Source organism: Taudactylus pleione, unplaced genomic scaffold, assembly GCF_031769625.1.
Source record: "Taudactylus pleione unplaced genomic scaffold, aTauple2 ptg000451l, whole genome shotgun sequence".
Classification (NCBI taxonomy): Eukaryota; Metazoa; Chordata; class Amphibia; order Anura; family Myobatrachidae; genus Taudactylus; species Taudactylus pleione.
In genome coordinates this window covers 7,267,503-7,391,415 of record NW_028284853.1, presented here as the reverse complement: position 1 = coordinate 7,391,415, position 123,913 = coordinate 7,267,503, and the positions used below count along the sequence as shown (strand labels likewise).

The following is a 123,913-nucleotide window of genomic DNA, read 5'->3' as shown; positions in this document are numbered from 1 at the left end:
CCCCTTATACATACAGAAACACAATGAGTATACCCATGCACATACATTAATACACCATCCCCAGCATAGACACTCTCTCCTCACTGAATTAGTTACTTCCCATTACACATACTGTACACATTATACCATAGTCACTGTGCTGGCTGCTGCTGCTGCTGCACTGCATGCTGTCTCCCTGCTCCTTCTCATCCTCTCTGACTGGGAGGTCAGAGGGTCACGCTGGGAAGAAGCAGGGACAGTGTACAAACTACTTGTCAGTATTCAAGTGTAATCAACAGTATATGAATACACTTGTAAACTGGCAAATGTTTTGTAGACTGTCCCTGCCTGCTCCCAGCATGACGATCTGTAGGCAGGGAGGGAGCTGATTCACTGAAGAGAGGAGGAGCAGGAGCTCAGCTGCCATCCACCCCGGCGGCTTCAGTCAGGCTGATCGTCTTTACACTGTTTACAGTAGGTAATCAGCCCCGTGCCTCTAGCGCTCCTCCTCCCCCCCACATGGAGGGGACTGTATGAAGACCACAGCCGCACTTGCCACTTACTGTATAGTAGGCTGCCGCTGGCTGTCTCAGTGTGACAGGCACAGCGGCAGCCGGCAGAAGTAAAAGCTGTCTCAGCAGCTGCTGCAGGGAGAGCGCCTCTCCAGCCTGGCGTCTCCCTGCAGTGCAGGCTCTGCTGAGCGGGGGGCGGGGATGAGTCGGATTTTGGTGTCACCCCCTTAGAGGGTGACACCCTTTGCGGCCCGCACCCACCGCACCCCCCTTGTGACGCCACTGCGGACAATAACTGTTCCAAATGGGAATGCGGATGCGAACGGTATAGTGCCCACAAGGGAGGTAACAATGCATTGTCCTTGGACATGAGCTGAGTTAAATTCCATAATGAATTATTTCCCCGACCCTAAAAAGGTAAAAGCAAAATGCCAAAGATTTTTGAAAAATTTGGGTAATGCTCACGAGCCAACCAATAAAGATTGGCGAGTGGTGTTAAGGGCGTGTCTTCCACACAATACTGACGTGAAAAGGTTTATCACGGATTGCGTATTGGATGGAGAAGGTCCCTTAATAGACGAGGGTAACCAAGGTAACATTACCCGCCTAATAACTCAATTGGGTGTATATTTTCCAGTAGTAGTTAACTGGAGTAAAATTTTCACCATAAAACAAAAAGAGAGTGAATCTGGAGAGGAGTTACTGTAGACACACTCATGGAATCCGCTATTGAACATGATAAAAACATCCCCAAAAAGAGAGAGACCCAGAGCGAGAAGCTAATGGCTGTTAGTATCCAAGCTCTAGAAGGAATGACTGTAACATCACAGCCACCAGACACACCTGCACAGCTACACGCCCTCACCAATCCTGCACCACCATGACCCTACCCCATTTATCACACACAGCCACAAAACCCATACTATCCACAACCACCATATTACCCTCAAAATCCTTATCCACACCCACAATCTTTCTCTACCACTCAACCCACACAACAACCTTTCACCCACCCCACTCACGAAGGTGCTTTAATTGCAACCAAGTGGGACATGCAAAAAATATGGTAGTTGCTCAATCAGCTTAATAATATACTACAGGTGCTTGTAAAGGGCGGGGTTTACACTGAACACAGAAAAAAGAAAAATTTCCCCCAGCACACTGCAGATAAATCAAAAATAATTGAATCCTACATGATAATAGAAATTCAGAGGTATTGGTTTACATACATTTGCAAATATATGAATAAGCGCTGGGCCAACGTCAAGGCTCCTCTATACCAGCGTCCCTAACATTAAGGGGTTCACGATGCTAATGGCATCACCACTTAATTCACAGAATATTTTTTCACTTCTCTATTCGTTTGTATATTATTTATGTCATTTTAATTATTTTACATTTCATTAACACTTATTGATTTATCTTTACACATCTATCCTTTTACACTTCACTATCACCTTTTTTCCCCTTTTTGTGTGATGCCCTGGGGATGGTCCTTGGCTGGAATTTTTTGGGGTGCCTTGCTTCTCGGACGTGAACCCCTTAATGTTAGGGACGCTGGTATAGAGGAGCCTTGACGTTGGCCCAGCGCTTATTCATATATTTGCAAATGTATGTAAACCAATACCTCTGAATTTCTATTATCATGTAGGATTCAAGTATTTTTGATTTATCTGCAGTGTGCTGGGGGGCAATTTTGTTTTTTCTGTAACCAAGTGGGACATGTAAGTAGGAACTGTAAGGTGAAGAAGGTAGGACTCCCTATCCAGGGAGTATCTGGATATTCACATAAGGGATATACACAGAGTACAGGAAATTTCCAACAGTCACCAGCTCCAATTGTGGCCTTAAATGCTGTATTGGAGAGTGAAAGTCAACGCTAGGGGTCAGGTCATACTTGTAGTCTATAGATAGTCAGGTTAACGGGAAGTACTAGGGAAGAACCGGTGATGATGGTTGATGTAGTGTCACAAACCTGTCTAGTTTTCACCTTTTGCATGTTGACTTACCACTGCCAGCTGTCTCCATGGATCTGTATGTGTAATTCGCCTGGAGGACCTGTTCTGATCATGCTGCTGCAGCACTTCTCTATGCATTCCTTCCACAGTGATTATTTCACCTGGGTCCTTTCCTGTCTGTGAACACTGCTAGCCCTGATTGGAATCACAGGTGTAGTTCTGACTCAGTGCTGCAGAGATGAATACTCCCTCTGCATGTTGTGCCTTCCACCACTCAGAATGCTACTGCCAGACCACCTGTCCGTATCCTCCAATTGCTGCCAGACCCAGGGTATATATATCCTCCCCTGATAGCATTCTGGGCCTGAACATCTCATTACTTCCCTTGGTGCATGGTTCATGCTGTTTCTGTGTACAAGTGTATCCCTGGCTCCTGCTGACAGCAACCCCTGGTGCATTCAGAAAACCTGGTGGTTCCCAGACCAGTTCATCGCCACTGGCAATCCAGAAAACCTGCTACAACAATACCTGCCAATCCAGAAAACCTGCTACAGCAATACCTGGCAAACCAGAAAACCTGCTACAGCAATACCTGGCAATCCAGACATCCTGCTACAGCAATACCTGGCAATCCAGTAATCCTGCTAGTTCCCAGGCCAGTGCAACTCCTGTGCTTTCAGCTTCAGCTATAAGTGAGTTCCTGTGCTTCTGACCTTAGTCCTCGGCTCTGCTGCTAGCCCTACTCCTGGTTGGTCCCTGGCACCCTGCAAACCTGCATCATGTTACCCAGCATGGTGCTTCCTGCTGTGGATCAACTCCTGCTCCTTCTACCTACCCACTCCCTCCCTGAACCTAAAATCCCAACCCTACCCATTCCTTCCTGAACCTGTTATTTCCAATTATCCTATCCAGCCTGCACCTGAGTTCCAGCCTTTGTCACACCAATTCCGGATTACCCTGTTTAGCCCTCGTCACAGCATTACCTGATTTCCCTTCAGCCAGTGTCACGTTATTCTAGTCCAGAGTCAAGTTCCAAGTTCTTCAGTTCAATCCACGTTATTCCAGTCCAGAGTCAAGTTCCAAGTTCTTCAGCTCAATCCACGTTATTCCAGAGTCAAGAGTCAAGTTCCAAATTCTTCAGTTCAATCCACGTTATTCCAGTCCAGAGTCAAGCCCAAGTTCACCAGTTCAACTCAACAAGTCTTCCTGCCGGTCCCAGTCCGGCTCCTCCAAGTTTCTGTCATTCATCATCAAAGGCAGTTCTCACTGCTACATAAATCTTGCAATAGAGCTATCTACATCATCTGTGGTTCCAGTCATGCCGGTCTCCATTGAATCCCACTCATCACCTGAGACAGGTAACTCAGACACCATTTGTGACATGTAGCTGGTACTAAACATCCTTTTCTTGTAGACACAGGGGCGACCAGATCAGTGATAAAATCTCCCGCTAATTTACAGGTGACCAGCGAGACAGTACCAGCAATGGGTGTAACGGGTAATGTGCAACATTATCCTGTAACTAAATCCACAGAGGTTACTATCAGGCCACTGCATACCATACAGTCTCTTCTCCTGGCAGCAGCAGCTCCTACTAACCTACTGGGAAGGGATTTGTTATGTAAGATGGGATGTGTCATATATTGTACCCCTGATGGTATATTTCTAGATATCCCAGAGAGAGTTGCGCACGAGATGAAGGATATGTTGGACACTCCCCAAAGGATAATGTATCACTCTACCGGTTCAGGTAAAAATCCATCTCAGGTAGATCAAATGTTATTCCAAATTCCAGATTCACTTTGGACCAAGGATGGACAGGATACTGGATTTAATGGCAAATGTAGCTTCCGTAATGGTAAATCTAAAAAGCGGTAGGCAAGCTCCAAAAATTGCCCAGTACCCATTAAAACAGGAGGTAGAGTTAGGGGTTTATCCCATAATTGAGCGATTATTACAGCAGGGAATTTTAGTCCGTACAGCAAGTGTAGCCAACAGTCCCATCTTTAATGTGAAGAAGAGTGGTGGGAGGGGTTATAGGCTGGTGCAAGACCTTAGAGGGGTTTATAAGGTAGTAGATAGCCAATTTCCCATAGGGCCAAATCCAGCTGTCATTCTTATGCAGATCCCACCAAATGCAACCCATTTCACTGTCATTGACCTCTGTTCTGCTTTCTTCTCTGTGCCCCTTCATCCTGACTGTCAGTACCTATTCGCCTTTACATACAGGGGTGTACAATACACATGGACACGATTGCCCTAAGGGTTCATAGACAGCCCCAGTATCTTCTCCCAGGCCTTACACGACTGTTTACAATCTTTTAAACCTGCCAATGGATCTGTTCTAATACAATATGTGGACAATTTATTGTTATATTCTGATTCGTTTATGTCATGTTTAAATGATACTAAACTTTTATTGCTTCATCTCTCGCAAACAGGACACAAGGTTGCTAAGGACAAACTACAGCCATACCAGTCCAGGGTTAAATACTTGGGACAGGGGTTCCGACATCTGACAAATGACAGAATCCAAGCCATACAGACCATGACACTGCCACAGAACCAACAGCAAATTCGCACCTTCTTGGGAATGTGTGGATACTGCAGAATGTGGATCCCAGGTTTTTCTATTTTGGCCTTGCCATTACAGGATTTAGGGCCTGATTCAGACCTGGTCGCAAGTGCTGAGCACTCGCAACCGGGTCGATGTTTGCCCACTGGGTATGCGCACGACTGAGCCGGCTCCATTGTGCGCATGCGCGAGACCCGGCTAGCGACGGGCGCTCCGTCGCTCCGGGTCTCGCACCAAAGGGGACGAGCTGTCGATGGTGATTGACAGCTCGCCCTATTTGGTAGGCGTGGCCGGGGGGTGGCTTCACAAATGGAGGCATTCCCAAGCAAACCCCTACAGTTTGTGGGCGGGCCCCACTGACATCACCAGTGATGTCAGTGGGAGAGCTTCCGGCTCTATTAGAGCCAGAAGCTCTCTGGGGCTTGCGGCCATGAGACCCTACCACAAGGGTCTCATCGCAAGCCCGATGGTCGCGATGGTCTTGACCATCGTGACCATCATCCTGGCCGCTCGCTATAGCTGTGGGTGGTCACCCACAGCTATGCGAGCAGCCAGGAGGCCGCACAAAAAAAAAAATAAATAACGCCCAGATTCAGAGCGAGCGCTCAAACAGAGCGTCCGGCTCTGAATCAGGGCCTTAGGACCTCATTCAGAGTCGGTCGTTGCGGCCGCATGGTCGTACGCCACCGATGTTCGCTAAACTGCGCATGCGTAAAGTTCGCAATGCGCGTGTGCAAACCAGCTGCTACGATCAGAAATTTCTCTCTCCTTGAACACAGCCAGGTCGGTAGTTTGAGTGACAGAATGAGGTGTTTGTGGGTGGTAACAGGGGAAGGTGCTTGAAAACGGGGGAGTGGAGATCCGAACGCAGGCGTGCCTAATTATGCGAACGGCGTTTTATGGGAGTGCATAATTAACAAAGTAGTGTCATGGCACACGTGACATGGGTGGTTTGTACACTGACCTGATCGTAGTGCTTAAGAGAGGGTATGGTCAACCTTAAGCTCTACGACCAGTTGCGATGGTTACCGATGGTCTCGATTAATCCTTATATGGCCGGAGATGACGTGTAATGCGTACGAGAAGGGGGCGTATTTTTTGTCTTACGGCCGCATCCTCCCCTTGGTCGGCCAGCTAACGATTCGATCTTAAGGACGTAACTTGCGAGTGCATCATTTGCATATCCAGCCCCTTTTCCCTTACGACCGTGCGGCCGCAAGGACCGACTCTGAATGAGGTCCTTAGTCTCTTCCTCAAAGCCCGATCGTGTCACACACACAGAGGAATCAGAGCAGGCTTTCCTTAATCTTAAGGATAGTCTGACAAGAGCACCTGCATTGGGAATACCTGATTATGAAAAACCTTTTGATTTGTATTGTACGGAAGCTAATGGTTGTGCAGCAGGTGTCCTCACACAAAAACATGGTGATGCCAGCACGCCCATAGCATACTACAGTGCACAATTGGACACTGTGGCAAGATCACTCCCAACGTGTTTAAGAAGTATAGCAGCAACTGCTCTGTTGGTCAGTAAGAGTGAGGATGTGGTATTAGGCCATGATATGATTGTCTATACTCGCCATGCTGTATATGCTTTGCTAAACTCTGCCCAAACCAGACATGTCTCTTCAGCTAGGTTCACAAAATGGGAACTTGCCCGAATAGCACCTGCAAACATCACCATCAAAAGGTGCAGTAGTTAAATCCAGCTACGTATTTACCATATGTGCAACATGATGCACAAAGGGTGGAGAGAGGTGAGTCGCTGGCAAAAGGTGAGTTCTGCAGGTATATTGATGCACATGATTGTATGGAATATCTGAATCAAACCTTTACTGCAAGACCTGACATACGGGATACACCTTTAGAAAATGTAGATGTGACATTTTAAACGGATGGGAGTTGTCATAGACAAACTGACACTGGAGAGTTATGTACAGGTTATGCTGTGGTAAATGATGAGGACGTTATAAAAGCCAAACCTTTAGGCCCACCACACTCGGCCCAAGTGGCGGAACTGGTGGCATTAAGGAGAGCGTGTGAGTTAGCAGAAGGTAAATCTGCTAATATCTACACTGACTCTAGCTACGCCTTCGGAGTGGTACATGATTTCAGCGCTCTATGGCTTCTGAGAAATTTTATGACAGCAGCAGGCACACCAATTGCACATTCCAGACATATAAAAGGACTACTGGCAGCAATCCAATTGCCTAAGGCATTGGCGGTAATTAAGTGTAAAGCCCATACATGTGAGGATGATCCGGTGTCACTGGGCAACAAACAGGGCAGATGAAGCTGCAAAATGGGCAGCAGGGTTAAAAATAAATGTACCAACTGAACAAATGATGACTTTTTCAAACGACTGACATGCTGAAATTAATTGAGATGCAAAATTTGTGTTCCATACAGGAAAAGGCAGTCTGGAAGACCAAGAGATGTGGGCAAGTGTCCTCTGGAGAGATGGACAAGGTAAGCCAGTGGCTCCCAAGGCGTACTACCCAAGCTTGGTTGAGGCAGCGCACGGTCTGACTCACTTGGGAAAACAAGGTATGTTCAAATTGGTGAGAGCATACTGGTGTGCACCGGGTTTTTCTTCTCAAGCAGAAAAGAGAGCAATGTCCTGTCTGACCTGCTTGAGGAAAAACATTGGGAAAACTATCCCTACCGAACCACCCCACATTCCTCTGACCGACGGACCTTTTCAGGTAATACAAATTGATTTAATCCAATTACAACCCTGCAGGAATCTCAAGTATATATTGGTGTGCACTGATGTGTTTACTAATTGGGTTGTGGCATACCCAGCTGCCACTAATACTGCTGCGTTTACTGCCAAGAAACTTGTTTAGGAGTTTGTATGCAGATACAGTATCCCTAGATTTATTGAAAGTGATAGGGGTACTCATTTCACAGGTGATGTTTTCCAAAATATGTGTAAGCTGATGGGTATAAATAGTAGACTTCATACCCCCTACCGACCGCAAGCCAGTGCCAAGGTGGAGAGGATGAATGGGACTATTAAAAACAAATTAAGTAAAATCATGTCGGAAACTGTACTGGGTTGGCCAGAAGCACTACCACTTGTCCTTCATAGTATCAAGACAACTCCTAGACCCCCTCTCAATCTGTCCTCCTTTGAAATACTGTTTGGTAGACAACCTCACTTGATTATAAGCCCACAGGAGGACTTGAAAAGTAACAACGAGGTAACTGTAAGGTATCTTATAACAATGAGTAAACAGTTAAAACAGCAACAGCAGAAAATAAAATTGTTGTCTCATGATATGCCTGAAACAAACTGTCATGATGTTGAACCTGGAGATTTTTTATGAACAGAAATTTCTTGCGTTCAGGTTGTTTGACCGATCAGTGGGAAGGTCTGTATCAGGTGTTACTGATGAGTACAACTTCATTGAAGGTGGCAGAGAGAGATACCTGGGTCCATTCCACTCACTGTAAGAAGGTCAACCAACCGGTGGAGAAACAAGGCGGAATCGAGACAGATAACGTAGACCTGTCAATTGCGAGTCTGTTCTGGGAAGGTTAAAGGTTACAGTGAGATACCTGAGCTAAAGAAATTTGTAGATCAGTGTTTTCAGCAATGGATTGGTCTGCTGTGGTTATCTTTGTGTTTTCTCCCAGAGTCCTCAGTATCTTGGATTGTTTCGGGATCTCTGGTTTCTGTGATGGAGGATAGAGGACGGAGAGGGGAGCTGATGGTGATATCAATGGAGTAGAGTCGGGAGAAGGAACAATACAGTCACAAGGGTGGTATCTGACCAAACCCAGTACAGTAATTGTTAAGAGATCTGCTATTCTGGATACTCGGAGACAGTGTGAAGGTCTATCGTCTGATGATTATTGTATGTGTGAGTTCTGTGGGTCCGTAGTCAGTGAGAGATGCATCCAACAGTGCCAACCTTAGTATAACCAGTATTGGGGTGGGTACCCTTTAGAGGATTATCATACCATGGTGGGCAAAGTTTTAAACCAAACCGACTGTTGGGTGTGCTCTCACGTGCCCCAAGGACAGCATAATGTAGGATTAGTGCCATTTCTATTAAATGTCTCTGAGATTTTAGAATTACAAAAAGGGAAGACACTGGATGGAAAATTTCTTAACACCAAACCACCCCATTTTAAACTCCACCAGTACCAGGTAGATAAAACACTTTTATATTTGAACATCACCAACTCCAATGAACCAGGAAGTTGGGAGGTGACTGGGAATAACCAGACGATGACCTTCTCACTAAGAGCTGATCATGAGCCTATGAAATTATGAACTGTTACGCACAATTAGGTTGAGTGGAAGACACTTCCGGTATAAATATACACTAAGTAACACCAAAGAAATGGTTGGCAGAATACCAGAAGGGTACTGTGCTAGGGTTATACAACCAGAAACGTGTATTAGCCAGATGGGAGAACCTGAGATAGGATCATGTTAGGGAAATGTGCTGGATGATTATGTTGCATTCTATTCCTTATGTTCTCCCCGATTATGTATATTTTATAAGTGGAAAGAAAGCGTATAAGTGGCTCTCTCCGAGTTCCGAAGGTTTGTGTTATTTGGGAAGAGTACTTCCAGAGGTTATGACCCTTACACATGGTGAAATGCTTGGTATTCATAAAAACACACCATCACAATATCTTCACACATAGTATGAACACAGAGACAAAAGAAATATGATACCTGGTGATGTGCATAAAGCCACACAGTTAATTAGTCAGACAACTGGCTTTCAAGTTTTGGTAGCATTGGATCCCACCAGGATCGCTCGGAGTACACTAAATTTTAGATATATCCAAGATCATGCTAAATGAATAGATATCACCAAGATGTATGATGACACATTCAGGTACACAGGTAAGGAGTTGCAAGCTTACAAGGAAGAACTCGTGCAACATAGACTAGTGTTAAATTACTTAACAGCTGTCACTGGAGGGTATTGCGTAACTTTGGCCACCCAATTTGGTGTAAAATGTTGCACTTGCATTACAAACGATACCAGCAATCCCAAGGAGGTGATAGACCGGAAGATGGATGAAATTCTGCAGTTAAAATGGGAATTTCAAAGGAACCATAATGCTTCAGTGGCTGAAGTAGAGGAATGGGTTTCTTGGTTGAACCCAGTAAAATGGTTCACAGGTCTAGGAGAGTGGTCCAGGAAATGATTGCGAGCATAGGTAAACTCCTGATCCTTATATTGGTTGTCATCTTAGTAATTGGCATATGTGTCAGGTGTGTTCCTACTGTGTTGAAATGTGGAAAGTGTAAGGATAAGGTGAATCAAAGGAATGAAATTATGATGGTGGCCAGTAGTAACAATATGAATACTGAGTAAATGTAGGACTGCATTACAACCCCGAACTAGAAGGTACCATCATATGATGTATAAAATTTAGATATGCATGAAATGGATTATGAAATGTTAATTTTAGACATCTTAAATAATGTAAGTCCCTATTCCCCCTCAAGACTTCCTTTATAGGATTGGTGCATCCCCACATCTTTCCCATGATCTCCCAAGAGCCGCGGTGTGCGAATAAGGGTAGTTTTATGTCCCCTCCTAGAGACACATTATTGATGGTTTAAGAACCACCTTGTGCCATCCCATAATATAACATTAAATAATATGTCATAATGTAAGCCTAAATTAATTTTAAAATCAGAGTATGATAGCATGTTGTTTGCTATCAAAGGGTGGACTGTCGAAGCCGGATAATTCGCTGAGACGGTTTAAAATTAAATCTGCATGACTCCATTTTGCGAATGGCATTGAGACGCCATTTTGCGACTGGCCACCCAGCACCATTTTAGCTAATCTCGCACATTATAAGTACATACGGCGATGCTATTATTTAGCGTCGTGCGATTCCCACGCAATAGAAAGATGTTAAAAGTCCTCATTAAACAAATAGACCGTCACTAAAACATATAAAATGATCAACCCTGCAAAACACATACCATGGTGTACTCCACAAACACATAGTCGAACAACGCTAACTAGCGTCTTTTCTCAATACCCCAGTACTTACACACTGCACACTTACATAAAAGGGTTCCCTAGCATTGAAGTGTAATATTCAAGGTTTATTCAGTATTAGTAATGTTGTGAAATAAATGTAATTTGATATTTAAGGTTTAGAACATGGTAAGCAGACCGTGTTTGGTGTCAATCTAAACCACTGTGTCTTCGCAGATTTCCGGTATCATCGGTGAGATCATCGCAACATGTGTCTGCAAACTATGGAACACAGAGAGTTAAACATTAAAATGTACTCTGTAATGTAGCCAACTTAGATTTATTATGCAGCGGGAAAATGGACACAAAGAGCTGTTGGAGGCTGGATTGTGACCATACGAACTGACCTATGAACTATACTGTAACAGAAGAACCAGGAAGACGAACCAATGGAATCATGCCAACTTGTTCTATTGTATTGCCTATCTCTGTAAGGGTATATATGTGGGCTCTCTGAAACTGGATGTCAGTCTTCTTGTTTTGCTGTTGACAGAGGTTTTATCTTTGATGCCGGGATCTGGATCCAGAGCGCCTACATATGTAACGACTGTTCCTTGGGTCTGTATAATTTATTTGCGCTAATTGTATTTAGATCACAGCGTGTAACTATCTGTTTTTGTGTTTGAATAATAACTTTTTGTGCTTTAGAACCACAATCAAAGTCTGAAAGCAATTATTTCTTGTGTGACTCATAACGCTAAACAGCGACAATTATTTTAGAGTGTATAGGTAGTTAGGAATCGATAGGTAGGAATCAATAACCTCCTCTGTCCAGGAGAAATCCTTGTCTCAAGGAGATGTAGCGGCCTTGATTAAGGCGGTTAAACTGGTCCTGCAAATTGAGGCTGACGAACCAGCCCCTAGATCCAAGGCTCCGTTTTTCAAGTAGCAAAAGTGGGTTTCGGTGGAATTCCTTAAGTCAGAACAGTTTAAGGACCTCTTAGCGGAGGCTTGGACAATTCCTAATAGACCAGGGCTCGACAAATCCAGGTTGCCATGACGACCAAGATTTTAGTCCTGGATACTAAGTTGTACAACAGCCATCCAGGTAATTTACTAATAAAGCTATTTCAAAAAAAGAAGAAGAAAACTCTCCTCCGGCGGTGGTTACAGCTTGAAGGGGGTGGGATGGTGCATGCCTGTCACTTGAGGACGGAGGACTGAGTGCCAATCAATCAATGTGGCTCCACCTCCTCTGTTCTGTCTGTGAAAGATGCCACCAAGTGGGTGCCCTAGCTGGAGCCCTGTCCTTCACTCCCTGCCACTGCAACACTGTTGGCAAAATGGAGGAGGAGTGTAATGCCCAGGGGAGCTGGACACTGCCGGTCCTGGAGCAGAAGCAGCTTGTTGATTGGATCCCGCAAAGGAGGTACATCATTACAGAACATGATGCACGGTAATAACGTTTGTCTGCTGAAACAGATGTTGCAAGCTTTACACAGTGCATGCTGGATCCACAGCCTGGTCATCTAATAAGCTGAGATTCTGGCTACCTGTACCCAGCTGCTTCATTTTCTACACTGGTTGGGTTACTGCTCTCGTCTCCAGTTTCTTTTTGGGGTGGGAAGCTGCATTTTGTGGCATCATATGAAATTAGTTCCTGCTGTGTAGCAGAATATGAATTTGGTGTATAATGTGTGACTTAATATGAATTTGGGCCCTACTATGTGGTATACTATGAATTTTGGGCATACTGTGTGGCATAATATGAACTAGGGCCTCACATTGTGGCATAATATGGATTTGGGGCCCTACGTTGTGGCATAATATGAATGTGGGCCCTATGGTGTGGTGTAATATGAATTGGGGACACTACGGTGTGACATTTTGAACTGGTGGCAGGTTTGGACTTGTGACTGAATCTGACGACCATTAAAGAGGCATTTGTGGTGGTCTGATGTCATGTTGGGAGGTTTAGGAGCATTAGGGCAGGTGTGGTGGGTCCATGCCAGTGTTCATATATTTCGGTCACGGACGATGGTCTGGTTCCTAAACTTTTAAGCTGGCTCCTAGAATTTACAAAAACTTGTCCAGCCCTGTAATAGACGCTTTCAGGTCCCCAAGTGCATTACAGCCTTTTATCTGCTCCTTGCCAAGCAGCGTCACAAATGTGAGTCTCCTCTCCCGGTTGACATGCATATTGCTCACCTAGTTAAGAACTCTGGGCCTGATTCAGTCCCGCTCGCAAGCGGGTCGATGGTGGCCCAGTGCGCATGCGCGAACCACAGAGCGAGTGCAAAAAGAGCTCGCTCCGGGACTCACTACAAAAGGGGCGGCTGTCAATGTTGATCGACAGCTCGCCCCATTTTGTAGGCGTGGCGAGGGGGTGGCTTCACAAACAAAGGCGTTCCCATGCTAACGCCTGCCGTTTGTGGGCAGCTATGCGAACGGCCAAGAGGCCGCAACTAAAAAAACCTGCGCCCGCCCTGATTCAGAGCGAGCGTTCGCTTTTTGCGAGCGCCTCTGAATCAGGCCCTCTATCCTTCCTATCCTTAAGGGAAGCAGTATTAAGGATAGGAAGGATAAAGTTAGAAACCTTCCATAAGGTTAATCATTCCCATGCAGGTGCTATTGCATGTCCGGCAAAGTTCAACGGCAGTTCGACGTACACCCGGATGAGTGCCTTTCCTCTGCTACTCCCTGGAACCAGTTATTGTCCCTAATGATGCATTTTAAGGAGGCTGCCTCCTATCTGTACGAGGGGGCCTTTGACACTATCCTAACCTCCAAAGTGTCAGCTTCCTCTGTCATGGCTAGGAGAGCCCTTTGGCTTCATTCCTGGGGCGTTAACTCAGATTCTAAGAAGGCTCTGGAGGCTCTTCCTTATTCTGGGGACATTCTTTTTGGTCAATTGGACAAGATTATTGCCACGGTGGCAGCATCCAAGACAGCGTTTCTATCTTCTGCGGCGGCACCTAAGTCACCAGCATCTAATTTTCGCTCCTTTCGTCTGCAAGAAAAGGCCATGGGCCAGTCTTAGAGCGGGTGGGGGGCAGTAACCTGCCAACAGTCCTTTCAGTGTCAGTGGACGGTTCAGAAGGCCACCGTGTCTAGCGCAACCGCTCTTCCAGCATCGTCCGGTCCATGTTCAGACCAACAACGCAATCGCCATTGCCTACATCAACCATCAGGGAGGCACTCACAGTTGCGGTGCTATGAAGGTGGTGATTCGCATTTTCAGCTGGGCAGAGCGTCATCTTCCAGCTCTGTCGGCAGTCTTCATTCCAGGGGTCTAGGATTGGGAAGCGCAAGATGTTCACGGTCGAGTGGGCTCTTAATCCGGATGTCTTTTCAGCTTTTGGCTTATCTCTGAGGTCTACCGGACGTCGACTTGATGATGTTTTGACACAACCATAAGCTGTTCTGGTGGATGCTTTAGCGGTTCAGTGGGTCTTTAGTCTCTTTTTCCCTCCGATCTCGCTTATTCCGTGGGTTCTCCACAAAGTGAAAGTAGATGGCGTCACCGTGATCCTAGTGTCTCCTTATTGGCTGCGGCAAGCTTGGTACGTGGATCTTCAAGGCTTCCCAATCGATGCTCTTCTGCATATTCCGCTGCGGCCGGATCTACCGTGTCAGAATAGTGGTCATAATGTGACTATGTCAACGGCAGATGAGTTTTCAGGTGGTGTCACCTGGAACTAGCACTTGGAGGTTTCAGGACCAATCTGGCCCAGCAAATAGCTTGAACACTAGGATATCAACTTCTCCTTTGTGACCAAAGTGTCTCCAGTATTCCAGACTACTGTGCATATGCTGCAACCTGGGACGGGGCTCATGACAATTTGGCAGCTCCTCTGGAATATGACAGTTCTCTTGTTGTGGGGGAGATGTATCAAACCTTAGAGAGAGATAAAGTGGAGATGTTGCCCATATGCTGTGCCAGATAAATGACAGTTTGTAGCTATGATATGATTGGTTGATATAGGAAGCTCCTCCACTTTATCGCTCTCTGATGGGAAGATTTACTAAAGCTTCTTAAACAGACAAGTGGTGGTGTTGCCCATAACAACCAATCAGATTATGGGCCGAATTAAATAAGCGAAAAGTCTGTTTCCGCGATATTTTTTTGCCAATGACGCCATTTTCTCAGATTTCAACTTATCCCCGTTTTCAATTTGTCCGACTTATCGCCGATGCGAAAAGTTTGCGCCTTGTAACCAGCAGAAAAGCATCGCCTATGAATACACGGCGGAAAAAAGAGCAGAATTGGGGTTTGGGGGTGCAAAATTGCGGCAACCACCCTGCACCCCCCCCCCTTGACGCTAACACAAAAGACACTCCAAAAAAGTACTTTGAAAAAATGGGCAAAAAAAAATCAAAGTGGGGTTACAAAATATTAAAATAGCAAAATAGCATTTGGGGGGGGGTCTGGAAGTATGGGGGAGGTGTTTTTTGGATTGCAGATGCTTGCTGAAGGTGCATTTTTGGTGCTTTTTAATGCTTTACTTTAGCAACTTTAAAATATGCTTGCACCCATTTTCATGTACCCCAAATTTGATGGGAATACTTATTTTTCCCACCAAAAATTGCTAAATGCTTTTCTTCACCCCTGTCCCAATGATGCTAAATAGCGTCTATTGAGACCATTCAAAGACCCCAAATAGCTTTTGCAGGGATAATCAGGGGGTACCCACAGTGAACCCCCTTGTCAGAGCATCTTTTGGGGAGTGTCGGGCTGATTTCCCCAAAAACGACAGGACTTTTTGCCTATTTGCATTTCGTCAGGTCCCATTTTCGCCGATTTGGAATTGAATACGGGGATATGTGGGGACACGCATGGTAAGTTTTTGCCGGCAAAACCTCTGATGACAGAGACGTCCGGCCTATGACTTTTCGCTTGGAATTGAATACGGGCCTATGTCTATAATTTTCTAGGATACACTACATATATGATAGCTAAAATCTGATTGGTTGCTATGGGCAACGCCTCTACTTTTCATTTTTAGAAGCTTTTATAAATCTACCCTAAGGTTTGATACATTTCCTCCTGTGACTAATTCTTGTGACTTTTCCATTCGGGGGTGCTATCAGTCCTGAACATTCAGGGCTTTCAGTGCTATGGACATTCCCCACATGTTTTTCCCCCCCAAAACAATCCTGGTGCTCAGTTGCTCCAAAATCAGATTTACATGACGGTGTCAGGGATCCAGAGAAACATTTTCTAGGGTTTTGGTGTCTTTTACCCAGTTACCAGGGGATCTGTAGTTGTGAGAATCCTCCTTAGCTGTGGACCCTCCAGCTGTGTTTCTATGTGAGAGGACCACAATTACTCTTCTGGATTCTCTGTTCTTCAAGGGGACCAACTGGTCTTCTAAAGGGCCTATTTTCCAGCGAAGGCTTTGCGCCTAATCTAGCTTTTTGCAACCATTTTGGTGTAACAACTCCTGGAAGGTTTACAAAACAGCACACTGGGAGCTGCAGAGATGCCGTTTGCCTTTAATAACTTTGATAACCTGGCACGATCAAAAGCCACGTTCTCCACAAGAATGCATCAAACAGATCTTCAGCTCAGTGGTCGTGCTCAAACTTCTCAAGCTTAAACCCTGGTTTCAAAAGGTTCCCGCCTATGTTTTTCAGGGAAGCTACTCATAGGACCGGACCCAGATAAAATATTCTAGGATTGGCATGAAGGAGTTCCTTATTCCTCAGAATAAGCCCAAAAGGCCTCATGCTGGCCCCCTGGCATTAAACAGTTACAGGAGCATTTGTGAGCAATCAGGCTGCTTATTTAAGGGAAGCACAATCCAAAAAGAACAAAGCTTTCTGGAATTTCAAAATAGGGCAGACACAAAGGTTCAAGCAGTGGTAGTTTCCCCTGACTACTGGATGGGACCCAAAGAAGGAAATGATAGAGACTCCTGGTCAGGCTCTGAGTCCAACCCCTGGGTACTCAGCATCATGATTCAAAGCTACCCTAAACTGTTGTATTCTGTCACAGATTCCCAGAGTATATTTACTAAAGTGAGAATTCTCCCTTGAATATAATGGTTTGTTAACCTACACAGCCTTGTTTTATTCCTGAAAGAAACAAGGTGGATGAACCACTTAGCATGATACTAGTGTATGGTATGGTGACCCAAACTGTGCTAAGTTTTGAACTTGGGTTAACTTTCTGAAAAGTAGTTACCTCAAGAGTCCCACAGTACTATCCTACAGGCTAGATTTCATCCTGAGGTGATGGATGAATCAGCCCTAGTCAGAATCTTCTCAGGCTGGTGTGGTCACTATGAAATGCAAAGTCTCCTGTAAGGGCAGCTGGTTTTCCTTCATCCATGTGCACATCTCCTCAGGAGTCCAGCCTACAAATTAGAGGCCTTCTATTTAGTCATGAGGACCTGGACTTCACTCCTCAAGGGCCAGTCAGTCAGGGTCCAGACAGATAATGCTAGAGAAGTAATTTTTCAGATCCATAAGATGGGATTCTCAGCTACCAGGACGTGAAGGAAGCTTCTGAAATTCTGTATTGGGTAGAGTGCTTTGTTCCTTCCATCTCAGCGACCTACATTTCTGGGGGGGAGATATAGAACTATTGGCATCACAACAAAACCACAAGCTTCACTTCTGAGCCTCCAAGACTCGGGTGTGCCATTAATGCACTGCTGGGTCTGTGGCCATCTGTTTGATCATCATCCACACTCTGTCCAGATGGCTCTGGTATGCAGATTTAGTGCATTTTTTTTCTCAGGTGTCCTTTCTTTCAACAAGGCCTGACATAACTGGCTTTAATGACAAGTCTGAACATAGCGGCTTGATCCAAGGAGTTCAACCGCGAGAAGTTAAAGACGTGCTGCCAGGAACCTTTCACTTGGGCTTCTATGATCCATGTATGCCAAGGTGGCTTTGGCGTTTTTCAACCAGTATATTCATTTCTTTTGTAATATCTTTAGTCCTCCGGGTTCTCAGATGTGTGCCAATAAATGGAAAGAAAAGAATATCACTCGTTATAGGTTGAGAGCGAGCATTGGGCAATCTCTTCCCATTGGCGGATGGTGGTTGTGCTGCAGCAAAGATGTGAGGTTGTTCTTGCGTCTACATCTGCAGGTGACTCAGGAACAAGACACTTGATAGCTTCATCAGTGCACTATATAGCACACTATGGTCCTGATTCACACTGTGGTTTGTGTACTCCGATTGTGGGAGATCTGCGCTTTGCATGTGCAGGTGTCTTTCTGATTGACATGCTGCGGCGGTTTGGGGGTGGGGAATGATCAGCGTTGGCCAGCGTTCTCGAAAATGGGGGTGTCGTCCCAGTTTTCTGGGAGTGGCTAGGCCAGTGTCTGCGTCATCCGCCGCAGATTTACTGGCCTCGGCTGCGGAGCTGCAACAGCCATTCTGAGTAGCCTTCCGACTCACCCAGATGGCCGATGCCGGGACTGATAGTCACGATGGTATGCCGATGCAGCACTCGGCTCTGCGATGCCATCAGAGGTGTCTTATCCTCAGACGCCTCCTGCACCATTAGCATATTTTAGCAAAGATGCAGCAGCCATGCTAATAGCGTACAAATCTGAATAAGGCCCCATATATTTAAAAAATATTTAGCAGCACAAGCTTTACAGTACAGCTCACTGTTATAGTTTTTAGCGGTGTAAGGAACATCACAAACATGGACAAGGAAGGAAATTACACAATCTGCTCCAATAATTGCATACATGAGCACTATACAATACTACATGGCACAAGAAGATAGATTATTTAGAGTGTGCCGTGCAGTGCCCAGATTAACCTTTCACATGTCTTTTGTTACCATTTACCAAAGTTGGACGTAAATACAAGTCTCGTCTTTTTTTACCCCGTAACTTTCTCTTTTTATACATTGAGCACGCCCGTCTTTTGTCCTGGCGGTTGGGAGGTATTTCATACTCATAGCTCTCTCCACCAATGTGACTGCGATGGGATTTGGGAGGCGTGCTAACACAGCCGAGTACAGTAAGGGTGTATTGCCGCCAAAGACTTCCTTGACAACCACCTAAAAAAACAACACACACATCCATCTGTTTGGCAGAATGTGACTTGCATGTACTCCACCTCTGCTGCAAGTTGTCAGCTGATGATGGCGCCTGTGGGCTACATCTGATTTGCCAACCATGTCTAGAACACACCCAGTTATATTATGCTGCGACTGTTACAGTAAAGCAGGATTACAGTGCACTCCATACTCGTTTTTTTTTTTAGAAAATAAAGCTCGATTCCTGCTCTGGTTGGAGAGGGGAAGGCTGCTGATAGGTAGTGTGGACTTTAGAAGTTAAAATTTTATAGTTCAATTTGCATTTAACAGGCTTCAAGTGACTTTGGTATTTATCTCCACACGTTGAGAGGAGTGTGGCAGACACCATGTACCAGGGCCTGGGCCTTTCTTAGAAGCTGAGCCTGCAAAGACTTGCAGTTATTCACCCAACATAGTGTGTCCACACCCCTTTCAGTGTTTCAGTGACTCCTGCAAAGCAGCATCTGTGGATGGTGTCCAAAGAGGGTGGCCTCACCCCCAGTTTATACTGGGGCAGGACATTTCTATTTGCGGATCTGGCAATACAGACTGAGTTACCCCTCTTCAGCAGGAAAGGGTCTCTGAAAACATTGAAATGGTGGCACCTGTAGGTAAAATGTCAGTCTAACCCCGTGGTTCTAAACTCCAGTCCTCAAGTACCTCTAACACAGTGGTCAGGGAACAGGGGTAAAAATTAAATTCCTGGGGGTAATGGACGGACAGCCGGGCATGCATATGAATCATTATATAATTTAGAATGATTCATATGCATGTGCCACAGGAAGGCTCTAAGCCGGACGCCCGCTGAGATGTTATTACCAGCGGACGCCCGGCTTCTTCCCTGCATCGCCGCGTTAGCCGGAGGCTGGAGTTCTCTTCTGAACTCCAGCTTCCGCCTCTCTCCATGCGCACTATGGGAGAGACATCTTGGCGTCTCTCCCATAGTTCCGAGGAGCAGCCGGGCGGACAGGAACGGCGGTGGATGCAGGAGCGGGAATTGAGATGTTTTTTTTGTACAAGCGGCACTACAGGGGCATTTTATGGGGCACTACTACAGGGGCATTATATGGGGGCACTACTATATGATTGCCTTCCTTTCAAATCAAGGAGGTAACGTCGGCATATCTAAATATATTTTGGGGTGAAAGGTAAAAAAAGTTCCCTGACCCCTGCTCTAACAGGTCATGTTTTGTGGATTTCTTATATCATGCACAGATGAGTTAATCCAGAGGTTCCCGGACGCGGTCCTCAAGGCTCCCCAACAGTTCAGGTGTTAGTGATATCCATGGTTGAGCACAGGTGGGTAAATCAAATTAAATGAAGAACTAATTAAGTCACCTGTGCTCAACCATGAATATATCTAAAACCTGAAATGTTGGGGAGCCTTGAGGACCGCGTTTGGGAACTACCGAGTTAATCTATTTGCTGGGTCAGTAATTATCCCACCTGGTTTCATAGAAAGACATCCACAAACATGACCTATTAGAGAGACCTGAGGGTTGGAGTTGAGAACAACTGATCTAACCCATACATTCAGACGTTGTGTTTACAGAGGTAAAAAGCTACACTGGCAAAGCCGAGCATGCTTTTTTTTTTCTTTAATAAATCTGCTATGACTTCACTAGTTATGGCTGTATGTATGAATACAGCAATCTATATAAAGCATCCTGTTACATACAATATGACAGGTGTAGGCCACCAGTGTCTCCCCAGCCTCTGTGGAACTACACATGCCAGCAGTTTTTTACTGTTAAGGCATAATGGGATGTGTAGTTCGAAAAGATGGGGGTACATTGTATGATGGGTGGGAATCTACTTTATGTATGCTCCATATTTGTACCTTATTGTACATCAGCTTTATCTATTCTGTTTTATATTTAGTTTGTCCTTATGTTATTTTATATAATAAGAATGCAAAAAAAAACAACAAAAAAATCAGACTACACAGGAATGAAAAAGTGATTTATCTACTTGACATCAGGTTAAAAACAGAAATTAACTTTTGTAATTGCAGTTTCTGTTCTCTCCACAAAGGTTCCGCTGCAGGCTATGCGTCTTTCTGTTGACACTACTAGAATGTCAGCTGAATGTCACCGGATTTACAGAGGAGCCAGCAGCAGGAGACAATACATTAATAAGGACGCAGAAAAGCTATGTACATAGGGGTATCTTTAAATCCGTTTCTTTTATGTTCCGTTTTTGACAGGTGAACGGGGGACAATACTGATATAGAAGTTACTGAGGGACATATATTGATGCAGTGCAAACCGGATGATGAATGGGGACAGGTGACAGGGAATATCTTATATTCAATGGCAATGCATGCTGGGTCTTGTAGTTCTACATCAGTTGGAAAGCCATAAGCTGCTTACCTCTGCCATATAGCACAACTCACAAAGATGTTGTTATGACAATGCGGTCCAATTAGAAGACCTTATGTAAAATTAATGAGAATGTTAACTATTAACATTACTAATGCTGGGTCACCCCCGTGTTCCGTTACCAGCAGGAATAATGTGCAAGACGACAGTATATATACACTAACATACAGGCATTATACAATCACCTTTAAGTCTGTGCTCCAATATTCACCATTTTGAGTTACTCCAATAGCCAAGTCCTCCACACTGGATAGCGGTTTATTCTGATTTTGATGAATAAAAAGGGAAACGGTGAGCTGGGCACTACCCCTGGGTGATGGATGCCGTACGCTGGGTTTTCAGGGTTAGGAAACATCTGTTGTACATTCCTCTCTAACACAAGGGAGCTGTACAGAAGCCCTGGGGTCCCCCTGTACATCCTCTCTGACACAAGGGAGCTGTACAGAAGCCCTGGGGTCCCCCTGTACAATCTCTCTGACACAAGGGAGCTGTACAGAAGCCCTGGGGTCCCCCTGTACAATCTCTCTGACACAAGGGAACTGTAGAGAAGCCCTGGGGTCCCCCTGTACATTCCTCTCTAACACAAGGGAGCTGTACAAAAGCCCTGGGGTCCCCCTGTACATCCTCTCTGACACAAGGGAGCTGTACAGACGCCCTGGGGTCCCTTTGTACAATCTCTCTGACACAAGGGAACTGTACAGAAGCCCTGGGGTCCCCCTGTACATCCTCTCTGACACAAGGGAGCTGTACAGAAGCCCTGGGGTCCCCCTGTACATTCCTGTCTAACACAAGGGAGCTGTACAGACGCCCTGGGGTCCCTTTGTACAATCTCTCTGACACAAGGGAACTGTACAGAAGCCCTGGGGTCCCCCTGTACAATCTCTCTGACACAAGGGAGCTGTACAGAAGCCCTGGGGTCCCCCTGTACATTCCTGTCTGACACAAGGGAACTGTACAGAAGCCCTGGGATCCCTCTGTATATCCTCTCTGACATAGGGAGCTGTACAGAAGCCCTGGGGTCCCCCTGTACATTCCTCTCTGACACAAGGGAGCTGTACAGAAGCCCTGGGGTCCCCCTGTACATTCCTGTCTGACACAAGGGAACTGTACAGAAGCCCTGGGATCCCTCTGTACATCCTCTCTGACATAGGGAGCTGTACAGAAGCCCTGGGGTCCCCCTGTACATTCCTCTCTGACACAAGGGAGCTGTACAGAAGCCCTGGGGTCCCCCTGTACATTCCTGTCTGACACAAGGGAACTGTACAGAAGCCCTGGGATCCCTCTGTACATCCTCTCTGACATAGGGAGCTGTACAGAAGCCCTGGGGTCCCCCTGTACATTCCTCTCTGACACAAGGGAACTGTACACAGAAGCCCTGGGATCCCGCTGTACATCCTCTCTGACACAAGGGACCTGTACAGAAGCCCTGGGGTCCCCCTGTACATTCCTCTCTGACACAAGGGAGCTGTACAGACGCCCTGGGGTCCCTTTGTACAATCTCTCTGACACAAGGGAACTGTACAGAAGCCCTGGGGTCCCCCTGTACATTCCTATCTGACACAAGGGAGCTGTACAGAAGCCCTGGGGTCCCCCTGTACAATCTCTCTGACACAAGGGAGCTGTACAGAAGCCCTGGGGTCCCCCTGTACATTCCTCTCTAACACAAGGGAGCTGTACAGAAGCCCTGGGGTCCCCCTGTACATTCCTGTCTGACACAAGGGAACTGTACAGAAGCCCTGGGATCCCGCTGTACATCCTCTCTGACACAAGGGGCTGTACAGAAGCCCTGGGGTCCCTCTGTACAATCTCTCTGACACAAGGGAGCTGTACAGAAGCCCTGGGGTCCCCCTGTACATTCCTGTCTGACACAAGGGAACTGTACAGAAGCCCTGGGATCCCGCTGTACATCCTGACACAAGGGAGCTGTACAGAAGCCCTGGGGTCCCCCTGTACATCCTCTCTGACACAAGGGAGCTGTACAGAAGCCCTGGGGTCCCTCTGTACAATCTCTCTGACACAAGGGAGCTGTACAGAAGCCCTGGGGTCCCCCTGTACATTCCTCTCTAACACAAGGGAGCTGTACAGAAGCCCTGGGGTCCCCCTGTACATTCCTGTTTGACACAAGGGAGCTGTACAGAAGCTCTGGGATCCCTCTGTACATCCTCTCTGACACAAGGGAGCTGTACAGAAGCCCTGGGATCCCTCTGTACATCCTCTCTGACACAAGAAAAAAACAACAGACCACGTCCTGACGCACAACAGCAATCGGATTAGCGTAGGCAGAATGGGGAATCAGGCCGAAGATGTATGGCCCATATAAGTTCTATACAGCCTCTAGTAAAGTGTAAATAGCAGTGACCAGTCTTACATTTGCTGCCATCTTTGTGGAATCAGCACTTTTTGGTTTACAGCCTATCTCCCCAAAGATGGCAAAAAAAACATGCGGAAAAGTTATTTCAATCAAACAAGAGTTTATTCCTCAACAGAAATTGCTGAAAATACACAAAGATAAAAGAAAATCATCTCCGCAGAGAGTTAAATTAGACAAATTACCCTTTATACAGAAAATGTTCATTCATGATCCATAGTGTCATCTGCTTGGTCAGCCACGCAACGTAATTTAAGACTTTTAATCCCCCCCTGTCTTTTTGAAGTCAGAGCTGTTATTTAGCTCCAGAACCTTGCTAGGTTGTACAATGCACTGCCAGATAGAGTCTAGAATTATGATCATTTAAACCAAGTCAAAACAATATAGCGTATACTATTTCCTCTGTGTTTTTTAAAGGAAGCTAACACTGATATCTGTATTGAAAGCAGTAGTGCAAGTTTTAGTTCATTTATACTCCAACTGCCTAATCTAGCGGCCGTTCATTGTAAGAGAAGATTAATCTGTCCTAGAGATTTTATTGTTGCATTTATCATCGGATCAGGCCTCCAGTACGGCACAAAATGAAAACTAATCTTTCGTCAGCTCAGATGCCAATAATATAGTGGCAGGTTTCAATTTAACCAATAAATCCACAATTGATCTCGCTTTCCACAGGCTTTAGTAGCTTGCCGCTCTCTTTTGGTTGTCAATCTGTAAGTCTCAGCATGCCCGGCCAGACAACGGTATCTCATTGAGCAACTGAAATGTTTTAACATAAAGAAGCAAAATAATATTAAAATAATAATAATTTAGAGGTCGTGTAACATGACCTAACGAAAGGGGACAGGTCCACTGAATTGGAGGCATCACGTTGTTCAATAAATGTACTTGCCAAAATTGTTTTTCTTCCTTCAGTAAAATTTGTTTAAAATTCAGAGAGTTGTCAACACTAGAGAAATAATACCCAATAACCTTTTTTTTTTTTAATAGATTGCATGTTCCAATGAAACAGTCTTCAAGCAAATGGCCGCCATCCTACAACTGTGCACAAAGTTGGAGACACGTCTTTGGGACATCATTTTTCACCTCTACTGGCTGTTTAACCATGTCGGCCCCATAGATGGGAATACAACACCCTAATATGCCCTGGATCGTATTGCGGTCCCCTTGGCCATGACAGGGTGAAAATCCAGTGACTCAACAGGAATGTGTCACCCCAGAGGGATGCCGTCCACTCATAACCTGTATATTTACAGATCAATATATATATATATATATATATATATATATTTATTTTTATCTACTTATGTACATACACATATAGAAACTTTCTTCAAAAGTGTCTAAAAATGCAATTTGTCTGCATATAAAAAGAGAGGAGGAGGAAGCAAAGGGACAATTTCTCCCTAGCTTACCCAGTCATTTTCACCCTCTTAGTGCAGGTATAGGCTGGTCTGAATGCAGCACCAACGAGTCAGACGTTTCGGATGGGTGGTCTCAGGGGCAGCCTGGAAAGCTATTGTGTTGCGTATATATAGCAGCGTACATACTTTATGAGATACAATACATGCATTGATGCATGTACCCTCTTACATCCCAGCATGTGCGTGATGCACTGACATTGTGCAAATAAAAGGCTGACATAGGTTCACTGGGATTCTGTAAGTGACAGTTCGCATCCTATATCTTTATATAGTATTGCAACTTTATAGAAAATATTTTAATATAGCAGGCTTGCGCTAAGTGTAGCTGTCCAGCTGTTGGTGATGCATGCTGGGTCTTGTAGTTCTGCAACAGTTGGAAAGCCACAATAGCTGCTTAACTCTGCCATACAGCACAACTCACAAGGATGTTGTTATGACAGTGCAGTCTCGTTACAAGATCTTACGGAAAACGAATGAGAATGTTAACTATTAACATTATTAATCCTGGGTCACCCCCGTGCTGCCGTTACAAGCAGGGATAAATGTGCAAGGAGACAGTATATACACATTTGTGCGTTGACACAAGTATATATACACTAACATACAGGCATTAGACAATCGCCTTTAAGTCTGTTATCCAATATTCGCCATTCTGAGTTATCCCAATAGCCAAGTCCTCAACACTGGATAGCAGTTTATTCTGATTTTGATAAATAAAAGGGAAACGGTGGACTGGGAACTCCCCAGGGAAGGTGAGGAGCAGTACGCTGGGTCTTCAGGGTTAGAGAACATCTGCAGTACATTCCTCAGAGATTTAGGGTGACTGTGGTAAGTTCCTCTCAGCCACAAGGGAGCTGTACAGAAGCCCTGGGGTCCCTCTGTTTTTTCTTGTGTCAGGGAGAAATGCACAGACGACGTCCTGACGCACAACAGCAATCCCCCCCCGGAGAAGGTCAAGATCTTCGCAAACCAGAGCTGTTCTGGAGTTCTGGATAAGCCTGAGTGCATCTGTGGGTGCCCACTGTCCGAGATCACGTCTGCCTCCTCTGCTCTCCGGATCATGGGCAGAGCTGAGTCTCCTTCTGGGACATCTTGTGGTGTTAATGTATTCTGCAATAAAGAGAAACGTTCAACTGCAAATTGTCTAAATCGTTAATGACCTTGCTCTATTGCTTCCTGTATAAAGCCATTGCTCTCTAAAACTAAACGCGGATTACTTTTTAATGGTTAACCCCACCTTTCGGTGCGTTCGTCGCCATATGTTTGCTAGTTCTCACATTGTAGAGTTTTTCTCCCCCTTGAAGTAAAAATCCTGCTTACGTTGTGTAGCTTTCAAGTCAGGGATACTGGGAGGTAGCTGTAACTGCTCCTGGGGTATAAATAGCTACACTCAACTGCTACGGAGAATCCTATTCTGCATGTGGGCAGCGCCCGTTTTAATCCATTGGAGCACTAGGCATATAACCTTTGGTGTCCTATAGCCAACTGAGCACAGCAGTCACACCATTTTTATACAGAGAATTCTGCCAAAACAGAATACACCAATACTGTACTTGCTTCTAGATTCTGCTCTCAGATAAAGCTCTTAATAGCCTGTAAATAAAACACTTCCCAACTTCAGTTCACTTTCTAGAATCTTAAATTGAACTTAATTGAATAATAAGTAAATATTGACACATGCACTGCACAGACTATAATCAGCACATTGGATGTTGAAAAAGCCACAAAGGCTGCATTGTTAAAAATGTATCAAAAGATGCACTTAATTCCCCACCACACATACCCTATACAGTATTCATTATATGCTTTATCTAAACTTACTTCACTTCCAAAATGGCTGGGTTGGTCTCCATAATTGCCACAATGATGCGGTCAATATAATCCTGTAACCGAAGGTTGATTTCTTCTTGTTTCTGAATAGCCTCCATAAGCTGCAATGTAAGAAATGTGATACAGTAAGAAAGTGGTGGTCACGGCTACCCTGCCTAAATCAGGGGGTAATAGATCCACCACATGCCTTCCAGAGGGATATGGCGGTAAAACCTTACACAGTCTGCATCATTATTGTTTAATCATCATTAATCCCAGTCTGTCTCTTACCACATCACTAGAAAGCGCTGACCAACAGCTTCTTGTATATCTCATCTCTAGAAACCATCACCAATGTCATCAACCTTTATCTTCCATAACTCACCTCTAAAGAGTTAACCATTACTACTAACACCAGCCTGTCTCCAGTATTACATCTCTAGAGTCATCTAGTTACACCAATCTTCTCAATCTCTACTCTGGAGAGCTGCAACCATTAGTATCTTCCATTCCTCATCTCTAGAAATCACTAACCATTAGTATCTTCTATACCTCATCTCTAGAAATCACTAACCATTAGTATCTTCCACACCTCATCTCTATAAAGCTGTAACCATTAGCATCTTCCATACCTCATCTCTATAAAGCTGTAACCATTAGTATCTTCCATACCTCATCGCTATAAATCACTAACCATTAGTATCTTCCATACCTCATCTCTATAAAGGTGTAACCATTTGTATCTTCCATACCTCATCTCTATAAAGCTCTAACCATTACTATCTTCCATACCTCATCTCTAGAAATCACTAACCATTAGCATCTTCCATACCTCATTGCTATAAATCACTAACCATTAGTATCTTCCATACCTCATCTCTATAAAGCTGTAACCATTTGTATCTTCCATACCTCATCTCTATTAAGCTGTAACCATTAGTATCTTCCATACCTCATCTTTATAAAGCTGTAACCATTAGTATCTTCCATACCTCATCTCTATAAAGCTGTAACCATTAGTATCTTCCATACCTCATCTCTAGAAATCACTAACCATTAGCATCTTCCATACCTCATCTCTATAAAGCTGTAACCATTAGTATCTTCCATACCTCATCTCTATAAAGCTGTAACCATTAGTATCTTCCATACCTCATCTCTATAAAGCTCTAACCATTACTATCTTCCATACCTCATCTCTAGAAATCACAAACCATTAGTATCTTCCATACCTCATTGCTATAAATCACTAACCATTAGTATCTTCCATACCTCATCTCTATAAAGCTGTAACCATTTGTATCTTCCATACCTCATCTCTATAAAGCTGTAACCATTATTATCTTCCATACCTCATCTCTAGAAATCACTAACCATTAGTATCTTCCATACCTCATCTCTAGAAATCACTAACCATTAGCATCTTCCATACCTCATTGCTATAAATCACTAACCATTAGTATCTTCCATACCTCATCTCTATAAAGCTGTAACCATTTGTATCTTCCATACCTCATCTCTATTAAGCTGTAACCATTAGTATCTTCCATACCTCATCTTTATAAAGCTGTAACCATTAGTATCTTCCATACCTCATCTCTATAAAGCTGTAACCATTAGTATCTTCCATACCTCATCTCTAGAAATCACTAACCATTAGCATCTTCCATACCTCATCTCTAGAAATCACTAACCATTAGTATCTTCCATACCTCATCTCTAGAAATCACTAACCATTAGCATCTTCCATACCTCATTGCTATAAATCACTAACCATTAGTATCTTCCATACCTCATCTCTATAAAGCTGTAACCATTTGTATCTTCCATACCTCATCTCTATTAAGCTGTAACCATTAGTATCTTCCATACCTCATCTCTATAAAGCTGTAACCATTTGTATCTTCCATACCTCATCTCTATAAATCACTAACCATTAGTATCTTCCATACCTCATCTCTATAAAGCTGTAACCATTTGTATCTTCCATACCTCATCTCTATAAAGCTCTAACCATTAGTATCTTCCATACCTCATCTCTAGAAATCACTAACCATTACTATCTTCCATACCTCATCTCTAGAAATCACTAACCATTAGTATCTTCCATACCTCATCTCTATAAAGCTGTAACCATTTGTATCTTCCATACCTCATCTCTATAAAGCTCTAACCATTACTATCTTCCATACCTCATCTCTAGAAATCACTAACCATTAGTATCTTCCATACCTCATTGCTATAAATCACTAACCATTAGTATCTTCCATACCTCATCTCTATAAAGCTGTAACCATTTGTATCTTCCATACCTCATCTCTATAAAGCTGTAACCATTAATATATCCCATACCTCATCTCTATAAAGCTCTAACCATTAGTATCTTCCATACCTCATCTCTAGAAATCACTAACCATTAGTATCTTCCATACCTCATCTCTATAAAGCTCTAACCATTAGTATCTTCCATACCTCATTGCTATAAATCACGAACCATTAGCATATTCCATACCTCATCTCTATAAAGCTCTAACCATTAGTATCTTCCATACCTCATCTCTATAAAGCTCTAACCATTACTATCTTCCATACCTCATCTCTAGAAATCACTAACCATTAGTATCTTCCATACCTCATCTCTAGAAATCACTAACCATTAGTATCTTCTATACCTCATCTCTATAAAGCTGTAACCATTAGTATCTTCCATACCTCATCTCTATAAAGCTGTAACCATTAGCATCTTCTATACCTCATCTCTATAAAGCTGTAACATTAGTCTCTTCCATACCTCATCTCTATAAATCTTCAACCATTAGTGTCTTCCATACCTCATCTCTATAAATCTTCAACCATTAGTATCTTCCATAGCTCATCTCTAGAAATCTGTAACCATTAGTATCTTCCATACCTCATCTCTATAAAGCTGTAATCATTAGTATCTTTCATACCTCATCTCTAGAAATCACTAACCATTAGTATCTTCCATACCTCATCTCTAGAAATCACTAACCATTAGTATCTTCCATACCTCATCTCTATAAAGCTGTAACCGTTAGTATCTTCCATACATCATCTCTATAAAGCTGTAACCATTAGTATCTTCCATACATCATCTCTATAAAGCTGTAACCATTAGTATCTTCTATACCTAATCTCTACAAAGCTGTAACCATTAGTATCTTCCATACCTCATCTCTACAAAGCTGTAACCATTAGTATATTCCATACCTCATCTCTAGAAATCACTAACCGTTCGTATCTTCCATACCTCATCTCTATAAAGCTCTAACCATTAGTATCTTCCATACCTCATCTCTAGAAATCACTAACCATTACTATCTTCCATACCTCATCTCTAGAAATCACTAACCATTAGTATCTTCCATACCTCATCTCTATAAAGCTGTAACCATTTGTATCTTCCATACCTCATCTCTATAAAGCTCTAACCATTACTATCTTCCATACCTCATCTCTAGAAATCACTAACCATTAGTATCTTCCATACCTCATTGCTATAAATCACTAACCATTAGTATCTTCCATACCTCATCTCTATAAAGCTGTAACCATTTGTATCTTCCATACCTCATCTCTATAAAGCTGTAACCATTAATATATCCCATACCTCATCTCTATAAAGCTCTAACCATTAGTATCTTCCATACCTCATCTCTAGAAATCACTAACCATTAGTATCTTCCATACCTCATCTCTATAAAGCTCTAACCATTAGTATCTTCCATACCTCATTGCTATAAATCACGAACCATTAGCATATTCCATACCTCATCTCTATAAAGCTCTAACCATTAGTATCTTCCATACCTCATCTCTATAAAGCTCTAACCATTACTATCTTCCATACCTCATCTCTAGAAATCACTAACCATTAGTATCTTCCATACCTCATCTCTAGAAATCACTAACCATTAGTATCTTCTATACCTCATCTCTATAAAGCTGTAACCATTAGTATCTTCCATACCTCATCTCTATAAAGCTGTAACCATTAGCATCTTCTATACCTCATCTCTATAAAGCTGTAACATTAGTCTCTTCCATACCTCATCTCTATAAATCTTCAACCATTAGTGTCTTCCATACCTCATCTCTATAAATCTTCAACCATTAGTATCTTCCATAGCTCATCTCTAGAAATCTGTAACCATTAGTATCTTCCATACCTCATCTCTATAAAGCTGTAATCATTAGTATCTTTCATACCTCATCTCTAGAAATCACTAACCATTAGTATCTTCCATACCTCATCTCTAGAAATCACTAACCATTAGTATCTTCCATACCTCATCTCTATAAAGCTGTAACCGTTAGTATCTTCCATACATCATCTCTATAAAGCTGTAACCATTAGTATCTTCCATACCTCATCTCTATAAAGCTGTAACCATTAGTATCTTCTATACCTAATCTCTATAAAGCTGTAACCATTAGTATCTTCCATACCTCATCTCTACAAAGCTGTAACCATTAGTATATTCCATACCTCATCTCTAGAAATCACTAACCGTTCGTATCTTCCATACATCATCTCTATAAAGCTGTAACCATAAGATCTTCCATATCTCATCTCTAGAAATCACTAACCATTAGTATCTTCCATACCTCATCTCTATAAAGCTCTAACCATTAGTATCTTCCATACCTCATCTCTAGAAATCACTAACCATTAGTATCTTCCATACCTCATCTCTAGAAATCACTAACCATTACTATCTTCCATACCTCATCTCTATAAAGCTGTAACCATTAGTATCTTCCATACCTCATCTCTAGAAATCAGTAACCATTAGTATCTTCCATACCTCATCTCTATAAAGCTGTAACCATTAGTATCTTCCACATCTCCTCTCTAGAAATCGCTAACCATTAGTATCTTCCATACCTCATCTCTATAAAGCTGTAACCATTAGTATCTTCCACATCTCCTCTCTAGAAATCACTAACCATTAGTATCTTCCATACCTCATCTCTATAAAGCTGTAACCATTAGTATCTTCCATATCTCATCTCTAGAAATCACTAACCATTAGTATCTTCCATACCTCATCTCTATAAAGCTCTAACCATTAGTATCTTCCATAGCTCATCTCTAGAAATCACTAACCATTAGTATCTTCCATACCTCATCTCTATAAAGCTGTAACCATTAGTATCTTCCATACCTCATCTCTATAAAGCTGTAACCATTAGTATCTTCCATACCTCATCTCTATAAAGCTGTAACCGTTAATATCTTCCATACCTCATCTCTAGAAATCACTAACCATTAGTATCTTCCATAGCTCATCTCTATAAAGCTGTAACCATTAGTATCTTCCAAACCTCATCTCTATAAAGCTGTAACCATTAGTATCTTCCATACATCATCTCTATAAAGCTGTAACCATTAGTATCTTCCATACCTCCTCTCTAGAAATCACTAACCATTAGTATCTTCCACATTTAAACCCTATAAATCTGTAACCATTAGTATCTTCCATACCTCCTCTCTAGAAAACTCTAACCAATTGAATATTCTATACCTCATCTCTAGAAATAACTAACCACTATTCTCTTCCATACCTCATCTCTAGAAATCACTATTAGTATCTTCCATACATCATCTCTAGAAATCACTAATCATTAGGGTCTTCCATATCTGATCTTGAACAATCACTAACCAATAGTATCTTCTATACCTCATCTCTAGAAAGCTCTAACCATTAGTGTCTTCCATATCTGATCTCTAGAAAGCTCTAACCACTAGTCCAGGGATAGCCAACCTCGGTCCTCGAGAGCCACTAACAGTTCACGTTTTCTAGACCACCTAGCTAGTGCACAGGTGTATTCATTATTCACTAACACATTTGAAAAGATCCACAGGTGGAGCTAATTATTTCACTTGTAAAAACATGCACTGTTGGTAGCTCTTGAGGACCAGGGTTGGCTACCCTTGCACTAATCTCTTCCATACCTCATTGCTAGAAACAAACAATCACCACTATCATCAATCTATGTCTTCCATACCTCACCGTACAGACCCCAATACCAACACCAGCAAGCTGTCTCTTCTGTATTTCACCCCAAGACCTGTAACCATCAACAGGTACACTAATCTATCTCTATCCGAAACATTGCAACTTTAATCCATCATCACGAACGTCTTCCATACCTCATCTCTAGAGACGCTGCTAATCTCAGCAGCCAGCGAGTCAGAGAATGTTGTGGAGAACAGGTTTTTGGCTCCCTGGATGCTAAGGTTTATGATTTGCCCGTTCAGTTCTTCATTCTGATCCTTTAGAGTCCGTTGTTCCTACAGAGGAAAAAAAATAAATAAGTACATGTTATATCTATAAATGACAAAAGGACATACAATGAGTGCTATAAAATACATATTTTCCAACATCCCTAGTTCAGGGAATTAACTAGTTCAAATGTGTTATACATTGACAGAACCTTTAAGGATATGCTATTTAAAAAGTACTACTATGAATGCAGACAGGGGATTGAACATGCTCAAAGTTACTAGGAGTATTGAGAACTTCTGAAAAGGTGGTCACAATATAAAAATAAAAAAGACCATTCATTCTGATACAAAAAAAAAATCAAAACATAAAAAAAAAAAAAATGAAGAAACCTTTAGAAATATTCCCAATCCTCTCCTAAATACAGAATTATGAATGTTCTGTTTAATGGGTCTCGTACAAACGTGCAATGAAGTTTTTTTCTAAAACGTTCATAAAACCGCTATATAATAGCCAGACCTGTTTCAGTCGTCGGACTTCTTGCTCTAGCTCAGCCTCCCTGGTGCGGCAGTTGTACTCCTGCAGGGCGGCGCTATTTCCCAGTCCCATCCTGTGCTCCATTTCAAGGCGCATCAGCTGCATCTGTTCCAGCTCCCGCCGGAGCTCCTCTATCACCTGGAGTGAAGGGACATTACAAGAAGATGGGTAGGAAGTCGGGTTATAAAAGGTAACGTAAGAGCAATGGTGACAGGGCTCTCACTTCTTGTTCTGCTCCATCTCCAGTCTTTGCTACTGACTTCTGTCGCTGAAGCTACACAGGATCCAGCAGCCAGCGCTGCCACCCACTCTCCTGATAACCTTGTGCTGAGAGACTCATCCATCCTTGTCCTGGATGAGCTAGAGGTGTAATTCTCAGGCAGACAGCAGCTTCTTACATGCTTATCTGTCCCTCTCAGCATCTGCCCAACACTAGTTCTGCACAATCTTAGTGACTGATGCTTCCTCATCCAGGTCCTTTTGCATACAGTATGACTTTATGTAGACACACAACTGTGATTGAACCTCGGGGTTAGCTGCCTTCTACAGCACAAACATGGAGGAACTGGCCCCAGATCTCACTTTGGTGGTAGCAACCAATCAGATACTAGCTCACATTTATCTAGTACATTCTTTAAAATGATAGCTAAACTCTGATTGGCTAATATGGGCACACCTCCATTTTGTCTTCTTTAGGTTTGAGATATATATATATATATATATATATATATATTCCTACACAGACGTCCACAATGCTTGCGCTTATTCTAAAGAAACTGCTACTTACCGGGTAACAGTACTATATACCTGTAAAGCTGTGACGGCCTACGGCTCTACAGCTGTTGTGGGACTGGCAGTCCCAGCATACCAGGGGCTGGCAGTATTGCCTAAAACTTGTAATTCCATTGGCCGGCTATCAGGCCATTCTGTGAACTGCACATCGACCAAAGCTGGTTGCCAACTTCTTTAACAGAGCTGTCAGGTTGCTGAGACAAATGTTCCCTGATCGCTTATAAGCCCCTAAAACAGGAGTAATGTTTAATTTACAAATCACCGTAGACAACAATTACAATACTACACATTGCCGCCAGACACAGGCCAGCATACACATCTTAGAGTGTGGTGGTAAATTGGGCCATAGAGAAGTAGGAACTTCCCGCAACCAGTGCCCCCAGGATCTCACACTGAACACAGATACCACCACGCATCAACTTCTTGTATTATTTACAGTTTTTTGTTCTTTTTTAGAATCTAACCTACTTTGGTTTACCACAGTACTACCCATTTTCTCATCAGACAGTGGCATCCCGACAGCCAGAATCCCGACACACATAGAAACTAATGGTGTTTTCCTAACCCCTACTTAAGGTACTAACCTCCCCCCTAGTGCCTAAGCCTAACCTTCCCCACACCCTAAACCTAACACCCCCTTCCCGGGGCTTAAACCTAACCCCCCCACCCCCCTAGTGCCTAAACCTAACCTCTCCCCTAGTGCCTAAGCCTAACCTTCGCCTCCCCACACCCTAGGCCTAACCTTCCCCTCCCCGCACCCTAAGCCTAACACCCCATCCCCGGTGCCTAAACCTAACCTCCCCCCTAGTGCCTAAACCGAACCTCCCCCTCCCCGCACCCTAATCCTAACACTCCCTCCCCAGTGCCTAACCGTCCCCCTAGTGCCTAACCCTAACCCTGCACCTTAACCTCCCCCTAAAACCCCGATACTTACCTTCGTGATGCAGACGGTCGGGATACTGGTGCCAGGATCCCGACCTGTCGGGATTTCGGCGCCGTTTTTTATCTATCTACATTCCAATTTAAGATATGCTAATGAACCTATCAAGTGGGGCAGCGCCAACATCTAAACGCTGATCCTACATATATTCATAAGAACAGATATCTGGTTACAATACAATATTTTCTAATGATCTAAGACTCCAGTAGGAATACATTACTAAAAGGATATTTATCCTTTATCTTATATACTGAACCGGAAGTGATGTCACAGGAAATGACATCGCGATCCTGAAAAATGCAGGAACTTCAGCCCTGTAACAAGGTATAAATAGCTGATCATACCTAAGGCATAACATCCCCTTGAAGAAGTCCATTAGGAGACGAAACGTGTTGGGTGCCTGCACTTTACCGATCTAACCCTCCAAAAATAAGATAAGATACTTATCTATTTTCCAGCCATCGATCTATTTATCTATGTATATGTTTTTATCTATGTTTTTATTTTCTTTAAATTTTGTCTGATTTTGTTACTAGCTTTAACATTGTACGTATGTCATACATGTATTGGTGACTCTCTATTAAATTAATATGTTTTATGTTTTAATATACCTGTCTGTGTGACAGTTTCTTACAAGGTCATGACCATATATGCTAAGTTATTATCTGTATAATACAGTTACTTGTGATAGGTCATCTGCAATTTCATTGTCTGCACACTTGTTTTTAAGGGGCTTACCACCCCCTTTTTATTATTGGATTGAGCCGACACCCCGTTTTCTTCGGAGGGGGGGTGCCCTGCCGTCACTGACAAAAATTTTTTGGGTCTTTATACACTTGTACTTGTATGTAATCTATTGATTCCTGACACTGACACGGATTATATATTGATTGTTTTTGCCTTACACATCGGTAAATCACAACTTCCTGGCGCTCTAAGAATTCACTAGCTACACAAACCTATCAATCCATCTGTGTGCATAATTGTTTGATCTCATTCATCCCGGTCACACCGCCCACTGCTTTTTTGTTTTTATTTTGCGTCCTTGCTTCAGCCGTCATCATTAGTATCTAGGCTCCCAGCAGCCCCATGTAGGTCTCCGGAAAAGTCAGTATAATTATGGGTGCAGGTGTTGTGGGCTCATGTGCACCGCACACCCTGCACCCATTATACATACGCCAATAGGTAGCATTGTGTCAACCTATAACTTCTTTCCCTGTGGTAGTGACATCATTACTTACGGGTTATAACGCACAAACATTAGTAGAACAGACTGGAAAACCAGGATATACATAATGAAAAGAAAAACCACAGTTCATGTAACCAGTTATAGCTAGGAAAGGAATTCCCTGGTTGTAAAGTGAGATAATCTGCAAGATATATGGAGATACTGTAAGCCAGTGGCCTGCAGAACATTGCACTTTTCTAAGGACTAGTAAATACAAAACGGTCTGTAATATTATTAGTACAAATAGTAAGCTCGCTTTAAGAGAGAACTAATTGGTTCTGCCAGACAGGACTGGAATTTAATTCTCAAAAGGGTAAATAAAATTAAATCTTATTTAGTGGCAAATCCGGTGTATCCAGCAGCGACCTTACAATGCACTCTGATTAGCTCACACGTTATGTGTTCAATTATTCTAAATAAGGACATTTCTTCCTGTTGGCTGTAACTCGTTGCTCTTCAGCTAATGTGGACTTTATCCTGCTCAGCTTTTGCCCACAGGGCATGCTGGGACTTGTAGTTCATGATAAGATTTCCCAAACAACTAAAATACAGCTACATTACTTCTGCCTACCACTATGGCTGTGTGAGGGAACCTATAGGAAATGCAATCAGAGCTAATATGAAATAAAAAATATCTCCAGGATTAGACCCTTCCTCACCCAGGATGCTACTAAAACCCTCATCCACTTGCTGGTCATCTCCAGATTAGACTACTGTAACCTTCTCCTAACTGGCCTCCCAGTCTCCCACCTCTCTCCACTACAATCGGTCCTCAATGCTGCTGCTCGGCTCATCTTCCTCTCCAGACTTTCTACATCTGCTTCCCCTCTCCTTTAAGCCCTACACTGGCTCCCCTTCCCCTTCAGATGCCAATTCAAGGTTCTTACACTCGCCTACAAAGCCCTCACCCAATCCTCTCCCACTTACATTTCTGATCTCATCTCCCTTCACACTCCCGCCCCCATCCACTTTGCTCAACAAATGCATGCCGCCTCTCTTGCCAACTGATTACTTCCTCCCACTCCCGCATCCGAGATTTTGCCCGTGCTGCTCCCTACCTTTGGAACTCTCTCCCTCTCCGACTCTCCACCTCTCTACAAATCTTCAAATGGGCTCTCAAGACTCACTACTTCATCAAGGCCTTCCAGCTCTCATCCTAACCCACCTCATGCGCTTTCCTCCCTATCTTCCCCTTCTGTGTCACGCCTGTCTGTCTGCCCCTCCCCTTAGAATGTAAGCTCTCAGGAGCAGGGACCTCTTCCCTCATGTGCTTCTCTTTACATTTCCTTCTGATCCTTACTCCCCATACGGGCACCTAACACGTGACTGCCAACTCCCTGCTGCTTATTGTGAGTGTTTAATCGCTATTGCAGCAATGTATATAAATTGTGTACTTGTCCTTCACTGTAATGTACTGTAAGTTACTTGTTTCTTGTTCACTTATTAGTTCTATGTACTATGTAAGGCGCTGCGGAACACTTGCGGCGCCATATAAATAAAGGATAATAATAATAATGTGTGTGGTTCAGTCTACGTTAGTCACATTTCCCTATAGACAAATGGTGAATAACTATAATAGGAAAACATGTATATTTATGTACTAAGGGATAAATAGGAGGTTTACATAAGGGGAAAGTGAGTCATTTACACTAAAAGGAGCCATACCTGCCTGGCTTACATATTATCATTTCATATCCTAGCATGAAAGCCAAAAGGGGCATCCAAGCTCATAAGCAAAGAAAAGCCATGTACACACTACACGATAAAAGTGAACGATAACGTTCCATGATATATCGTCCATATTGTCTAACGTGTATGGTCCGAACAACCAACGATGCGCGCTCCCGCAGGTCGTTAACGATATCCCCAGTAGGCTGTACATGCAGTCCAATCTGGGGATATCGTGAGCGATGTGCTCCCCCCCATCGTTCATCAGCAAGTGTGTATGCGGCTTTAGCAACATTCTGATAAGGCACCATGGCCAAAATACATATTATTATTTATTACCAGTTATTTATATAGCACACACAATTCCGCAGGGTTTTACAGACAGTATTTGGCCATTCACATCAGTCCCTGCCCCAGTGAGCTTACAATCTATATTCCCTACCACATGCACATACACACTAGGGTCAATTATTGTCAGGAATTAATTCATCTACCAGTATATTATTGGATAGTGGGGGGAAACCAGAGCATTCGGAAGAAACCCACACAAGCACGGGGAGAACATACAAACTCCACACAGCTAGGGCAGTGGTGGGAATCCAACCCAATACCTCAGTGCTGTGAGGCAGTAATGCTAAACCATTATACCAACCTTGCTGCCCAATTGATATAAAAGCCCACGTTCTTTTTGTATTTGAAACCTTGTGCAGTGTATGGGAGCTGCTATTAGTTTACTATCAACTTCTAACAGAGCACCAGCAGCTTTTTTCAGACAATTATTTTATTTATAATGTAAAAAGAAGGAAAGGTGGTCCCGGCACTAGATTTACTTATTGGTAACAGTCGGGTTCGTAACCCCAATAAACAGAATGGTGTAGATTGTACACAAAACAAAAAAGTGCTCCCAGAAGCAAAATGTTATTAGAAAGAGAGGACACAAAGTACTTCTGTATGGGGCACACTTTGTATGAAATTATCTTGGAGGTTTTGGCCAAAGGGGCAATTATCATGAAGGTGAGTGAGAGAATTCCAAGAGTGTGCAAAGCGGTCATCCAAGCAAAAGGGGGCTTGTACTGTAACCACAGCATTTCTAATATTGTTTCATATACTGTAGTCTTGAGTCAGTGATTTATGTGACCCATTTATTAAAGATCAGATTTTGCAATGCGATCAGGGCATGCAGTACCGGCCCTGATCGCATTGCAAAATGCGATCCTATCTGTCGGATGTATTATCCGGGACATGCAGGGAGACGGGCTCCGAAAAGAGCTCGTCCCTGCGATGTCTCCGGAGGGCAGTCGGGGCTTCTGCACATGCGCAGTCCCGCGGACTGCACATGAGCGGCGCCCATTGCCGGCGGAGGGATCTGGCAGATCCCTCCGCCGGCTGATATGCGGTAAGTGCCCATAGGACACAGCAGCTAACGCTATCTTTAGATGGCGATAGCTGCTGTGGCCAATATCGGGAATGCTTTGCATTCCTGATATTGATACATTTGGCAGCATCGCATCCCCCATAACCTATGGGGGAGGCGGCTGCCGGCGGCAATGGAGGGATCGCAGCAGGTATCGGAGATACCTGCTGCGGTCCCTCCTTCATACATTCGGGGGATACTAAGTATTTGAGGTAAACCCCCGAAAACAGGTGTTTTCGGGGAATTTACCTCAAATGCACTTTGATAAATGGGCCCCATTGTTTTACACTCTACTAGTTAAGTCTACTCTGCTCTGTGCAGATCTGCATTAGTTTGCCTATGTCTGGCTACCTTTTACCATGTGACAGATCAAAGGGTTGAATCCTCTATTTTAGCTCTGCAGTATCTGCGTTTAACATGCTGACAGGCAGTGTAAGTCTTCTGAACCCCACAAGGCTAATATCTTCTTACCGCCTACGCACACACTCAGGTGCAGTTTATTCTCTTATTTTGTTATCACAAGTACAGTGACCTACTCTGCAGAACTACAGTTGTATTATATGGACAATCATTCCTGTCTATGTTAATGTACAAAAACTCATTGTCTGTGAATTAAGAGATGAACTTGGTTTAGCTATCTCAATAGTTACACACTGGTTTACGTGTAATGAGGGTCAGAATGGAGCTACTTTGAGGAATCTAAAATATAAAACATATTTTGATTTGTTTAACACTTTTTTTGTTTATAAAATAATTCCATATGTGTTCTTTCATAGCTTTGATGTCTTCAGTATTAATCTACAATGTTGAAAATAATTTAAATAAACAAAAACCATTGAATGAGAAGGTGTGTACAAGCTTTTGACTGGTACTGTATATGGGGGACTGCAGCAGATATCAGAGATAAGTGATGATAAGAAACAATTATCGGGACCAAGGCCCTCATTCAGAGCCGTACGCTCTGAGCAGAGTGCACGCTCTGAATGAGGGCCGCTCTCCATAATTATGGAGCGTCCTCCTGGACGCTCGTATAGCTGTGGGTCACCACCCACAGCCTATACGAGCGTGCAGTTTGATGGCCGCGATGGTCTTGACCATCGCGACCATCGCCACTGCGAGCCGGAGCCTGCGGTTGAGGTTTTCAACCGCAAGGCCCGGAGTGATTTTGGCTCTATCAGAGCCAAAATCACTCCCACTGACATCACTAGTGATGTCAGTGGGCCGGCTTCTGACGGTAGGCGTTCCCTTGGGAACGCCCCCGTCAGGGAGGCACGCCCACCAAAGGGGGCGTGCTGTCACTCAACATCGACAGCACGCCCCCTTTGATCAGACACAACGAGCGAAGGACAGTCCTTCGCTCGTCGCGTCGTGCGCATGCGCACGACGGAGCTCCCGCCGTCGTGCGAATGCGCAGTGCACAACATCGACCCACTTGCGAGCGGACAGCCGCTTGCGAGTGGGTCTGAATCAGGCCCCAAGTCCCGATAATGAATAACTATACCACATAAGGCATTACTTGTATATATTATAAAAGTCACCAAAGAAAACACAAGTATAAATATCGCCACCTACTGGCTATTGGAAAAAAGTGCACACTATCCATAAGGTGTATTTGAGAGTCAGAGTGAAATTAATTTACAGAAGAAACGTCCTTCAGTATCTTAGCATTCATTCTACAGTTTTACCATAAACATTACTAAGGACCCAGCATTCCAATGGCCAAAGTCAGCAACTCGTACACCTTCCATCCATCGGGTGAAATAATCCCCCTCACGTTCCTAAAAGATCCCTTTTGTAACAGATTCTGAGCAAGAATACAGAAGTTATTTTCTTTTTAATTAAACTGAATTTCGTATCCCTACTTCCTTTACTATAAATAACAGGTTAAGTACTTGATGCGTGCAGACCCCGGTCACACTTCCCCTATTAGTGCCTGTCCGACAGGCTGACAAACACACAAGGACACTTTCTTCTTATTGCTTCATTTAATCCCTGATGCTATTAGAGGGCAACGAAATACTGGAAATCATTTGTGCAGCCGGAGATTAGCGGCACAGATCTCTAGTGGGCTGGCAGCCGACCGGCAGATCAACCTCTCTGTGAAGTTTAGAACTTTCTTGCGTCTAGAACTAGAGAGAATGAAGTCAGACAATGGGAAATTGCTGGATGCGATAAAAGGCTACGCCATAGACCAAAGGGGACGCAGGTGGGGTTGTCATGTATTTGGGGGATGGCATGGCGTAAGGTCATGGCAGTATGGGTAGAGAAAAGTCATAGAGGTGGTATAACAAAGGCAGGATGGTGACAGAGAGGTGGGATTAGTCCGGGCACACTCACCTCCTGGCATTTCTCCTTCTCAGACATTTGTTTGAACTTCTCCTTGTTCAGTATCCCTCCTAATTTCTTATTCTGCTCCCGATTTTCATGCAGTTGGTGCTGTAATTCTTGCAACTGATCCTGCAATCTGTCCCTCTCCTGCAGAAAGTTCCAGGCATTAAAATCTATGTCTATTCGCTCTTCTAACCCTACAATTTACAAAACCTAACAACAATATTCTATTTGGCCAAAATGGTTTTCAAAGCTTTGTAATATTACAGAAGAGTCGTCTATTCCTAACACTTGTGTAACAATTTGAAAGTTCTGGTCTTTGTATTCACCAACTTATTCATCCATGTAACAAGCTACTATAACACGTCAAGTATACTAGGTCATCTTCTTGTAACCTTTTCAACGTGGGTCTTCACGCTCTGTTCTCTTCTCTACTGTCCAACCTCCTATGTTTTGCCCAACCACCTAAAGTACATTACCTAGAGTTATTCAGCCACCTACAGAGCTCTTGCCACTCGGCCACCTATAAAGCGCTCTCCATTCATCCTGCCCCATGCAGAGCTCTCCATCCCTCCAACCCCATGCACAGTACCCGCCATCCGTCCCGCCCCATGCACAGCACTCGCCATCCGTCCCGCCCCATGCACAGCACTAGTCATCCGTCCCGCCCCATGCACAGCACTCGCCATCCGCCCCATGCACAGCACTCGCCATCCGCCCCATGCACAGCACTCGCCATCCGCCCCATGCACAGCACTCGCCATCCGCCCCATGCACAGCACTCGCCATCCGCCCCATGCACAGCACTCGCCATCCGCCCCATGCACAGCACTCGCCATCCGCCCCATGCACAGCACTCGCCAGCACTCGCCATCCGCCCCATGCACAGCACTCGCCATCCCCCCATGCACAGCACTCGCCATCCCCCCATGCACAGCACTCGCCATCCGCCCCATGCACAGCATTCGCCATCCTTCCTGCCCCATGCACAGCGCTCGCCATCCATCCCGCCCCATGCACAGCGCTCGCCATCCATCCCGCCCCATGCACAGCTCTCAGTATCCACTCCTCCCCATGCACAGCGCTTACCATCTGTCCCGTCCCATGCACATCCCTCTCTCTGTGACCCGCCCCATGCACATCACTCTCCTTGTCAATATAAATGCTGCTGCTGACCCCAGACAGTAAAGTAGCTGGATAAAGACTATTAGACGTTACTGCTCACCTCTTCTAGTCTCTGCATTGTCGCCTTTCCAAGTGGCAGCTGGGTGCGGAGCTCCAGGTTCTCATTCTCCAGCTCCTGAACTCTACAGAATAAGAGCGAATATTATAACATTACAGTCCTAAAAGCTCAAGCAGAGGGGAAAAGTCCCATATAGATATATTCTTAATGCAGATTTAGTGTCAGTTTGAGGGCAATGCTGTGGCCCAAATAACCCAGGTACTCCGTGCGTAAGCTTACCTGGCTTTCAGAATGCTCAACTTGTAGCTACGGTCATTTTCCATCTTGCGCAGCTCGTCTCTGTGTTTGCGCGTCTCCTCACTATATACCTCATCCGACCGTAGCTCCTGATCTTTAAGCTGCTCTTCTAGAGCGTGGGCCCTGACCAGCAGAAGAAAAGAGTCAGATGATAAAAATGGGTCGGCGTGTTCACCCTCCCAAACGACCCTAACTTATAGCAAGAACATGATATTCTCACTGAATTCTAACTAGACACCTGGGCTCAGAGACGGCACCATCACAGCCTGCACAAGGTCATCTGTGCTCACCAAAGTCAAATACATAATTCTGCTGCAAGCACAGAAATCCATGTTACCCGATGTACATGTCTCAAGCTAGGTACACACTATCCAATTATTGGGCCACTCAGCCGATAGTTGGCTGATCGGCCCGATAATCGGATAGTGTGTATGCAAGAGCGTTAGCCATGGCTTCAAACGCTCCTGCAACTCCATCCCGACCTCAGATCCTGTTACGGAGATCAAAAGAGAGTACTTACACCGATCCGATAAACACTCCGATCTACCAGAGAGATTATCAGATAGGCACACACTACTGGCTTTTGCTATATTTTACCATGTATTCAAAACCCCTACCAACTGGTCTCAGGCACATGCCAACTGCACCAATAAGGGAATATTTATTTTTGCGCGATGGACTGTTCCGGAACAGCACATTGCATCGAACAAAATTTCCACCATAGATACAGCACTCTCAGCTGAGTACTAATAGTGAGCTTGCGTACACCATATACTCATAATATTGTTTTTAAAGAACTGATCCTTATTTTTTTTAAACAGATTATATTTAGAGATGATGCTTAGAACATTTGACGGTGAATGTCCGCATGTGCTGTCAGTAGAGGTGAATGCCTGCATGTGCTGTCAGTAGAGGTGAATGCCTGCATGTGCTGTCGGTAGCAGTGAATGCCAGCATGTGCTGTCGGTAGCAGTGAATGCCAGCATGTGCTGTCGGTAGCAGTGAATGCCAGCATGTGCCGTCGGTAGCAGTGAATGCCAGCATGTGCCGTCGGTAGCAGTGAATGCCAGCATGTGCCGTCGATAGCAGTGAATGCCAGCATGTGCCGTCGGTAGCAGTGAATGCCAGCATGTGCCGTCGGTAGCAGTGAATGCCAGCATGTGCCGTCGGTAGCAGTGAATGCCAGCATGTGCAGTCTGTAGCAGTGAAAGCCCACATGTGCCATCAGTAGCGGTGAAAGCTCGCATGCTTCTTTGGTAGCGGTGAATACCTAGGTGTGCCGTTGGTAACAATGAATGCCTGGATGTGGCGTTGGTAACCCTGAATGCCTGGATATACTGGTGGCAGCTTAAGACCACACTTTGTGTAAGCCAACTTTATGTGGCCTACAACAATATTCATGATAATACAGACTACCAATCAGGCACCATCAGAACTCTGAGGCATTTTGTAAGTCATGGCTCGGTGAAATCATTGGCTACACCAGCATTTCCCAAACCAGTCCTCATGGTCCACGTGCACTCCAGACATTAGGGATATCCTCGGTAAATCAAACTGACTGAGGTAATAATGTGCTCATACAAGGATATCCTTAGTACCTGGAATGTTAGCCGGCCATGAGGACTTGGTTTTGTGCAACACTGGTATAGACTGAAGCTTCATCAACATTACTGGATCAATTCACAGAAAAATTTCCGAAATAATGGCTATAATACGGATTTCCTAAATATTGAGCCCCCGTAGCCCTACTCCGTTCCATAACTCTCACTTAGGAGTAGATTTATCAAAGCTTGGAGAGAGGTAACATACCAACCAATCAGCTCCTGTCATTTTTTAAACAGACTGTAAAATGACAGGAACTGATTGGTGGGTACTTTATCTCCGTCAAAGCTTTGATATATCACCCCCTTAGCCTTAGACAGGTGTTCACGCACTCACCTGTGTAATAACTGCAGGTTCTCCTGCCGTAGGCGATTCTGTTGTTCCCCTGTGGTGGTTGCTTCTCGCTCCATCTCACTCACCCTCTGCTCCAGGTACAGAACCTGCAGGATATAAGTGATGTTGAGTACCTAAAGGGAAAAGCAGGTGATGGAACTGCTGCGAGTACACAGCTCAGGTCACTGCTGCATACAGCTTCCTCCAATGTGTACTGATGCTGTGCTGCCCAACCACAAGGTGGCGACATCACTAAACCTTACTACTGTGACACAACTGAATAGCCTGCACTCAGGGTACGCCAAGCCAAGCTGCCCTAGCCTTCTACTCTGGACTATGGCAAACAGTGGATGTGTATGCAGTAGAATATAAATGATGGTTGGGATAAAGGTCTTTCGCTACTCTTCCCTCTTCTCCCTATTGCGTCCACCCATATTCACTCTAGATTGTAAGCTCTTGTGGGTACAGCCCTCTCCTCCTCTGTCTTATCTACATAACTCTGTCCCTGAACACAGTAGTTATGCATTTAAGTACTGTTGTAAAATTGTTCTAGCTTGGGCATATGTAACTTGTGGTTTGCCATATTCCCATTGTAAGGCTCTAAGGAACACTTGTGGCACCTTATATGTAAAAGATATTAATAATAAATATTATAATAAAATGTGTAATCACAAAATCTATGGACAGATACTTTACACTGAGGTGTAAATCACAGTTCCTAGAACTCCACAGTTCTGTATAAAATGACATTTCTATTGGTTTTCCACCGTCACACGACTTCTATTTATTGGCGTCTTCCTGCGATTTATACAAAGTACACGGCTTTATCTTACTTACGCGCTAGTTGTCGGTTGTTGCTGCTCTCTGATAAAACAGTTCTACGGATGCAACTGTACACAATGCACAGAGAAGAACAGACGGGGGAGATGTACTAAGCTCTGGAAAGTGATCAATTGGAAAGTGATTAACTACCAAACAATCAGCTCCTAACTGTCATGTCACAGGCTGTGTTTGGAAAATGACAGGAGCTGATTGGTTGGTAGTTTATCACTCTCCAATTTAGCACTTTCCAGAGCTTAGTACATCTGCCCCAGAGTGTTGTCATATTCGAGAAATTAAAATAAAGGATCTGCTCAAATCATATTAGAGACATTGGTGAAGAGCACAGGAAGGGGTATAAAGCATTGTATTATGTGAAAGTAGCAGGAAGGCATGCACAAAGACACACAGTGCAGTTGTCTAAATCAGAAAAGCACAGATCCAAACCAGCAGGACATCTGACCCCTCAGCTGGATTATCCCATATGCAGAGCTATATACACCCAGATGTGCCCACGCACCTGGTTTATTACTACGCATCACCATCAGGGCGATCTTGCACATACCCTACACTAGGAGCAAAAGATACCCCACCAAACAGGAGTACCCCCCCCTCATCACTGAACTTTGCCCATGTGAGAACACCCTATTACGACCAACTTGCACCTATTTGGTCACAAGTGTAAACGCGTGCAACTGTCCATCACTGTACCCACGTGCGCCCATTTCCAGACTATGCCCAGTGTGAAAACAGGCAAGATCCACTCCGCAAACCTGTGTACATATCACTCTGCATCAGAGCCTCTGCCGGCAATTGACTAACACAGTGGTAAATTCTGCAATTTATGTAGCTCCTTAAAGTGTAGCCATCGTCCACTCGCAGCGGAGGCAGACATTGTGTAGGCTAATCCAATATTCACGAGAAAGCTGCCTACCAATTCACTAAGGACAAGTGACATCACCGAGGCATGAGGCACTACATGATGTCACTAGTGACTTTATAGGATGCACGGTTACATTGATAGGTTCAGCCCAGGACACTACTTCCCCTAGTTGTTGTGGAGACTGGATATACTTTACCGCCACCGTAATCGGAGTACTGATTTGTAACAATCCATGATCTACCTCTCAATTATTATTTCCAGAAACATTCACTCCTTTACCTTGTCTGTGAGGTCGGTCTCATCGCAGGCCATGTCCGTGAGCTGCTGTTCTGCTGAATCGTCTCCCGGGAAGCCGCTGTGGTGGAGCCTCCTGGAGAAAGCAAACATGCGGAAAGTACTTTTAGGAATCTGCGGTGATATGACGAGTATACGTCCTCTCCTGCATTTGTTGTTTCCCGATTGCCCGTGATCAGCTTTTTGTGTAGTAAGGGATTCTTCTTATTTGGAAACAGCTGTCTTATCTGTTTTGATTCCAATGCGAAGCCTGCAGCGTAACATCCTCCTCCTACCTGAAGCCTGCAGGACATCTACTCATTAACTCCTTCGCAGCTAGAGGCTCCTCAACATACCTTGATTATTAACCCTTCTGAGGTCTAGCGCTTTACTTTATGACAGGCCAGGCCAACCTGTGGCTCTCCAGCTGTTGAAAAACTACAAGTCCCAACATGCCTTGCCACAGTTTTGCTGTTAGGGAATGCTAAAACTGTGGTAGGGACTGATGGGACTTGTAGTTTCACAACAGCTGGAGAGCCACAGGTTGGCCAGGCCTGCTCTAGGATGTTGGCGTGTGGCTACATTCGCGTAGCAGCGCTCATCTCACTCACCGTGCCTCTTTTTTGCTGGAAGTCCTCTTGTCTGGGCTGCGAGGTAGAAAGAGGGAGAATATGAGTGAGAGACAGGGTGCAATAAATCAAGAAGGGAAGAGGAGAAAGAAGGTACAACTGCTGCAAATCCACCAGACACCATACATGGAAGCAGCAAGAAACACGCAGAGCTTGGAGAATCTAACGCTCCGCACGAATGACCGGCGTCTCACCTGGCTAATGGATAGAGCAAGGAGAGTGGGAGGCTCAATGAGGGTACAATAAGTGTAACAGGTGGGAGGACCAGCAATGGCTATTAGCGACAGTCAGGAGAAAGTTAATGCTCACGTGGCTTTCCCTATCAGTGCCGGGGTGATTAGGGTTTCCTGCCCCAGGAAATAACAGGAGGGAAGTCTGTCCAACCACAGCACTTCCCCTCCTCTCCTGTCCGTCATATCTATTAGAAGCCTGGTGGAAACATCAGGTCATAGGCCCAGGAGGAGATGAGAGATGTTTCTGCAGCATCGTTGCCTGACGTGGTCACTTTTCACACCGTAAAAAACACCAGAGCGCACAAAAAAGATTTGGAAACCACGAGCGTTTAGGTATAGCCAAACATTCTGCTTCAGAGCAACCTGCACACACATGCCACAGAGCCACGTAGCAAAGCCCCAAACCCCTTTAACATGCAGGGTCGGTCACATACATGCACACCAGCTCCACATATAAAAACAGGACAGAGAGAGGCACGACGGAGCTCCTTTACCATGGGGAACATTTCTAACGAAACAGAGTTATTTTTTTTCTTTAGGGATTATTGGTTCAAATGTAACCATCCGACTTATACAATTCAGTGTGTTTTAGAAACATAATAGGGCTGCAATGTGCAATGAGGCAGCCATACCATGCCCACGTATAAGTCTCAATCACCGGTGGCGCCTCTCTCTGCCCGCAAAGGGGAACAGGCATGCAGTTTCACCTGTCCATTTCGAGGTATCGCAGACGGGTGGACAAATCTTCCAGGCGGTTGACATGTTTGTGGCACTGGCTGCAGTACAGCCCTCCCAGGGCTGGGCAAGGAGGGGGTGCCAGAAGCTGGCGGTCTGATATAGGTGCACCACTAGGGGGGGGGGGTGCAAACATTGTTCATGAGGAGTGTGCAAATCGAGGAGCCATCAATTATTTCAATGCATAGGACACACAGAGCATCACACGTACAGTCTCCTTACTGCTATAACCTTGTAGATATGGTTTTCCCATTGATCAACCACTTCAGCAGAGACGGAACATGGTGTCTGAAATGCAGCATCCCACTACCCCCAATAAGTTCTTCTTCATCCTGTCCTCCTGCCAATTGTTTGCTGCCTTAGTGGTCAAAAAAGGCAGCAACCCTCCCCGTTACGTCTGTTTTTGGCATTGGGTTATGTAATGATGTGCACTGCTGATATTCGCCTAGCAGCTTCATTGTATAGCTCTAGCATTTCGTTTCTTCCTTTGCCTAAGGAGGTACTAGTCCGTTCCTCCTAGTTTTTTCAAACTAAGGCCCGTATTCAATTTGAGGTGAAAAGCCCGTATCCGCGAAAAAGTATCGCCGATGACGTCATTTCGCCAGGCGGAAAAGTATCGCCGTGTTCAATTTCAAAGACTTTTCGCTTAGGCGGAAAGTCAATATAATGTAATAGGCGAAAAAGTTTAGACTATGAATTGCAGGCGGAAAAATGTGCAGAATTGGGGTTTTGGGGTGCAACGTTCAGACAGTACCCCAAAGGTAATCTGTGTCAGAAAATTATTAAAAAAAACACTTTAGAACAGCACAAAAAAGTACTTTCATTTTGGGGGCGAAAAAGTAAAAAATTGGGGGACAAACTTAAAAACTAGAAAATAGACTCAGGGGGGTCCTCTAAGTATGCCCCAGGGGTTTTTTACTTTGCTAGTGCTTGCGACAGGTGGATTTTTCACGATTTTTTAAACTTTACTTTAGCAACTATAAAATATGCTACCCCCCATTTTCAGGTACCCAAAATTTGCTGGGACTACTTATTTTCACCCAAAAAAACCCCAAAAACTTCAAAATGCTATTCTTCACCCCTTATGCAAATACGCAAAACAGCACCTATTGAGACCATTTAAATACCCCAAATACCTTCAGCAGGCCAATTCGGGGGCATCTATAGTGATCCCCCATGTCAGTGCATCTTTTGGGGGGGGTGTCAGGCTGATTACCCCATTTGAGAGGACTTTCCGCCTGTTCAAGTTTCGCCGGGTGCCGTTTTTGTGTACTTTCAAAATTGAATATGGGTAAGCGCAGGGACGCGCACGAAAAGTTTCCGCACCCAAAACATGAGATATAGGCGAACACTCCAGCATGGAAAAAAGTATTGCGGGTGCGAATCTAATTGAATACGGGCCTAGGTTGTCAATCATTTTCCTAAAGTCAAATGTTTCACCTTCTTATCAAAGCATATATACACAAATTTAGCATTTAGTAACATAGTGGGACACATCACTAAGACAATCAAAAGGGACCTTTCCAGGATCATTGACTGTGGATCAAATCTGTGGCTGTTCAGTTATGGCAAAACTACAAGACCCAGGAAAGCTCTGCTAGCTGACAGGTTATGCTGGGACTTGTAGTTTCACAACTGAAATGCCACAGGTTGCCCAGACAGGCCACAGAAGCTGGTTAGGTATAGCATTAGACGTTTAACCTGGAATGCTTGGTCCAAACTGGTTGGTCGTTTAACACAATGTTAAGTGTGACATAGAGCATACCAATGTCTAACTCTGCTTACATTCTCTAACCATTACCATAAGACAACAGGTAGAATCCAATTCTTTGCACAGGGTTACGCCTCATTTTGTCGGTGCATAATGAATACAAAAAAAAAAAAAATCCCAAATCCTTACTCAGCACAAAGTGGTAAAATCTCACCTGGGGGTGAGGCGCCGGGAGCTCTCGGTCGTCTGGTTGAAGCCGTCGTCCTCTTCATCGCAGTGGCTGTTAAACAGGTCTGGCTCAGCTCCTTCACCGAAATCCTCAAACTGCTCCTCCTGCCCGGTGACCGTGATCACAGAAATGTCACACAGGGAAAGCTCCAACCCCTCCGGCCTGAGAGTGAGGGGAAGAGGGGGGGGGATGAAAGGCGGTCATCAGAGAGAGTGGGTAAAATACAGGAACAGTACACTGTACATTGTGTATTGCTACAAGTGAATATATCTATTTTTTTTTTTTTCTTTAATTCTATGATTGTAAATACCGCCTACTGCCGAAACCCAGAGCAGCCAATCACACTTGCAACTGCTCATCCAAGCTAAGATACATGAAAGCCAATTCCTGATTGGTTACTATAAGTCATGCTTAGGCAATACTTAGCTCTCCAGCATGGGTTGGACTACAAGTACCAGTACATCTCGTCAGCCTTCTTCAGCAGTATGACTAGAAGTATTTGGAATTCCACTAAAGCAGACGAGCCACAGTTACCTTACCGCCACTTGAGGTGAAAATCTGCCATTTACTTGAGGCTGATAATTTAACCATCTCGTGTTACGGTTTTTGGATCAGTAATATGCAACAATAACTCTCCTGGAACACGGCACACATACATACATACACACACACACACACACACACACACACACACACATACATAGTAACAGCTGGAACGGAATATTACCTCTGCATGAAATAATATGAGATATGGTAAGAACTTACCCTTGATATCTCTATTTCTACGAAGTCCATAGGGTTCCACAGGATACCTTGGGGTATAGGTGTGACGTCAGTCGCAGGGCACCAAAGAGTTAAGCTTTCAGCCTCCCAGGATGCACTAGGTCCCCCTCCTATACCCCGCCCCCGGGCCAAGGCACCTCAGTTAGTTACCAAGCCATAGGCCGGAGGAGGAGAAGGAAGAGAGAGAACAAAGATCTGGACACATACAAGAATCACATTCTCACCAGAGGGAGACGGAAAACCGGTGACCAGAGCAAAGCCCATCTGCAGCACAGGTGCGACAGGGCGGGAGTCCTGTGGAACCCTATGGACTTCGTAGAAATAGAGATAACAAGGGTAAGTTCTTACCATATCTCATATTTTCTACTTCAGGGTCCATAGGGTATCCACAGGATACCTTGGGGATGTCCCAAAGCAGTATCCTTTAAGGGTGGGGACGCTCCTGTGCAGAAAGGAGAATCCGCCGCCCGAAGGAAGCATCCTGAGAGGCGAAGGTGTCAAACCTGTAATACCTCACGAAGGTATGGACAGAAGACCACGTAGCAGCCTTGCAGATCTGAACTGCCGAGGCACCACGTCGAGCTGCCCACGAAGGACCCACAGACCTAGTGGAATGAGCCTTCAGAGAAGGAGGGACCGGTAGGCCTTCATGAAGATAAGCTTCAGAAATAGCCATACGGATCCAGGCTGCCAAAGTTTGCTTTGAAGCAGGCCAACCCTTTTTACAGAAGCCATAGAGGACAACAAAGCGTCCGACTTCCTGAACAAAGAAGTGCGGTCAACATAAGTCCTTAAGGCCCGCACAACATCCAAAGAGGCCTCACCCACGGAAAGACCCGGTGAGTTAAAGGCCGGAACAACTATTTCCTCGTTAACATGAAACTGGGAAACAACTTTGGGAAGAAACTCGGGCCGAGTGCGGAGCACTGCCCTGTTCCCATGAAAAACCAAGAAAGGGGGTCTACAAGAAAGAGCCCCTAACTCAGAAACACGTCTGGCTGAAGCAACGGCCAGAAGGAAAACAGTCTTAGCTGTTAGCCATTTAATATCCACTGAGCCCAGTGGTTCAAACGGCGGTCCTTGGAGAGCCCTCAGGACCACAGCCAAATCCCAAGGCGCCACAGGTGGAACAAAGGGCGGCTGAATACGGAGAACACCTTGCATAAAGGTGCGCACATCCGGGATTGTAGCAATCCTACGGTGAAACCAGACAGATAGGGCCGAAACCTGTACCTTCAAAGAAGCAAGGCGAAGCCCATGATCTAGTCCCGCTTGCAGGAAGGCGAGAATCCGAGACAGACGAAACTCCCGCGGTGCATAACCTCTCGGTCGACACCACTGGAAGAACGTATGCCACACGCGATGGTATATCCTCGCGGAAGACGGTTTCCGAGCTCGTAACATGGTACGCACCTCAGAGCTGGAAAACCCCCAGGACCTCAGCATGGCCGTCTCAACAGCCACGCCGCCAAAGACAGCCGAGTCAGGTCCGGGTGAAGACAAGGACCCTGAGACAGAAGGTCCAGTCGTAGCGGCAACCGCAGAGGACTGTCCACGGACAGACCCTGAAGGTCTGAGAACCAGTGCCGTCTGGGCCACGCGGGAGCTATCAACAGGAGCGTCCCTCCTTCCTGTTTGAATTTCCGGATTACCCGTGGAAGAAGGGAGACCGGAGGGAACAGGTATGCGAACCTGAACGTCCACCGGACGGACAGAGCATCCACCAGAGACGCCCCTTCGTCTCTTGTGCGAGACCCGTACACCGGCAACTTGTTGTTGTGCCGGGACGCCATGAGGTCGATTTCTGGAAGACCCCACCTGTCCACCAGTAGTTGAAAAACGTCCGGGTGCAGGGACCATTCCCCTGGATGAACGTCCTGGCGACTTAGAAAGTCCGCCTCCCAATTTAGCACTCCCGGGATGAAGACCGCTGATATGGCCGGAAGATTGCGCTCCGCCCAAACCAGGATCCGAGAGACCTCTACGAGAGCCGCCCGACTGCGAGTTCCTCCTTGCCTGTTTATGTAGGCCACGGTGGTAGCATTGTCCGACTGGACCTGCACCGGGTGACCCTGGAGAAACCGCTGTGCCTGCAGGAGAGCATTGAAGACCGCACGGAGTTCCAAGATATTTATTGGAAGCTCCGCTTCTGTCGGCGTCCACCTGCCCTGGAACAAGTGTGGACCCGAAACTGCTCCCCAGCCCCGAAGACTGGCGTCCATTGTCAACAGGACCCAATTTGGAACCCAGAACGGACGTCCCTTGTTGAGGTGGGTCGTCTTTAACCACCACGCAAGGGACAGGCGAACCTCCGGGGTGAGCACAATCGTCTGGAACTTCAGAGACTGAGGCAGCCCGTTCCACTTGGACAGGATCAGGTGCTGCAGAGGTCTGGAGTGAAACTGGGCGTATTCCACCATGTCGAACACCGACACCATGGAGCCCAGTAACCTCATCGCCGAGTGTAAGGACACCCGGCGGCTGTGCAGACAACTGCGCACCCTTGACTGTAAAGCAGAGATCTTGTCCTCCGTCACGAAGATCCTTTGCTGTCCCGAGTCCAATAAGGCTCCAAGATGCAGAATCCTCCGAGACGGGATTAGAGTGGACTTCTGCCAGTTGATTAGCCAGCCGTGCCGTTGCAGCAGTGCAATGGTCAGGTCCAAGTGCTGTAACAGGAGCTCTGGAGATCCTGCCACCAATAACAGGTCGTCCAAGTACGGCAACATGCGGACTCCTTGCAGCCGCAGAGAAGCCGCCATGACCGCCATAGCGTCCTGTATGTCCAATGACACCATGTAGTCCCCAGGTTCCAGCGCCAGAATGATGGACCGTAGGGTCTCCATCCGAAACTTCGGGACCCGCAAAGACTTGTTGAGTGCTTTGAGGTTGAGAATCGGACGATATGACCCATTGGGTTTCTGTACCAAAAATAGATTTGAATAGAAACCCTGGCCCCTCTGGGAGAATGGAACAGGCACTATAACTCCAGCCTGGAGCATAGTGTGCAATACCTTCCGCAGCTCCGTAGCCTTGTTCCGGTCTGATGGTAGACCCGTGGTGAAGAATCGAGCCGGGGGTCTGTGCCGGAAGGAGAGGGCATACCCGTGAGAGACCACCTCCAGAACCCAAGTGTCTGTCGTAGTGAACGACCAACACCGGGAGAACTGCAGCAGGCGGCCTCCCACCCTGGGATCCCCCAAGGGGAGACCCGGACCGTCAGGCCGCAGGCTTGTCATCTGGCTTGGGGGCCGGACGTCTGGTACTCCATGCCTGTTTCCGGGGCTTGACCGATTTCTTAGGGCCAGCCTGTCGAGGAAACGACTGTGGTTTGGGCCTGCCCTGGGCCCTAGATGACCGAAAGGACGATGGTCCAGAACCAGAAGGAGCAGCGGCCGACGGGAGACAAGCAGATTTGGCTGCCGCCAGCGTGGCCACAATCTTATCCAGATCCGGACCGAAGAGAACTTCTCCGGTAAACGGCAACGCTTCCAGACCTTTCTTGGATCTGCGTCCGCCTTCCAGGATCGCAGCCACAAGGTGCGACGAGCAGCTACCGCTGCTGAAGAAATTCTAGACACCAGAGTACTAATGTCTAGAGCCGCCTCGTTGATGTAGGTGGCCGAATCACGGAGATTGCCAATCAACTCCGCCTGTTCGGCCGGACAGTCGGATTCAAAAGAAGCCTCTAATGAATCCGCCCAGCGCTCCATCGCTCTGGCAACCCAGCAAATGGCCATAGCCGGCCGTGCTGCCCCCCCTGCAAGGGAATAAGCGGACTTCAGGCAGATTTCTACCTTGCGGTCCGTAGCATCCTTAAGGGAGGACATGGATGGCATCGGCAATGTGGCACTACGGACAAGACGGGTCACGTGAGAATCCACCTGTGGAGGGGATTCCCACTTAGCAAAATAATTATCCGCGAACGGATAAGCCACCGCCAGGCGTCTCTGCGGCTGGTATCTTTTGCCAGGTTGTTTCCACGCCTCCTCTAAATGGTCCACCAACTGACCCGAAAGAGGAAAGACTGTGGCATCGCCCTTCACATCTTTGAAAAAGGCATACTTAGATTTAGCCGCTGGGGGAACTTCGTCCTCAATCACCAAGGCTGTGCGGACCGCCCGAATAAGTCCAGGAATATATACTTTGGACTTAGCATCAGCGTCCTTAGTATGGAGAGGTTCCTGATCGTAAGGATCCAGAATCTCCCCATCATCAGACGTCCCTTCGTCATCCTCATAAGGAGCGGACAGAGACGCCACCGGCCTTTTATGAGGCCGCATGACAGACTCCCCTTGCAACACATCCGACAAGTGCTGTACAGAACTCGTCAGGGAGTTAACCCACGCTGGCTCCTGAGAACCCGGGAGCGGGGAAATAGGGAGACTGTGGGGTACCACCAATTGTCGTGGGAACCCCTGCATGGGTGACGACACCACAGACTGCTGGGACAAACCCATCGGAGTAAACGCGGGCTGTGGAGCTAACTGGCCCACTAAAGCTGTTAACGCCTGAGCGAAACAAGCCCAGGGCGGCTCCTGTACCGGTGCTGTAACCGTAATAGGCCGCGCCATGGACAAACACTGCCGGCAAAGGCCCTCCGCGCTACCCTCCCCCTCCGCTAACGGTACTTTGCACGTGGTACACTGTAGCCGGAGGGGAAAATCACTTTCAGACATGATGGCACCATGTATGTGACCTCTCTCACCAATTAAGTATTAAATAGGCGAGAGACCACCCTGCAGCACCGCACCGCAAGGGCTTTAGCAGAAAGAACAGGGACAGTAATAAAGCTGACAGTTTAGAGAAGAAAAGTTACAGGCAGCGCTAGCACAGTCACATACAATGCAGAGAAATAACAATTCCTGCACTAACAGCGCTGATCACTCAACTACACAGACACAGGGCCTGGTAGGACACAGCGCTGCTTACACAGACCTGAGCCACAGCGGAGGAGAGGTATGCGGGGGGACCCAGACCACGATGCTTCCTTCCAGACTTCCAGCAGCGTTCACCATGCGTTGCAGAGAAGATGGCCGCCGAGGAGCAGAGAGAAGCTGGCCTGGGGGAGGAGCGCTGACACAGGACCAGTCAGCACAGTGCAGAGAGGGCTGTGTGCAGCGGGGGAGGCGCCGGCTGTGAGACAGGGAAGGCGCGCTCCCCTGGCATGCATTTAACCCCTGGGACGCCACAGCGCTACCGCTCTGCTGCGGTCCGCTGTCCCAGGGGGTAGTGGAAGCGCAGGTTGGTCGCCTGGCTCCACGCTGCAGCCAGTCCCCAGGGAGCCCCCTGCCTGGGGACTTAGGACCATGTGATCAGCGGGGACCCACCTCGGGACCCCGCTGCTTACCTCTGTCCCCCTTGAATCCGGCCATGGTCCGGAGCATCTGGGGTCACCGCTAGCTGTGACCCCAGACGCCCACCAGCATCCCCGGATCAGTACCGGCGTTCTGGTACCGGCGGGGTGTAGGGAAGACAGCATGGACGTCAGGACTGACTGTCCATGCTGTTCATCCAGATGTGCAGCCACCGCTGCATGAAGAAACAGCTTCAGGGGCTCTTCTAGCCCCCACTCCAACAGGTGCACCCGACTCCGGCCGGGCACCAAACTAAACTGAGGTGCCTTGGCCCGGGGGCGGGGTATAGGAGGGGGACCTAGTGCATCCTGGGAGGCTGAAAGCTTAACTCTTTGGTGCCCTGCGACTGACGTCACACCTATACCCCAAGGTATCCTGTGGATACCCTATGGACCCTGAAGTAGAAATAGATGTGTCCCCAAATCAGCGTGAGTGAGAGGGCGACTGCTTATGGCGAGCATCTTTTATACCCCAAACTGCTTCAGGAGACTGCGCTGATTAATTTGATATGCAAACACTACAATACAGCCGCCGCGGCTTTTTCTACGTCAAATTCCGTAGTGCTTCAAACAGACTCAGTCACGCAGAGATATACAAGTGTCGCAGTCTCCTGAAGTCGTTCGTCACATCAGATTGCATTTTTGGATGAATAAGACACTCTGAGTCGCACGGGACCTAACGGTTCACTCGTGCCACATGGATGTGTAATTCCACGCCGTAACGCGTTTAGCGCCCCACAGGCACCAACTATCGTCAACACGCCATTGCAGCATGCTCATCGGGTCGTGACCATCTAAAAACAAGTCTGGTAAATACTAACAAGCTGTATAATATCCCGGATTATTATACTGAGGCCAGTGACTGTATTACTATATGTGGTATGCCACCTGAATTGAGACTTTTAAACAGACACTGATTATATATTTTCATCAATTCAACATTTATTCACATTTTATTGTCTGGGCGTATATTGTGCAAGTATCCAACTGATTCATATGTTTTTAACCCTTTCCTATGAATTTGCAGCAATAAATAGCTACTACTTTTTTCAACCAAGTCGTATAGTCATGTATTACATTCATATGTTTATTGTTTGCTAGGAGGCCATATCTATTTTCACATGCATTATATTATGGTCTAATCAGTTTATATTTATTTATGGTTTATAGCAACCATGTTTATCAGCGCTGTTCATTCTTCTATATCAATGGAGCATTGAGGCTGGGTGTATGAGAACACCTCTGTATGGGTGCTATATACCGCTGCCTTGCTTTAGGTGTCACATCTCCCATGCCCGAGTACTTACGATGCCGATGCACGTCCACGAGGACCATCACTCTCGGTTTCAGGGTCTTCATGGGCAGCGAGCCCTCCGGTATCCTCATCGGTAAAGGTCTCGCACTCACTGTAGGCACTCTCAGAGCCCACGTAGGCACTGTCCGTCACTTCTGTTACCTGTAGGGGGAAGGGGGACATAATCTGTAAAGGAACCGGATTGTAACAAATCAATGCATCAATCCTCCTCTCCCTCCTTGGATTATCCCTTATTTACCAGATCCTTAAAACATCTAATTTCCTTCTTGGAAGTGTGACAGTGAAGGAGTTAATTCCCAGTCAGCAATAATATTGTGTAGGGTTCTGTGTAACAGGTCACTGCTCAGCCTTATAACCCCTGTGGAGTCTTAATATATAACAAGAATAACAGAGTTGGGTTTATTATTAAAGCATTTTCTGCCGGAGGGCTGCTAATAGGTCACTGAGCGGCCAGAGGTCTCTGTCCTCACTCAGCAAAGTGATGGAAGACCAAGGAAGGATAAGATTTCTCGGTCCTTCCTGCCACTATAAGTTCCCGATAGTCAGTGTAAGCCTTATCGGAGCAAGGTTCAGTGTAGGAGACTGTATGGCAGTGTCGGCTCATGGTCTTACATGCGGTGTATGCAATGCAATATAAGCTAACAGATGATTGCAGTACACGGAACAGACGTCTGGCCTGGAGACTTGAACAAAGTTCAGTCCTCTGCAGGCAAGGCTGTCCCCGTGCCGGCTAATGATCCTATGCAATGTATACAATGCCATACACACTTACAGACAAATTAATGCAGCACAGGAGGACACTCAGACAACTGTTCTGAATGCAATGCACCACCTGGGAGTTTAAGGTCCGTTACAGATACGTGAACCAATTAACACACAATAAATAAATGTGTGTGAATATATATATATCCCATATGGGACAGTAGGCTGGTACAGATGAACTCTGCAATAAAAGTTCTATCTGTGTGATATTATACATACACAGGGCCACAGACGCCCAGCTATAATCTATATTTTGGAGACTAATCCAAAAACTACAAAGAGTCAGAGTTTAATAACGGTCCCCGTGTACAACGTGGTATGCAGATGTCTATACAGCAAGGTAACTTATATAAGAGGTTCTAGGCAAACATCTGGTTACTGTGATCACTTCCAGGAGGCGACATGGACATGTAATTAAGAAACTCACCAATACAGGCTTTTAACAAAGCAATTGATACAACAATATTGACACTATAACACACGACTGCTCTATATTAGTGTATTTACAGCACATCCCTTTGTGCAAATACACACAGAACACAATTAGTTGCACAGTAATAAAATCTGAAGGGAATGATCAGACCGGCAAATGCAAATCTTCAGAGTTTCACCTATACGTACCTCCAGCACTGTATACACCTGAATTACTATAGATCACAAATTAAGCCAGTGGGGTATTCTACACTCGTAGCTGTACTGGGAAATATACGTCAGCAGCACTATTTGCATATAAAAATATGTATAATAAAGAATACAATTACAACAACAAAATAAGCACCATGTAATATATGACACTAGCATGAGATACACAACAATATAAATAATTGAGCATACAGTACATGCCTTCTATGTACACATCAGTACTGTGCACACTGCAGCAGCTGTGTATACCAAACACAGGACAGGTGTCCTCCCCCCCCCCTGGCTGACTCACCTGTAATGCCATTCTTACAGGGCCGGCTCCATGCCCTCCTTCCACCAGCATTGCATCCCCGGGCAGAGCTCTGAGTTGCCCACTTATGTCACTTGTGGCAACGAAGTAGCACAAGACTAAGTGGGAGGAGGACGGGGAGGGGGAGAATCCAGGAAGCAGAAGTACAGAATAGAACGGCTATTGTTTCTGACCTTGCAAACCTGAAACAGCGTCTCTGAACAGGGAGGGAACAAACCTGTCCTGTGTCACGTGCAACCAGGTACACTCCTCCTGCCTCTACCTCCTCATACACTGAGCCCTTCTCCTCTGTATACTGCATACACTACAGCCTGTGTGTGATATCCGCAGGTGCCCTATGTAACCTACTCCTACCAGCCAGGTACAGTCCTCCTGCCTCTACCTCCTCATACACTGAGCCCTGCTCCTCTGTATACTGCATACACTACAGCCTGTGTGTGACATCCGCAGGTGCCCTATGTAACCTACTCCTACCAGCCAGGTACACTCCTCCTGTATCTACCTCCTCATACACTGAGCCCTGCTCCTCTGTATACTGCATACACTACAGCCTGTGTGTGACATCCGCAGGTGCCCTATGTAACCTACTCCTACCAGCCAGGTACACTCCTCCTGCCTCTACCTCCTCATACACTGAGCCCTGCTCCTCTATATTCTGCATACACTACAGCCTGTGTGTGACATCCGCAGGTGCCCTATGTAACCTACTCCTACAAGCCAGGTACACTCCTCCTGCCTCTACCTCCTCATACACTGAGCCCTGCTCCTCTGTATACTGCATACACTACAGCCTGTGTGTGACATCCGCAGGTGCCCTATGTAACCTACTCCTACCAGCCAGGTACACTCCTCCTGTATCTACCTCCTCATACACTGAGCCCTGCTCCTCTGTATACTGCATACACTACAGCCTGTGTGTGACATCCGCAGGTGCCCTATGTAACCTACTCCTACCAGCCAGGTACACTCCTCCTGCCTCTACCTCCTCATACACTGAGCCCTGCTCCTCTGTATACTGCATACACTACAGCCTGTGTGTGACATCCGCAGGTGCCCTATGTAACCTACTCCTACCAGCCAGGTACACTCCTCCTGTATCTACCTCCTCATACACTGAGCCCTGCTCCTCTGTATACTGCATACACTACAGCCTGTGTGTGACATCCGCAGGTGCCCTATGTAACCTACTCCTACCAGCCAGGTACACTCCTCCTGCCTCTACCTCCTCATACACTGAGCCCTGCTCCTCTATATTCTGCATACACTACAGCCTGTGTGTGACATCCGCAGGTGCCCTATGTAACCTACTCCTACAAGCCAGGTACACTCCTCCTGCCTCTACCTCCTCATACACTGAGCCCTGCTCCTCTGTATACTGTATACACTACAGCCTGTGTGTGACATCCGCAGGTGCCCTATGTAACCTACTCCTACCAGCCAGGTACACTCCTCCTGTATCTACCTCCTCATACACTGAGCCCTGCTCCTCTGTATACTGCATACACTACAGCCTGTGTGTGACATCCGCAGGTGCCCTATGTAACCTACTCCTACCAGCCAGGTACACTCCTCCTGTATCTACCTCCTCATACACTGAGCCCTGCTCCTCTGTATACTGCATACACTACAGCCTGTGTGTGACATCCGCAGGTGCCCTATGTAACCTACTCCTACCAGCCAGGTACACTCCTCCTGCCTCTACCTCCTCATACACTGAGCCCTGCTCCTCTGTATACTGCATACACTACAGCCTGTGTGTGACATCCGCAGGTGCCCTATGTAACCTACTCCTACCAGCCAGGTACACTCCTCCTGCCTCTACCTCCTCATACACTGAGCCCTGCTCCTCTATATTCTGCATACACTACAGCCTGTGTGTGACATCCGCAGGTGCCCTATGTAACCTACTCCTACAAGCCAGGTACACTCCTCCTGCCTCTACCTCCTCATACACTGAGCCCTGCTCCTCTGTATACTGCATACACTACAGCCTGTGTGTGACATCCGCAGGTGCCCTATGTAACCTACTCCTACCAGCCAGGTACACTCCTCCTGTATCTACCTCCTCATACACTGAGCCCTGCTCCTCTGTAAACTGCATACACTACAGCCTGTGTGTGACATCCGCAGGTGCCCTATGTAACCTACTCCTACCAGCCAGGTACACTCCTCCTGCCTCTACCTTCTCATACACTGAGCCCTGCTCCTCTGTATACTGCATACACTACAGCCTGTGTGTGACATCCGCAGGTGCCCTATGTAACCTACTCCTACCAGCCAGGTACACTCCTCCTGTATCTACCTCCTCATACACTGAGCCCTGCTCCTCTGTATACTGCATACACTACAGCCTGTGTGTGACATCCGCAGGTGCCCTATGTAACCTACTCCTACCAGCCAGGTACACTCCTCCTGCCTCTACCTCCTCATACACTGAGCCCTGCTCCTCTATATTCTGCATACACTACAGCCTGTGTGTGACATCCGCAGGTGCCCTATGTAACCTACTCCTACAAGCCAGGTACACTCCTCCTGCCTCTACCTCCTCATACACTGAGCCCTGCTCCTCTGTATACTGTATACACTACAGCCTGTGTGTGACATCCGCAGGTGCCCTATGTAACCTACTCCTACCAGCCAGGTACACTCCTCCTGTATCTACCTCCTCATACACTGAGCCCTGCTCCTCTGTATACTGCATACACTACAGCCTGTGTGTGACATCCGCAGGTGCCCTATGTAACCTACTCCTACCAGCCAGGTACACTCCTCCTGTATCTACCTCCTCATACACTGAGCCCTGCTCCTCTGTATACTGCATACATTACAGCCTGTGTGTGACATCCGCAGGTGCCCTATGTAACCTACTCCTACCAGCCAGGTACACTCCTCCTGTATCTACCTCCTCATACACTGAGCCCTGCTCCTCTGTATACTGCATACACTACAGCCTGTGTGTGACATCTGCAGGTGCTCTATGTAACCTACTCCTACCAGCCAGGTAAACCAAGCGTGAAGTACCTGGAAGAATACAAGTAATTCTAACTGCCTCCCCCCAAAACCTTTGTAAATTGCAAGAATCAGATCTGGACATTTTCAGGAATTTCAATTAATTTCAGGATATCCAGGAGGCAGAATTTAATGTACATTTACCGTCCTTTACATCTAGACAATGATGTTGAATGAAGACTATAGATTCTTGGTGCAAGTACAGAAACAGCAAAATGCTGCATGGAGCCACAACAGGCCAAATTCCTCCTAGGTCTCCGCACACCTAAAAGGGTTTGCATTACAGCAGTGTTGGTTTGCAGGAAAACGTTGGATGGAATACAAGTTGCTCCCGTACAAGCAGAACTGTGCAGACATCGCTTTGCTCATATTCAAATGGAACATTTTTATATGTCAAAAAAAAGTAATAGCTGTCACTTTAGTCTAGGGGGAGATGTACTAAGCTCTGAAATGTGAAACTGGAGAGTGATAAAGTACCAGCCAATCAGCTCCCAACCGTCATGTTACAGACTGTGTTTGAAAAATGACAGTTGGGAGCTGACTGGCTAACCCTGGAGAGCTTGAAGAACAACCGCCAAATCCCAAAGGCGCCACAGGGGGAACAAAGGGAGGCTGAATCCGGAGGACACCCTGGAAAAAGTTGTGGATATCCAGAAGCGGAGCTATCCTTCGCTGGAACCAGATAGTGCAAAAACATGTACTTTTAACGAGGCCAGACGTAGGCCTAGGTTCAAACCAGCCTGAAGGAATGCCAAAATCCTACAAATACTAAACACCCGAGGACTGTAATTTCTGGCTCTACACCACTGGAAAAAAGTGTGCCTCACCTTGTGGTAGATCCTGGCTGAGGCAGGCTTACGTGCCTGAAGTATCGTGCTGATGACCGAGCTAGAGAAGCCCTTGGATCTTAAGATGGATGTCTCAAGAGGCATGCCGTCAAAGACAGACGACCCAGGACCGGGTACAGGCAAGGACCCTGAGACAACAGGTCCAGGCGCTGAGGCAGCAGGAACGTAGTGTCGATGGAGAGACTCCGAAGATCTGAGTACCAAGGACGCCTTGGCCAAGCTGGAGCCACCAGCAGGACCATGCCACCGTCTTGCTTAAACTTCCGAAGGCCCACGCGCTGAGAAAGAGGGACTGGAACAATGACCCCTGCTTTCAGCAAGGACTCTAGGGCTTCCCAAATCTGCAAGGCCTTGGTCTCTTCCAGAGGAGGGCTCGTGCAGAGAAACTGGTGGGGAGGTCTGTGACAAAAGAAGAGGGCGTACCCCTGAGAGACCACTTCTTTTACCCAAGCATCCTTGGTGGTGTGGCACCAGTACTGTATGTACACACACACTAAGTGTATAATATATACAGTCAGGTCCATAAATATTGGGACATTGACAGAATTTTCATATTTTGGCCTCTATTCACCACCACAATGGCTTTGAAATGAAACAAACAAGATGTGCTTTAACTGCAGACTTTCAGATTTAATTTGAGGGTAATTACATCCAAATCAGCTGAACGGTGTAGGAATTACAACGGTTTCTATATGTGCCTCCCACTTTTTAAGGGGCCAAAAGTAATGGGACAAACTAAACAATCCTAAATCTAACTTTCACTTTTTAATACTTTGTTGCAAAACCTTTGCAGGCAATTACAGCCTGAAGTCTGGAACGCATAGACATCACCAGACGCTGGGTTTCATCCCTGGTGATGCTCTGCCAGGCAACTACTGCAAATGTCTTCAGTTCCTGCTTGTTCTTGGGGCATTTTCCCTTCAGTTTTGTCTTCATCAAGTGAAATGCATGCTCAATCGGATTCAGGTCAGGGGATTGACTTTGCCATTGCATAACATTCCACTTTTTAGCCTTAAAAAACTCTTTGGTTGCTTTTGCAGTATACTTCGGGTCATTGTCCATCTGCACTGTGAAGCACCGTCCAATGAGTTCTGAAGCATTTGACTGAATATGAGCATATAATATTGCCTGAAACACTTCAGAATTCATTCTGCTGCTTTTGTCTGTAGTCACATCATCAATAAATACAAGGGAACCAGTTCCTTTGGCAGCCATACATGCCCACACCATGACACTACCACCACCATGCTTCACTGATTAGGTGGTATGTTTTGGATCATGAGCAGTTCCTTTCCTTCTACATACTCTTCTCATCACTCTGGTACAAGTTGATCTTTGTCTCATCTGTCCATAGGATGTTGTTCCAGAACTGTAATGGCTTTTTTAGATGTTGTTTGGGAAACTCTTATCTGGTCCTCTTGTTTTTGTGGCTCACCAATGGTTTACATCTTGTGGTGAACCCTCTATATTCACTCTTGTGAAGTCTTCTCTTGATTGTTGACTTTGACACATATACACCTACCTCCTGGAGAGTGTTCTTGATTTGGCCAACTGTTGTGAAGGGGTTTTTCTTCACCAGGGAAATAATTCTTCTGTCATCCACCACAGTTGTTTTCCGTGGTCTTCCGGGTCTTTTGGTGTTGCTGAGCTCTCCGGTGCGTTCTTTCTTTTTAAGAATGTTCCAAACAGTTGATTTGGCCACACCTAATGTTTTTCCTATCTCTCTGATGGGTTTGTTTTGATTTTTCAGCCTAATAATGGCTTGCTTCACTGATAATATGAGATCCAAAGAGCTGTCACTGAGAGTCAACAGCAACTGATTCCTAATGCAAATGTCACTCCTAGAATCAACTCCAGACCTTTTACCTGCTTAATTGATAATGAAATAATGAGGGAATAGCCCACACCTGTCCATGAAATAGGTTTTGAGTTGATAGTCCCATTACTTTTGACCCCTTAAAAAGTGGGAGGCACATATAGAAACCGTTGTAATTCCTACACCGTTCACCTGATCTGGATGTAATTACCCTCAAATTAAATCTGAAAGTCTGCAGTTAAAGCACATCTTGTTTGTTTCATTTCAAAGCCATTGTGGTGGTGAATAGAGGCCAAAATATGAAAATTCTGTCAATGTCCCAATATTTATGGACCTGACTGTATATATACATAAAATGAATGGAGGGGGGTGCACTCACCAGTCTTCTAAAATATATCTTTATTTCATCTCATTAAAAAAGTTTTACAGCATCTCAGCAGAGTTCCGACGTTTCAGTCCTATCCATGGACCGTTGTCTCTTTGACAAAGGTCCATGGATAGGACCGAAACGTCGGAACTCTGCTGAGATGCTGTAAAACTTTTTTAATGAGATGAAATAAAGATATATTTTAGAAGACTGGTGAGTGCACCCCACTCCGTTCATTTTTTGTATGCAGGGATACTGGTGATCCCATATGGGTAGCTACCCCAGCAATTGGAAGCCCTAGACGTGAGTGTGGACCAATATTGGATTATATATATATATATATATACATACATACATACCTACATACATACACACACACACTAGCTGGAGTACCCGGCGTTGCCCGGGATTTTAAGAATGTTTGTTTACACATCATCCTCCAACAGACATCTCCTTATGCAGGCCTCACGGAAAATGTGACAAACTTCCCCATCCACAGTCCTAAGGTCTTTGAAGGAAGTACGACCTGTAAAGGTGTAAAGCAAACTTCGGAGATAGAAGCATTAAAAATTTGTCGGATGTACAGTGTAAACACGGCCAAGAGCTTCTGTTGCTCTGATGCCAGGATGACTGTGTACTTCCTGGTTGCTGGATCGCACTATGAAATGCACAGCAACTACTTCCAGTTCCTTGTGCAGCTGTTTCCAGCATTCAGGGTCTCCACGGTGTATAAGATTCATCCAATCGGTTTTATCCTTCAGGGACTGACAAAGGAATGAACCGGAAGTAACCTCTGTGCGTTCCATAGTGCGGTCCAGCAACCAATGAGGTAGACAAAAAACTTTGGTCGCCACTGTTGACACCATCTAGTTGTGTAAGCTGATGCATGAGCAAGTATAAATAAACATTTGTGCTGCAGAGCTGCATTTTTGCATCCCAGTATAGTTGCCATCTTTATGGGCCTGACTGTAAATCAGATGGATCTCTCCTCATGGATGCAGATAGCAATTTTTTTACCATATTCAGACTCATAATAAGCCTGGCTTAATATCAATAGTGGTTCCTCAGTGCAGGTTTGCTGACTGTCAGCAGTGCAGGGGTGTTCTCAATGCAGGGTGCCGGCGATGTCGGCAGTGCGGGGGTACCAGCGGTGTCCCCAGTGCAGGTTTGTGACTGTGTTGGCAGTGCTAGGGTGTTCTCAATGCAGGGTGCCAGCGGTGTCGGCAGAGTGGGGGTGCCAGCGCTGTCCTCAGTGCATGTGTGCTGACAGTGTCGGCAGCAGGGGTGCTGGTGGTATCCTCAGTGTGGGAGGGCTGGCAGTGTCGGGGTCGCTAAGGGTGTCCTGAGTATGTGGGGCAGCATTGCAGGGGTGCCGGCAGTGTTGGCAGCAGTGGTGTTGGCAGCAGGGGATACTGCCAGTGGAGGTGCCGGCGGTGTCGGCAGCAGGGGATGCCGGCGGTGTCAGGCAGAGAGGGATGGTGGGTGCCATCTTCTTTTGCTTCCTGTGTGCATATTAAATGGGCTTAACGCTGATTGGCTGAGAGCCGTGACAGACGGCTCTCTTAGCCAATCAGCGTTAAGCCTGCTCAATACAAAACCTCGCGACCAGACAGCGGCATCGCAAGGTTTTGCCTCGAGTGAGGGATCCGGGGCAGGCAGGGAGATCAGAGCTTGGCTCGGATCGCCCCGGATCCCTAAAATTTGGGTGGGTTCGGTTCTGAGAACCGAACCTACTCATTCCTAATAAATTCATACAGCATTTAAAAAGGTACTGTAAACTCCATACGAGAGCCATAGTAAATGATGTTCAGAGACTTAAGGAGCATACACAGTACACGATATGCTCCCTGAGCGATATCGTCTAGTGTGTCCCCGGCAGGCTGTGCTCAATGTCGTTCATGACACTGAGCACACCCGTTGAACGATATCATTAACGATATCGTTCAGCGCCGGACTCTCTCCTCCATTCCCCAACATGCAGCTACCTGACAATATGCATGTTTGCCCGATGAACGATAAAGACGAACAACCTGCGGGAACGAGCATCGTTCATCACTTAGGAAAAAGATGGACGATAAAGTGAACGACTGAACGATAACTATTTCGTTATCGTTCAGTCGTCCACTTTAATCGCCCAGTGTGTACGCACCTTTAGATGATATGCTACAGAATAAAATTCCATAATTCCTTAGTATGCAGCAAAATGCATGTTATAAAATCAAATTATGAAATGAAACAAAAAAAATTTTTTAAGATTTCTATTATTATTGACCTTGCAGATGGCCCAAGAAGAATGGTGTCCAAATTTGCATCTAACAATAAACCAAACAGGACAATGCTTTTATTCTTCTTTGGTGTTTTAGGTGTAGAACCATGAGAGATCTTGGATTGTAAACTGTGGGCTAAATCCTTTTCTAATTCCGTAGCTGACCTGTAAATTTGTTTAGCTGCCTCTGCCGTGTTTTAGTACGCTCGTATGTAAAATGTCACGATCTTGGCTTGTAAACTGTGGATTTGTATAGAAAGACAGAATGCCAAATTTTCATTTTTATATAGTAGATATATTGTAGATTTTATATTATATATATATATATATATATATATATATATATATAGTGACCCTTTGTACTTATATTGTATAATGCTTCCTTCTCTTTTTTAATTTAAAGAGAGAAGTTGCTATCTGTTCTGTAAGAAGCCCCCATATGGTAGTTTTCAGCAGCTAATAATAGGGAAGAAAGATATATATATATATATATATATATATATATATATATATATATATATTATTTTTTTTTTTTTCTTTCCTCAGGAATAATTCTGCTTCAATTCCTGCTTGTTCTGCATTTGATCATAAACAGCTTAAAAGGAGTTCACCTGTTGTTTACAGATATTCTACTAATTGACAGAATACAGGTTTCTAAACTATCCGGCATAGTGGCTGTGAACCTGTCTGATCTCCCCTGGTGACTTTCACGGTTACATAAGAGATTGATAACTTATTAGTTCCACTTTAGAACAGCAGAGGGCAGCAAAGGCAATGTGTGTATAAGTGAGCTGTGTAAGTGCTGTACAACAGGAAGGTGACAGCACAACCATAATCTAATAATACTTGTAGCAAAATGTACCTCCACTACTTCCCATTCTATAAAACAATGTAGCTTTACATGGCTGATACAGCAGCACCATAGTACACCTGCATATTGCTTTGTAACAGTTGTTTATATAGCGCACACATTACGCAGTACAATATTTAGACACACACACCTGTGTTAACTTTTTGTCTGAAGCCCATTAACCTTCCAGTATGTCTTTGGCTTGTGGGAGGAAGCCTGAGCACACAGAGGAAACCCACGCCAACATGATAGGGCCATGGCTGGATTCAAATCAACTGCACCACCTGACTAGTATGCTGGGTTCTATATTCATTTATGCCATATATGTAATGGCACAGAAGGGAGAGTGCCAGTGACTGGTGATGCCTCTATGTGGGGTAGATGTACTAAGCCTTGGAGAGGGATAAATAGAGACAAACACAGCCAGTAAAATACAGCTGATTGGTTGGTTGGTACTCTCCCCACTTTATAGCTCACTCCAAGTCTTAGTACATCTTCCCCGTGAGGTAGTGACACTCATCTGTTCTCTCCAGTCACATACAGCAGCAATTCTGTACAAGGTCCTGTCACAGCAGACACCTGAGATCAAGACTAATGAAGGGAATAGAGAGTATGTGAAGGGCATGGATTAGAACAACCAGTGCAGTCAAATCACATTTATAATGGTGGAAATGAACAGTATACTAGATGGGTAAGTATCTCAACATGGGAGACTCAAGTGTAGCAACATAAGCAGGAGGTAGAAAGACCAATGGCAAGAGCAGTGGGTAGAGGGGCCAGTCATAAGAGCAGCGGGTAGAGGGGCCAGTCACGAGAGTAGCGGGTAGAGGGGCCAGTCATGAGAGCAGCGGGTAGAGGGGCCAGTCATGAGAGCAGCGGGTAGAGGGGCCAGTCATGAGAGCAGCGGGTAGAGGGGCCAGTCATGAGAGCAGCGGGTAGAGGGGCCAGTCATGAGAGCAGCGGGTAGAGGGGCCAGTCATGAGAGCAGCGGGTAGACGGGCCAGTCATGAGAGCAGCGGGTAGAGGGGCCAGTCATGAGAGCAGCGGGTAGAGGGGCCAGTCATGAGAGCAGCGGGTAGAGGGGCCAGTCATGAGAGCAGCGGGTAGAGGGGCCAGCCAACAACAGTAGCAACTAGAGGAGCCAATCATGACAGCAGCGGGTAGAGGGGACAAACCAGCCATGACAGCAGCGGGTAAAGGAGCCAGCCATGACAGCAGCGGGTAGAAGGGCCAGACCAGCCATGACAGCAGCGGGTAAAGGAGCCAGCCATGACAGCAGCGGGTAGAAGGGCCAGACCAGCCATGACAGTAGCAGGTAGAGGAGCCAGCCATAAAAGCAGTGGGTAGAGGGACCAGCCATAAAAGCAGCGGGTAGAGGGGCCAGACCAGCCATGACAGTAGCGGGTAGAGGGGCCGGAATTGGTATGAAATACCGCCCTAACCCTAAGTCCCCCCCGGGGGTGCCTAACCCTAAACCTCCCTCCCCCTAGCCTAACCCTCCCGGGGGGGTGCCTAACCCTAAGTCCCCCCCAGGAGCCCTAAACCTAACCCTCCCCCCCGCGGCTATCCGCTCGCGGCGCCCGGCATCCCTACGATCGGGATGCCGGGCGCCGGTCTCCTGGCGTCGGGGAAATGCGGGCGTCTACATCTAGACGCCCGGCATTTCACCCTTGCCGGGAAATGACAGTCGGGAAGCCGGCTGCCGGTATTTAGGCAGTCGGCTTCCCGATTGCCTCCCGAGGGGCCAGCCATAAAAGCAGCGGGTAGAGGGGACAGCCATAAAAGCAGCAGGTAGAGGGGCCAGCCATAAAAGCAGCGGGTAGAGGGGCCAGCCATAAAAGCAGCGGGTAGAGGGGACAGCCATAAAAGCAGCGTGTAGAGAGGCCAGTGATGAGATCAGTCAGGAAAAAGGCCAGTGACAGGAAAATAAACAGTGATGAGAGCAGTGGTTTGAAAATGCCAGTGATATTGAGAAGTGGGCAGAGAGGCCAGTGATTATGAGAAGAGAGAGGCCAGTGATTATGAGAGAGGCCAGTGATGAAAGCAACCAATCAGCTTCTGTCATTTATCTAGCACAAACTTTGAAATGACAGTTAGATGTTGATTGGTTACTTTGGGCAACTTCTCCACTTTCTCTCTCTCCAAGGCTTGATATATCTCCCCTTACAATGAGATGAGTAGAGGAGAGTGGGGTCTAAACAAAAAAAAAAAAAAGCCCTGAAAAGAAATAGATTAATAAATAAAGTGTGTGTAAGTGGTGGGAGGGGAGACTAAGTGGAAGAGACGTAATTTAGGAATGAGGAAGGGTTTGAGCAGAAAAAAAGAACTGCAATGACGGACAGCCAGCATACCACATTCACAAGATAGATTAGAACCACAATGTTTTCTGTACCAGAATGTCAGGAGAGTATAAACTTTATGTAAGTTACAATAATGGCTCTCTCAATAAAACCTGAAAGTAATACACAGCGCACAGGTTATGCCGGATTAGATGTGACACAGAATCTGCACGGTCCGACAGCAGCCGGGCATCGCGTTCACTGAATAATGACAGGTACGAAGGACACAGAGAAGCTGAGGAAACACCTTCTTCCATTGCTGTCCACTCAGCTCATTCTACAGCAAGACCATGTATGCAATTACCATAGACCCACCTCAAATGCCGCCAGGTCATCAAAATCCACAGAGCAGGCAGGTTCCTCCTCAGAGGGGTATCCCATATCATACAGCTGCATGTCCAGATCTACAGGGGTAAATCAGAGGCACAATGGGGTCAGCAGGCTTGCTGGATATAGGGGGTCTATTTACTAAGCAGTGTTAGGAGATAAAGTGAACGGTGATAAAGGTACCAGCCAATCAGCTCCTAACTGTCATTTTTCAAACACAGCCTGTGACATGGCAGTTAGGAGCTGATTGGCTGGTACCTTATCTCCTAACACAGCTTAGTAAATAGACCCCATAGTCTTATTGATCAAGATAAATTTCTGTTCACTGGATCTCATTTCCAATTTTACAAAAGTGTGCAAACAAGAATCACCACATTGCAAATTCCCTACATCTCATAGCTCACATTTTAATACTTCAAGGGGTTGGTACCTCATATGCTTATGTTAAACTTAGTATTGCCTACATAGCCATTTTGTGGGTTGCGCTAATGTCCAGCAGCGCACTGATGCACGAATGTTGGTTCAGCCTACAAAATGGCTGCCTCACCTGTGCTCAAGTGACGTCGCTTCTACCTAGAAAGTGTGCAGGCTGCATCAGGAAGGGGTAAAAGGTGATGGCTTTATTACCATGAAGAGACATGTTTACCTGTAGTGCACAACAAAATGGCTGCTTCTCCACTTTGTGACTGGGTTACAGGAGCCCAATCCCCTTATGTTACTAAAACATTAATATTTTATCTCAGTGTTTTGTCTTTCAAAAATCACTTATTCTGTCTTCTACAGCAGATTGTGCAATGCAGTGTTCATGCTGCAGTATTTGTGGGGAGTCATGATGATACTTCCCTGCAAATGTTTAAAGATCAAGTAGAAATGACTGTAATGACAGGGACAGGTTAGAGGAGGAGGACTCCAATTCCGATCATTCACTGACAGAACTGCAGCGCTTGTTACCCTACAATTTCCACAATAAACGCCATAAATACAGATGATCGCTAATTGTGGGTGTTGTAGTCTAACATTATCGCACAAGGAACACACATTGCATCAAGTAAGCCTTCACTTTCCTCCATGTAGAAATTGTCTTTACTGCTATAACTGACCTACAACTCCCAGCATGCACTGGCACACAGGGCTTGCTTAGTTTTACAGCAGGACACAGCAGTTGAAATCCGACAGGAGTCCTGTAAGTTTTTCACCCTGTTCTATTTAAGGGCACTTAAATTATTATTATTACATAATTAAACATTGTTTTAGTTTAAGTATGCAAGATATAATTTTGTGTTAATTATCTATGCAGGCAATGGTAGAGAATCGTGGGGAAATCTAGCAAGACTATTAAAGAGTCAACTTCACCACATGTGCACTTCACTATTTAGAAAGTTTGATGCATCCCCCCCTGTATATTCAGTAGTCGTCTGGACTGAGCCATGCTCTTGATATGTTATACAAACCAATTGCCACTAGGTCAGCGGATTAGGTTACAGAAACAAAATGCTGAGCTCTACAAGCTAACTTGACAATAGTAAATAGCATATTCTTATACATTTATATCTAATTTTTCCAATAAACAAATACAAAAATGACAATAAAAAATAAAATGACACTGCTTTTGATTTGCATAAATTATCCCTCTAGAACAGTGGTTCTCAAACTCGGTCCTCAGGACCCCACACAGTTCACGTTTTGCAGGTCACCTAGCTGGTGCACAGGTGTATTCATTACTCACCGACACATTTTAAAAGATCCACAGGTGGAGCGAATCATTTCACTCGGAATTCTGTGAGGAGACCTGGAAAACATGGACTGCTTGGGGGTCCTGAGGACAGAGTTTGAGAACCTGTGCTCTAGGATGACGAGAATTACTTGAGGTTATAGTCATGCCACATGTATAACACCAGAAGGAGTATTATTTTTTTTATTTATTTTGTTTACAGTATACTTAATATCTTAGTGGTGGTAGCCAATTTTATAGACTGAACAAATCAATTACCTAGTGATGGTGCCTTAGTGATGTAACTAGTCCCAACTCAGATAAAGTGTACTCATCATCTACACCAGTGGTTCCCAAATTGTGCGCCGTGGCACCTTGGGTTGCCTCGGGACACTTGCAGGGGTCAGGTTGGTGGTCCAGCACCAAATCAAATTATATATTGTCAATATAAATGTAAATATGTGGACAAACAGTGGTGTAAACCTGTCCACCAGCACATAACTGATCCCAAGGATGACAGGTAAGCACAATTTACTTCACTTTACTAAAAAAAAAAAATTCTGCATTTCTCAATAACAAACTTTTGGCCTAGGGGTGCCGTGAAAACCATGCTGATATTCTAGGGTGCCGTGGTTCAAAAAAGTTTGGGAATCACTGATCTACACGCTGTAAGAGCAGTGTATAGATAGAACATACACATATATAGCATTGGTCGAGGAAGGTTTAGGTGTATGAACCATACATCTGTGACAGTGAACCAAGTCGCGGAAAAAAAATCTTACACCAAGCTGCTGTATAGGAGCTGACCAGGGTGCTGAAACAGCAAAAGAAGCAAGTCACAGAAAAAAAATACTGTTGTGGTGTGTGAGTGAATGGCAGCAGCTGCAGGGCCGACGTCTGTACTCTGATTAAGACACTGAGGGGTCTATTTACTAAGGCTCCACATACCGTGGAGTTAATGCCACTCATGCTTCGCCTGCTACTGCTGTGAAGGAGCTGGCTACCGCAGGTTGTACTAATAATAGACCCGCCGAGGAGGGTGAACGTTAAGTCACCCCCTCGGCGGTGTAAGCAGCACAGTAAAGAAGCACGGGACTCACCAGGTCTCCAGACGGAGTCACGTGCTGCAGGAAGTAGAGTGTTTTGGATTTTTTTCAACAAACTTTATTAACAAACGGCCAACCTGACACAGCTCAAGTCCTGCTTCTCCAGCAGCTACAGGAGGCGGTATCAGCGCTGAAGAAGACACCAGATGGTAAGTGCCCTCTCCCCTAAGTAATACCTGGGACACTTAGCGCTGCCATAGGTGTCTATGTCAGAGCTATGTGCCCCAGGTGCAGTACGATATTGTAGCCTGCACTTAGCGCTGGCAGGCTACAGGCAGAGAAAATCCCTTTAGTACATACTGAGAAGCAATATGTACAGGGATTTTCTCTGCCTTTAGCGGTTTTCCCCCTTTTCTCCCATTAGTAAATAGAAGCCTGAGAGCCAATCAATCAGAGATAGCAATGTGCTCTGTTGCTTAGCAGCAGCCCAGAAAAGGGAGGGAGTCAGGGACTGAGCAGGGTCACATCTAAGTCAGACAGAGAGTGAGAGACTGCATCAGTGCCTCTTTATGGGTTTGTTGGAAGCTCACACAGTAGCCAGGAAGGAACCAGGGGAGGCATAGCTATCAGGAATTAAAAAACAAAACATCCATCGGAACACCATTGAATGGTTTCCATTCGATAGTGGCAAACATTGGACCGGCACCATCAAATGGTAAAAACACTAGCATCGGAACAAAAACATTGATGGTTAATAACCATCGTATTCCGATGTCCATCCCTACGCTGACCCTGCAGACTGACTCCGGCAATCATTCCTCCACTGTGAAGTGCTCCCCCTCCAGCATGATGTTCCCGCTCAGCCAGACACCCTCAATGAACAGGAGGCATCTCCCATAGAAGTCAATGCTATTCTCAGACAGGGGCACCACGGCGAGGAAGCTCAACAGGAAGCCCAGGAAACACAGGGTACATTGAGCAAAGAGGACATTGTTAATCTCAACGTTCAGCAGCTGGGGAGGGGTGTGCAAGGAGGCTGCGGAAATATGTGCAGGTGCCTCAGCCCTGGGGACATGCTGCTGATAATGATCATCCATGATCCTCCTGGCCTTTCCAGCACATTCCAGGGGCCGGGCAGCAGCAGTGGGGCGTGTAGGGACGCTGGAGAGATGCGGGGGGCAGGAGTGAGATGCATGGGGCTGTGGCGACAAGGCTTAGGTTGTTATGAGATGCAGGAGGCTTTAGCAAGATTAAATTGCTCCTGTATGAAGCCGTGGTGGGTCGCTAGCAATCAGATAAAGCAAGGTTTGAAATTTACTACAAAAGGAGTTAAATTGAATTAAATGTAACATAAAACTAGTAATTAAATTCGTTGGGGGGAAAAATAAGCAACAAAGACCAATAATTAAGTATTTCTCGTCCTACCTAAACACACGCACCTACAACTCCACATACAGAGATTTATGGCTTAGAGTCCTGTCTATAAATAACACTGGATAGGTGGGAATGGAGAAAGGATAGAGATTTTCCTGTCCGCATTATTTCTCTTTCTGACAGGCCCATTAAACCTACCAATGCCTGATTCGGTGACAATATTGTGTAAGACTGTGCTGTGCATTGCAAAATCCAAACCCGTTATTACAGTCTGTGCGAGGGATGGGCAGAGCGCAGGAGAAAGTAGGATTTGGAGGCTGAGGGACAGAACATTGAGATCTACCTAAAATTTCCAAAACTGGAGCCAGCAATAATATTTCCTGATATACAGTCTCCAGACCGTCTAATCCTGGGTATAAGGAAACTTTACGTCAAGAGAGTGTGGTAAACGTTGCCAGGTAAGAGAAGTGCACTATGGGATAGATTGCTAGGCCTCATGTAAAGGTGCGATGATCACCACACCCAAATCCTGTGCTATAATACTCTAGGTATATCACATATTATTCTTATTTGCTCTGTATGGTGCTGTAGCAATCCCTGGACTTTCGTACTTCTTTGTGAATATAGGGCCTGATTCAGACCAACTCGCGAGCGGCTGTCCGCTCGCAAGTGGGTCGATGGTGTGCACTGCGCATGCGCGAGACGCGACGAGCGAAGGACTTTCCTTAGCTCGTAGTGTCTGATCAAAGGGGACGTGCTGTCGATGTTGATTGACAGCACGCCCCCTTTGGAGGGCGTGCCTCCCAAAAGGAGGCGTTCCCAAGGGAATGCCTACCGTCAGAAGCCGGCCCCACTGACATCACTAGTGATGTCAGTGGGAGTGATTTTGGCTCTGATAGAGCCAAAATCACTCCTGGCCTTGCGGTTGAGAAAATCAACCGCAGGCTTCTGCTCGCAGTGGCGATGGTCGCGATGGTCAAGACCCACAGCTATACGAGCGTCCAGGAGGACGCTCCATATTTATGGAGGTGGGCCCTGATTCAGAGCGAGCGCTCTGGTCAGAGCGTCCGGCTCTGAATCAGGGCCATAGTGTCTTACTCGCACGGTAGCCCCAAGAAAAGTCACTTTAGTATCCTGGGAAGTTAGGATTAGTATTTCTGTCGCCATGGAAATGTTACAAAGTGGCAGATAAGGCACAATGCTGCGTGGTGCAATGCATGGTGGGGGTCACTCATCGGTCTTTAATCTTTTGCCTTTTCTTACCCAGGTTAGCGTCAGAGTCGCATACATTTGCCAACACCAGTGTCCAAGGTATTAGTGCATTGTACTTTTGTCACCGTAAAATTAAGAAAAGGACGTGTTTTGGGCACAAACTGTGTGGCAGGGAGGATGGCACTGCTTAGTTGCAAAATTCATGGCAGACATCTTTGGCACAAATTATTAAAACAAGTCAGGATATATCCATAAGATATTTTTAAAGGTACTGCCACCTAGTAACAGGTGGGGATAGGGAGCAAGACTCCATCTATTCGCCCAAGGCAGTGGGAGAATCGGGGAGGGCAGGCAGTTCAGAGGAGGAGGCTAAACTAGATAGAAAAAAAATTGTTTTATCAACTTTATTGCACCACCCTGGGGACCTGTAATATAGAATTAGCTCCGACCCTCCCCATTGGCATTACCGCGCCCCCCCCACCCAGTTTTCATATGTTACATCTGTAGCATTACCCCCAATGTGTCCATAGATATTGTAATATTACCCCCCATCTCCCAGTATCCATGTCTCCATTGAACTACTACCCCACCTTTAGTAGTAATATATTCCCTTCTACCAGGACAATATATCCCCCTTGTCATGCAGAGTGTGTCTCAGAGAGAACGGATGATCAGATATCAGAGTAATAATGTTTAGAGGGGTACCCCTCACACTTATTACCAATTCTTGCGCTGGAGAATGCCGTTTGGGCAGTAACCTGGAGCGCAAAATCGGCATATGAGGTTGGCAGTCAAAAAATGCTACATCACCGCTGGGAGGCTGGACGAGCAGGAGGAAAGACGTTCTACAAAAGGTGCAGAACTAATTTTCTCTTAAAACAACGGCAGACAGAGAAAGAGGGCACCCTTGCACACAGAAGTCCGTCTGGCAGCGATCGCATCACATCCCAGTGAAGTGGTATAGGGTATGTTTGGAGGCTGGGTGAAGGTCTGAGTGTTTGGGTGGGTATTCCAGAGGCTGGGAGTGGCCTGGGAGAAATTCTAAAGGTGAGAATGGGAAGCGGTGATCAGTGAGGCGACACTCAACGGCAGAGCGAAGTGGACGGAAGGGAGTGTGAGTGCAAATGAGGCTGGAGATGCAGAGAGAAGCAGAGTGGTTGAGAGCTCTGTAGGTGAGAGAGAGCCAGTGAAGTGACCAGCAGAGGTAGAGTGACAAGAGAGGGGAAGATGGGTAGACGCAGAGTTAAGGACAGATTGAAGAGAGGGAGACGGGCAGAAGGATGGAAGGCCAGAGAGTAGATTACAGTAATCTAGGAGATGATTAAGGCATGTTAGCAGCTTGTATGGTGAGGCAGGGCCTGATCCTGGTAATATTGTGTAGGAGGATGACACCCAGACATCGCTCTCGGGGAACAGAGGAGGGGAATGAGAGAGTAGAAGTGGACTATGACTGAGGTAAAGTTGCGGACCTCGGCTTTGAAAATATTAAGTTTCAGTAAGTGTTGGGACATTAAGGAGGAGATAGCAGCCAGCCTGGAGGGGAGAGAACGGATAGGGAGGTAAAACAGCCAAAGGAACTGATAAGCTCCCCTAGGGATGAGGTGTAGAGTTAGGAGACAAGGGGGCCACGGGCAGATCCTTCAGGGACCCTGACAGGAAGGGGAGGTGAGGTGGGTGTAGACAGAGGAGAGGCTGGACATCTAGGAGGTAAACCAGGAGAGCGTGCATTCAAGGACCCCGATGGAGTGGAGGGTTTTGCAAGAGCATGGGGTGGTCTATGCCCCCACTCTGGTTACCATCATGGAAAGAGGTCCCTGACATTGCCCAGCCTGTGTCCCTGTCACTAAATCATTACAATACAGTTATCACATGACTAGAAAGTCAGAATTTTGGCATCTGTTTTACACGTGATACATTGGATATTTTCGTTCAGTTTCTGGTTGCGCACATTCAAAATAAAATCAGATTAGGTTTTGGTCAGCGCGATTCTGAAACAATAAATAAATGGTTTGTTTATTGTTTTATCTTAGAGCAAAATGTCGTCACCAACACAGACAGCCACTATCACGGTATACTGCTGGCCTGTCCTAGTGACAGATATAGAATGCTAAATACATATCAGCAGCTGACATCTGTATATTGACGGCTCACCAGGCACCTTCAATAAATCCAGGGACAATGAAGATACTAGTCATCAACAGATAGCCAAGGCAGCCATTTCGTAGGCTGAACCAAAATTCAGCCTATCAGTTCACAGGAAAGTAATGAGCCATGTGGTGATGTCACTAGCTCCTAGTAAACCGATAGGCTGCATTCTTGTGAAAGTCTGTAAAGCCCATAAAATGGCTCAATCCAGAGACGAGAAAAAGGAATTCGTTTTAATAGGGTGCACTCATGTCCCCAATAAGGTTTATAATGCTTTTAAAAACATTTCTTTGGTCGATATACATTAAAAAAAACGGGTATTTATATCCCCATATAGTAATGTTAGTGCTAATTATTGCTTAATATTACATATATTTAAAATCAAATCTATATACCCTCAAAAAAAAAAGGAGGTCATGTATAGGGAAATATAAAAACGATGAATAGTAAAAAAATAAATAAAGAGAGTGATAAGAAAAAATAAAATTGTGTCAAATAAAGAAATATAAGTGTCTATTCATGAAGCAGAGAAGAGCCAGCTGAAATCAGGGCTCTTCTCTGCTTCTTGCCATTCATGGAGCAGGTTACCGTGGAGCAGTGTATTACTTCCCCAGCGGTATCCCCGCTCCATGCCTGTACCGTACTACTGTATGGTGAGTGCGATTCATGAAGGAACGGAAAGCTCAGCTTTCCGTCCCCTCCTGCGGTACAGATTCGCCATCCGCCCCCTTTTCCCAGCACCCATAGCAGCAGCTCTGACGTGACCTGCTGCTCTCAGACGCCGGGGAATGCGCAGTTAGGAGCTGGTCTGTCTTCTCACTGCGCTACAGGGATCGCGGAGGGGCTTGACAGCACCCAAAGACGTCGGACAGGTAAGTGTACATGAATGGCTACTAAACTCCACTATATATCGCATCGATGTGATGCGATATCTTTTAGTAGCCACTTCATGTTCTACATCACAGGTTCTCAAACTCGGCCCTCAGGATCCCAAACAGTTCATGTTTTCCAGGTCTCCTAACAGAATCACAAGTGAAACAATTATCTCCACCAGTGGAACTTTTAAAATGTGTCAGTGAGTAGTGAATACACCTGTGCAACTACTGGGTGACCTGGAAAACGTGAACTGTGTGGGGCCCTGAGGACAGAGTTTGAGAACCTCTGTTCTACATGAATAGACCCATAAAAACAAGGCTGTGTGCTGTCCGTATACCTCAGTATATAATGCAATCTATTGGTGGTATGTGTTCTCCTGTACCAGATAGATCTGCAGTCACAGTTGCTACATAAAGTAGATAACTCATGGATCCTCATGCATGTATCCAGCAATTGATACTAATAAATGTTATAATAAACTATGAGATCATTGCATCTGTTCAGACCATGCAGGTCTAAATGCCGACCGTCGGCATCCCGACTGTCTAATCCCGGCAAGGGTCTATCGACAGGCACCGAAATCCCGACGCCTGTCATTTTACCTACACCGGGAGCACGGCGGAAGGAGGGTTTTAGGTTTAGGTACTTAGAGGGGGGGTTAGGCACTTGGGAGGGGGGGGGATGTTAGGGTAAGTTAATACTTACCTTTAGCGCAGTCGGGATCTTCACTGATGCCGGTCTTCCGGCGTCGGGATTTGCATGCGGCGGTAAGTCATACCGATCCCGCTCCGTGCACACGGAGCGATCAGATATCGTTGTCTGATCGTCCTGCATGTGCTGGATGTTCGATATGCACCAACCCCCAAACAAATATAACGACCCGCAATCGACAATCGCAGGTCCCTATAGTAAGCAGGCTAACCTGGTCGATATCGACCAGATTGGCCTGCTTGCACGGGCAATGGTTGATATAGACCATCCGTGCCCGCGCATCGACCATCGCTTGGGGGCTGGAAGGGCCCAAAAATAGGACGATCAGAACGATAACAATATAAATCGATATCGTTATTGTCCTGTAATATCTGACCGTCTACACGCACCAATACACTGAGATGTAAGTGATTCCTGCCTAACTACCAGGTATGCAAAACTTTAAAGGATCAGATTGGTTGGACTTTTGTTGTCCAAAATAGTCATATAACGATCATAAAAAAAAATCCCCCAGACATAAGAATTTTACAGATAAGTTATGGAAGCAATGATTATGCTAATATAAACCACTTCCTTTTCTGTGTAACTTTTCAGATGCAAATTTAGAGAACTAATGGATTACTGGCTAACCTTGTATTTACAGGGACGTGCTTTCAGTGCCCGGAACAGGCAAATTTCTGTTCACAGAATGATATTAGTATGGAAATAACTATACAAGCCCATTATGCTAATGAACTGTATAGCAACAAGCAGTCCTGCAAAGTCTAATTAGCTCATTGTTCTGAATTTGGCCTATGTGTGACTACCAAGGCATGGTAACGTGTAACTAAAGGAAATGGCCATGACACTCAGGGCCTCATTCAGAGGCGGTCGGAGGATGCAAGCGGTCGCTCAGAAACTGGGCGGCCACTTGCATCCTGACCGCCCGCCTCTGTTGCGGTCGTTAGGCTGTGGGTTAACACCCACAGCTCTAACGACCGCTCCGGTGATGGTCGCGATGGTCAGAGACCATCGCGACCATCGGGGCTTACGACGAGACCCTAGGGTAGGGTCTCGCTTGTCATAAGCCCTGGAGAGCTTCTGGCTCTGTCTGAGCCGGAAGCTCTCCACTGACATCACTAGTGATGTCAGTGGGGCCGCCCCCAAACGGTAGGCGTTCCCATGGGAACGCCTCCGTTTGGGCTGCCACCCCTCCGGCCCGCCTTCCAAACGGGGCGAGCTGTCAATCAACATCGACAGCTTGCCCCCTTTGGATCAAGACCCGCTACGACCGGCGCTGTCGGTCGTAGCGGGTCTCACGCATTCGCACGATGGCGCCGTCGTACGCATGCTGAGTGGGGGGCCATCGACCCAGTCCGAGCGCATCGGCGCTAACGACCGGGTCTGAATGACCCCCTCAATGTGTATAACAAAATCAAAGAGTTTAAAAACAATTACGTTTAGTAAAACAACTTAAATATATATATTTTTTTCAACAAATAAAGCATTTTTAAAAAGATTTTCATCAACATGAGATAACTATAACAGGACTGGTATTGGAGCGGAACTTGTCTAACAGGCATTCAAAGGCATGGGAAAGTCTTTGCCGGCAAAATTCACTACCAATGGGGGTTATCACCATCGATAATAATAATGATAATACTAACAGCAGTAACACTTTGACGTATAGGGCAAAACGACAAAAGGCCCCATCGCATTCAAAAACACCCATTAGCATTAGGGATTTTCACCCATCGACAAATCAGCCCCTGGGACTTTTACATTTATCCTATGTACAATGGAAAGGTCTATAAAAGGCAATTGAAACGTCTGTGTATTACAGAATAAAACAAAGTTCATGACTAGGATAACGGGTGCTGGATTCAACCAATAGGAAGCTGATATTTCAGTGCTCAAGTTTACCGGAATTCGGCAAACACACAGCTTCTGTTGAAAAGTAGGCGATAGGAAACTAATAATGCAGAAGTTCGTGTCTCACCAGTAGATCATTCTATTGTGTCTGAATACACCACATCACAACTCACCTTCATTCTGGATTTCAGAGATACCCCGATAGAAGTCACGGAAATTTATAACCCCCAGGCCAGCTGGATCCAGATAACCAGTCAGGTATTTTACCTGTCAGGGAATGAAACGCACAATTAATCATGAGAACACCAAATCGTACTGGTGAAAAGCTTTAGTAAATCAATCTCAACAAGTGCATGTTGGGCCAAAACATTAGTAATGTGGCAATATTAACAGATATTACAGATATCAGGGAATGGTTTTCTTTTACCTAAGCCTGCAGTACATTATTATTTATTAACAGCTATTTATATAGCACACACATATTCCGCAGCACTTTACAGAGAATATTTGTCCATTCACATCAGTTCCTGACCCAGTGGAGCTTACAATCCACAGTATTCTCCCCAGAAAATGTTTCCAGCCAGGTGGCATCAAGAAGTAACCGGGTGGGTGCCTTTGCAATAATAAAATGTTTTAAACCCTGACCTTATAATTATTTAGAGGGTCTATTTACTAAGCAGTGTTAGGAGACAGAGTGAAAAGTGATAATGTGCCAGCCAATCAGCTCCTAACTGCCATCTCACAGGCTGTGTTTGAAATATGACTATTGGGAGCCGATTGTTTGGCACCTTATCACTTTTCACTATGTCTCCTAACACTGCTTAGTAAATAGACCCCTTAAACTTGAAATAACATTTTAGACGTTAATTCTCCTCTTCTTATTAGAGGCCCAGTCGTCTGATTATGAAAACTCTGCAAAGTCTGTAGGATCTGGTCCTTTTCATACAGCTCCCAGATACTGTCCCCACTTGCAGGCTTCCAAAGTGCCGGGTGGGAGGCTGTTTCTTGGCGGGTGGTCCAGCCGCAAAAAAAAAAACAGCCTGGGGAGAACACTGATCTATATTCCCTACCACATGCTCACACACACATACACACTAGGGTTAACTTTTGTTTGGAGCCAATTAACCTACCAGTATATTTTTGGAGTATAGGGGGAAACCAGAGCACCCGGAGGAAACCCACGCAAACACAGGGAGAATATACAAACTCCACACAGTTAGGGCCATATTGGGAACAGAACCCACAACCTCAGTGCTGTCAGGTAATAATGCTAACCATTACACAGTCTGTGCTGTCCATACATGGAGCTCACCCTTCATCCTGCCAGACTTGTAAAGAATTGTCTTTCCTGATACACACCGCCCAGCTTCTTATATATTTATTCCCCTTAAGTTAATACAATTTCTTGGTTTGTTTCTTCAGGGTGGTATTAATGATTTATTAATATAGTACACAGTATCATGAGACTGCCAGGGCAACCACAGTCACATGATGTAGTGAGCAGAGAAGCTTTGGAATGCCCCTCTCAGCTCTATCTGCATTGTACGGGGCCATATCAGGGCACTTTTGCATCCCGGCCGCCTCAAGCACATGACATCACGGAAGGTGCATTACCATTAAACTGAGCACTTTCCAGGCTGCCATCTCAGACACCCATGTCGAATTCAGGTGCCACTAGGGCAGCAATGGCGCCACCCTGTCAACCTTGCGCCCTGGCCTAGTTGCCCGCGCTTCATTATGGCCCTGGTGCAGTCTACTGTAAGACCCTCTCCCCCATGCCATTATGTGACACACTGAGACTGTGATTGGCAACCATACTGATCTCCCCACCAGATAGATTTTGAAAAGAAGATAATGATTCATAGTATGACAGCTATGAAAGAGAGACATCCATGCTTAACTATTTAAAAAATAAACAGAAAAAGGCTGTGTGAGATTGCGGCTTTAACACCATGGGCACTGCAACATGAGAAATTCCCTATAGCAGGCAAAGGCAACCTGTGCCCCTTCAGCTGATGTCGTGCTAAAACTTCCAGCCTACTAAATATAGAACCAAAATGGATTAAACCTGGTTTGAGTATAAAGGAAATCTGTAACTGTAACCCACTGAAGCAAGCAAAGCCTGCAGTATTGAATACAGAACCAACCAAGTAAATGCATTTTAAAACATTCTGTTATCAGCCTATAAAAAGTCCATTTAACTCTTAATCCCTTCAGCTGTAAACCGTGCAGACTAAACAACGTCCATTAAATGCCGACCCTGATCCACCTGCACAGCAAGACTCCTGACACTCTCTCTCTCTCCCCCCCCCCCTCCCACCCCGATTCCTTCCACCCACTGCACACATCATTAACTCTACACCTGCTGCAGAGCAGGCGATAACAATACAGGGTGCTGTGCGGCAGCAGGGCACAGATGTAATTATGATTTAACTGCTAACACTCCGTGTAATGAGCCAGCACAGACTCACACCCTCCCACACAGCCTGTGATAAATCCTGCGCTGACATCACTTAGCATATCCTAGCATGGCACTGTTGGCACCTAAGGTTCACAGTGCCAGGGCAGAGAGTTGGCACCTTACCGGAAATTCTACACTATTCCCCAGTTAGGCCTATTTGTATAAATAGTCACTGTACACTTGAGTCTTCATGAGATTTGTGGATGGTGCCTCATACGTCATCAATATCACTGGTTTTAAGTGAACTCAAAATTAGCACTCTCCCAGAAATTGGTCAGACCCTCAATGATGTAGGTGACCGGTGCAAGGGTCCTAGTGACCTGGCCGACTACACTATAATACGAGCAGTCTCCTGATGTGAACTCAAACAAGCCCAAAAGCTGATTATAGTCACTTATACCACACTCGCCTACTGTTTGAATATGAGGGGAGGTCGAAAGGGAAGTGCAGGGGGGGACATGACTATGCAATTTGCATTATAATGGTCCCACCACTCTGTTTTGTAATGCTACAAAGGGTGGTTTGCAAGATCCAGGAGGGTGGCTTACTTTCACGAGAGTCCAAGGGAACTCCCCAAATTTTAGGAGTCTCCAGGATATTCCAGAAGAATGGCTCACACACTTTCTGATTAGTTAGAGAAGCACCTCCCACCTAACAGGGAGGGACTGAGACATAGGTATGTCAGGTATATTATTCAGGTCACTACTACACAGCCTTTGTTATACATTAAGGTGCGTACACACTGGACGATTAAAGTGGACGACTGAACGATAACGATATCGTTCACTTTATCGGCAATTTTTTTACCTAAACGATGAACGATAAACGACCGACTATGGGCCTGATTCAGACCCACTCGCGAGCGGCTGTCCGCTCGCAAGTGGGTCGATGTTATGGACTGAGCATGCGCACGATGGAGGGAGCTCCGTCGTGCGCATGCGCCAGACGCGACGAGCGAAGGAAAGTCCTTCGCTCGTTGTGTCCGATCAAAGGGGGCGTGCTGTCAATGTTGATTGACAGTACGCCCCCTTTGGTGGGCGTGCCGGGGGCGTGCCTCCCTGACGGGGGCGTTCCCGCGGGAACGCCTCCCGTCAGAAGCCGGCCCACTGACATCACTAGTGATGTCAGTGGGAGTGATTTTGGCTCTGATAGAGCCAAAATCACTCCGGAGCTTGCGGTTGAAAACCTCAACCGCAGGCTCCGGCTCGCAAATTCGATCACAATGCACGCTCGTATAGCCTGTGGGTGGTGACCCACAGCTATACGAGCGTCCAGGAGGACGCTCCATGAAAATGGAGCCCGGCCCTCATTCAGAGCGTGCGCTCTGCTCAGAGCGTACGGCTCTGAATGAGGGCCTATGTGCGTTGCCGCAGGTCGTTCGTCTTTATCGTTCATTTGGCAAACATGCAGGCCAACCTGACGATATTGTTGGGGAATGGGGGAGAGAGCCTGTCGCTGAACGATATCGTTAATGATATCGTTCAGCGGGTGTGCTCAATGTCATGAAAGACATTGAGCACACCCTGCCAGGGACACACTAGACGATATCGCTCAGGGAGCATATATCGTCTAGTGTGTACACTCCATAAGTCTCAAATAATGGATTTAATAAAGCTTTACACACACCCCTGACTCCCTTAAGTTAATACGAGTTAATCATTACATAGGACAATGGCAGAATGGGAGACGTTACATTGCAGACAGGCAAAATAACAAGGCAGCCACAGCAATATAGATTTTAGGGATGTATTAATGATGAGCCAAGCTATTTGTCATTGACCTAGTCCTGTCACGGATACGTGCATTAAAAATCAGTGTCTTTATCCCACACAGCGCCGCAGCCTAGCAACACAGCCAGCGAGAGAGATACACGGCTCTGGGTACAGCTACATGACAACACCTCCCATGTCACATCAGCTGGTCCCCTCCGTACCATGTCACGGTTACCGACCATAGAACATTCAGAAGAAACTGTGGAATTTACTTACTAAGCCTTGTATGGAGATAAGTTGAACGCAGATAAAGTACCAGCCAACCAGCTTCTAAAATGTAATTTTTCAAACACAGCCTCTAAAGTGACAGTTAGGAGCTGATTGGCTGGTTCTTTATCTCCGTTCAACTTTTCTTCATTGAAGTCTTAGTATATAGAACCCTGTGTCTTAACCTATCTAACCGTATTAATGCCGGATAGACCTTTGATCAGTACACCAGACACAAATAACAAATCCTACCAACAATTATTCTCAGGAATACCAAACACAACACACCAATTTGCAGGACAAATAACTATATCCAGGTCCAATTTAGGTTAAATCAATAACACGCAATCCTAGACACCATGGTGTAAATCAGTCAGACCAGACCCGAATTCATGTTGTATTAATGTTGTAAGACTCCAGGTGACTATTTCTAAAAAGCTCTATTTCACACTTCAGGGATTAATACGACACAAATTTGTTGAGCGGTACGAACGGCTACATGAATGATACAATACAAAATAACCGATAAATCATATGAGCAGTTCTGTGTTATATACACACACTGCACATACACAACAAGTAATTCAATACGTTTTTTAGGTCTGTGTATTCCAACATCTTGTAATAAGTGGACTCATGGGGAAATGACAGTAGAATGTGATTGGTTGCCATGGGTTACAGAACATTTTCCCTGTCCGACAGTTCTAATAAATGCTCCTGCCAGGATGACAGATCTACAACTGTATATATATATTTTTTATATATTTACTACATACTGGCCTACTATGTTAGACCTCCTCTAGGGTATCTCTCAGAGAAAGTGCGAGGGGCGCGAATACATGATTATTGTGCAGTGGGAGGTAGGTCTATGATGATGCGATTGGTGCAGTGGGTCCATGATAATGCGATTCATGTCCCTAGCCTCGTCAAATAGAAAATTACTCGGGAAAGTGGCTTAGTGTCCCAGGAGAATCTGTGGCGCATGTAGGGGGGGTTTCTGAGCAACCAGAAACTTCCCCTGACCCACCTTTTTTTTTCTGAGAACGGAGAAATCTCTTACTACGTCTCTACGATGGCCACACATGGCACACCATCATTAACCCTTTGCAACCGTTTTTTCCGTAAATGTACACATATACGTCTCCCCCTCGCAAATCCTGCGTTTGACTATGAGGGCTTCCAGAAATCCAGGAGCCTCCTGGACACTCCGGGAGAGCAGGCATTTAGATGAGAGAACATTTCCTTCATGTACAGATGTTCTGTGTATCCAGCTGGAAGAGCTGCTATTACTAGAGACCAATGAAGTATATATAGCTGCATTACCAAGCTATGTAAGACGAGCATGGAAAAGGTGGAATCACACATCAGTCACTCTGTATTTATAGATATATAAATCTTATGGCATATGCTGGGAGGACATGAAAAATTAATTTTAAATATCGCCTGCGGGGACAAAATAAAAAAGTGCCTCAACTGTGTTCCTGTGCATTTCAGCACCAATGAAGTCCTGTGCATAGACCTAGAGCAGCTTTTGTACGAGGATTACTTTCTGATGCAGGACATGCCGTGCCGCGCTATACACTGCGCTCAGTCAGCGTCACCCTCTACCCACTATCGGATAGGTCAGTGCCAGCACACACATCACTAAGACCAGCAATGGCTCGTAAGTCACATGTGCTACAATACTGGCTCATAAGTCAAGTGTTCCTGCAATATCAGCAAGGGCCAAGTATGTACACATTGGACAAACACCTGTTTCAGTCACTGGACCTGCTAGTTGGCTGTGTCTGAGGGGGAAATGTATCAAGCCTTGGGGGAAGATGAAGTGGAGAAGTTGTCCAAAACAACATCAGCTTCTGTCATTTATCTAGCGCAGTGTTTGAAATGACACTAGAGAGCTGATTGGTTGATTGTTTGATACATCTCCCGCTAAGTAAGTTTGCTATGCTATTAGTTTATGTTAGAGGAGAGAGGCCTCTGTACTACGACCAATCTGATGTGGGCCATACACCTATGGATCGATTCCCTGTTCTGTCGACGCTGTTCAAAAATGCGATCAGCGGACAACGATGATCAGCGTACCGTAAAGGAAATCGGGGAAAACAAAAAAAAATCAACATGTTGAAAATTGCTTACTTTCCTATTCCGACCATTTCGGAGTCGCAATGGCGATTTTCCAACATGTTGGACTTCTCCGATTCCCCGATCCCAGCAGAAAAGGGGACTTGCCCTGATACAGCTTAGATGTATAGGCCCCTTCTGTGTACCTCAAATCAGCTTGGGGGGGGGAACAGGGGACCTTTTATTAAAAAATTCCTTACCTAATTACTAGCACAGTGCTACTGCTACACAAGTCAGTGTCCTATCTGCATTCCACTACACAGAGCCTAGGCTAGGACCTAGGACGCCTGATAGTGGCCCTACCTAAGCACACTTCTGATAATACAGTGCTGAAAGGGGTAATTGTTTGGCACCCAAGTATAATAAGGTATGATGATAATTATCCGTGTAGTCGACATCGACTTTCGGACACTTTATGGATCAGTGAACACCACGCGCTTCTCTTTCTCTGACCGCTTCCTTCAGGTCATTTATGGGCATGTTCGTGTCAGCCTTTATTGTGTCCAGCCAACGAGTTCTTTGGCGTCGTCTTCTTCTGGACCCGTTGACGAATCCAGGTATTAGCGCTGTTTCTAGGGAATTAGCCCGCATGACATATCCAAAATACGAGAGTCGTTGTTTGGTGATCTTGCCTTCTAATGATATTTTTGGTTTGACCCGCTCTAGGACTGCTTTGTTAGTATTCATTGCTGTCCATGATATGCGTAGCATTCGCCTCCAGCACAATTCAAAAGCGTAGATTCTCTTGCGATCTGCCTTCTTGAGTGTCCAGGTTTCGCATGCATACATAAAGATCGGAAAAACAATTGCATTGACCAACCGTGCTTGTGTTGCGCTTCTGATATCGTTGCTCTTCCATATCTTCGTCATTCCTAGCATAGCATTGCGGCCAAGTGCAATTCGTCGCTTTATTTCAGTAGATGATTCTCCACTGCGATCAATCTTAGAACCCAGAAAGAGGAAGTCTCGTACCGATTCGACTTCCTCATTATCGATTGCAATATGGACTGCATCGTCACTTGCCGTAGTCATTATCTTTGTTTTCTTGATGTTGAGGTACAGTCCCATGCTCTCGCTTTCTTCTTTGACTCTTCTGACCAGGTATTCTAGGTCTTTTCTACTTTCAGGAAGCAGAGTCGTGTCATCGGCATATTGTAGATTGTTGATGTTCCTCCCTCCGATTTTTACTAATGTTATAATAAGGTATGCCACACTATTAATAAAAACCCTCTGGCTTTAGACATTGTTACAGATAAGGAGCATCCTGGGCCCGCAGATTGCCCATAACAACTTACATGAAAGTGTGTCAGGTCTAGTAATGAGCTGCTCTGCTAATCCTTGTGACATCTAGCCGCACTTACTATTCATGAGCTACAAACCCACTCTGCAGTAGGTGGCTGCAAAACTTAATTACCTACTCTCTGATTATTTTTTTTATCAATTCTAATGGGGCGTTAATCTCAGCTTTCCCAAGTACTGACATTTGTCGGCCATTTGCAGAACCAGCACCGCCGACTCTCTCCTTTCTGGAACAGGATTCCCAAAAGCATTAAGTGTAATATAGGTCTATTGCCTTCCCGGAAACATTTATCGGCCATTTGCAGAACCAGCACCGCCGACTCTCTCCTTTCTGGAACAGGATTCCCAAAAGCATTAAGTGTAATATAGGTCTATTGCCTTCCCGGAAATATTTTTTGATCGCTCGCTCATCAAAAACCAGAGAAGGCCAACAATGTACAATAGGAACATAAAACACCACCATAATGAATAAATTGGATTGTGAAATGTGTCGGGTGCCCGTCCTTCGTCACCCCCCCCCCCCCACGTAAATCCCCTTAGCTCTTCAGTATTTTGTTCTCAATTGTTTCCTTGTTTGAGATTAAAAAAAAAATGTTCTTTGAAAACAGGTATATAGAGAATGTAAAGGTATGCACTGGTTCAGGTGAAATCCCCTCCAGATGTCACGTAATACGGTTAGAATTACACTGTATATGCATTTTAGAAGCCCTTTAATTTAAACCAATGCTGTTAGTCCAGGTCATCTACTAAATCCAGGACGTTCTCTATTTATGACCCGATTTCCATATTTGTATTTTGTCTTTTTCCTGTAAGAATAAAAAGATCTACTCGTGCCATTATAAACAGTATAATGACCATTTCTTCCTTAAGTAATTGCTTGATTCTTTAGGACATTTCTTGTACAATTTGCAACATATACATGTTATTTATTTACTTTTTATTGAGGTTGAATATTCATTAGGTCTTTAATATTCGGAATACAGGAATTTTTTTTCTTTGCATACTAATGAATGATGAGGGCTTTTTAGTTTATTGCACTATTTGGGCCTTGGAAAAATAGCCTTTGGGGTACATCACTAATACAATGCTAAATAATGCACACAGAGATTTCTCCTCCACGAATTGTGCTGCTGGAGGTGTTCTAAGCAGCGGAATACTCTGCCAGCGATGCACAATTAGTGACATGGATTTACCAGAACTAGGGTTTAAACGGGTGACAGAACACAGATATGCTTCCTGCATGTTACACTGGCTGATTATGCAGAGGCCAGCAGAAAGTATTACTGTTGTGGAGCCACCAATAAAGGGACAATTGCCCACAATGGTAGTGACATTCTTAAACCCACTGATTGTACACATCCCCTCCCCGCTGGCTGCATAGCGCTGGGTGCAGGACTCCTGTGTGTGCTGTCACACAATAGCGTGGTAATCAGATCGTCTCCCAATGGAGTCTAATTACCTCCCATAATCCCTCTGGGCATTAGACACGCAACCTTGATGTCCAATGGAAAAAGGTAGAGATTTAGCTTCCCACGAGAGAAGTGCACCAGCTGAGTTACAGTCCCTTCCATACTAATTAATGCCACAGAGCTCAGCCACTTCTCAGCGTCTCTCTAAATAAAAAAAAAAAATCCTATTTCTCCATCTGAAGCCACATTGAAGACTCCCATAGAATGATGCCTATTGAGGTTTCATTATTCCTGCTCACTCTCAAGCCTTACTAATGTATTGTTATTCATTCCCTATCTGAGGTAAAAATATTAATGGGGGGTTGGGGAAATGTATGAAGCATTCTATTGAGGACAAGCGGAGAAGTTGCCCATGGCAACAAGATTCTAACCATCATTTATCTAGCGCATTCTATAAAATGATAGCTAGAATCTGCTCTCTCTAGGGCAGTAGTTTTCAAACTAGGTCCTCAGGACCCCACACCGTTCACATTTTTCATGTCGTCCACAGCAGGTGCACAGGTGTATTCATTACTCACTGACACATTTTAAAAGATTCACAGATGGAACAAATTATTTCACTTGTGATTCTGTGAGGAGACCTGGAAAACAGGCACTGTTTGTGGTCCCGAGGACAGAGTTCAAGTACCTGTGCTCTAGGGGGTCAATCTAATTACTGTGAAGGGTGCGAGTTGCAGTTGCAACAGCGTTAAATTGGCAGCAAAGGCACCGAATCTCGCACCCTTCCTGGTCGCTCCGAGCACGAATTCGCTATGGGGCTGCGAACAACTCGCGTGCTATTGGATTGACACCTTTGTTTGATACATCTTGCCTAATGACAAATTGTTATTCAATTTCAGTAAGGGTAATAATGGAGTTATTGCATTATGGGCGATACTCACCACAATTTGACACTGGCTCTTTCGGGAGGAGCTGTATATCCAGCTCCCGGTGAAAATTACGTCTGACCTTAAGCAGAAAGGGTCCCACCCAAACCCTGCGGGGGAAGAGAGCCAAAAGACCCATGAAGCCCAAGGGGCTTAATGGCTGGCTATGCTGGAGCACCAATGCAAAAGCAGAGTGTTTGGTTGTATATAGCGAGGTCTATCAATCAAAGGGGGCGATTCAATGTATTTTTGCTCCTGTAGCTCACAACTAAAGTGACTTGGAGCTAATAGTGTGCGCAACCAGCCTTGCGCTGGTCGTGACGGCTGCATTCTCGAGCCCTAATGCACAGGATTTGCCACGTTAGGTAGCTTCTACCACGCTATGTCCCAGGGGTGCTGCAGTTAAGACGCGCCTGGCACTCGAACAGCCCCAAAGCCCTACTTTGCCAGGATTTCTGTTCGCAACTCAAGTGGTGAGCAGAAATCCACGATAAGTGCAGCCTCAGGCTGTTCCCCTAAGACAACTGAATAGCTCCTGATCACTTTAGACGGGAGCCATGGGAGCGATAAACAATTGAATCGCCAGGCTAGTCCATAAAATGCACAAAGCCACAATGCGCTGGTGGGAAAATGCACTCAAAGGGGGGAATTAAATTCAACGCGATGGACGCAATGTGCCATTCCGGAATGACACACCACATCCGCAACTTGCAATGTCGGCACTACCGTATATGGCTGATATGTGCGAGCCGGGCATCGCACTGAATAGGCCCCAAGTCTTAACAGATTTAAAGGGGTTTTGTTATACACTATATCAAACACCAAATTAACATATGGGCCAGCAATATTTTTGGCAGGATATGCTGCTTCGAAAAAAAAAAAAAAAAAAGGATACTTTTTTACCTCACAAAACCTGAATTTTAAATATTTAAATTGAGGGAGGTCAGCACAGGCTGCCCTGCAGCCCACGCAAATGTTCTTTACAAAGAAGAATGCAGAACTCAGCACAGCATTCCGTCATGACAGAACAAAACTGTCTGTCACACACAAAAAGTAAAACATAGATGACATTTGCATTGAAAAACCGCGTATTCAATAACACTACACTCCTGGCACAAGCCTTTGTTTGAGTACATTCAGAAAAGTGTATGCCAAGGCAAAATGTTTATTTTAGGATCATCAGACACGGTGTCTAACTCCTTCACCTGTGTAGGTAGGAACACAAATACCTGTCCCATTGTCTTCAGCCATTCAGTATAATATATAGACTGCATTGTCTGATTAGCTTCCAGGTGCATTTCACACCACACAGTCATCTGTACTTGGGTGACCTGCGTGACCCCAGCTATTGTGGAACCATAAGTCCCAGCATACCCTGTCATGCTAAGACATGGAATCCCTCAGCCACCATAGACGGCCTAAGCCACATATATAGAGGGAAACCTTGTTTTAGTGGAGGAAATACACCCTCTTGCAGGAAAAAGCAGGAGCTATAATTAGCTTTAGCTCACACTCTCCTGTAGGCCTCAATCTTGACGTGTTCTTTGAATACACAAATCTTTCAGGCGCTCATGTTAGATTCCGGAGATGTCTGATATTCGTTCCCACAGTCTACAAGGAAACTCCATTTAACCTGCATACTGGCCATCTATTACTAATAGGGTACTTAGTGGTAGATTTACTAAAGATTCTAAAGAGGACAAGTGCAGGAGTTGCCCATAGCAACCAGATTCTAGTTATAATTTTATACAATGTACTCGATAAATGATCGCTAGAATCTGGTTGCTATAGGCAACTGCTCCATTTTAGAAGCTTTAATAGATCTACCCACTAGCGTGAGATCCCATGCGGAAGATAAACATTGGGTTCCATGACTGCTTGCAACAGCCCCCTTTATGCAATGGGTGTATGAAAATGGCCTCCAGAGTTAGAGATTCCAATTAGACCTAATAGAAAAAGAGTCGTGCCTTATGCCGGCTACACTTCAGAACGATGCATAGCTGGCTGATCCGACGGGCGACGGGGTCCTGCATCGGCCAGTGCATACACACTTGCAAGATGCAGGGGGGCGACAGAGCAATGTTGGATGGGCATGACAACGTACACAATATCTTCTGATGACCATGGAGCAATGCCAACAGATATCGCATGCAATGCGGGAGCTCACAAATCGGGCACACACACTTCATTATATGCCGGATTTGTCGATCTGATTGCCCAGAAACGTCAAATCAGACAGATATTCTAGTGTGTACCCACATTTACTCTTTGCAATGCAGTGAGTGTTTGATGTGCTACAATTTAATGAGAAAAAGAGACTTTACTTCAGAGTGACATAAGCCACGTCCCCTATATAGTTATTTTTAGGGATAAGGAGCAGGGTCGACAACCTCGTCCCATGAGAACCTTCACAATCTGGATCAATTGGTCATTACTTGTGAAGCGACCTTGTAGTTCTTATAATAGAAATTCCTCCTTAAATAGAACTCTTAGGGACAGTTAATATATTGCAATATGCAGTCTAGGGTATAAAATCCTAAGCTACTTTAGAACTGATGCTTGAGGCTGCTAAATATAGCGTTCCTGCTAAGCTTTTATCGCAAGGCGCCGTGCCCTGCCCCTTTTTTAAAAGTCAAAATGCGCCCTGCCCCTTTACCTGCTGGTATCGCCATGCTTACAGGCTGCAGAACTGTCTCAGCTAATTCCGGATGCCAGCTCTTACCGGCTGTTTGGCTCCCCCGGCGAGTGAAAAGATGGCATGCGCATGCACACGGCATCTATTCACGCTGCCAGAGAGCTTGAGGGCAGCCCAGCATCTCCGTGATTGCTGGGCAAGCCCCCTACAGTGAAGAAAGGGGGCTCGCCTCAAGGACATGCCCTGTTTTCTAGTGACCATGCCCCTTTTTCCGGGGCACACAGCAAAATACCCCTATCTGAGAGCCACCCTGGCCCATGGCCTCCCTAGAAGGAACATACACAGTGCGTACAGGAACTGCATGAAATCTGCACCACAGACTCTCAAATTATGTAACAGTAATTTGATTGGCAGGAAAATGTCTGGTTCAGGGGTCTCAAACTTGGTTGCACTGGTATTTGCTGCTCACATAGAAGACGGTAAAAACAAATTCTATATAAAGTAGCCATTTAAGGTCCTAATTCAGAGATGTACATATCCGATATTTTCAGAGCTGCGCATAAGCCTCACTGCGCATGTTCAGATATGTTTCTGCGATGTCATTCGTTCCTGAAAATGAGGTGGGGGGGGTTGTGCCAAAGCCGGCGGCTGCGTCCTTGAACGTCGCTTCACTGGCCCCAGCAACATGATTTCAACAGACACCCTGAGTCACCTGCGGGTCACTCAGATGTCTGATGCGCACGCAGCTGATGGTCTTCAGATGCAGTAGCGAATCACAGAAGCCTGCAGTGTGCGTCTTTTTACTAAAGGCGCCTCCTGCGGCTTTGTATAGCTGCTGCGTACAGAGACGTCCATATCTAAATAAGGCCCTAAGCTCGGACATGTTTCACCTTTCCCAAAATTACCCGATTTTGTTAAAGTTTAAGGATTTATCGCAAATTTTCTAACTTTTGTATCCATTCAATGGAGAGGTCTGATAGCGTCTGTACTAGGCATCTGCTCACTCGTGCTCCACAGATCTAGGTTTGGTCGGACTTGGTCGGACTTCCTGGGCTGGGCACTTGTCCCTTGCTTGGGAAAGCAACAAGAAAGTCTGTTTTTCCTCTCCAAACCTCCTCGAACTAGGATTGTAGGTGACCGTAGATGCCGGAAGTTAGACGCTTCATGGCAAAAACACCCCTAAGTTTTCCATGGCTCCTGGGATTATTCACATTGTAATATGCTCAAAATAGCAGCGCTCAATGCTGCAATTTATTGCAAAACAAATTATTGTTTGGAGAGCGTTGATAATGGATTACTGTAATGTATATTAGCTACTTGGCAATCACGTCAGGCAGCATTTACACAATGATATCGCTAGGACAGGCAATCGACAATCCGGCTGATTAATCCGCATCATTATGGTCAAAATCTGTCCCAGCACACAAAACAAATAATGTAAAACACATTTTCACTTGCTGTGACACTGAGATACATATTACTCTATATAATGAAGCAGGCCGGGTATTGTTGACATATTATTATGCATAAAGATAATGTAACTTCCCTAGGACATATTATGTAGAGGTTGCGTATTACAGTACTGAATAAATCGTATGATAGCTATACACCCGTCACATTAAAACCACTGACAGGCGAGGTGAATAATACTGATTATCACGTTACATCGACACCAGTCGAGGGGTGGGATAAATTAGGCAGCAAGTGAACACCCCGTTCTTGTAGTTGAAGTGTTGGAAAAATGGCCAAGCGTAAGGATCTGAGTGACTTTGACAATGGCCAAATTGTGATGGTCAGAACGGCAGGTCTTGTGGGGTGCTCCAGGTATGCAGAGGTTAGTACCTACCCAAAGTGGTCCAAGGAAGGAGACAACGGGCTATGATAGAAATGGGTCAAAATACGTACCTCCTACCTAAGCCTTGTTGCAGACACGTACCACCTACCTAATCATTGTTGCAGACACGTACCACCTACCTAAGCCTTGTTGCAGAGACACGTACCACCTACCTAATCATTGTTGCAGAGACACGTATCACCTACCTAAGCCTTGTTGCAGAGACACGTACCACCTACCTACGCCTTGTTGCAGAGACACGTACCACCTACCTAAGCCTTGTTGCAGAGACACGTACCACCTTCCTAAGCCTTGTTGCAGAGACACGTACCACCTTCCTAAGCCTTGTTGCAGAGACATGTACCACCTACCTAAGCCTTGTTGCAGAGACCCGTACCACCTACCTAAGCCTTGTTGCAGAAACACGCACCACCTACCTAAGCATTGTTGTAGAGACACGTACACCCCTTCATGGCAACGGTATTCCCTGATGACAGTGGGCTCTTTCAGCAGGATAATGCAATCATTGATCAGGAATGGTTTGAGGAACATGAGAGTTCAAGGTGATGCCTTGACCTACAAATTCCCCAAATCTCAAACTGATCGAACATCTGTGGAATGTTTGTCCAACACATCCTACAGATAGAAATAAAATGACGGTCCTGCGCGGAGTAGGAATAAAGCTGCTCAGTCAGGATGGGGTACTTATGATCGATAGGTAAAGACTAATCGCTATGCGGTGTGCTTGGTGCATTTGAATAAACAACTATACTTTTGATCACAAACAAAAATTAAATAAATGAATCGTCATATTAGGGGGATAATTATTATGGTTGTTAATTTGTAAAGTGCTACAGTGATACTCAGCACCAAACCATATCTGCCCTACATTAATGCAGTCTGCGGGAAGGGCCACTGATGTCACCGCAGCTTAACTGACTGAAACTTCACTTTTTTTTCAACCTGTCATATCCAGTGGGAGTTCTGAGCTTTGTAGACCTCTTTTTTGCCATCTCTCCACCCTACACATTGGATTTATGATCTCCACTCTGCAATGACAGAATGCATGCCTTCCCCTCCTCCTCCTGTTATTCTACTCACAGAGTCAATCAACACATTTATTGCCGGAAGGAGACTCATATCACCGTGCTGCTTTTTACAACCAATTATTGCAGAGAGTCACTGGTTATAGGATATTGGGGGAGGACGATGGTCTCTGAAGGCCCTATGATGGTGCCATCTCAGTCCAGATTGTCACCTTCCCTTATAGGAGAAACATTTTGGGAGCTCTGGATAGGACTTAAGTCGTCTGTGGTGGATTGAGGAGGTAATACTCTTATTGTTTTTACTCAACTGCTGTGAAATGTCAGGGTAAAGTTGCAAATATATATTTATCTTAATGCCTAAATGCAAACTTTCACTGTTCATCTTTTTTTTTTCCTTAGTACTTTTTGCCCCCCTAATACCTTTGTTTAGCTGGCATTCTTGGCTTAGACCAGTGGTTCCAAAAATCATCCTCAAGGCACCCTAACAGTCCAGGTTTTAAGAATATCCATGCTGAAGCACCGGTGACTTAATTAGTATCTCAACCGGTTTGATTATACCATTTGTGCACAAGCATGGATATCCTAAAAACCTGGACTGTTAGGGTGCCTTAAGGACCTACTTTGGGAAACCCTAGCTTAGACGAAGGCGAAATTTCTAGAGGGCCTCCATCAGCCCAATCTCTTGCCATGACAGTGTGTAGATGTGGTTCTGCTGCGGCCTCCTCGGAAATAGTGCCCTCCTCCTGATTTAAGTAAGGCCATCAGGATAAGAGGATCAAATCTGAATTAAACAAAAGATGAGCCCTTAAAAAGATTAAGGGGTCTATTTACTAAGCAGTGTTAGCAGACAGAGTGAAAAGTGATAAGGTGCCAGCCAATCAGCTCCCAACTGTCATCTCACAGGCTGTGTTTGAAAAATGACAGTTGGGAGCTGATTGGCTGGCACCTTATCACTCTGTCTCCTACCACTGCTTAGTAAATAGACCCCTAAGGCTGTGGTGGAAATGGCTAAAATGAGGTGGAGTCAGGGAGGCGCCTAGACTTACCCATCCAGGGGGACATGTAGCAAGCCTTGGAGAGAGATAAAGTACCAACCAATCAGCGCCTGTCATTATTCAAACACAGCCTGTAAAGTGACAGTTAGGAGCTGATTGGTTGGCACTTTGTCTCTCTCCACATTCTCTCTCTCTCTCTCCAAGGCTTGATACATATCCGCTCCAATTATTATTAAAGCAGTGGTTCTCAAACTCTGTCCTCAGGACCCCACATAGTTCACATTTTCCAAGTCAACCATCAGGTGCACAGGTGTAGTCATCACTTACTGACACATTTTAAAAGATCCACAGGTAGAGCTAATTTTTTCACTTGTAATTCTTTGAGGAGACCTGGAAAACATGCACTGTTTGGGGTTCTGAGGACAGAGTTTGAGAACCTGTGTATTAAAGATATAAGGATTGCCCTCTTTTGCAAATCCGCTTAACTTTCAATAGTGCCAGCTATTAATGCTTCAGCTGGGTATATCCACAGAGTACCCATATAGAACCCCGTCTAAGCAAAAGAATATGAAGGCTGTCCTAAATGTAACACGTGCATCGGATACACCTCCTGTCCATCCAGGTGCCAAATTACTGATTCACCTGCAAGCGAAGTTCAGTGTTGCAATGCATATGGTACTTACCTGCACAATTCTTAACTGTGCTAAGGTATATGAAAGGTAGTTTGGTTTCAGTACCCACATCACATTCCCACTGTTACATTTCACCCACTATCTTACCTTGGAAATGTTACATATGTACACTTACATCACAAGATAAGTAGGTCTAACTTTAACACTAGTGTCTTTTTTCTTACCTGTTCTGCGCCGTAGACTGTGGCAAACTGCACAAAGTCCTCCATTTTCACAAAGCCGTCTTTATCTCTGTCCAGAGCTTCAAACACAGCTCGGAGACGGGCCAGCTCATCCCCAGAACAAGGAGAGTCGTTGTCCAAAGAAAATCCCAAAAGTGGGTCACGTTCCCTAAACGACAAGGGAGCAGAGACCTGAGAGTCGGCAGGCTGGCGAAGGCCGCAGGGCAAAAACTGTACGTCTTCCAACAGGGAACCCGCGCGAGTCAATGGTAAATCAGTAGTGGAAGTGCATGAATGCAAAGTAGGGGACCCACAAGTGGAGTTTGGCTGAGATGATAGAGCAGGTGCGGCACCATTTGGGGGCAATCCAACAGAGGAGCTGGAAAAAGAGTTTGAGTTGAGCAAAATCCATTTCTCTTTTATGTCACTTGAAGGCAACTCCACAATCTGGGTAGCGGTAATACTAGTGTAAGATGGGCCAATGGTCGGACTGGTAGGCAAGCCTTCCGTTTCCTGCTGTACCCTGTCAGGTTCAAACAATAAGTCCAAGCAATAAAAGTTTGATTGGTCATCCTCTGGACTGAGAAGGTTGTGGTCAAGCTGGGGCTTGGCATCACGAAGGGTACCGGGTGTAGGGCATTGTAACAGATTTTCAAAAGGTGGGTTTGCTTCGAAGCCAGTGCTTGAAATGTTATTAGATAATTGTTCACCTTTGCTGTGAAAGTCTGTTTGACCACTGGAATTGATAACGGGTGAATGGTCAGTTATATTGTCGTCCTTGTGCAGCTGGGAAAAGACTGTTTCTTTGTCAAGCAAAGGCAATTGATCAGTCCCAAAAATATTGTCCATTATAGATTGGGATGATTTATCTACTATGCAACAAAGCTGTTCACTGTCATTTTGTGGGTGTATGAAATCATTAGCTTGTAAATGGGAGAAAACATCGGAAAGAGACAATAGGTCATCGGAAAAAGTATGTCGGTCAGTTTCAGGGGACACGTTGGTAGAGACCGGAGGAGCATCTAAACAAAATATTGAAAAACAGTCTTCAGCTTCGTTAACTTGCAGATCCGACTCACAATCTAGATTCACGCCAGGAAGGTCTGATTGGTCCAAGTTTTGTGTCCAGTCAAAGGTAAACTGGAATTCTTCAAAAGAATTATTTGAAACTTTGGTGGTACACTGGGATAGTTGACTTCCATTAGAAAGACAGCCAAACAATGGTAAATATGAGGATTCATGCTGGTCAGCATTGACTAAGAATTTAGACTGAAGCAACTCCACAGTTCTGGGTGCCACAGAGGATGGTACAGACGAGGGTAACCAGTCTGCACTGGGTGCCACAGAGGATAATTCGGAATAGGGAAACTGGTCAGCGTTGGGTGTCACATGGGATGGTTCACAATAGGGCATTAACTGGTCAGCATTGGGTGCCATAAAAGATTCAGATAGGGGTAAGTAGTCAGTATTGGTTGCTACAGAGGACTCAGTCACGGTGAATTGTGATGTGCTGGTTGACAAAGAGGACTTAGACAAGGGTAACTGGCCACATATTGGTACCACAGAGTTTGATTTAGACAAGTGCAACCAGTCAGTGTTGGGTGCCTCAGAGAATACAGATAAGGACAATTGGGAAATGTTGGGTGCCAATGAAGATTCCACCTGGGGCAACTGATCGGTGTTGGGAGAAACAGAGGATTTAGAGAATGGCAGATGGTCAGTGCACAGTGATATATAAGATTCACACAAAGGTAATTGATCAGTTTTGTGGAGCCTACAGGATTCGGACAAGAGTAAATGGTCTTTTCCAAGATTCACAGTTCTATCTGACAGAGGTGACTGGTCAAAGTCATGAGTCAAAAAAGATTCAGAAAGGTTTACGTGATCAGGGTCTACAGAGGATTCACCCACCGTAATAGGGTCAGTGTTGTAGGCCAAATAAGATATTGAAAGGGGCAACTGGTCAGAATTGGGCTCCAAAGGGTATACAGACAGAGGCAAGTGGTTAATGTCATGAGCAAAAACAGATTTTAATGGGGTCAACTGATCCAAACAGGAGTCTGCCAGGGGCAACTGGTAACCATCAGGATCCAAAGAGGACTCAGACATGGACAATCGGCCATCATCAGGGTCCAAACTAGACTCAGACATGGGAAACTGGTCACTTTCAGAGTTCAAAGAGGATTGAGACAGGGGCAACTGGTCACTGTCAGGGTCCAAATAGGGCTCAGACATGGGAAACTGGTTACGGTCAGGGTACAAACAGGATTCAGCCATGGGCAACTGGTCACTATCAGAGTCCAAACAGGATTCAGACTTGGGCAACCGATCATTGTCAGGGTCTAAGCAGAATTCAGACTTGGGCAACCAGTCACAGTAAGAGTCCAAACAGGATTCAACCATGGGCAACTGGTCACTTTCAAGGTCCAAACAAGATTCAACTTTTGGCAACTGGTCACTGTCAGGGTTCAAACAGGTCATAGCCTTGAGCAACTGGTCACTGTCAGGGTCCAAACAGGATTTAGCCTTGGGCAACTGGTCACTTTCAGGGGCCAAACGGGAATCAGCTTTGGGCAACTGGTCACTTTCAGGGTCCAAACAAGATTCTGCCTTGGGCAACTTGTCACTTACAGGGTGCAAACAGGAATCAGCCATGGGCAACTGGTCACTGTCAGGGTCTGAACAGGACAGAGCCTTGAGCAACTGGTCACTGTCAGGGTCCAAACAGGATTCAGCCTTGGGCAACTGGTCACTGTCAGGGTCCAAACAGGATTCAGCCTCGGAAAACTGGTTGCTTTCAGGGGCCAAACGGGAATCAGCCTTGGGCAACTGGTCGCTTTCAGGGGCCAAATGGGAATCAGCCTTGGGCAACTGGTTGCTGTCAGGGGCCAAACGGGAATCAGCCTTGTCCAAGTGGTCACTGTCAGATTCCAAGCAAGACTCAGACAGGGGCAACTGGTCACTATCAGGGTTCAAACCGGATCCAGACTTGGGTAATTGGTAACTGCAATTGTCCATACAGGATTCAGTTTTGGGTAACTGGTTAGTATCAGGATCCAAACAGGAATCAGTTTTGGTCAATTGGTAAGTGTTAGAGGACACAAAGCATTCAGACACAGGCAACTGGTGGTTATCATGTGGCAAAAACAATTTAGATTGGTGCAAATGGTCAGAATCAGGAGCCATTGGGTAATCAGACACACAAATCTGGTCATTACCATGGGCCAAAAAATATTCAGTCAAAGCCAATTGGTCATTCAGTTCAACACAAGGTTTGGCCAAAAGCAAGTTCTCATTTTGGGAGGTCACAGAGGATTCATACTGCTGCAAATTATCTATGCCAGGGGCCAAAAGAGATCCACACGGGGGCAAATTGTCAGTGTCAGACCACCAGTCATTATCGGAGGCTAAACTAGACTGAGACAGAACAAAATGGTCAGTTGTTGGTGCCCAAGAAGAGTCAGGTAGAGATAACCAATCAGTGTTATAAGCCAAAGAGCATCCAGACTGGCTTAACTTCTCCGCGTTGGGAGCCACAGGAAAATCAGACCTAGGCATCTGGCCATAGTCAGAATTCAAACAAGATTCAGATAAAGGCAAATGATCAGTGTCCGTTAACACAGAGGCTTCAGGCACAGGTAACAGATCATTGTCAGTAGCCAAACTATGTTCATAAAAAGGCAATTGGTCAAAATCGGAGTAAACAGAGGATTCAAACATCAACTGGTCAGTATCATAGGCCAAAACGTATTCAGACTGGGGAAACTGTTCAACGTCAGGAACCAAATACAACTCAGACTGGGGATTCTGCATAGAGTCAGGGTTCAAACAAGATTCAAACAGGGTAATCTGGTCAGTCTTGGGGTCCAAAATGGATTCAGTCTGGGGTAACAGGACTGTGTCATAGGCCAAAGAAGGAGGCATGTTTAACTTTTCAATGTCAGATTTCAAACATAATTCTGACTGGTGCATCTCAGTATCCAAATGAGAATCTGGTAGTGTTAACTGTTCAATGTCTGGGTACAAGTAAAATTCAGCCTGGGGCAACTGCTCAGTGCTGAGGACTAAACTGGATTCAGACTGGAGCAGCTGCTTTAAGTTAGGATCTAAATGGCATTTAGACTGGGGACTGTGGTCAGTGTTGAAATCCAAAAAAGATCCAGAACGAGTCAAATCTTCAGGGTCAGGGTTCAAACAGGAGTCACACTCTTCAGTCCTTTGGTCCAAACAGGATTCAGTCTGGAAAAACTGGTCAGCCTCATGTGTCATAAAAGATTCGGCCAGATTAAAATTTTCAATGTCAGAGTCCAAACAGGATTCAGACTGAAGCAAATTTTCAGTTACTAAATGGGTTTCAGACTGTTTTAATTGTTCAATATGAGGTTTCAATTCAAAATGGGGAAACTGCTCAGAATTAGGGTCTAAACAGGATTCATGCTGGAAGAACTGCTTAGAGTTCAACTGGTCAGAATCAGGGACTAAGCAGGATTCAGTCTGCGGCAACTGGTCAGAGTCAGGGACTAAGCAGGATTCAGTCTGCTGCAACTGGTCAGAGTCAGGGACTAAGCAGGAGTCAGTCTGTGGCAATTGGTCAGTGTCAGTGACTGTGTAGGATTCAGTCTGCAGCAACTGGTCAGAGTCAAGGACTAAGCAGGATTCAGTCTGCTGCAACTGGTCAAAATCAGGGACTAAGCAGGATTCAGTCTGTGGCGACTGGTCAGAATCAGGGACTAAGCAGGATTCAGTCTGTGGCGACTGGTCAGTTGCAGTGACACTGCAGGATTCAGTCTGCTGCAACTGGTCAGAATCAGGGACTAAGCAGGATTCAGTCTGCGGCAACTGGTCAGAGTCAAGGACTAAGCAGGATAGAGTCTGCGGCAACTGGTCAGTGTCAGTGTCTGTGCAGGATTCAGTCTGTGACAACTGGTCAGAGTCAAGGACTAAGCAGGAATCAGTCTGCGACAACTGGTCAGAGTCAAGGACTAAGCAGGATTCAGTCTGTGGCGACTGGGCAGTGACTGTGCAGGATTCAGTCTGCGGCAACTGGTCAGAATCAGGGAATAAGCAGGATTCAGTCTGCGGCAACTGGTCAGAGTCAAGGACTAAACAGGATTCAGTCTGCGACAACTGGTCAGTGTCAGTGTCTGTGCAGGATTCAGTCTGCGACAACTGGTCAGAGTCAAGGACTAAGCAGGAATCAGTCTGCGACAACTGGTCAGAGTCAAGGACTAAGCAGTATTCAGTCTGTGGCGACTGGGCAGTGACTGTGCAGGATTCAGTCTGCGGCAACTGGTCAGAATCAGGGACTAAGCAGGAATCAGTCTGCGACAACTGGTTAGCGTTAGGGACTGTGCAGTAATCAGTCTGTGGCAACTGGTCAGTGTCAGTGACTGTGCAGGATTCAGTCTTGGGCAACTGGTCAGTGTTAAGGACTAAGCAAGATTCAGTCTGCGGCAAGTGGTCAGGGACTGTGCAGGATTCAGTCCACGGAAAATGTTCAATGTCAGGGGCTAAAAAGGGTTCGGAGAGAAAGGGCTGGTCAATTTTAAGTGGTAGACTTGATTCAGGGCATATTTTATCACTTGCAAGTGGCAGATAGTCAGATGATAGGGTCTTAAATTCACTCCTTTGTTGCATGTTGCAATTAAACTGCATTAACTGGTCTAAATCAGATGGTAAACTATGAATAGGCCTGGGTATCTGATGGGAAGCCAAGGCAGATCCAAGGGAGAAATCCACTAACTGGTCAGGTTTATGTGGTAGAGTGGGTTCAGAAAAGGGCACACGGTGGACATCTACAAGGTAATCTGGGGACAGGTGATCCCTGTGGGGCAAATTAAGTTCATTAACAAGGTAATGGTCTGATTCCTGGCTGAAGGCCGCCGGACACAGGGGCATGTGGGTATTATCAGCGGGCACATTAATAAGAGGAGGCATCTGATCAAACATATGGGGGAGAAAAAGAGGAGGTAAAGGATTTTGTGCCGGCTCCTGGGACAAATTCAAAGTGCACAGAGTGAGTTTAGCATTCTCTGCCCCCTCCCAGGGGTCAGTTCCAGCACACAGAGACTGGCAGTGCCCCTCTCCTGCCCCCAGAGGCCTCACCAAGGACTCATCATCACACTGGGGCAGCAGAGGGCGTGAAGCCGGCATGAAGTCACCCTGCTCAGCTTGTATCTCTAGTCTGGGCTGCCGGGAAACACGTACCTTATCCTCCATCAGAAAATAGCCCCCCACCACCTGCTGGGGGGAGATCAGGTCCATAGCTCGCCCCAGCTGCTGCCCCCTCATGGCACCCCAGGCAGTCACATGAGGGTCCCCTTCCATCCTCATCAGTCCCTGCAGGTTGCTGCAATCCGGCTGCTCTGGTGGTCTCTGCTCAGGGTCTCACATCATGTCCTCCTCCAGTGCTGTCTGCCATAGCCCATCCTTACCGGCAGCCAGACAGGCTCCTCTGCAGAAGAGTCGGGCTCACTGCAAATGGCCCTCACCTGCCTCCTCCGTTTTGGGGGATAGCATCCTCGGAGCAGGGCGGCTGCAACAGCGTCTAATGTTCCTTGCAAGGTGCAGATTCCCCCGGGGCCAGGGAGGCTGGATGTGATCTCGGCGGGGAGGAGGAGGGCGTTCTGTTGTGCAGGTGCCGGGATCACAACGGGGTCTACGCGGGCCTCGGTTGCTGGTTAAGAGGTGTGCAGCAGGCGACAGTCCTGGAGCCAGCGACTCTCCATCCGACACTAGAGACTGCAGGAGACCGGGGTAAGGGAGGCTGGGAGAGGAGGGAGGAGCGAGAGGGGGATGTCTGATGGGGAGAGGAGGGAATGAGAGCAGACGCTGCTCAGCTCCTGGATGTCATCATATATGTAAAGAGAGGGGTGCTGGAGAGAAAAGGGGGGCTGGCTGGGGGTGTCACAGTATTACGTGCTGGAGAGAGAAGGGGGGGGCTAGCTAGGGGTGTCGAAGTATTAGGTGCTGGGGAGAGAAGGGTGGATGGCTGGGGGTGTCAGAGAATAGGGTGCTGGAGATAGAAGGGAGGGATGGTATGGGGTGTCAGAGTATTAGGTGCTGGAGAGAGAAGGGGGCTGGCTGGGGGTGTCAGAATGGGGTGCTAGAGAGAGGTGGGGGCTTGCTGGATATCAGGGATGGTATGGGTGTTGGAGAATGGGGGCTGGCTGGGGGTTTCATAGAGAATGGGGTGCTGGACTTAGAAGGGGGATGGAATTAGGTGCTGGAGAGAGAAGGGGGCTGGCTGGGGGTGTCAGATAATGGGGAGCAGGAAAGAGAAGGATGGATGGTATGGGGTAATGGAGAGATAATGGGGCTGGCTGGGGGTTATCATAGAGAATGGGGTGCTGGAGAGAAAAGGGGGATGAAATTAGGTGCTGGAGAGAGAAGGGGGCTGACTGGGGGTGTCAAAGTATTAGGTGCTGAAGAAATAAGGGGGATGGCTGGGAGTGTCAGAGAATGGCATGCTGGAGAGAGAGAAGGGGATGGCTGGAGTTGTAAGAGAATGACATGCTGGAGAGAGAAGGGGATGGCTGGGGGTGTCAGAATGGGGTGCTAGAGAAAGGGGGGATGGCTTGGGGTGTTATAGTATAGGGTGCTGGAAAAAAGGGCTGATGGCTGGGGCTGTCAGAGAATGGAGTGCTGGTGAGAGGAGGAGATAGCTGGAGTTATCAGAGAATGGGGTGCTGGTGAAAGGAAGAGATAGCTGGAGATATCAGAGAATGGGTGCTGGAACAGTGGGGATGGGTTCGGTACAGGATGGTGGCAGTCAAAATCCCAACACCAGCATCCCGACAGGGTTAGGATACCGACACCTGTGGGCAGGGCCGGATTTCCCGCTAGGCATCCTAGGCGCTCGCCTAGGGCCCGGCGGGACCCAAGGGGCCCGTGGACGGGCCCCTTTGCCCTTAGAAATTACAGGCTCACAGCGCTCCCAGAGGAGCACTGCGCGAGTACCACATGACGTCACGTGGTCCCGCCTCCTCCCGTGCGGCTGTCTGAGAGGGACTGCACGCGGCGCGGCCTCCAGCCTGCAGACATGAAGAAGCCCAGAGACAAAGTGGCTGACCGGGTCTGCGCCCCGCGCCACTCCTCCCGCCCTGTCTGCAGCCAGTCTCAGCAGCCACACTGCCAGCCTTCCAGGCCCGCCGCCGCTCACCAGCGGCACCCAGCAAGGCCAGGTTGGGCCCCTAATATATATATATATATATATATATATGATATGAAAATGCATATATCAATGGGAGCAATTATATATAATCACAGATGAGAAAAAAAAATGATAATAAAAAAAAAATATATATATATATATATATATATATATATATATATACACATACACAGTTTATATATATATATATATATATATATAAATTGCTCCCATCGATATATGCATTTTCATATATATATATACTGTGCATGTATATATATAATTTTTTTTTTCTCAGCTGTGGACATTGTAAAAACTCCATATATCCAGAAGGTGTCACTAGGTCAAGACTTGACCTGTTGACACCCACTGGATTTATGAACAGTTTTTACAATGTCACTAGAATATATATATATATATTTCTACTTCAGGGTCCATAGGGTATCCACAGGATACCTTGGGGTATAGGTGTGACGTCAGTCGCAGGGCACCAAAGAGTTAAGCTTTCAGCCTCCCAGGATGCACTAGGTCCCCCTCCTATACCCCGCCCCCGGGCCAAGGCACCTCAGTTTAGTTTGGTGCCCGGCCGGAGTCGGGTGCACCTGTTGGAGTGGGGGCTAGAAGAGCCCCTGAAGCTTATTCTTCATGCAGCTGTGGCTGCACATCTGGATGAACAGCATGGACAGTCAGTCCTGACGTCCATGCTGTCTTCCCTACACCCCGCCGGTACCAGAACGCCGGTACTGATCCGGGGATGCTGGTGGGCGTCTGGGGTCACAGCTAGCGGTGACCCCAGATACTCCGGACCATGGCCGGATTCAAGGGGGACAGAGGTAAGCAGCGGGGTCCCGCGGTGGGTCCCCGCTGATCACATGGTCCTAAGTCCCCAGGCAGGGGGCTCCCTGGGGACTGGCTGCAGCGTGGAGCCAGGCGACCAACCTGCGCTTCCACTACCCCCTGGGACAGCGGACCGCAGCAGAGCGGTAGCGCTGCGGCGTCCCAGGGGTTAAATGCATGCCAGGGGAGCGCGCCTTCCCTGTCTCACAGCCGGCGCCTCCCCCGCTGCACACAGCCCTCTCTGCATGCTGCCGACTGGTCCTGTGGCAGCGCTCCTCCCCCAGGCCAGCCTCCTCTCTGCTCCTCGGCGGCCATCTTCTCCAGAACGCATGGTGAACGCTGCTGGAAGCGCTGGACGGAAGCATCGTGGTCTGGGTCCCCCCGCATACCTCTCCTCCGCTGTGGTCAGGTCTGTGTATGCAGCGCTGTGTCCTACCAGGCCCTGTGTCTGTGTAGTTGAGTGATCAGCGCTGTTAGTGCAGGAATTGTTATTTTTCTGCATTGTATGTGACTGTGCTAGCGCTGCTGCCTGTAACTTTTCTTCTCTAAACTGTCAGCTTTATTACTGTCCCTGTTCTTTCTGCTAAAGCCCTTGCGGTGCGGTGCTGCAGGGTGGTCTCTCGCCTATTTAATACTTAATTGGTGAGAGAGGTCACATACGTGGTGCCATCATGTCTGAAAGTGATTTTCCCCTCCGGCTACAGTGTACCACGTGCAAAGTACCGTTAGCGGAGGGGGAGGGTAGCGCGGAGGGCCTTTGCCGGCAGTGTTTGTCCATGGCGCGGCCTATTACGGTTACAGCACCGGTACAGGAGCCGCCCTGGGCTTGTTTCGCTCAGGCGTTAACAGCTTTAGTGGGCCAGTTAGCTCCGCAGCCCGCGTTTACTCCGATGGGTTTGTCCCAGCAGTCTGTGGTGTCGTCACCCATGCAGGGGTTCCCACGACAATTGGTGGTACCCCACAGTCTCCCTATTTCCCCGCTCCCGGGTTCTCAGGAGCCAGCGTGGGTTAACTCCCTGACGAGTTCTGTACAGCACTTGTCGGATGTGTTGCAAGGGGAGTCTGTGATGCGGCCTCATAAAAGGCCGGTGGCGTCTCTGTCCGCTCCTTATGAGGATGACGAAGGGACGTCTGATGATGGGGAGATTCTGGATCCTTACGATCAGGAACCTCTCCATACTAAGGACGCTGATGCTAAGTCCAAAGTATATATTCCTGGACTTATTCGGGCGGTCCGCACAGCCTTGGTGATTGAGGACGAAGTTCCCCCAGCGGCTAAATCTAAGTATGCCTTTTTCAAAGATGTGAAGGGCGATGCCACAGTCTTTCCTCTTTCGGGTCAGTTGGTGGACCATTTAGAGGAGGCGTGGAAACAACCTGGCAAAAGATACCAGCCGCAGAGACGCCTGGCGGTGGCTTATCCGTTCGCGGATAATTATTTTGCTAAGTGGGAATCCCCTCCACAGGTGGATTCTCACGTGACCCGTCTTGTCCGTAGTGCCACATTGCCGATGCCATCCATGTCCTCCCTTAAGGATGCTACGGACCGCAAGGTAGAAATCTGCCTGAAGTCCGCTTATTCCCTTGCAGGGGGGGCAGCACGGCCGGCTATGGCCATTTGCTGGGTTGCCAGAGCGATGGAGCGCTGGGCGGATTCATTAGAGGCTTCTTTTGAATCCGACTGTCCGGCCGATCAGGCGGAGTTGATTGGCAATCTCCGTGATTCGGCCACCTACATCAACGAGGCGGCTCTAGACATTAGTACTCTGGTGTCTAAAATTTCTTCAGCAGCGGTAGCTGCTCGTCGCACCTTGTGGCTGCGATCCTGGAAGGCGGACGCAGATTCCAAGAAAGGTCTGGAAGCGTTGCCGTTTACCGGAGAAGTTCTCTTCGGTCCGGATCTGGATAAGATTGTGGCCACGCTGGCGGCAGCCAAATCTGCCTGTCTCCCGTCGGCCGCTGCTCCTTCTGGTTCGGGACCATCGTCCTTTCGGTCATCTAGGGCCCAGGGCAGGCCCAAACCACAGTCGTTTCCTCGACAGGCTGGCCCTAAGAAATCGGTCAAGCCCCGGAAGCAGGCATGGAGTACCAGACGTCCGGCCCCCAAGCCAGATGACAAGCCTGCGGCCTGACGGTCCGGGCCTCCCTTTGGGGGATCCCAGGGTGGGAGGCCGCCTGCTACAGTTCGCCCAGTGTTGGTCGACCACTACGACAGACACTTGGGTTCTGGAGGTGGTTTCCCACGGATACGCCCTCTCCTTCCGGCACAGACCCCCGGCTCGCTTCTTCACCACGGGTCTCCCATCAGACCGGAACAAGGCTACGGAGCTGCGGAAGGTATTGCACACTATGCTCCAGGCTGGAGTTATAGTGGCGGTTCCATTCTCCCAGAGGGGCCAGGGTTTCTATTCAAATCTATTTTTGGTACAGAAACCCAATGGGTCATATCGTCCGATTCTCAACCTCAAAGCACTCAACAAGTCTTTGCGGGTCCCGAAGTTTCGGATGGAGACCCTACGGTCCATCATTCTGGCGCTGGAACCTGGGGACTACTTGGTGTCATTGGACATACAGGACGCTTACCTGCATGTCCCTATTCTTTGGCGCCATCAACAGTTCCTCAGGTTTGCAATCAGCAGCGACCACTTCCAGTTTCGGGCGTTACCTTTTGGCCTGGCAACAGCACCACGTGTTTTCACCAAGGTGATGGCGGTCATTGCGGCTTCTCTACGGCTGCAGGGAGTCCGCATGTTGCCGTATTTGGACGACCTGTTATTGGTGGCAGGATCTCCAGAGCTCCTGTTACGCCACTTGGACCTGACCATTACACTGCTGCAACGGCACGGCTGGCTAATCAACTGGCAGAAGTCCACTCTAATCCCGTCTCGGAGGATTCTGCATCTTGGAGCCTTATTGGACTCGGGACAGCAAAGGATCTTCGTGACGGAGGACAAGATCTCTGCTTTACAGTCAAGGGTGCGCAGTTGTCTGCACAGCCGCCGGGTGTCCTTACACTCGGCAATGAGGTTACTGGGCTCCATGGTGTCGGTGTTCGACATGGTGGAATACGCCCAGTTTCACTCCAGACCTCTGCAGCACCTGATCCTGTCCAAGTGGAACGGGCTGACTCAGTCTCTGAAGTCCCAGACGATTGTGCTCACCCAGGAGGTTCGCCTGTCCCTTACGTGGTGGTTACAGACGACCCACCTCAACAAGGGACGTCCGTTCTGGGTTCCAAATTGGGTCCTGTTGACAACGGACGCCAGTCTTCGGGGCTGGGGAGCAGTTTCGGGTCCACACTTGTTCCAGGGCAGGTGGACGCCGACAGAAGCGGAGCTTCCAATAAATATCTTGGAACTCCGTGCGGTCTTCAATGCTCTCCAGCAGGCACAGCGGTTTCTCCAGGGTCGCCCGGTGCAGGTCCAGTCGGACAACGCTACCACCATGGCCTACATAAACAGGCAAGGAGGAACTCGCAGTCGGGCGGCTCTCGTAGAGGTCTCTCAGATCCTGGTTTGGGCGGAGCGCAATCTTCCGGCCATATCAGCGGTCTTCATCCCGGGAGTGCTCAATTGGGAGGCGGACTTTCTAAGTCGCCAGGACGTTCATCCGGGGGAATGGTCCCTGCACCCGGACGTTTTTCAACTACTGGTGGACAGGTGGGGTCTTCCAGAAATCGACCTCATGGCGTCCCGGCACAACAACAAGTTGCCGGTGTACGGGTCTCGCACAAGAGACGAAGGGGCGTCTCTGGTGGATGCTCTGTCCGTCCGGTGGACGTTCCGGTTCGCATACCTGTTCCCTCCGGTCTCCCTTCTTCCACGGGTAATCCGGAAATTCAAACAGGAAGGAGGGACGCTCCTGTTGATAGCTCCCGCGTGGCCCAGACGGCACTGGTTCTCAGACCTTCAGGGTCTGTCTGTGGACATTCCTCTGCGGTTGCCGCTACGACCGGACCTTCTGTCTCAGGGTCCTTGCCTTCACCCGGACCTGACTCAGCTGTCTTTGACGGCGTGGCTGTTGAGACGGCCATGCTGAGGTCCCGGGGGTTTTCCAGCTCTGTGGTGCGTACCATGTTACGAGCTCGGAAACCGTCTTCCGCAAGGATATACCATCGCGTGTGGCATACGTTCTTCCAGTGGTGTCGACCGAGAGGTTATGCACCGCGGGAGTTTCGTCTGTCTCGGATTCTCGCCTTCCTGCAAGCGGGACTAGATCATGGGCTTCGCCTTGCTTCTTTGAAGGTACAGGTTTCGGCCCTATCTGTCTGGTTTCACCGTAGGATTGCTACAATCCCGGATGTGCGCACCTTTATGCAGGGTGTTCTCCGCATTCAGCCGCCCTTTGTTCCACCTGTGGCGCCTTGGGATTTGGCTGTGGTCCTGAGGGCTCTCCAAGGACCGCCGTTTGAACCACTGGGCTCAGTGGATCTTAAATGGCTAACAGCTAAGACTGTTTTCCTTCTGGCCATTGCTTCGGCCAGACGTGTTTCTGAGTTAGGGGCTCTTTCTTGTAGACCCCCTTTCTTGGTTTTTTATGGGAACAGGGCAGTGCTCCGCACTCGGCCCGAGTTTCTTCCCAAAGTTGTTTCCCAGTTTCATATTAACGAGGAAATAGTTGTTCCGGCCTTTAACTCACCGGGTCTTTCCGTGGGTGAGGCCTCTTTGGATGTTGTGCGGGCCTTAAGGACTTATGTTGACCGCACTTCTTCGTTTAGGAAGTCGGACGCTTTGTTTGTCCTCTTTGGCTTCCGTAAAAAGGGTTGGCCTGCTTCAAAGCAAACTTTGGCAGCCTGGATCCGTATGGCTATTTCTGAAGCTTATCTTCATGAAGGCCTACCGGTCCCTCCTTCTCTGAAGGCTCATTCCACTAGGTCTGTGGGTCCTTCGTGGGCAGCTCGACGTGGTGCCTCGGCAGTTCAGATCTGCAAGGCTGCTACGTGGTCTTCTGTCCATACCTTCGTGAGGTATTACAGGTTTGACACCTTCGCCTCTCAGGATGCTTCCTTCGGGCGGCGGATTCTCCTTTCTGCACAGGAGCGTCCCCACCCTTAAAGGATACTGCTTTGGGACATCCCCAAGGTATCCTGTGGATACCCTATGGACCCTGAAGTAGAAAATATGAGATATGGTAAGAACTTACCCTTGTTATCTCTATTTCTACGAAGTCCATAGGGTTCCACAGGACTCCCGCCCTGTCGCACCTGTGCTGCAGATGGGCTTTGCTCTGGTCACCGGTTTTCCGTCTCCCTCTGGTGAGAATGTGATTCTTGTATGTGTCCAGATCTTTGTTCTCTCTCTTCCTTCTCCTCCTCCGGCCTATGGCTTGGTAACTAACTGAGGTGCCTTGGCCCGGGGGCGGGGTATAGGAGCGGGACCTAGTGCATCCTGGGAGGCTGAAAGCTTAACTCTTTGGTGCCCTGCGACTGACGTCACACCTATACCCCAAGGTATCCTGTGGAACCCTATGGACTTCGTAGAAATAGAGATAACAAGGGTAAGTTCTTACCATATCTCATATTATATATATACATACAAATACCCATGCGCTGATCACTTTAAAGGCTGTCCTTATATAAATTCTCAATAGTCCTTAAGAATCCAGCACAGTTCCGTGAGTTTGTAGCACTCAGATCCTAAATTTGAGGACCGCAGCTCTCCTTCAAATTACCCTGGATTCAGTGGGCACAAAAGATCTGGTGCAAAAAGAGAAGAAAGAAGGGAGCGCTATATCGTGCATGAAAAAGTTTTATTACAAGCATAAAATATCCACTTCTCCAAACATAAGAAGATGGACTCGTACCAATTTAATATACACTGTGGGCTGGATACCACATGACAGATTCTGCACCAATAGGCAGAACTCCGTCCCGGCTGCTGATCTCCTCGGTCTCCACACCGCTCAATGAGCCCGCTCAGTATCGCGATCGGTGACCGTAGCTTCTCACCACGAGGAGGACACCAAACGGTGAATACACTGCGTCAGTCAGGGCGTGGCCTGACTGACGCACCATATATATATATATATATATATATAAATATACATATATTACATATATTTATATATATATATTATATACTGAGTTACTACTTATTGTGTAGGTGTTTTTATCTTATTTTCGTCTCCCTCTGTTCTTCCCCCTTTCCTCCTGTCTCCCTCTGTTCTTCTCCCTTTCCTCCCGTCTCCCTCTGTTCTTCTCCCTTTCCTCCCGTCTCCCTCTGTTCTTCCCCCTTTCCTCCCGTCTCCCTCTGTTCTTCCCCCTTTCCTCCCGTCTCCCTCTGTTCTTCCCCCTTTCCTACAGTCTCCCTCTGTTCTTCCCCCTTTCCTACAGTCTCCCTCTGTTCTTCCCCCTTTCCTACAGTCTCCCTCTGTACTTCCCCCTTTCCTCCAGTCTCCCTCTGTACTTCCCCCTTTCCTCCAGTCTCCCTCTGTTCTTCCCCCTTTCCTCCCGTCTCCCTCTGTTCTTCCCCCTTTCCTACAGTCTCCCTCTGTTCTTCCCCCTTTCCTACAGTCTCCCTCTGTTCTTCCCCCTTTCCTCCCGTCTCCCTCTGTTCTTCCCCCTTTCCTCCCGTCTCCCTCTGTTCTTCCCCCTTTCCTCCCGTCTCCCTCTGTTCTTCCCCCTTTCCTACAGTCTCCCTCTGTACTTCCCCCTTTCCTCCCGTCTCCCTCTGTTCTTCGCCCTTTCCTCCCATCTCCCTCTGTTCTTCCCCCTTTCCTCCCGTCTCCCTCTGTTCTTCCCCCTTTCCTCCCGTCTCCCTCTGTTCTTCCCCCTTTCCTCCCGTCTCCCTCTGTTCTTCCCCCTTTCCTCCCGTCTCCCTCTGTTCTTCCCCCTTTCCTCCCGTCTCCCTCTGTTCTTCCCCCTTTCCTCCCGTCTCCCTCTGTTCTTCTCCCTATCCTCCCGTCTCCCTCTGTTCTTCCCCCTTTCCTCCCGTCTCCCTCTGTTCTTCCCCCTTTCATACAGTCTCCCTCTGTTCTTCCTCCTTTCCTCCCGTCTCCCTCTGTTCATCCCCCTTTCCTACAGTCTCCCTCTGTTCTTCCCCCTTTCCTCCCGTCTCCCTCTGTTCTTCCCCCTTTCCTCCCGTCTCCCTCTGTTCTTCGCCCTTTCCTCCCGTCTCCCTCTGTTCTTCTCCCTTTCCTCCAGTCTCCCTCTGTTCTTCCCCCTTTCCTCCCATCTCCCTCTGTTCTTCCCCCTTTCCTCCCGTCTCCCTCTGTTCTTCCCCCTTTCCTCCCGTCTCCCTCTGTTCTTCCCCCTTTCCTCCCGTCTCCCTCTGTTCTTCTCCCTTTCCTCCCGTCTCCCTCTGTTCTTCCCCCTTTCCTCCCGTCTCCCTCTGTTCTTCCCCCTTTCATACAGTCTCCCTCTGTTCTTCCTCCTTTCCTCCCGTCTCCCTCTGTTCATCCCCCTTTCCTACAGTCTCCCTCTGTTCTCCCCCCTTTCCTCCAGTCTCCCTCTGTTCTTCCCCCTTTCCTCCAGTCTCCCTCTGTTCTTCCCCCTTTCCTCCCGTCTCCCTCTGTTCTTCCACCTTTCCTACAGTCTCCCTCTGTACTTCCCCATTTCCTCCCGTCTCCCTCTGTTCTTCCCCCTTTCCTCCCGTCTACCTCTGTTTTTCCCCCTTTCCTCCTGTCTCCCTCTGTTCTCCCCCCTTTCCTCCAGTCTCCCTCTGTTCTCCCCCCCTTTCCTACAGTCTCCCTCTGTTCTCCCCCCTTTCCTCCCGTCTCCCTCTGTTCATCCCCCTTTCCTCCAGTCTCCCTCTGTTCTTCCCCCTTTCCTCCCGTCTCCCTCTGTTCTTCCCCCTTTCCTCCCGTCTCCCTCTGTTCATCCCCCTTTCCTCCCGTCTCCCTCTGTTCATCCCCCTTTCCTCCCGTCTCCCTCTGTTCTCCCCCCTTTCCTCCCGTCTCCCTCTGGTCTCCCCCCCTTTCCTACAGTCTCACACAATTTTTCCTCCTGTCTTCCTCTTCCCCTGTTCATTTGACCCCCTTTCATCCCGTCTCACCTATCACACTGTGTATGTATGTATACACATTGAACCAGGATGATATATATATATATATATATATATGTGTGTGATCTAGGAAGACTGTAGTAACTGTGCATATAGTACAGTAGGTGTCACTGGAGCAAGATAAGGAAAACCTAGCCCTCCCTGTGTGGAAAACAATAGGCGGCATTGTTTTGCCTCCAAAAAAAGTGTATTGATCACCGATGGATTAAATACATAGTCAACGTTTCAAGGTCCTAAGACCTTTTTCGTCAGGATTCAAGAGTGCCGCCTATTCCTCTCCACAGATCGGACAGGTTTCCTTTGGAGATATAAAACTGTGTGTATATATATATATATATATATATATATATATATTTATATATATATATATATATGTATATAAAATGATGTGTGTGTATAATATGATGTGTGTGTCTTGCTCCAGTGACACCTACTGTAATATATGCACAGGATTGTTTGAAGGAGCGGGTCCCAACTAATATCTTGCCTAGGGCCCCGTGAGGTCTAAATCCGTCTCTGCCTGTGGGTAAATATCCTAAACCTAACCCTCCCTGCCTGCTGCCTAAACCTAACCCTCCCCTCACAGCCTAAACCTAACCTTCCCCCTAGTGCCTAACCCTCCCCCCAACCCCACTACTTAACGTCGGGATGCTGGCGCCTGGATTCTGACTGGTGTTAGAAATCCGAGGCTGGTTTCTGAGCTCCGGCAAACAGACAGCCGGCATCAGGGCCGGCGCTAGGCTTCCCTGCGCCATCCCATTCTGCACTGCTGCGCCCCTTCCCTCCCCATGAGCGTTTACCCAATAACACCAGCAAAAGGTGAAGGGCGGGGTTTTTCACCACAGACGCCGTACGATGGTGGTAAGTTCAGGCAGTCCTGCACTCCGGGCGTCGGCCCTGCTAGCACGTGCCTAAAAACGCCACTGGCAGGGATTTGAACTACATCCCGTGGGGTTGGCTGGTGGTGTCAGAAAATGGGGTGCTAGAGCAGGGGAGTGACTAGATGTGTCAGAGAATGGGGTACTGGAGAAGTTAGGTATGGGTAGAATGGAGTGCTGGAGAGGGTATGCAATCGGGAAGCCGGCTGACATTATACCGACAGCCGGCTTCCCGACTGTCATATCCGGCGATGGTGAAATGATCGGCGTCTAGATGTAGACGCCACTCATTTTACCGACGCCGGGAGACCGGCGCCCGGCATCCCGGGGGGGGGGTTAGGTTTAGGGCTCCCGGGGGGGGACTTAGGGTTAGGCACCCCCCTGGGAGACTTTAGGCAGCGGGGAAGGGGGGGTTAGGTTTAGGCACTTAGAGGGGGGATTAGGGTTAGGCACTTGGGGGGGAGGTTAGGGTTAGGCACCCCTAAGAGAGGGTTAGGGGGGTAGGTTAGGTTAGTACTTACCTGGGGACGATCGGGATTTCCAGCGCTGTCGGGCTCCCGCTGCCGGGATCTCTTCCTCTGTCGGCCTGACGCTGCCGGGATTCGAACTGCCGGCCATGCGGCCGGCGGTATTACATACAGATTCCCTGCAGAGATAGTTGGTGTTGTCAAATAATAGGGTGCTGGGAATGTCAAAGAATGGAGTGCTGAAGAGATGGCTCAGAGTGTCAGAGATTTGGGTGCTGGAGTAGGTGAAGATGTTTGGGTTGCGGGTAGGGAAACATTGCTGCGGTGTGTTAAATGGTTTGCTGGAAATATGGCTGGGGGTGCTGGAGCAGGGGGGTATGGCCGGGGCTGTCAGATAATGGAGTGCTGGAAAAGGGGTATGGCTGGGGCTGTCAGATAATGGGTTGCTGGAGAAGGGGGGTATGGCTGGGGATGTCAGATAATGGAGTGGTGGAGAAGTTGGATATGGCTGGAGAGATAGCTGGAAATGTCAAAGAACAGGGTGCTAGAGAGATGTGTGGGGTGTCAAAGAATGGAGTGCTGGAAAGATGATGTGTTATCAGATAATGGAGTGCTGGAGAGATGACTGGGGCTGTCAGAGGATGGGGTGCTCTTGAAGGAGGATATGCTGGGGGGGTTTAAAAAATGGTGTGCTGGAGCAGAGATGGCTGGGGGGTGTCAGAAAATGTACTGGAGTAGGCGAAGATGGTTGGTGTGTCAGAATGTGGTACTGGAGTAGGGGAAGGTGGCAAGGGGTATCTGATAATAGAGTACTGTAGTAGGGGAAGATGATGGGAGTTGTCAGAGAATGGGGTACTTGAGTAGGGGAAGATGGCAGTGGGTATCTGATAATGGGGTACTGGAGTAGGGGAAGTTGGGGGATGTCAAATAATGGGGTACTGGAGTAGGGGAAGATGGTGGCTAATGTCAGAATGGGGTACTGGAGTAGGGGAAGATGGCAGGGATGTTAGGAATGGGCTACTGGAGTAGGGGAAGATGGTGGGGGATGTCAGAGAATGGGATACTGGAGTAGGGGAAGATGGGGGATATCAGAGAATGGGGTACTAGAGTAGGGGAAGATGGGGCGGTGTGCGAGAATGGGGTACAGGAGTAGGAGAAGAGGGTGGGGGTGTGAGAGAATGGGGTGCTTTAGTAGGGGAAGATGGGTGTCAGAGAATGAGGTACTGGAGTAGGGGAAGAGGGTGGGGGGTGTCAGAGAATGAGATACTGGAGTAGGGGAAGATGAGGGTGTCAGAGAATGAGATACTGGAGTAGGGGAAGATAAGGGTGTCAGAGAATGGGGTGCTGGAGTAGGGGAAGATGAGGGTGTCAGAGAATGGGGTGCTGGAGTAGGGCAGATGGAGGTGTCAGAGAATGGAGTGCTGGAGTAGGGGAAGATGGGGCGGTGTCAGAGAATGGGGTGCTGGAGTAGGGGAAGAGAGTGGGGGTGTCAGAGAATGGGGTACTGGAGTAGGGCAGATGGAGGTGTCAGAGAATGGAGTGCTGGAGTAGGGGAAGATGAGGGTGTCAGAGAATGAGATACTGGAGTAGGGGAAGATAAGGGTGTCAGAGAATGGAGTGCTGGAGTAGGGGAAGATGAGGGTGTCAGAGAATGAGATACTGGAGTAGGGGAAGATAAGGGTGTCAGAGAATGGGGTGCTGGAGTAGGGGAAGATGAGGGTGTCAGAGAATGGGGTGCTGGAGTAGGGCAGATGGAGGTGTCAGAGAATGGAGTGCTGGAGTAGGGGAAGATGGAGCGGTGTCAGAGAATGAGGTACTGGAGTAGGGGAAGAGGGTGGGGGTGTCAGAGAATGAGGTACTGGAGTAGGGGAAGAGAGTGGGGTTGTCAGAGAATGGAGTGCTGGAGTAGGGGAAGATGGGGCGGTGTCAGAGAATGAGGTACTGGAGTAGGGGAAGAGGGTGGGGGTGTCAGAGAATGGGGTACTGGAGTAGGGGAAGAGAGTGGGGTTGTCAGAGAATGGAGTGCTGGAGTAGGGGAAGATGGGGCGGTGTCAGAGAATGAGGTACTGGAGTAGGGGAAGAGGGTGGGGGTGTCAGAGAATGAGGTACTGGAGTAGGGCAGATGGAGGTGTCCGAGAATGGGATACTGGAGTAGGAGAAGATGGAGGTGTCAGAGAATGGGGTGCTGGAGTAGGAGAAGATGGAGGTGTCAGAGAATGGGGTCCTGGAGTTGAGGAAGATGGCGGGGGATGTCTGATAAAGAGGTACTAGACTAGGGGATGATGCATAGAAGGGTTGCAACAGATTAGGGAAAAACAAATAATGTATAAGGAAATGGTGCATGGTGCTTTTATCTTTGTGTTAGAGCGTTGCTTGCTATAAATAGGGGACACTAATTAGGATACATTTGGCGCTTGCCTGATATAATAAAGGGGTAGACTAACAGCTGAGGGAGGAGACTGCATGATGACAGCCAGGCAGGCGGGGAAGTGACTTAATGCAATGAGGGTAGGAGAAGAAATAAGCTTACCAAAGATGGGGAGAGAGCGGGAGTGATGACACATGCAGTATGGGGGAGGAGACCCCAAACCAGGGATTATAGGACTGCAGTAACCCTTTAGCTGCTTTGCTTGCAAACGTGAGCAAGATAACACTAAAAGGAGAATGTGGCACATCAGCATTGTACAGTGCTACAGACAGAAAGGAGGACAAGTGGAATGTACTGCAGATGATCGAACAGCTCTGCACTTTGTATTACACGGAGCTGTGGGACAGGTCACTGAGGTATATACATTGCATGCTGTGTATATGGGAAATAACACCTGCTGATAGCAGAGGAGCAGCTGTGTGTTCAGTATGAGATTCCATGGCGTCATTACCCTGGAGAAGTCATGTGATTAGAATGTCAGATACCTCTGTCGGTTTTAGTGCTCTTTCCTACTATATTCTGTCCTTTGTGTATAATGGAATTAACAGCTATAATATGTATTTTATTTCTGCCAACAATTACGCTTCCTCCAATCTCCCGCTATCTGGTTTACATATTCATTCTACTGAGTGGACACTCATTAGGTACATTGGAGTGGACTCACGGCGCAAAGGGCCTGGTGCAGAGCTGGACTTTTGCCTGTTTGCGGAGCAGGGCTTGCCCGTCTTTGCACTGCGTAAGGCTCCAGAATTCTGCGCATTTCAACTGCACCTCCCCTTAGGACTGAAGTGGTGTAACAGATTATAATGAGGAGTTCTGACATAGGCAACGTCCAGTGATGACGTTCTGACCTAACGGCTGGCTGTGCACACTTGGATGTAAGCATAGTTACGCATGTCTTTTTAGCACCTACTGTATGCTGGTTAAGTGCCTGTTTCATATCCGCATGCAAATGCCATTGCAGCTGCGATATCTCATGGATCGCACCTGCTAAATATGCTAATGACTCACCCGCCGTCCAGTGCTTAGAGACGCCCACTGACAGCATCTCACATCCGCCGCTTACGCACAAAATCGGAAACATGAAACGCAGATCAGGCGGCTATCAGCCTACTGAGTGGGTCTAAGGCAGGGGTCTTCAACCTTGGCCTTCCAGCTGCTGTGAAGTTAAACATCCCAGCATGCACTGCCACCTTTTTGATATAACAGCATGCTAAATCTATGGCAATGCATGCTGGGATGTGTAGTTCCACAGCAGCTGGAGGGCCAAGGTTTGAAGACCCCTGGTCTAAGGTGTCGCAGACACAGCCGGTCTCCAGACACACAGAGGGCTCTCCTGCTGCCAGCAAGGACGCAGTGGCTAATTTATGCACACCCAGAAAACAGTGTTTAAACGGTCTGACACGCCTGCGTTTTTCAAACCACCCCCCATTACCTCCCCCAAATGCTGACTGCCTGTCACTCACTTTGCAAGTGATTCCCCTTTGTGTGCATTACGGCAAAACTATCAGTGCATGTGTGCAGTACGGCTTTCACGCTAGCGCAGTGGCTAACAATCGCTGAAACTGCGTAAATATCAGCATTCCGGCAGATCTGAATCAGGCCATAAGCGCGAGCTGATGATGAGTATCAAATAATGGTCACATAAAGGGGGTGAGCTCACCGCCTGATGCGTACAGCTGTGCATAAGGGAGAATATACGCATTATATTCCGTGTACGTGTTAATGGAGCACATACCGATTTCTGTCTAACCTAGCATCAGGCCCAAGGTGTGATAATTGCGTCACAGTGACGATGGGCGGTATTTTTTATAAACATGTCCATTAGTTGTTGCAAGTTTTTTGGTGGTGGATCTGAACTCCAGATAGCTTAGTCCATTTGTTCCAGAGATGTCTGCTACAGATTTGGTGGCTGTGGGCAGGGCCAGTGCCACCATTAAGCGAATATAGGCAGTTGACGTGGGTGCCAATTTTCAGGGGATGCCTGGATGAGCGACATAATGTCACTCATCCAGCGCTTTTAATGCCAAAGTGGCGCCTTCACACAGGACCTCATTCAGACCCGCTCGCAAACAGGTCGATGTTTAGGCCCTGCGCACGCGCAGCGGCCGCACTGCGCGTGCGCAAGCCCCGGAGCGAGAGAGAAATTCTTTCGCTCCAGAGCTCAATACAAAAGGGGCGGCTGTCGATGTTGATCGACAGTTTGCCCCGTTTTGTAGGCGTGGCGGGGGGGTGGTTTCACAAACTGAAGCGTTCCTTAAGGAACGCCTGCCGTTTTGTGGGCGGCCGCAATGACATCAGCAGTGATATCAGTGGGGAGCTTCCTGCTCGATCACTGGGGCTTGCGGTTGCCGAGACCCAACCTTAGGGTCTCGTCGCAAGCCCCGATGGTCGCGTTGTTCTTGACCATCGCGACCATCAACCTGGTCGGTCGCTAAAGCTGTGGGTGGTAACCCACAGTTTAGCTAGCGACCAGGAGGCCGCACTTCAAAATACAAGCGGCCACCCACATTCAGAACGAGCGCTCGCATTTTGCGAGCGCCTCTGAATGAGGGCCAGAGTGCCACCAA

At 46.6% G+C, this 123,913-nt stretch overlaps 1 protein-coding gene across 3 annotated transcripts; it reads right to left on the bottom strand.

Annotated features, from left to right (window-relative positions):
- Positions 1-23,872: 23,872 nt before the first annotated feature.
- On the bottom strand, positions 23,873-107,344 carry RAB11FIP3 (RAB11 family interacting protein 3). Of its 3 annotated transcripts, XM_088448195.1 has the most exons (16): positions 100,585-107,344; positions 83,197-83,290; positions 72,086-72,174; positions 58,554-58,702; positions 51,093-51,269; positions 49,140-49,280; positions 48,182-48,217; positions 47,577-47,667; positions 45,599-45,702; positions 43,643-43,783; positions 43,406-43,487; positions 42,190-42,327; positions 33,793-33,948; positions 33,201-33,341; positions 27,035-27,144; positions 23,873-26,323 (listed from the first exon to the last, which is right to left on the bottom strand). In XM_088448195.1, the coding sequence occupies exons 1-16, from the start codon at positions 106,912-106,914 to the stop codon at positions 26,314-26,316; spliced, it is 7,989 nt and encodes a 2,662-aa protein (XP_088304321.1). In that variant the 5' UTR covers positions 106,915-107,344; the 3' UTR covers positions 23,873-26,313. The 3 variants fall into 3 exon arrangements, with proteins under 3 accessions (XP_088304321.1, XP_088304323.1, XP_088304322.1); XM_088448197.1 differs by lacking the exon at positions 49,140-49,280; XM_088448196.1 differs by lacking the exon at positions 23,873-26,323 and having other exon boundaries at positions 27,031-27,144.
- Between the last annotated feature and the right edge of the window lie 16,569 nt (positions 107,345-123,913).

Excerpts from the sequence above, each read along its gene's own strand:
- RAB11FIP3 (XM_088448195.1), bottom strand. The coding sequence starts at position 106,914 with ATGAGGATGGAAGGGGACCCTCATGTGACTGCCTGGGGTGCCATGAGG. Across the intron at positions 83,291-100,584 it reads CAGTCTACGGCGCAGAACAG|GTAAAATACCTGACTGGTTA; the intron begins GTAAGAAAAAAG and ends ATTCCCTGACAG. Across the intron at positions 43,488-43,642 it reads TTGAGCATTCTGAAAGCCAG|AGTTCAGGAGCTGGAGAATG; the intron begins GTAAGCTTACGC and ends CTTATTCTGTAG.